The 144,179-nt window shown below is 38.2% G+C and overlaps 1 protein-coding gene across 3 annotated transcripts; it reads right to left on the bottom strand.

Annotated features, from left to right (window-relative positions):
• Positions 1-31,232: 31,232 nt before the first annotated feature.
• SEPTIN7 (septin 7) lies at positions 31,233-139,383 on the bottom strand. Of its 3 annotated transcripts, none has more exons than XM_081243911.1 (13): positions 139,153-139,383; positions 103,699-103,801; positions 78,414-78,520; positions 66,490-66,590; positions 65,241-65,375; positions 59,604-59,721; positions 56,557-56,649; positions 55,559-55,655; positions 54,109-54,160; positions 49,413-49,538; positions 37,423-37,558; positions 33,292-33,431; positions 31,233-32,284 (listed from the first exon to the last, which is right to left on the bottom strand). In XM_081243911.1, exons 1-13 carry the CDS (start codon positions 139,231-139,233, stop codon positions 32,245-32,247), a joined length of 1,329 nt encoding a protein of 442 aa, XP_081100037.1. In that variant the 5' UTR covers positions 139,234-139,383; the 3' UTR covers positions 31,233-32,244. The 3 variants fall into 3 exon arrangements, with proteins under 3 accessions (XP_081100037.1, XP_081100036.1, XP_081100035.1); XM_081243910.1 differs by lacking the exon at positions 139,153-139,383 and adding an exon at positions 105,116-105,214; XM_081243909.1 differs by lacking the exon at positions 139,153-139,383 and adding an exon at positions 104,563-104,601.
• Between the last annotated feature and the right edge of the window lie 4,796 nt (positions 139,384-144,179).

Below are 144,179 nucleotides of genomic sequence, written 5' to 3'. Positions count from 1 at the left end.
GTGTGAACAGGGCAAATGCACATGTGGGTGGCAGGCAGGGCAAGATGGCTCTATTCACTGGAGGTGATGACATGCCAGGTCCCAAAGTAAAGGTGAGCTTAGGGTGGTCCAGTGACAAGCGTAGGAAGCACAGCTGCTCACACACAGCAATGAAAGGCTCGCTGGTGAGTTTAGAAGCGACCAGACTGAAAGGCATGTTCAGTCAGCAAAACAGAAAGGTAGTATTTCAATTCACCTTCTAAAGGTCTTGATGAGGCCATAGAACCAAGGAGAAATTTTTACACCTCTAGTCAGTCTCTTTCGTTTGACTAACCAGGGAACACAGAGATTCAATTTCCTGGCAGTCACCCAGAAATTTAAGGAAGGGGATTTGGCAAAATGCAGCAGTTTCTGCAGGATTCCATCTCATAATCTTGATGAAAGTGATGTTGAGTCATTCCTTCATTCCTTTACCTTAATGCATTCATTCTTAAAACCAGTGTTTATTGAGCATCTGTTTTGTACCAGATTACAACAATCCCAATGTGCCCTCCTTAGGTAAACTAAGAAACGGGTAGAGGCGGACTAAAGTGGGGGTCTGGGAGGAACAGAGCATTACAGCAAAAAGTGTGCTGAGCCCATGACTTAGAGAGGTCCCTAGGCAAACCAGCAGCATTGTATTTTATATGACATGGCCTCAGCTTTTCCAGATTCATTACACTCTTCTCTTAAAAGAAAAAAAAAAAAAAACTATAGCAAAAGAAGAGGTCTTTTCAGTGTCAAAAGGAAAACTCAGATGTCACTGTAGCTTCAGAAGCTTTCTCTAATTGCTACGGAATCATGGCCTAAGGGCAAAGGTCAAATGATAGACGTTGTTTTGACTATAATGACTAGCTAGGAAGTTTCAAAGAGCATTTCAAAAGAGTTTAGGGGGCAGAGCGCCTGGACGTCAGGAGACCTGGAGTCCTTTCCCAAATCCCCAGTTTCCTCTTTTATATGGGTGGTCCTGCTACCTACCTCATGGGGTCATTGCAAGGACGAAATTATGTATGTGACTCATTCAGCACTTGTCTGGCACATACTAAGACTCAACAGATGTTAGATATGAATTTAATACTGAAGTACTATGACATGTTGATATGTTAAATTCCATCACATAAACTAATTTTACCGAATGAAAATATGACCGTGTTCCAGGTATGCAGGAATTCTTTACCTCATTAAAAATACATAAGTTATTAAACACTTTCTTGAATGTTTAAAACTTCATATTCACTTAACACTTGTGTATTTGTTTATCTGCCAGCTGACAAGCAGGGTCAGCTACCAAAGGTATATAAAAACTTGTTGGAAAAGAAACTGAACTTGAATCCATTCTATCCGCTGACTTATAATTTCCTTGTGATATGGGACACAGCCATCGTTATTCAATGCACTCCTTTGGGAATCTTCAGAAGTGTCCTTTGGAAGTAGAGTCTGAGAGCTGCTGGATTGGACAGAATATTTATAACCACTTGCTTTTAAAGAGAACCAGTTAGGATTCATAATGAGGCCATGAAAATTGCCCTGCTTTGTGCCAACCTCTCTAAGAATCCAGTAAATCTGAGAAATCCTAGAACTCAAGGAAAACAGTGCAAATGCTCAGGCTGACGAGCTCGGCAGCAAGGCAAGATTCTGCTGCGTAGAGGACCTTATCATCTATCTTATTAAGTGACGGGACACTTTTGAGAGTGAAAGGGGCCCTATTAAAAATCATTCCAAGATAGCAGTTATACACACACAGCTTGTCCCTGCAAACCAGGACACATGGCCACCTCCTCCGCAGGCAGCTGAGCCCCTGAGATACTTCTGGGTAGCAGACAGTGCAGAGACTCAAGTGCTCACGCTTGCTGTCCAGCCTTCTCCATATGGTCATTGAGGGAAGGGGGGAGGCTGGTCGTCTCCACACCCATGGGGACAGCTCAGAGGTGGGAAATGGGTGAGCAGATCAATGCCCTCACTGCAACTGAAGAAACTGAATCTTCAGAACAAGTACTGAATTTTCCAAAAGAAAGTTTGGGAGTAAATTTGAGAAGAGGCCTCCAAAGCCTTCTTCCCATAATTATCAAAATGATTCAATCTGGTCCATGAGCAGGTCTTTAAATGGCTTCCTGTGCCAGGTGCAGAGGCCAGACGCTGGGGACCCAGAGGAGAACCGGAGCCATGAATGGGAGAGACAAAGCTTTCTGCCCATACATGCAGTTAGAGCAGCCAGTCCCAGACCAGAGGCAGCAGACAAGCCATGGGGCACAGAGGAGGGAAGGGAGGACTCCAGCTGGGGAGGCCAGGGATGCTTTGCTGAGGAGAGCACGCCTGCGCTGAGCCCGGAAGGTGGGGCAGGAGGCTAAGAGGCAGGCAAGGAGGGAACACTGCTGGTGGAAAGAACGGGGTACACGGGCTCAGGGACATGCAATGAGGGGCAATTTGGAGACCACAGTAAATGCAATCAAGGGAGGAGCTGAGTAGGAGAACCAAAACTGGGGGCATATGTCAGGCCTGCCCTCAGTAACTGTGGGAGTTGCAGCAAGAACACAGTGAAGGTCCCTGGCCCCTGACCCATCCTAACCCCCACCTCCCATCTCCTACTATAAAGGGCCTCATGAGCATGCATGTATGTGGCCAGCTCAGCCCGGTCCCTCCATGCCAGCTTGCAGATAGCCGCCCCTTGGCTATCCCTTGTGTGCACAACTAGGGAGAACAACTAGCTGTGCAGTCTCCCCCGGAGAAGACAGAACCAGGGAGGAGGCCCCACAGACCCAGAAGAAGGCTCAGCGCGTTTGGGCAGGTATTCCAGAATCCCAGGTAACTGGGGCATGGTCTCAAAAGGAGTGCACAGGCTCTGGGTAGGTAGATCCCTAAGCCCCGTGGACTCCTGGGGGAGGGGTCCCTGGGGAGGGCCAGAGCAGGGTCTTCGAAAGCGTGGGGCCCAGGGCAGGGGCCGCCATTGGCCATTCTTACCTGAACTTCACCCCCACTCCCAAATCCTGACTCCCCTTTCATTCGCAGGGGATCTGGCCTTGCAGGCCTCCTCAATACCAGGAGTACGTTTACAAATGACCCTGCCAGACTTGAGGTCAGAGCCTCCTTGCTGGCCCTTTAAGAACCCTCTAAGTTCTAGAAGCTTCCCTCAGCATGTGAAAATCCTTAAAACCTCATCTGGAGGTCCCATCAGAGCTCTCGACTCTTACCTGGAAAAGACACCCATGCCCACCCCCACCCTCACCCCCAAGGCTCTGATTCAACTGGCCCAGGAGGAGCCCAAGAGTCATAATTTGTTCAAGCTTCCAGGTTCTGCTGCGCATTCTGAGTTGACGACCTCCAGGACCCTCTCTGAGGTGAAGGGTCGCCACTTCTGCCTACAGTTAGCACATTTTTTTTTTTTAAATACATGGACTCCCCTTTTTTTTTTAAATTTATTTTTGGCTGTGTTGGGTCTTCGTTTCTGTGCGAGGGCTTTCTCTAGTTGTGGCAAACGGTGCACGGGCCTCTCACTATCGCGGCCTCTCTTGCTGTGGAGCACAGGCTCCAGACGCGCAGGCTCAGTAGTTGTGGCTCACGGACCTAGTTGCTCCACGGCATGTGTGATCTTCCCAGACCAAGGCTCGAACCCATGTCCCCTGCATTGGCAGGCAGATTCTCAACCACTGCGCCACCAGGGAAGCCCCAGTTAGCACATTTTTTAAAAACCTATTTTGCCTTTTTTCGTTAGGATCTCATACTTTCTGTTCAGAAGTAGGACAATTTCTTGGAGACCTCCAGGAAATGCTCTGTTCCCAAACCTTCCTCCATACACTCTTTCTTGAGAGGAAATTCATGCATCTCTCCATCTATTCATCACACACACAGGATCCCAGGCCTCATGCCACTGGGGATACAGGGGTGAACAAGACAGACACAGTCCCACCCTCGGGGAGCTTCCATCCTCATAGGGGGAGACATGTTAAACAGGCATGACAATACATTGCAATTATGATGGGTAATTTGAATCAAAGGAGGGTATATCTGGGCAACCTACCCTAATCATCAAGGGTCTTCCTTGGAGACCCGACATTGGAGCCAACCAGCAGGACAAGTGAGATTAACTGAGGGTGAGATTGGCCTGGGGAGGTGGGGGTGGCAGAGCATCCCAGGAATGGAGTCTTGAGGGAAGAGACACCAAAACACCAATGTGGCTGGAGTGTGGAGAGAGGAGGGGAAGAGGGAGAGAGTGGGGCAGGATGGGGCTACGGAGGCTGGCAGAGCTCAGACCCGGGGGAGGGGAGGACTAGAGAGTGTATCAGTTACCTACTGCTGCATAATTAGTTACCCCAAAATTTAGCAGCTTAAAACTACAAAAACATATTACATCACAGAATTTCTGAGGGTCATAAACCCACAGCGCCTTAGCTGAGTGGTCCAGCTCAGGGTCTCTCATGAGGCTGCAGTCCCTGACGGCTCCAAGGGATCTGTTTCCAGGGAGGCTCACGCACTTGGCTGCTGCCTGGAGTCCAGGTCCTTGCCTCCTGGGCCTCTGCACTAGGAGAGAACCCATGAAGTGGCAGCTGGCTTCTCCCAGAGTGAGTAATCTGAGAGGGAGAGCACCAAAAATGGAAGCCACAGTCTTTTATGACCTAATCTCAGAAATGACAAGCCATCCTTTCTGCCTTATTTCATTGGCCAGAAGGTAGTCTAAATCCAGTCCACACCCAAGAGAGGGTGTTACATGGGGGTGAGAATACCAAGATGTGGGAACCATTTGGGGTCATCTATGAAGCTGGCCTCACAGGAAGCATAATCAGATTCGTAACAAAAAAATCATGCACCCATAAAGGAATTTTCTGGAGTGATGGAAATATTCTATATCATGATAGGGGTTACACAAATGTAAACCTTTGTCAAAATGCGTTGAAGTGTAAATCTTAGATGCATTATTGTTTAAAAAGATCGCTGCTTCTGAGAAGATGGAGTAGATCTACTTTTCTCTGTTCTTCCTGTTGAGTACAAATAAAAATCCTGAACATTATATATATAAAATAAACATAAGAAGATTCTGAAAGGGGGAGAGAAGGTGCAGACCAGCTAGGCACCTGATGACAACATGGGTTTTCTTTTTGTCTCGTAGACCCCAGCTTTGGAACTAAAGAAGGCAGCACTCTGAAACACCAACAAACGCAGACCCAAAAAGTCCTAAGAGAAGCCCGCTTTCTCTAGTCAAAGGACCAGGAAAGGGGCATCCGCAAGATAGAAAACTTCTGGACAATGACCGCCCTACTCCAGCCAAACACCATAGAAAACCTGCGGCCACACAACCTGGGTGAATCTCCAAAGAACTATGCTGAGTGGAAAAAAAAAAAAAAGCCAATAGCTAAAGGTTACACACCGTATGATTCCACTTATATAACAATCTCGAAATGACAAATTTATACAAATGAAGGGAAGTTTAGTGTTAATCTAAGAACAGTTGGGGAGGGGGAAGGAGAGGGAAGACAGTGCAGCTATAAAGGGCAGCATGAGGGATCCTCGTGGAGATGGCAGTGCTCTGTGTCCTAACTTTCCTTTTCAGCACCCTGGTGGTGACACTGTACTGCAGTTTTGTGACTTACCATTGGGAAAAACTGACTAAAGGGAGCAGGGTTCCCTCTGTATTGTTTCTCTCTGAGTGTATTACTTCTAACACTTGCAGGTGAATCTACAATTATTTCAACATAAAAAATTTATTTTAAAAAAGGGCCACATATGTTATGATTTCACCTATACGGCATTCTGGGGCAAAACAAAAAAGGGGCAGAAGAAGATCTGTCTTGCAGGAGCTGAGTGTGGGCTTGACTTGCAGGTGACGCTAAAGGGGCAGCGGGAAACTTCCTGGAGTGACAGAAATGTTCTAGACCTTGATTGTGGTGGTGGTTCCCTGAGTATATGTGGTTATCAAAATTCAGAACTGTGCACTAAAAAGGATGAATTATACTGTATATAAATGATACCTCCACGTAGCTGTTTTTTAAAAAGTTCGTCATGTCCGAAGAAGTGATTTTCCTTATCTCTTTGGCCTCTGGAACTTTTCTTCAAAGGAAATCTCACGTGCATTTTTTAACCTGTAAAACAGATAAAATTGGGAGTCTGCACTTGAATTGCATAGGGGATGCCCTGTCCCCCATCATCACAGGTAGCCCCAATGCCTCAGGAAGAGTTGAAGAATGCTGTTCTAAGTCACAAGAAAAAGGCTCATCAAATCCCTGGCTCTGTGAGTTGTGGGACCCAAGGGGTGACCTGAGGAAAACGGCTCCAATTCATGAGCTGGGTTTCCTAGTCAGCAACTTGGAAACTCTGAAGGCAGTTCCATACTCCTGGGTGTCAGGTTGAGGCAGTGAATCTCCACTGTGAGCTGAGAGCAGCACTGACTGGTGCCCGAGATGGGCGGCGGGGATGGTGTTAATAAAAAGTGGTCGTGTTAAAAAGAGGCCCAGAGGCACTCAAGTGAAAATCAGCGTACTACCTTGGTAGTGCTGGAGGGATGCAAGAGTCCCGAGAGAGCAAGCTGTGGTTGTTGCCAGTGGGACAGCCCCTGCCAGCTTCCCATACCCACTGACTTTCTGTCTGTCCCTGCCCCAAGTGGGAAACGGAGGGGAAATGGTTTACCTTACAAGATCCTTAGAAGCAGGAGGCTCTCCTGAGGCACCTACATCTTTTTTTTTTTTGAGGCACCTACATCTTTTTTAGCTCCATCCTTGAAGAGAATCTCCCAAAAAAGGGATTCCGGTGGATGCTTCTGGAATTGGTTCTGTCAGCACTGAGTCTGCACCTTCTGGATGACCCAGTGAATCCTACATCCTCTGACTTACCCCAGATTCCCAGCTGTCACCTTTAGAGCCTCCTTCTCTTGGGTGCTTTTTGCCTGAACCAGTTTTAGGTGATGGAAATTTGTGAGTTTGGTGTTGACAAAGAGGGTCTCTCAAAATTGCCTCATACAGTCAAAGAGTAGAGCACAGACCACTCAGATCTAAGAACCAGAGAGTAGGGGATGAGACCCTCCTTTGCCAGACTCACAGCTTCACTGGCTCCCTTCAGTACCTGGTAGACATATGCTGCAAAGGAACGTGTTTGGAGACAGAAGGTGCCTGGTCACCATGGTGATGAAGATGTGCTACTTGCATCGTACAGGGCATCCTATATATTTAGCAACAGCAATTAGAAAGGCTGCAGTTGCATTCAGCTGGGGCACATGACTGGCTGGTCTGAGCATCTTGAACAAGATGCAGTCCCCACAGAAGGGCCTCAATGAGATTTTGGTGAGGTCTGAAGACCTCCCCGTGACATAGTCCAGTCTTTCTAATGAGCCTGATTTGGGGGAGGCAGCATGGTAGAGCAAGCCTGTGTGGCTAAGACACTAAACAAGGATGGAAGGAAGGTTGTGGATGCCAGAGATATTTAAACAGTGGAATAGTTTTCCAACTTCCAGTTCCTGGAGCCACATTAATGAGACGATAGACTCTCCAAGAACTACTAATTTTACTGCATGACCCAGGTTCCCATTTGTTCTCCTTGCAACGAGATGAAATGTTACTATCTTAGTAGTCATATAGTGGGAAGGCCTCAGGAAAATTCTCTCCTTGGAGCCTGAGACTCCCTCATACTGCTTGCTATTTAATGATTTTTTTCTCTTATTTTGAAAACAGCTGAGATTAATAATCTTCTATGCTGGGTAGAGGGGGTGATGGGTAGTAATAATATTTTGATTATTTACTGTATACCAGGAAATACACAAAATGCTTTACATTTATTTATTTTAAAGGGTGAGATTCATGTGGTATATGATTAACCATTTTAAAATGTACAATTCAGGGGCATTTAGTGCATCCACAAATGTACAACTACCACGTCTTTCTAGTTTCAAAACTTTTTCATCATCTCAGAAGAACATCCTGTACAATTAAGCAGTCACTCTCCATTGCCCCTCCCTCTGTCCCCTGGTAACCATTAATCTGTTTTCTGTTTCTGTGGATTTACCTATTTTGGATATATCTTAGAAAAGGAATCATATGATATGTAACGTTTTTGTCTGACTTCTTTTGCTTACTGTAATGTTTCTGAGGCTCATTCAAGTTACAGCAGATATCAGTACTGCATTCCTTTTTCATAGCTGAATAGTATTCCACTGTATGGATATACTACAATTTGTTTATCCACTCCTCCACTGATGGCACATATATTATTAACTCATTTAATCTTCTCTACAGTCCTATGAGGATTTTTTGTTTGCTTTTTACAGGACAGGAAACTGAGGCACAGAGAAGTGAAGTGACATGCCCAGAGTCATATGTATAGGACAAGGTAGCATAGGGATTGAAACCCAAGCAATCTGGCTCCCTTCAGTGCTCTGCTTCCCCACAGAAATGCTGTTTCTGGGGACAGAAAGTGAAACTCTAACAATACATGTAAAAAACAAACCAACCAAAAAAGTGAGTGAAGCTGTTGCAAATGTTAGTTATTTGTTCCTAAGAAGGAGGGGAAAAACAAAAAAGAGAGATGAGGAAAGGAAAGGGAAGAGCAAGAGGAGTCAGACAGAGAGAAGGAACAGGGGTACTGCAGGTGCTGCAGGAAGCGAGAATTTCTCAGGACGAACATGGATTTCAAATGGTTGCAGCCAAAGTTCTGGTACATGCAACCATTTGCTTTCATCGTCACATCAGAGGGACTGAGAAAACAGGAGGAAGTGCTGGGCCCCTGGTTTGGGTCAAGGGAACTGCAGAAATAGAGAACAGCCACAAGCTACAGAGAGGAGAACAAAACTGGGCAAAGAAATGAATTTAGTGGGAAGTTGATCATGAAAAACTGTCAGGAATTCAGAGGAATCTTGCCAAGTCTGTGGACTTCTACAATCAATGGGAAAAGGTTAGAATTAAGCTTATCTAGATCTCGAGAGGTCCTGAGACCACAGTCGATATCTGGGTTATACCATATGAATTAAACATCTTTCCAATGAGGAGCTGCCTGGCGCAGCATTTTGTGAGGCACTAATGAGATGACATCTGCTTTCTCATAAATACATCATGTGTCGGGAAAAATGGAGGAGGTGGAAACATAGTTAAGTCTGTAAGGAAGCTGTGGAACTAAGGTTGACAGAGAAACGCTCACAACTCCCACTGTAGAGGTCACCAAAATCCACAGAGCCCGAAGAACCAGAGTAAATCCATTAGTCACAGAAGTCCAAACCAGTCACCAAAACAAGGTCCCAACTCAGCTCTCTGAAGGCAGAGTGTGGATCTAGGGGTCTTTGAGCCCCCTGGGAAGCACTGACAATGCAGAAGCCAGCCTGGGAACCCCCTGCAACAGACATTTGTGTGTGAGCCGAGGACTCAGTTGGAGAATTGGCCACATTCAAACAGTCAAACAATGATGAATGAATTATTAATTCAAGCCCAAACCAAAACTAAGTCATAATCATTAATATTGCAATAGACTTAACTCTTGACTTGTTCACATGGACCATTAGCCATCCCTGGTGCATGCTGAGAGAAACGTCATCCTTCCAGATTGCCAAGATGGAGACTGAAGCTACCTCAGTGTTTTCTGTCTTAATGGGGGCTCTGAACAATACAAATAATTGACATAGTATCCAACGATGTCAATCCGCTAATCTTATATAACCCTCGCTGGAGGTAGTGCTTGTAACATGACATGATTTTTCATCTTTTCTCCCTTCCTCTACTTTGATGTATATGTTAACTGAGAGAACTGGTTGAGAAAAGATGGAAGGAGGGTCGGAAAAAAATCATCCGTAAACGGGATGACCAGCTGCCAAGTAACCAAGAGCCATCCGTCCTGTGTCAAGGATCCTTTATGCTTATTTCTAAACCATGTGCCATGGTTTAAGCAGAGCATTATTGATATCAGACCCAGCAGTAACAGAACTCACACTCTTAAAGTCCACTTCCAAAAGAGGCACACACTATTATTTTATTTATTTTTTGTACATATACTTCCATATATTACATTTATTTAATGTTTCCATTATAAAACTCTTAAAAGACATGGAACACTATTAAATATCAATTTATCAACTGCAGTGTGGAACAGCCACTTCTGACATGACCTGCTATAATAAAACAAGACAGAGTGTGACCTTTTGGAGCAGTCAGATTCCTTTACTGAATACCTGGAAGTTGGAGGGGGAAAGGGAATGTGCAGACAGATGCTGTTTCCTTCCATGTCTGCATCTCCTCCCACCACAATTTGATATAAAGCATCCCAAGCCCTGAGATGAAATCCCACGACACTGGTAGGATCAGAACTGTGACTTAATATTTTCAAGTTCATAACAGGAGCTTACTTCAGTAGCATCTTGAATCGCCTGGAGTGTAGAACTGAAAGTTTACAAAATGGGGACAACTCAGAGCTTATTACTTATTTGATTTCAGTCTGGTTTGATCTCTGCTTCATCCCTTAAGCAGGGAGATCTGGTACTGTTATCTCCCTTCTACAGAGGAGGTTGCTGAAGCTTATAGTGGTTACAGTGATTAGTTCAAGTTCACAGATTAAATTCAGAACCATGATTTAAATCCAAGACTTGTGACTATTAGGCCACCGTTATGCCCATGGCCCTTCTTCCTTATCATTTGCTATTGTGCCAAAAGAGGGCTACATGTGGCCACTCCCATCAGATATTGTCCATATTTTTTTTCCTGCTGCCCTGACCCTTGTTCTAACTATGAATTCCTCTGAGTCCTTTTTTTAACCTATTTTTTAACTTATTTTAAATTGTGGTAAAATGTACATAACATAAAATTTACCATCTTAATAACCATTTTAAGTATACAGTTCAGGGGTATTAAGTACATTCTCATGTTGTATCAGAGCACACACTATTCTTAATTGAACAATGGATTTTAAATAAAAACAACACAGAAAGGCTGGGCTTTGGAGCTTGTCATCTCTCCTGTTCACAAAACAAATATTGGAAATAATTGCTTTTAATATGTATCAGGCAAAAATCTCTGATGTGAACTGTCCCCTCTGGACAGTTCCAGTGACCTCTGGACTGGCCTCCAGGTGCCACTGCCCCAGTCCACCCCTCAGCCTGCTGGGTCCAGTCCCCAGAGCCCTGGCTTAGACATCCTGGTCCCTGTACCAAAAACTCTGATGGATCCTCACGCTCTATAGTGCAAGTCTATGCCCCTTAGGTTAGCATTCATAAATCTATCGAGTGCCTCCCATGTTGCTGTGGAGCCATTACTAACTAACTGTATTGCTTCTCTACCTGCTAATGACTGCTGCCATGTGTGAGCCCTTCCTATGTGCTCAACGCCATAGGAAGAGACTTGGTCATCTCATTTAATCCTCTCATCAAATTTAAGAGTTGTAGGTGTTGCTGAAATCAGTTTACAGGTCAAGAAACTGAGATGAAGCCGAGTCAGGCACTTGACTCACGACTTCATTACTGGTTACGTGGCCTCTTGTTCACCTTCCAGCTCCTGTCATAAAATGGGGTGGTCGTGTTTTTATCCACCATAGCGTCCCTCAATCTCAGGGGAGAAACTAGCTTCAAACCCAGACTTATTGGGAGAGAAAAAAAATTTTTAGCAGCCTAGAGCAAATATAAATTGGTAAAGGAATCTGTGTTGATAAACAGAAAAGCTACATATTCTGTGACTCAGCCATTCTACAACTAGGAATAAATATATCCTGAGGAAATCAGAATCATGAGTAAACGTTTGTCTGCAAGGATGCACACTGGAGCATTATTTATATTAGTGAAAACAACACTCAAGTCCAATAATAAAGGGCTGATTAAATTATACATATAGTTTATACACATATCCATATTATAATAATTGTTAAGATATACTGAGTGCTTACCATGTGCCACTCATTGTTTCAAGGGCTTTATTGGTATTAACTCATTTAAACCATGTGGTGGATTACAGTATGATCCTTAAAATGAGATTGCACAGCAATACTTATGGCTTGAGAAAATGTTCATGATCTTTTTTTTTGGCTGAGTCACGGGGCTTGAGGGATCTTAGTTCCCTGACTGACCAGGGATTGAACCAGTGCCCCCTGCAATGGAAGCGTGGACTCTTAACCACCAGGGAAGTCCTGTTCATGATCTATTGTTGAATGAAAGAAGCATAATAAAAAGTTATGTTTAAAAACTATAAGTTTACAGCAGCTTTATTCATAATTGCCAAAATCTGGAAGCAACCAAGATGCCCTACAGTAGGTGAATGGATAAATAAACTGTGGTACTTCCAGATAATGGAATGTTATTCAGTGCTAAAAAGTAATGAGCTATTAAGCCATGAAATGACATAGAGGAAACTTAAATGCATATTTCTAAGTGAAAGAAGCCCACCTGAAAAGTCTACATACTGTATCATTCCAACTATATGACATTCTGGAAAAGGCAAAACTATAAAAACAGTAAAAAGATCAGTGATTGCCAGGGGATGGGGGGTTGGTGGGGAGTGATGCCAGGTGGAACACAGAGGTTTTTAGGGCAGTGAAAATACTCTAAATGATACCATAAGGATGGATACAGGTCACCATACATTTGTCCAAACTCATAAAATATACGATGCCAAGAGTGAACCCCAAAGTAAACAAACTATGGACTTTGGGTGATAACAATATGTCAGCGTAAGCTCATCCATTATAACAGACGTCCCACTCTAGTGTAGGCTGTTGACAACATGGGAAGTTGTGCATATGCTGGGGGCAAGGAGGTATATGGGAAATCTGCACCTTCCCCTCAATTTTTCTGTGAACCTTAAACTGCTCTAAAAAAAAGTCTTAAAAAAACCTATATAGTAGAAGTAAAATGATAGTAATTAGGTCTGAGAAATGGAATTACTATTTTTTATTGTCTTCTTTGTAATTTGGAGGATATTCCACAATAATAATCACTTATTACTTTTTAAAAAACTGATTTAAAAATAAACACATAGTCAAGGTATTAGATGGCACCTGAGGACCTGATGGCTAGAGCATCAGGCAAGGTCACTGATAAACAAATAAGAGGGTGAGCCCGGCTAGCACATTGGCAAGGGAGCCAATGACCCTGGGGCTGACCACAGGGGCCCTCAGCAAAGTGACCCAACAAGGGCCACTCTGTGCTGTGGGCCCCGCCTACTGCCCTATTTGCTCAGAAGTTCTGCTGCTGTGAGGCCCTGGCACTGGGTCACCAGGGAGGAATCCAGTCACTCTGGCCAGCACTAAAAACAGAGTTCAGGGCCTGACACACTCAGGACCAAGATCAAAGGTCTTATTCTAGCTGTGAGAGGACTTCGCTGTCTGTCTCCTGATGACTTTTTGGACTCAGTTTTCCACGGCTATGTGTCACAGAACTTCACTCCAGAAAGACCATTTTCTCCTAACTTTCCCATGTACCCAACATGCACGTTCCTCCTCCTGCACGTTTTCCAAACTTTCCTTCCCACCCTCTGCTCCAAAAATACCCTTTCTTTGTTTCAAGTCTATGGATGATGCTGATGAAACATGATAATGTTGATGCAAACTGCTCTAAACTTAGGTGTAATCACAATAATAACAGCTACAATTTATGTAGCAGTTAGTGTGTGTTCTTTAAATACACTGAATCCCACTTAATATTTACAGCTCTTCTGTGGGCAGGTACCAGTGTTCTTCCTTACAGATAAGGTATTGAAGACTCAATGAGGTGAGTTCATTGTTTACTTGGGCATGGCAACTTATAGGCAATGTCCCAGGGGAGGCATCACATGGCCCAGGAAAGCCCACGACTTCTGTCTGATTTCACCCCAGGACTGGGGTCTCAGCACACTGAGTGGCCCTGGGCTCAGCCAGGCCCCTATGGCCTGCTCAGGGCTTGGCAGAGAGGAAGAGTGATTCAAGGGTATGGACCCAACTTGAGGAGCTGCATTGAAAAGATCGCTAGAAATAGTTTCTTTACATACACACTAATTCCTGAAATCCTTTTCTTAGAGGATGTGGCATTTTTCTTGGGAGATGGTATTTATGAAAGAGTATATGACTACACATTGTTTGTTTACTTTGGTCTTCATACGTAGGAGTTGACCAAATTCAGGAATCATCACCTTTACAGGTGCTCTGGATAGAGGATGCGTGAATTTAGTTCACACATGTATGCCACACTCCTTATAACAATTCATGCATTAAATATGTGTGAATTGAGCCATATTTTAAAATGTGCCTATTAAGTCTGATAGTTAAGGGAATTCTGCTGTGAATTAGTTTTAAAGTAAGGACCTTTTTAAAGTAATTAGTCCCTAAGTTTTTTTGTAACAACTTTATTGAGATATAATTCACTTACCTTACAATTCACGCATTTAAAATGTAATTTCTACATAGTCATGCCACCATCACTACAATTAATTCTAGAACATTTTCATCACTTCAAAAAGAAACCTGTACATGTAAGCTATCACTATCACACTCCACCTCATCTGCTGCCCCCTACCCACCTCCCAGTCCTAGGAAACCACTGATCTACTTTCTGTCTCTATAGATTTACCTCTCCTGGACATTTTGTATAAATAGAATCATGCAATATATGGTCTTTCTTTTGCAACTGACTTCTATCATTTAGCATAATATTTTCAAGTTCATCCATTGTTATAGCATGTAGCAGATGTCTTTCCTTTTTATAACAAATAATGTTCCATTGTATGGCTACATAACATTTTGTTGTCCATCACTTGATGGACATTTGGGTTCTTTCCACCTTTGGCTACTATGAATAATACTGCTATGAACATTCGTGGTCAAGTTTTTTTGTGTGAACATATGTTTTCAGTTCTCTTGGGTATATGCCTAGGAGTGAAATTGCTGGGTCAAATGGTAGCTCTATGTTTAACTTTTGGAGGAATTGCCAGACTATTTTCCAAACTGGATGCACCATTTTACATTCCCACCAACAGTGTGTGAGGGTTTTGCTTTTTCCACATCCTCACCAGCACTCGTTACTATCTGGCTTTTTATTAATAGCCATCCTACTGGGTATGAATTGGTATCTGGTTGTGGTTTTGATTGGCATATCCCTGACAACTAGTGATGTTGAGCATCTTTTCCTGTGCTTATGTATTTATATATCTTATGTGGACATATGTCTATTAAGATCCTTTGCCCATTTTTAAATTGGCTTATTTGTCTTTTTATAATTAAGTTGTAAGACATGGGGAATATAGCCAATATTTTGTAATAACTGTAAATGGAAAGTAACCTTTAAAAATTGTATTAAAAAATTAAAAATAATTAAGTTGTAAGAGTCCTTTACTTAGTCTAGATACAAGTCCCTTATCAGATACATGATTTGCAAATAGTTTCTTCCATTCTGTGGGGTATCTTTTTACTTCTGGATGGTACCCTTTTAAGCACAAAAGTTTTAATCTTGATGAACTCTAACTTATTTTTTCTTTTGTTATTCATACTTGTGGTGTAAGAAACATTGCCAAATCCAAGGTCATAAAGATCTGTCCCTATGTTTCCTTCTAAGACTTTTCTAGGGACTTCCCTGGTGGCACAATGGTTAAGAATCCACCTGCCATTGCAGGGGACACCGGTTTGAGCCCTGGTCCAGGAAGATCCCACATGCCACAGAGCAACTAAGCCAGTGCACCACAACTACTGAGCCTGCCCTCTAGAGCCTGTGAGACACAACTACTGAAGTCCACATGCCTAGAGCCCATATTCCACAACAAGAGAAGCCACTGCAGGGAGAAGCCCACGCACCGCAAGGAAGAGTAGCCCCCCATTCGCCGCAGCTAGAGAAAGCCCGCACGCAGCAATGAAGACCCAACGCAGCCAAAAATAAATAAATAAAAAGTTTTAAAATTTTAGTTCTTACATTTAGGTCTTTGATCCATTTGAGTTAATTATAGGTCCAAGTTCATTCTTTTGCATGTGGATATCAATTTGTTGAAAAAAGTCTATTCTTTCCTCATTGAATTGTTTCCTCACTCTTGTAATTCAATTGACTGTACTGTGAGAGTTTATTTCTGGATTCTCAGTTCTATTTCATTGCTCTATATGGCAATCCTTACGCAAGTACACTCGCTCTCTCTCTTCTTGTTACCAAGTTCCTTTATTATTTCCAAAGGACACTTGGTGTTAGCTGGGAACAGAAATCGCCCTGGCTGAGCCGTTCAAGGAGCTTAGAAAGCATCTTTTTCCATTTGGTCAGTAATGTCACCAGCAAGGCCTCTTTCAGGTTACCTGTTGCGGTGCCTCCGACCTGGGATTCCTGTCGCAGAGATCAAGCCGGACTGAACCCTTCAATTGTGCGGGAGGAAAGCGGAGAAGCCTGGCGACCTAACAGAGCCGCTGGAGGGCGCCCCATCTCGCGCTCCGCGCTTCCTGGTGTCCTTCCTCCCGGGTGGAAATCAGGGTCGCGGCGGCCGCCTGGATTTCTTCGGCTTTTGCAAATATCCAAGTACCCCAAACCCCTAGTTTTCCCGGTAGTCTTTACCATAGGCGAGGGTCCCGAGACTGTGCTTGGGCAGGACCTTAGGACCTCGGCGTCAGGAGGCAGGAAGGCGCAGCCCCCATGAGCAGCCGGCCAGGGAAAAGCCGCAGTCCCCAGTGCGGGACCGCCCCCACCGAGACCCCAGATCACCCGGTGGTTTGCGAGGCCGAAGCTCTCCCGCTGCACCTGCGACACGCTGGGCCCCAGCAATTGCGAAGTTTGTGATCCCAGGGCGATCTCTTCTGGCTCACGAGGTCTGAAAAGCAGGCCAATTAGCTGTGGGATGGAAAACAGTTTTTTCTGCCAAAGAGTTAGTTCCAGTAGATTCTTACGTGGCCTGTTTGTGCTTCTGCTCTTCTCTCTATTCAGCTGGCCTTCTGCCACACAGGCATTGGCTAAGTAGTATTTGAACGGATGTGACATTAACATTTCCCCATGTCAATAAGAATGGTTCAAAAGTAGCATTTTTATCCGTGAAAAATATTACATTGTCTGACTGTATGGTAACTGACGTTTAACCGTGTCCTCCAGAAAGAGACTGGGACCTCTGTGGAGCACAGGCGCTCGGTTCCTAACAGACCTCCTTGGATGAAGCTGTGTGTCATCGGCATTGGTGTACTGTCACCAGCACTACAGTCACGCCCCGTCTCCCCAACTGGGACAATCCACAGGCAACTCCCATCACTTCAGGGTCAGTGGCCAGGTGTGGCCTGGCCCTCAGTTTGGGTTCTTCTGTAAAATCCACGAAGCCTGACAGGCTTTGGGCTACAGAAAAAGACAGTTTTCCCAGTGGGGTGTGTTAAGATTCTACACTTTAAGTGGACCAGTTTACTTTTAATGTCAACCCTGAAAGAAATTAAATGGGAAGTTCCTGTTAGACACAGGCTGTTTACAGTGTTTATGGGAACCTGGAAATTGCTGGGTGAGCCCAGATGAATCGACCCAGGTGCCAGGGTCTGGGTGAGTCAACACTGGACACTCAACATGAACAGAAGGGCAGACACAGGCCTGGAAAGCTCCCTGTGTGCCCCTGAAGTTCAGATTCAGATTCCCTGAAGCCTCATGGCATTGCCTGTAGGCTTGATGGAGTCTGTGGCAGGACCTCCACGGTTCATGCCCATCATTTTTGCCTGTCCCCCACCTCACTGGATGGCCCCTGTAGAGCTGCCCTAGTCACCCTCCCAGCCTCAGGACCTGTGCATCACTTGCCAGGGCAGGTAGCCCCCTCTTGACATCTTTTCTTTACCTACAGATTCCCTCTGAGCCCACACTCACCTCCCTTACCAGTGTGAGAGAGATCTTTGAATGTATGACACATGTGGTGCCACTGTGTGTTCACACGTATTTTAGATAATAGGAATGGTAGTGGGCTTTAGACTCTGTTCTGTTTCTTACCTTTCTTCCTCAGCCCTGTGTTGTTGCTGTGTATGTATGGTTTGTCGTTCCTCAGGTCTCTATCAGTCTGATGTCAAGAAAACCAAAACCACTAGATGAAAAACACACTTCAGCAGTTCTGTATGGTGCTGACTTGCTGAGATTCCAAGACCCAAACAAATGTTATCCATGTTATCTTTGCATTTCACTCACGAGGAATTATTCTCCTCGAGATGCACATAATGTCAGATTTTCTTCCCTCTGATTTATTATGAGACACCCACTAAGACTGGGAGGCATTTAAAATCAGTTTCCTCCTTTGGGTCTCACAAAGACTCTGGGTGGGGGTAGGGGGTCACACAGCCCCAGAGAGGTTCCGCAGGTGTCCAGATCAGGGTGGCTCCCCACTCTGGGCAGTGCTGGGCCTCACCCCATAGCACACATGCACTGGCCTCCTGCCTCCATCTGGAAGGACCCTGCCAAGGAGGGGGCCTCCAGGGCAACCCATGCCCTCCCCGCTGGGCCTGCCCAGGGCCCTCCACACGGGCCCACCGCGCCCTACAGCCATCTCTCCCTCACAGGTCTGCGCAAGGCTGCTTCTTCCTGGCCCCTCAGAGAGAGAGAGGGCAGGCTCAGACCACTGTCCGCTTTTCACACCTCCAAAACACAACACATGCATTCTGCCCCTTTTTGCCAGGACAGGACATCAGCCTTAAAACCACAAAGGTTTTCTGGATGTAAGGAGGGGTCTTAAGAATCTTGAGATCTTAAGGACACCAAATTCTGGTTCTCTTCCTGGAAGAAGAAACATAGCTTTCGTTTTTTTCCTAATTAGTCACAAGTCGACTCTGCTCCCACCCCACAAGGATGAACAGAATTACTTAAACAAAACCAAACCTCTCAACCTCTCACCCAGCATCCTGCTACGCTGATATTTACCGAGCACTTGCTGCGCTCTAGATGCTCTGCTAGGCACTTGATAGAAGCGAGCTCATTTTATCTTCACAACGATGCTGCAAGGAAGAGGTAACAGTCTCTGTTCTCCAAATGAGGAATGTGAGACTTAAAAAAAAAGTTGGGGAACTTCCTCAGCATCGAGTAGTAGAGCCAGGACTGGCACCTACCTGATGCTTGTGGTTGAGATTTGTGTAAATATTCTGGGCTGAATGGATTTTATAACCCAATGCCTTTCATCAATAGAAAACTGCATACCATCTGCTAAGCCTTCCTTTGTCTAACGGTAAGGACAACATGCTGGATTACGTAGTGCATTCTGCCTGCCCCTCCCAGGGCTCTGCCAAAGGTCCAGAAATTCATTCTATGTCTTGTGCTGCCCTGGTCACTGCCTTCCTGGGATGAGCAGGGCCAGGCTCTTTCAGAAAAGGTTGACAAGAAGTTCAGCCACAAGGAAATTGGTCTCCTACTTCTTCTCCCTCCCCTCACTTTCAGGGGGATTGTTCATGTTCAGTGATAGAACCAGACCGCAAAGGGAAGGCCCTGGAATTGGACATCCAACAGCGGGTACCACAAATCACCCCTCCACAACATCCCCAAGAGAGACTCCAGTTGCTGTGAGGTCTCCACTGGCCAGGTTTGACCTTGACTTTGTGGGTTCTCACTTCTTTTGAGGCCAAACTAGTCTTTCACTCTGCCAGCCCACCCACAGCCCCTTGGCTGTGTCAACTTGAGGAAGCAGGAAGCATCACTCATCTGCTGCATGTTTCTTACTATGGAAAATTAATTCCAAAGGATGGACTCATGAATCCAACTGTAAAGGTGCTACACTGGCACATTTCTTCATTGTAGAAATGCCCATGACTATGGGCCAACTGCCTTAAACATGGGGAAATCACTTCCCATCAATTGCTCCTTTTAGTATAAGAATTCCTTAAGCTGGAGGTGAGGAAGAGATCATCCCAGTCAGACAGATGGAGAAACTGAGGCAAAGAGAGGATGAAGGGCTTGTTTCTCATCAGAGAGCTGGAGAGCAGAACCTGTCTCATGCTTTTTCCCTCAGACCAAGTTTTTCCACCTGATGCTATAAGGGCCCATACCAAACTCATGGCCCTCAAAATGCCTTTTATTTCTTAAAATCCAAAAACATTAATATAGCCCCAGGAAGTTAGTGCCACTACAGCTGCTGAGGCCAGGAAAGGTTACTCAGTGGAAGGAGCCTGATGCTGGGCCAGTGCTGCCCCCTGGTGCCCACTGGGAGTTGTGTTCCCAGCTCTCCCAAAGGGGGATCCTGGCACACACTTGCTCCCCGCTTCATCTTCTCCAGAGAAGAGGGATGAGGACAGACCGGCTTCCACCCACACATCCATTCCTATAACTAGACCACCTGCCAGGCAAGGTCAGCAGGCTTTTTTGTTGTTGTTGTTATTTTTTTTTAATTAACTTCTGCTTTATAATAAAGTGAATCAGTTATACATATACATCTGTTCCCATATCCCTTCCCTCTTGCGTCTCCCTCCCTCCCACCCTCCCTATCCCACCCCTCCAGGAGGTCACAAAGCACCGAGCTGATCTCCCTGTGCTATGCGGCTGCTTCCCACTAGCTATCTACCTTACATTTGGTAGTGTACATGTGTCCATGCCTCTCTCTCGCTTTGTCACAGCTTACCCTTACCCCTCCCCATATCCTCAAGTCCATTCTCAAGTAGGTCTGTGTCTTTATTCCTGTTTTACCCCTAGGTTCTTCATGACATTTTTTTCCTTAAATTACATATATATGTGTTAGCATACGGTATTTGTCTTTCTCTTTCTGACTTCACTCTGTATGACAGACTCTAGGTCTATCCACCTCATTACAAATAGCTCAATTTCGTTTCTTTTTATGGCTGAGTAATATTCCATTGTATATATGTGCCACATCTTCTTTATCCATTCATCCGATGATGGACACTTAGGTTGTCTCCATCTCCGGGCTACTGTGAATAGTGCTGCAATGAACATTTTGGTACATGTCTCTTTTTGAACTACAGTTTTCTCAGGGTATATGCCTAGTAGTGGGATTGCTGGGTCATATGGTAGTTCTATTTGTAGTTTTTTAAGGAACCTCCATACTGGCTGTACCAATTCACATTCCCACCAGCAGTGCAAGAGCGTTCCCTTTTCTCGTCAGCAGGCTTTTCAAGTGGCCAAAATAACCCTGTGAGGGCCCACAGTGTGCTGTCACAACCCCAGGAGAAGCACATGAGTGTGTATCAAACCCCTTTTCCAGAGAGGTCCCCCATCCACTGAGGACATGGTAAGGTCACTGGGGACTCCTAGGCCAGGCTGATACTCAGGAGAGGTCAGTGTCTCCCCCTTCCCAGCCACCAGAGAGCTGATGCCCTATTGTCCTTGACCACTGCCCAAAATGGGCACCACTGGGGTGATCATCCTCCCCTGACCCTAACTTCTCCCTGACCCAGTCCCATTACTCCTAAGCATTTCCACTGGACACTCGGGCTGCCTTACACCATATTGCAAAGAGAGCAAACTCCCCTGATACAGGCTGAAGCTTCCTTCCACCTCCTTTCTTTCCACCTCCTGCTCTCCCAGCTCTTCTCAGATCTGGCCTCCTTGTGATGTTCAGGCCCCCATGAGAGTAAACAAGAAGCAAGAAGGAGAAGAGCCACCACCAGGCAGGCTGGGCAGGGCCAGATCAAAATGTATAGAAGCTGTAAACCCTTAAAGACTAGCACCCCGCCCCCCATCCATCCAATTCAAAATGAAAACCAATTTAAAATTGTAAACAGTGCAAAAAAAAATCCAGGATTCTGACAAAATCTTGGTTTCCCATGGAAAATAATTTGATGTCTCTTTAAAAAAAAATCTACCTGCAAACTCTTCTCCTCCCCAGTTTTTGGAGACATAAGCGGAAGTTTGATGTTCCTGTTGGGCAATGCACACGGGGTTGGGGAGGGAGGGAGGTGAGGTAGAGATAAGAGGTAAGAGATAAGAGGTAGAGATAAGAGGTAAGAACTCTGAGGTAAGAACAGGAGTGGGTGGAGACAGTGATGGGATGGGGAGAGGGAACTTGAGATTTCAGAGGGGCAGGGCATGAGGAGGGGGCTGCTGGAGAGGGGAAGGTCTCTGGAGATGAGGTGGCCATGGTAGCCCCAGCCATGGGGCCTAAGGAGGAGAGAGGAACCTTGGGAGGCCACCAAGGCCTCCTGCCCATTATGCTAATCTGGGCTTTGAACTGGCTGCACTGGGTTCTAAAACAGTCATTGTCACTCTCTGTCTTGGAGAAACTTGGAGCCAGTATGCTAAAGCCCAGAACAGGTCCAGGCCAACGTCAGTCCCCACTGGAAAGCAAAGGGAGAAGAATGAAGCAGTGATGACTCACCAACTGGTGCTCCCAGGGAAATGCGAGGGTGTGGAAGGTACTTGACCATGGCTGCTGGATGCTTAGAGACAAGCTGTCCATAGTGATCTCGCATGGTTTGCAATCAGCTCAAATCCAATCCCTTCCATTTACATGACTTCAGACTCCAGTTAAGTTATTTGACTGCTCCTGCCTCAGAGAGGTAGAATGGTAGAGAGGTAAACTCAATGTTTTCTTTTCTCTCTTTCTTAACTATTTTTTAAATTATGGAAAATATATATAACATTAAAATTTCATTTTAACCATTTTTAAGTGTACAATTCAGTGACATTAATTACACCGACAGTGTGCAGCCATCACCACCATTTTCAAAAATTTTCAACACTCCAAAGCAAAACTCTGTACCCATTAAGCAACAACTCCCCATTTCCCCTCCCCGAAGGGCCCGGTAACATCTGGTCTACTTTCTGTCCCTATAATTTTCCTATTCTAGATATTTCATATAAGTGGAATCATACATTTGTCCTTTTGTGTTTGGTGTCTTTTTTCACATAGCATGTTCACCCATGTTGTAGCCTGTGTCAGAATTTCCTTTTTATGGCTGATGAATATAGTCCACTGTATGTATACACCACAGTCTGTTTATCCTTTCATCTGTCCATGGACACTTGGGTTGCTTCCACCTTTTGGCTATTGTGAATAAAGCTGCTATGAACACAGATGTGCAAATACCTGCTCTAGTCCTTGCTTTTACTTCTTTTTGGTATATGCCCAGAAGAGGTATTTTTGGGTCATATGGTAATTCTATGTTTAACATTTTGAGGAAACTTTAAACTGTTAATGTTTTATGTTTGGTTGTAATGTTCTGTTTCAAGAGTCTAAGTTACTTTTATTTTCTGAGTTACTTTTGTAACATTCTTAAAATTCTTCCCTAAATAAATAAAAATAATAAAAGGTCTTGAAGTGTTTCTGAAACAAAATAAAATCCAACAGTTGAGTGGAATTCAGGGTTGGCGGGTGCTCTGGGAGCCCCCTGGAAAGCCACCTCCTGGCGCAGGGTCGCAGGGTGCGTGAGGATGCTGCCACCTTCTGTCCCAACAGCCACCATCCGCCGCTGACGCTCGAATGGCGGCCCATGGGAGTAAGGCAGGGGCTGTCTCCACAGATCCTAGCCCCCACTTGACCCCAAGAGATGGGAGGCCCGAGAGGGAACTGGCTGGACAGGCGTGGGGCAGCCTCACGAGCTACTTGCACGAGGAGCAAGGCCCTGCGCGGGCTTCTAGGCCGCCAGGGGGCAGCAGGGAGCCCACCTTCCCCAGCACCGGTGGGGCCAGGCTGAGGCCACTACCTTCCGCTGCCTTAATCTTCGAAGCCCCCTTGAGGTGGCGGTGCATTTCTGTCTCACCGCGGAAAGCGTAAGTCTTGGTGTGGGGCAGAGGACACCTGGCTGTCCCGTGCTCAGAGGTCAGATGGAGAGAATGAGAATGAATGAACGAATGAATGGATGGTAGAGAGAGAAGTGACACCTAGGCTCAGGTGTCAACCTGGCCACTGATCCCATCCAGTCAACTCACAGGGTTTATTGGTGATGAAGAGGTCCAGGCCCAGGGATGCTGAGTTGATTCCCTTTAAATTTATTTGAAGGAATATGCAAACACAACAGCCAGAACTGGGAATTTGGGCCAAAGTGCAGTGTACATAAATATGAACACACAAATATATAGTTGAAGATATGAACACTCAAGCAAGTCCATGTAGCAAGGGACTGAGGCCTCCTGATATCAACTTGTCAGTGATCTGACAGGATCTATAAATGTTGTCTTATTAAAAGCTCATTAAATTTCATCAAGTTTTGATTATTATTCTATGAGAATTTCCTTTTTTCTAGGAAATACACACTTAAGTATTTAATATAAAGGGCACTGGGCTTCAAATGACTCAAAAATGGTTCAGAAAAAAGTACTTTTTGCCAAAATTGAAAATCAGAAGGAAAAAAGTTCATTAAAAACCTATAAATGGGGGGACTTCCCTGGTGTTCCAGTGGTTTAAGAATCCACCGTCCAATGCAAGGGATGCGGGTTTGATCCCTGGTCAGGGAACTAAGATCCCACATCCTGTGGGGCAACTAAGCCCACGCACTGCAACTACCAAGCCCGCGCGCCGCAACTAAGACCTGACGCAGCCAAAAATAAATATATATTTTTTAAAATCTATAAAATGGGGAGGAGGTATTTGACAATCTGTTGTGTGTACCAACAGGAAGCCAGCCCTGTGAGGGGGGAAGTGCTGAGATGTGGGCTTTGGGTGCACCCATGATCCATGGAATAGGGGCCAGTGTAAACCCTGGCCCAGGGTGGGCAGCAAGGAGGGAGGGAGACAGGTGAAGTCTCATGGGGGCCAAGGTTCGGGGGCTGCCTGGGTGTGGGGAAGAAGGTTGTAGGCCAAGTGGAGCTCCACAACAGCCAACATAGGCAAAGCCCGAGCTGGAATGTGGGGTGTGCATGGGGTAAACTGGTGGTTCAAATGCCCAGGTTGGCTGGCTGCAGAATTGGTACCGCATTTACCCATAATCCCTAGGGGGAGACAAGTTTGCAGGGGAGCAGGGGTACTGTTTGGCTCACAGTTGTTATTTCTGTGACCACGGCTTTGCCACCCACCCTACTGGGCCTGTTGTAGTCCTTCCCTGAGATTTTTCAAACTTTCGGGCAGGGGAAGAACTCCTGCTCTCTTCTCTGGTTGAAACTGTAAAGATGGAAGCCTGGAGTTAATTAAGGCCATGGGTTGGGCCTGTAGGGACATCTGATCTGAGTGGGGAGGAGGCAGTGGATAAAATATTCTGCGTGATGCCTCCCAGAAACCTTGACAAAGGTTTATGAACCTAAAAGGCACAGACTTGCTGACTTTGTTGATGTTGATACATAAGCCTATAGAAACTCGCATATTTGGGCAAGAAGATGTGTACAGAAATGTCCACTGCAGCGTTATTTGTAAAAATGTTTATTAAACAAAATACTTAAGTAATTTTGTTTATTAAACAAAAATTTGAAAAACTATTTATTAAACAAAAAGATAAAATGTTGTAGCAGTGGCCTCCTGGCACTCCAGCTTTTGTACAGCTGCCTCCCACATTGAACAGGGCTGAGCTGCATCAGCAATAAATAGCATATTGAAGAAAAGACATGGTGTGACTTCCAAAGCTAGGTCATAAAAGACATTGTGGCTTAAACCTTGATCTCTCTTGGATCACTTGTTGTGGGAGAAAACCAGTCACCATGTCAGAAGGACACTCAAGAAGCCCTATGGAGAGGTCCATGTAGTAAGGGACTGAGGGCTCCTGACATCAACTCGCCAGTGATCCGACAGAGCCATCTTGTAAGAAGGCCCTCCAGCCAACATCTTTAATGCCATCCCCCAGCCAGAACCACCTGGCTAATTCCTGACCTGCAAAAACTAAGAAAACAAATGTTATTATTACAGATTAAATGTTATCATTACTAAGGTTAGGGGGCAGTTGTTGCTTTGCATACAGCAATGGATAACTAATACAAATATTATATAATTTTACAGTTAAATTTTAGTCTTTTTTTTTGCTTTTTTTTAATTGAAGTATAGTTGATTTACAATGTTGTTAGTTTCAGGAGTACAGCTAAGTGATTCAGCTTTATATATATATATTCTTTTTCAGATTCTTTTCCATTATAGGTTATTACAAGATATTGAATATGGTTCCCTGTGCTATACAGTAGGTCCATGTCATTTACCTATTTTATATACAGTAGTGTATCTGTTAATCACAAAGTCCTAATTTATCCATCCCCCTCTTTTCCCCTTTGGTAACCATAAGTTTGTTTTCTATGTCTGTGAGTCTGTTTGTTTTGTAAATAAATTCATTTGTATCATTTTTTTAGATTCCACATGTGATATCGTAGGATATTTGTCTTTCTGACTTACTTCACTTAGTATGATAATCTCCAGGCCCATCCATGTTGCTGCAAATGGCATTATTTCATTCTTTTTTATGGCTGAGTACTATTCCATTGAATATATATACCACATCTTCTTTATCCATTCTAGTCTGCTTGTTATTAATGAGGGATTAAAATGGCCATGTCATAAAATTCTTCTGATCTTTCACTGAGAATCTATGTGAACTCTGTATTTGGCACATAGCAGGTACTCAACAAACACTTGCTGCTTTGCTTTTCAATGATTTTGTTCCCTTGCCTCAATTTCCAAGTGAGCTCTCCTTTGATAAATAGGAATTCTTCCCAGTTTGAATATTGTCAAAATGTTCACATTTGGTAGGATGAGTTCCTCAGTCCTCATAGTACAAGTTGGAGAGAAAGCCCATCTCCTCTTCGGGACATGGGTTATACTTGGATCAATCCCATCTGAATGAAGAGTTCACAGAAGTGAGCTTGCCTCAGTGGCCTCTATTCCATCTTCCAAGCATGACTACGAGGGATGAGGCCTAATTAAGCACTAATGAAGTAGAGGTTTGGGAGAGAAAATGCCAACTTGAGTTTCTTATACCTTTACCCAGCAACCCGAAGGTCTAAGGAAGATTTAATTTTGATGTCTGAGTGAAAGAACTGTGTTCCCAAAATGTTAATTACAACACTGCTCTTTTTTTGGTTTGAAACGTACACCACACTAAGCCATACATTTGTATAATCAAGAGATTTATCCCTAGGGAAAAAATTGACAGCTACCCCCACTCCCAACCAGACAAAACATATATCCCTTTACTTCTGAAAAGCAAGGGAAAAAGCTCACATTAATTCTGGGGTCTGTGCCACGGCACCTATCACTTCACCCACCACTTGCCAAGTTGCTTAAATTACTAGCTTACCCCAAACACAGGGAACTTTTCTGGGCTTGGAGCATACATTTAAATATGAAAGAGCCCAGTGAAATTCAAAGACAACAGAATTAAATGAGGGGGAAAAAGTTGTAAGCCCCTGCTAGACCTGGTTCAGTACTGCACACTTGGATGAGAAGCAGACTCCTACTCGTGGGGCTTCTGGGGTCTGCTGTTTCCCTGTAAGTAGCCAGGGTGAAACACTGTTCCTTGCAACACATCTGTAAGCTAGGAAGCTAAGGACTCACTTTGAAGAAGAAGATAACCAAAAATGGACACTTGTTGGCAGCGTCTTACCATCTCCGCCAATTAGCCTCCCACCTTATGCCAAGTCCTCACAGATCTCTATTCTCAGAAGTGTCAACTACTACTCCTTCTCCCTATCCCAAAGGATTTCAGAAAGCCTGAATGGCATTAGGTTTCAGCAGGTCCACAAACACTGCATCTGGGTGGCCAGTGGGGTTTCAGGCTACCCTTTGAGAGCCTGGCACAGAACAAGGTCTCCTTTCACTTGACCCTCCTTTGCTAATACAATGCTGTTTGGCTGGGCCCAGCACTCCATGGGGCAAATGTTCAGGCCAAGAATAGTCTTCATTCTTCCTGTGAAGCTTTGAAAGTCTTCTAAAGAACACAGGAAATTGTCATCCCTATTTTCTGCTGAAAACGGCTGACACTAAACTCTGAACGTTCTATGGATTAATCCCAAATCATGGGAACCAAGTTTGCTGGAAAAGCAGCAATGTTTTCATAGATGAGATACTGATAAACCATCTCAGCATTACTTCCAAAGTTCAAGTTTTATAACTCCCATTACTAGCACTGCAGAAAACCTGCTCTTAACCAGAATTACCTTATTTCCATGATGTACCCTACTGTTGAAACATACCTCATTTAGTAACTCCAAAAGGCTGTGTACAAAGAAGCAGGTCTGGAGAGTTATCATGGCACCATGCAAACTTACCTAGAAGTGCGAAAAGACAATACTTTTGTCATGGCCCTGGCATCACCACATCCATCAACATTCTGCGAGAGGAGGGAGGTGTTGAACTGTTTTTTTGTGTTAACTGAATTTTCTTAAAATTCAAGGATAATCTCTCAAGGTCCAGACACCTTCACATGTGCAGTCACAATCTAATCTTCACTCTGAACCAGCAAGGGAGATATGGGCCCTACTTTATGGCTTAAGAAACAAATATTCAGAAAGGTAACATAATTTATACAGAGATGGGATTTGAACCTAGATAATTAGTGTGTCCAGTGTTTTCTAGCACACACCAGGGGGTCATATGGCATAAGACTGAAGCACACAGGTCCTGGTGTTGCCAAGACCAGTTCAAACTCCAGCTCTGCCAGTTACCACCCGTCTATTGGGTAAGCCACTAACCATCTCCAAAGCTGTTTCCACATCTGTAAAAGGATGACACTGGTATCTATTAAGGATTAAATGAAGATAATGCACATAAACCATTTAGCTCACTGTCTGGGGTAGGGTAAATATCCTAAATGAAAGACATGAACTTTTGTTTTCACTTGCAAGCTATTTATTAGAAAGGATTTCAATTTACTGGAGTGGCAGACAATAATCTTTCCTTTTACATCACGTAGGATACCACAGCAGTATTCACTAGGACTTCCTTGGGGATTCAACAATAACTGAATATGACTCCTACAACCATACTAAATCAAGGGCTTCCAAAGTAGAGTGTATTAAATAAATAATTCACTGGGGCTTGGGAAGAGTGCTAAACTTTTTTTCAATTTTTAAAATTTTGTTTCATAATATTCACATTAACATAGTGCTACATGTATACAATTTACTATACAATTATAATCACAGATACATGCTCAAAAATATTTTCATAAGGAAACAGGATCAGGTTTGGAAACAGCGATCTAGATGACGTGCTAAGTCAACACTTTGCTCTTATTGCGTTATCAGACAACCTTCTTTCCTTCTTATTTTTCCTCACCTACTATACTCTGACTTCCACATTCCTAGGTCTTTCTCCAAGAGAATAAAAGGCACAAAAGGTGCAGAGTCAGAATCTGTAGGTTGTACTGTGACACTAAGCTAATGAGTCTGAAAAGCAGGAGTTTCTATCTCCTCAGCTTTCAAAATTACAACCTGAGCTACACAGAAATAAGCCATATGTCCGATTTATTATCAACTTCCCCAGTTACCGGTGAACTTCATAAAAACAATTAGATTTCCAGTAGGTGGCAGTAAAACTCCGCCATGTGGTGCCCAAGATGTTCACTGGCATTAGTGCATACTTGGTCAGTCTCACTTAATTAAAAAGATAGCATAGTGGTTAATGAGTGACTTCAATTATATAATGCCTCTGACAATGGAGACCAGGTATTGCCCGTTTTGCTGCTTACAAGCTGGCCTTTCCTTATGCCTTCCTGAATGTTATATGTATTGTGAATAATCACCTAACAGTTCTCAAAAATACACAGGCCATATAACAAAAAAGCCCTCAATATGCCTGAAAAGCTTGGAACCAACCTTCAAAAGACCCAGTCAAGTTGTATGGGTCCTATATCAGAATCAGATAAAACCTTAGGCATGACATGGATAAAGACTATTGAAAGTTTTCACTAGGGAAGTAGAATAAAGGTGACTTTATAAAGTTATCACAATGTACAGAATTTTTAAATGGCACCTATGAGAACCTTTTTCTGGAAGCAGCAGTACTTACCAGTTAGGCAGGTGGTCAATATAAACTTCCTCATTTTGCAGTCTCCAAATTCAGTAGGTTATTCTTAACTTCCTAAAACCAAACTTTTCTGGTTAGGGGTGTTAACCCAATCTCTCTTAACATAAGAACCAAACCAAACAAAAAAAACCCCTGCACGTTTACTTACAGTTATTCCTGAATATCTGATTCTGGTCTTGAAATAAAAGCCAATTTTTTTTTTTTTTTAAAAGCCATTTGCAGGGCTTCCCTGGTGGCACAGTGGTTAAGAATCCGCCTGCAAATGCAGGGGACACGGGTTCAAGCCCTGGTCCGGGAAGATCCCACAACTACCGAGCCTGCGATCTAGAGCCCGTGAGCCACAACTACTGAAGCCTGCACGCCTACAGCCAGTGCTCCACAACAAGAGAAGTCACCACAATGAGAAGCCCACGCACAGCAACGAAGAGGAGCCCCCACTTGCCACAACTAGAGAAAGCCCGCACACAGCAGCAAAGACCCAACGCAGCCAAAAAAAAAAGCCATTTGCACTATAGTATATTCTCCAATAGCAGAAAGCATTTTAGGATTAACAAAAGTTTTCCAAGACTAGTGATGGCCATCAAATAAGGATAAGTATTTACTGCAGTATTCTTTTTTTTTTTTTTGCGGTACGCGGGCCTCTCACTGCTGTGGCCTCTCCCGTTGCAGAGCACAGGCTCCGGACGCACAGCCTCAGCGACCATGGCTCACAGGCCCAGCTGCTCCGCGGCATGTGGGATCTTCCCGGACCGGGGCACGAACCCGTGTCCCCTGTATCGGCAGGCAGACTCTCAACCACTGCGCCACCAGGGAAGCCCTACTGCAGTATTCTTAAAATCACGTTTTTAATGCCCTATAAGATCTGGTTTAAAAATAGCACTCCAGGGTGAACTTATATGTAAAGTCAAGATTCTGTAAGGTGAATAATCTTCCTAATATGCTTTACACTTTATATCTATATATCTTTGAAAAGCAACAAGATCTTTCAAGCATACTGATTTGTTTAAACCCATCAGCCTCTGATGTAAACAAAAATATTGGCTAATCAGAAATATCAGTTACTTCCTTCTGCTTGGATCATTAATTTTAAAAAGTAACAGATATGGTGAAACTTTTTAAGGTAACAAACTGTGTTGCATTAATTATACTTAAAATATCATAAAGCATTTTGTTAAAATCTGTATCATTTGACCTTATAGTGAAAAGAAATTATACCACCCTCCTTCCAGTTAAAAAATTTCAGTCCAAGGACTTGTGAGTTCACCTGGGGAGTTGAAATTCTTTCTCAGAGAAATAACGTGTTAATAGGAAACAGAAATGAGTAGAGAGATACTATATCCCGTTAGTTAGAAAATCAGGGCGTATGCATTCTAAATGAAACAAACATACAAGAGAAAAGATAAGAGTTACAATCATGGAGGAGGCAAATTCAAGTTGAAAAGCTTCTTCCCAAATACAGTGTACACTCTTGTATATCAACTGTAGAATATTTAAGACCCCACGCTCAAGTTACATCACAACATTGTTTATTATGTGAAATTTTTACAATACAAACAAAAAAATACAGAAATGCAATATATGAATACAGCTAAATGCAGAATGGTGACTTTTTTTTCTTTTCAAGAGGCCATGGTTCCCATTTCTAGTAAAATAAAGAGACTGCACATAGGTAGAAATAGGTTGGTTGTTAGCTTCACAATTTTGCCTAGAAATGATCTATAAATGCATTTTTTCCCCCTGCTACTTACCATAAAGTGTAAAAGGGAATTAAGGAAAGTTTCCTTGTTGGTTCCTACCATATGAAAGATGCTATATTCTATTTTAGCAGGGCCAATATATGGAAAATACCTAAATTAAATGTTATTACAAAAATGAAGCGGTAATGAGATTCTGGCTAAAGAGGGCACTAAATGAGAATAATATATATTTAAAGAATCCAAAACAAACAAAAAAAGAGGTTGTTATAAAAAAGCTCTAGGTGCGTTGTAAGCATATAGGTTTTTTTTTTCCATGTGTATTTTTAAACAATGGAAGTGTCAAAAAATAGGGTCAACTGTGTTAGACTAAATTACATTATTGTATATGCTGCACTGAATGGAAATTTTGTATTATAATTCATAAAGAAGCATAGTTTGCATCATATTATGGCAATTTATCCTCAATGAAAACCTTCCAGAGTCCTTTTATTTTGGAATATCCTGTAAACAATCAAACTACCAGAACATGATTGTACAACAGTAATATGTTTTCTTGCATTAAATTGAAGACATCTGTTTAATAAAAAAAGAAAACATAGGAAAGGTACTTAGAGCTGTTAGTTTCTAAGTACACAACACCCTAGACAATTAAAGGCATCTTAATCTCCGTCAAGAACAAAAAATAATAATAATAATTTTTGTCATGCTGTTAAATCCATCATTAAGGATAAAACTGGTGCAAATTGGTCAAACGGATCCAACAAACACTGATGTCCAAGCTGGCATGTTGGCAACTAATATGTAACTGGTGGTCAAAAGAGGGTTTAAAAGATCTTCCCTTTCTTCTTGTTCTTTTCCAAGGTTCTAAATGATTAAAGGAAAATAATCAAAATGAGTGACCACTTTATAAACATAGATAACATATGGTAGCAATAGCTAAACCAACTACAACTGTGTTGGATTTTCAAACACTATGTTTTCATTTAAAAATTAGAAGATTTAAAGTTAACAATAAGGACAATACTAGTCTACAATATTATTTTCTTGGACAAATATTTGACAAAATTCCAAGACAAACAGTAAAAAACACGACAAAACCCCATTTTTAATATACAAGCACAATTTTTCCTAAATGAAACAGTGCAAATCAAAAAAGATCAACTGACATCAACCTGGGTATCCTTTTCTCCTACTGCCATTTGCATTCTGAAATGCTTCGCTTTTACAAAATATTTTCTTCTTCCTTGGGGAAAAAGTTAATAGAAGGATAGTGTTGAAAATCTTGAAAATGTTTAGCAGTGAGGGTAAACTGTAGAATCCTTAAAGGGATACAACTTTTCAGTTTTAAATGGGACTAATGAGGAAAAGAAGAAAACCAAAGTACAAATACTACTGATTTTTGTGTAAATTAAGAGTAACTAATTAGCTGCATTAGGAATTAGATATCCAAAATTTTATCTTAATGAAATAATTCAACACAATAAAGACATACCTCTAAATGTATAAAAGATCTTTGTAGCAGCGTTCTCTATGTTTGCCAAAAATTAAATACAACCATTATGTCCAACATTTGATGGGAAAAGGTAAGTAACTGATTATGGTGAGTCAACTGAAGAGAATGTTATGAAGCTACTAAATTATAATTATGAAGATTGTTAAGTCATGGAAAATGTTTACAGTGAAAAAAATACTGTTATAATAGACTGCATCCATCTATATAAAAGATTCATCCATGAAAATTATTTGTGCTTGGGATTTATGATAATGAATGATGTCTTTTTAAATGTTATTTTAATGTTTTTCAAATAAATAGGAAAATAATTCTTTAAAGCATTAATACACACATTTCTTGGGAATCTGATATTAGATACCTTGAAGAGTTCTGTTGCTCTAAAATACGTTGTTGGGCTTCCCAATTTGCTTTCTCATCTTCAAACTGACGACGTTTTTCCTCTAATTCTTTGTGCTGTGCTTCCAAATTCTTTTTCATTTGCTCATGGCGCCGTTGGAGCTAATTCAGAGCACAATATATAAAATAAAACTGTTTGAGAAATCAGGAGCAGAAGTACATTTCATCCAAGCATCCTAATGAGCATTCAGTTCTTATGCTATAAATTCAAAGTATCACCTGGTTTTAGCACTGTCTAATCTTTTAGCACTGTCTAAAATTCCTCTACCTATAGGACTTACCACCCAAAAGGCCAGTGATCAAAGAGAATAATCTTGGTAAACAGGGAAAAAAAGAGTACAATAAGCTACAGTGTGTAGCACTTTATAATGGGCATACCCTATCTTATCATCTCATTTTTCCTTACTCACAAAACATGTAGGAAGCTGGGCAGGGAAGACACCACTGCTCACACTTCATAGATGACCAAACAGTTGCAGAGTTTATGTCACTTGCCCAAAGTCATTAGCCAAAGAGTGGCAGAACCAGGATTTGAACCTGTCTTGTTATTCCAAGTTCAGAAAGCTGAGCCAAGTGAAAAGAAAGCAAATAGATGAGGATCTAAGAGTTACAAGATCACGGGATAAGGTCCCCGATTCTTATAAAGCAGTGGTTCTCAAATATCAGTCTTCGTACAAATCACCTGAATGCTTGTTAAAAATATAGAACCCTGGGGGCTTCCCTGGTGGCGCAGTGGTTGAGAGTCCGCCTGCCAATGCAGGGGACATGGGTTCGTGCCCCGGTCCGGGAAGATCCCACATGCAGCAGAGCGGCTGGGCCTGTGAGCCATGGCTGCTGAGCCTGCACGTCTGGAGCCTGTGCTCCGCGATGGGAGAGGCCACAACAGTGAGAGGCCCGCACACCGCAAAAAAAAAAAAAAAGAATCCTGGACCTCACACAGACATACTGAATTAGAATCTCTAGGTTTTTGTTAAGTCTAGAAATCTACATTTTCAACAAGCCCCCGTGATTCTAAAGCAGGTGGTTCTTTCTACATTGAGAACTAATGCTATAAAGAATGCTGGCTGAAAGGTGGAAAACACTCATGCAGAGTAACTGCAGAAACAAAGAGCTTATCTAATAGTTCATTAAATAATTCATTTAGGTGCTAGTTAATCCATTTCTGAGGAAAACAGTCATAGAAAAAAAAAACTACAACGAATAACTAAGAACTTTTTTTTTCCTAAGAACTATTAATATTAAAAACTTTCAGATGTCCAGGAACTATGTTTTATTAAAGACTGTATTACACCAATGAATTAACATCTTGAATTTGGATTGTAATTTCGCATACAACTTGTTTTCTTAATTACTTTGTAAACCCACAAAAAGTGACTTCATATTCATTCTCATTCCAAATTATTTCATGCAGTTCTTACAAAACAAAACCATCTAAAATATATTTAAGCAAACATGAATCAAATTTGAGGTAACACCTTCCTGATGATAGCAAACAAGTTACTAAGAAAATGTCAGAAAATAGAAGATAGGAAAATGCCTTTGGTTATTAAAAAAAAATGCAAGGGAATTATATACACACAATTCAGAATAGTCACCTCTGAGAAGGAGAGAGAGGGATACAATAGGGGAGAGACACAAAGGGGCCTCAAATGAACTGATGATGCCTTATTTTTTTAAGCTGGACCACAGGTTCACCAGTGTTCATCATTCTTTACCTGTACATTTCTGTCACATATACATATCTTTGTGTTAACTGCATGTAGGTTAAAAGTACAGGTCACAATCCTTCACTTCCTAGAAACCCTTGGGGTTAGATGTGTTTCATAGTTCAGAATTTTTCAGATTTCAGAAAGCCAATACTACTTAGAAAGGTCTATATACTCTATTTACAAAACAACTCCTGGGCTGTCTAAGGTAGCACCTATAACCAAACACACTATTTTTTGCAGTGAAGTATATAAATATTCACATCAAGTGGGATAAAACTATTAGTTCTATGTCTGGTTTTGCAGTTTTCTGAAACTGTGGATACATGATTATGGACTTGTCTAGTGATTAAGAACAAAGTTAAGTGTATTCAAATACTGGCTTACAGCTATGCAGCACAGACCAAGTTAATTTATCTTTCCGCTCATTTGAAAAAGGGAAATGGACAATAATATCCATCTTGAAGGGCTGTGGTATGAATTAAATGACATAATCCATGAAAGATGCATAATACTGTGCCTGATACACTGTGCTGCTGGATATTAGCAACTGTGTCCCAAACAAATATTTCTAGCACTTGAGAAAAAACAGTATTAAACAAGGTTAAATAGGTTTCTTCACCTATATATTTACATACTTATATGGCTTACTGAATTAGGAGAAACTTGGTGGAGATCTCTTTACAGGTCCTTTTAATGTTAATACAGATTCTATCCTTCAAAGAGCAGTTAAGTTTCGCAAAACTCTGTTTTCACCATTCACAGTAATCGTAAAAACTCTCAAAGGGTTCTATAACTACAGTTTTATAATTGTTTGTTTATAACATTTACTCTTAGGAGCAGGCCCTAAAATATGTCTATACCAAATGCAAATTCAACTCCTTTTAGATTTTCATCATAATCTCAAGGTGGAGATAATGCAGACTCTTGATTACTCCTGTTTTTATTCACCTTCTGATACGGATTTTCCAGATTATTTATTAATTAGTGAAGGGGTAGAGACTCGGATGGATAGATTTAATAAAAAGCTAATTAATAAAAAAGACTAAACTTAATCTCCTAAATGTCATCTTAATAACAGATGCCAGGGATGCTATTTCTGCAGTGCTTGGTAGTCTTAGACCAGGAGGAGCTATTCTGTATCCCCACTGAATTAAGCATATGATAAATATAACAACAGTGAAAGTTTTTTTTAATAAGACATTACATGAAAAGCCCAGTGATTTAAGAGAAATCTAATGTGGAATAAAAACATCTTCTCAAAATTACTGAATACTTTACTCCATGCATTCCATCTACTCAATGGATCAGAGTACTTTTGGTTATATATTTAGTCAAAGAAGGTTTATGTATTTTATGCAGTAATTCATTACAAAAGCAAAGAGACCAACTGTAAGGATCTAACAGACTAGATCGGAGTCTCCTTTTAATATATTTAAACACAAATATTATTATATTAGTGGAGCCATATATAAACACAGGGATCTCACTGAATTTTATCGTTAAAAGTAATTTTAAAAGTATTTCATATTAATGTCATCCCATATATTTAAAAGTAATTTTCAGCACAATGATAATAAATCTGTGCTGAGAAATTATACTGAAATTGTTGATTTATTTTGTGTTTACCTAGAGTTTCTTCTACTGCTCTTGGACATCAAGCCAACTACTTACCGTATAGATGCTTGTGTTAGTGTGTTTTTTTCTCCATCTTTTATTTCTTATCACTTATTGAAGGATATGTCTTCATGATCTTTTTGATTAATAGAAACTAAATATATGCCTCAACATCTAGAGAGATTCCAAGGTAGTATATCAGCTTGCTGGAATGCTTTGTCACCACCCTACCTGATTTTTGTAACAGTGGGAATTACGTTGACACTATATTACAAATAAGGCCCAACTCATTTATAAAAATCACATTTCTTCATTTTTTCCTCTGTCTGTAATTTACCTTGGCATGCCTATAGTTTAACTAAGGTTCTTTCTTTTTCATTCATATGCAAATAAGTCTGGTCTATTATTATTACACGTACGCTAGTTTTTATTCTTACATTAACCCAAAACTCTGATCTTTACTTTTCTTATATTGACTAGATGGAATGGCTTATAATTTCATTTCTTATAACTTGTTAATTATAGCTAATAAAATTTATTGTAAGTATTCTACTATGTCTTCCTACCAAGTATACTTGTATTCAAATACATATTAAAATATATATTATTGTAAACATAGTGCTTGCTTTTATTTTTCCATTTTATTGTTAGCGTATTATATTTGAAAAGATCTGGAGAAAGGTTATATTATCTATGAATTTTAATTTTATTAAAGGTACTTTTAAAAGGAATATTGTGCCTATAAAAGGTGAAAATATTAGATTGATTACCTCAGCTTCAGAGTCCTTCAGTTTTTGAACTTTTTCTTTGACCTTCATCTCAAACACCTGCTCCATCTCCATCTCCATCTTCTTCATCTTAGCTACATGCTCCCTTCTTTCTTCTTCCATTTGTGCAAGAGGGCTCCTGTGAACATTAAAGATAATCATTTAATGTCTAAAAATGAAAAGTGTAATACAAAACTCTGAAACAGTGATGAAAACAAATGAGCTGCTGTGTGCCATTACTAAGTTCTCTGCTGTTTTTTGAAAATAAGTTTCAAAATAATTTTTCAATTATTCTGACACCACCTTAAATGACATGGAACACAGATTTGACGTTTTATATATGAACATGTTAAAAATTCTCTAGAAACTTTAAAAATTTATAAATGTTTATAATTTAGAACTTCCTTCCATGAAGTTTCATAGCTAAACTTGAAAGTCTCTAGTGAATAATTATTATGAAAATAGATCTACCGAAGGCAACTATATTAGCAGAACGTTTCTCTAAACCTAATGCATATCAAATCTAAAGATAATACATAAAATAAACTGTAGAAGGAAAATGGAAAGGACACATTCCCTAAATACATTCTTAGAAAGGAAAACTAGAAGAAAATTACTTAATTTTGTATTTTAAACAAAATTTTAATGTGAAAAAAGGTATTGAGTTAATGAAGTCAATACACGTAGAATATTTTTAGTTCTACAATTTTCCAAGTGTTATAATCTCTCCTTTTAGACGACTACTGACATCACAATAATTCGAACCTATTTTGGTTACTGAATTGATATGCTAGAAAAAACTACCAGGCAATACCTAGAACACTCTTCGTTGAGGCAAGCAGAGTATTTCTAGGCCACTTAATGTAATTTTAATGCTCTTGAAAAATTCATTCCACCTACGTCAAATATTTTAGTGTCTTAAGTTTTAAAGATGGTCAGTGATCACACACACAAAAGAGAGTGAGAGAGAGAGAGCGAAGAAGCAAATGAATATCTTGACATTTCTGAAATGCCAAACAATAGACACAAGCAGTTAAAAGTAGTTCACTCTATTGACATTAAACTCCACAGGCTCAAACCTCTGCACAATTTTGTTCAAAATTTTCATGTTGAAAAATACTACAAATGAGCTTTATGTGAAGGCTAGTATATTTACAGACACAAGAGAATGCCGAAGTATCAGTAACCTATTACAGCCCCAGGGAGGAAAGAAAAGTGGGCTCTGTGGCTTTCACGATCTCTAAAAACAATTCAATACACTGGGACAACTTAAAAGAGGCAGGCCCTTTTCTGACTTTATTGATAAAACATGTTTATTTTGCCTCCACAAAAACAGGCTTTGACCATTTAATTGTACATATTAAATTGGTGAACTTTATCTCAATAAAGTGGTTAAAAAGTTAAATTAAATCATGGCTTAAAAACAAAGTCAGGCTTTGTATTTCATCCGTAACTTCAAGGCTAGTCACTTTAATCCTGATTTGACACACTCTTGATTATGGTGACTTCTCTCCCTACAAGGCTGAGTATTTTGACCATTACAACACTATTCTTCCCTCTCGAGGAGGAGGACAAGAGAGCAAGATGGAAAATATTAAATGAGCAACAGGACAGAAAGAACACTGGCTACTGATTTTTCTTAGCAAAAAGGAAGGACAAAGATGTGATGTACTGTTGTGACCAAAAGGATTTGTTTTTGCAGTTAGTTTAAGTTAGAACAAAATGTTACTTAACTAAAGGATATTCCTTCACCAAAAGAAAACTTACAAACCTTCGGTATGTCTTAACAATCAAACAATTAATCAGAAGTTCTGAAAATGAAAATAAACCAAACATTAACTTAGAAGAAGAATCAACATTCAAAAAGTGAGGTAAACTGAAATAAATTTTAAAGTGTAAATATCATTATTTCATTAAAAGCTGATAAGGCCCTTCATATTAATATATTTCTCATCTTTATGGCAGGTGTTTTTAATATAGGGGCCTTGGATCTCTTGCGCAGAGTGTCAATGAATGCCCTGAAATGACATACCAAATAAATGTGTGTTTGTGTTGTGTATTCATGCAAGCGTTTTTCCAGTGAGAGGGTTCAAAGCTTTTGTTTGATTTCTGTAAAACTCACTTTTGCCACTCCCCAAAACACTTTTAGGCTCTAGAAAAAAAATACTCTAATAACAATTTTTTAATTGACAGTCTTAAATAACTGAAACTGTATGTTTAAGCAACTTAGATTATCCAACAATACTGCTGCAATTTGAAAATAAATAAATATATTGTAAAAAATTATAAAAAACTAGAATTAAAGAAATAAATTAGGGCTTCCCTGGTGGCGCAGTGGTTGAGAGTCCGCCTGCCGATGCAGGGGACGCGTGTTCGTGCCCCAGTCGGGGAAGATCCCACATGCTGCGAAGCGGCTGGGCCCGTGAGCCATGGCCGCTGAGCCTGCGCGTCCGGAGCCTGTGCTCCGCAATGGGAGAGGCCACAACAGTGAGAGGCCCGCATACCGCAAATAAATAAATAAAATAAATAAATAAATAAATAAATAAATTAGAATTCACACAGAATTGAGATTTTCAATATATACTCTTACTTATAATAACCTATCTATAAAATGCTCATTTAATTTCATCCTTGGGAGGAATAAGTCAATCCATATAAATGTAAAGAATCTGCAGTATAATTTGCACATGAAAAGACTAGCACCTTACCAACAGTAAACACTGTCATCTAGATTATTTAAATAACTCTTGGAGGAAAATAGAAGACTGCAGAGAAACATGTTATGATGTTTTGAAATTTGCTTTTAAATTCAAAATTTAAATATTAAAAATCTTCACATACTAAAACTGCTTATGTCTTCCGAAAAACAAGTAACCTGCCGTCAACTGTATCATATCTAAAAGAACAAAAAATACAGAGACTTAGCACACTTAAATGACACGAAAAGCAGCAACTAAAGGCAAATCCACAGATTTCACAATAAAAGTATGTGCCCTAAAACAAAAGTTTATGGCCAAATTTGTTGAAGCTAGTTAATTTCTTTTCCAAATTCTGTTAGTAATCCCTATACCAAATCATTATGAAAATAAATAGGCTGTGCGATTATCTTCTGACAGCCTGCTCAAATTTCTAAACTTATTTAAATATGTATACTTTCAAAGAAATTAGCAATATTTCACATTTGAGATACTTTAAGCTTTTCAGCCTTGTAAAACTACTGGACTCCTTAACCAAATGAATTGATATCCAGTATTATAAGAAAACGGTTACATGTATCTAAAATGAATTTTTGGAAGCCTCTCACCAGTCAAAATGATGTTTCAAATCTCATTTTTAAATTAAGTAGCACCCAAATTCTAGTCATTTTTATTAAAGTGATATTCAGAAAACTGTAACACAAAATTGTGCGTATAATGTAGAAAATGCAGGAAAAAGGATCACTTTTAAAAAAATTAACTTTATTTTTTATAAAGCAGTTTCTTATTAGTTATCTATTTTATACATATTAGTGTATATATGTCAATCCCAACCTCCCAATTCATCCCACCACCACCACCACCCACCACTTTTCCCCCTCTGGTGTCCATACGTTTGTTCTCTACATCTGTGTCCCTATTTCTGCCCTGCAAACCGGTTCATCTGTACCATTTTTCTAGGTTCCACATATATGCATTAATATACGATATTTGTTTCTCTCTTTCTGACTTACTTCACCCTGTATGACAGTCTCTAGATCTATCCACGTCTCAACAAATGACCCAATTTCATTCCTTTTTATGGCTGAGTAATATTCCATTGTATATTTGTACCACATCTTCTTTATCCATTGGTCTGTCGATGGGAATTTAGGTTGTTTCCATGACCTGGCTACTGTAAATAGTGCTGCAATGAACTGGGGTGCATGTGTCTTTTTGAATTATGGTTTTCTCTGGGTATATGCCCAGTAGTGGGATTGCTGGGTCATATGGTAATTTTATTTTTAGTTCTTTAAGGAACCTCCATACTGTTCTCCATAGTGACTGTATCAATTTAAATTCCCACCAACAGTGCAAGAGGGTTCCCTTTTCTCCACACCCTCTCCAGCATTTGTTTGTAGATTTTCCGATGATGCCCATTCTAACTGGTGTGAGGTGATACCTCACTGTAGTTTTGATTTGCATTTCTCTAAAAATTAGTGATGTTGAGCAGCTTTTCATGTGCTTCTTGGCCATCTGTATGTCTTCTTTGAAGAAATGTCTATTTAGGTCTTCTGCGCATTTTTGGATTGGGTTGTTTTTTTTATATTGAGCTGCATGAGCTGTTTATATATTTTGGAGATTAATCCTTTGTCCGTTGATTCATTTGCAAATATCTTCTCCCATTCAGAGGGTTGTCTTTTTATCTTGTTTGTAGTTTCCTTTGCTTTTACAAAAGCTTTTTTTATTAGGTCCCATTTGTTTATTTTTGTTTTTATTTCCATTACTCTAGGAGGTGGATCAAAAAAGATCTTGCTGTGATTTATGTCAAAGAGTGTTCTTCCTATGTTTTCCTCTAAGAGTTTTATAGTGTCCCATCTTACATTTAGGTCTCTAATCCATTTTATTATTGTGTACAGTGTTAGGGAGTGTTCTAATTTCATTCTTTTACATGTAGCTATCCAGTTTTCCCAGGACCACTTATTGAAGAGACTGTCTTTTCTCCATTGTATATCCTTGCCTCCTCTGTCATAGATTAGTTGACCATAGGTGCATGCGTTTATCTCTGGGCTCTCTATCCTGTTCCATTGATCTATATTTCTGTTTTTGTGGCAGTACCATATTGTCTTGATTACTGTAGCTTTGTAGTATAGTCTGAAGTCAGGGAGTCTAATTCCTCCAGCTCTGTCTTTTTCCCCTCAAGATTGCTTTGGCTATTCGGGATCTTTTGTGTCTCCATACAAATTTTAAGATATTTTGTTCTAGGTCTGTAAAAAATGCCATTGGTAATTTGATAGGGATTGCATTGAATCTGTAGATTGCTTTGGGTAGTATAGTCATCTTCACAATACTGATTCTTCCAATCCAAGAACATGGTATATCTCTCCATCTGTTTGTGTCATCTTTGATCTCTTTCATCAGTGTCTTAGAGTTTTCTGAGTACAGGTCTTTTACCACCTTTTGTAGGTTTATTCCTAGGTATTTTATTCTTTTTGTTGCGATGGTGAATGGGATTGTTTCCTTAACTTCTCTTTCTGATTTTTCATTGTTAGTGAATAGGAATGCAAGAGATTTCTGTGCATTAATTTTGTATCCTGCAACTTTACCAAATTCATTGATTAGCTCTAGTAGTTTTCTGGTAGCATCTTTAGGATTCTCTATGTATAGTATCATGTCATCTGCAACAGTGACAGTTTTACTTCTTCTTTTCCAATTTGTATTCCTTTTATTTCTTTTTCTTCTCTGATTTCTGTGGCTAGGACTTCCCAAACTACGTTGAAAAATAGTGGCGAGAGTGGGCATCCTTGTCTTGTTCCTGATCTTAGAGGAAATGCTTTCAGTTTTTTACTATTGAGAATGATGTTTGCTGTGGGTTTGTCATATATGGCCTTTATTATGTTGAGGTAGGTTCCCTCTCTGCCCACTTTCTGGAGAGTTTTTATCATAAATGGGTGCTGAATTTTGTCAAAGGCTTTTTTTTTCTGCATCTATTGAGATGATCATATGGTTTTTCTTCTTCAATTTGTTAATATGGTGTATCACACTGATTGATTTGTGTATACTGAAGAATCCTTGCATTCCTGGGATAAATCCCACTTGATCATGGTGTATGATTCTGGAAAAAGGATCACTTTTTGTCGTCACATTTCAAATGAAAGTTTTTTTATTAGGTGACTAGAAAAACCATTTAAATTATATCATTACCTGCCTGCTTTTTAATGAAAACTCTTCTTCACACACGTAGATAAGCTAAAGCTTATAAACTTAAACTTGTCAGAGAAATTTAAAGCAACTCAGTCAAAAAAAATGAAAAGACCTGGTAAAAAATTTTTTTAAAAAAGGCTACAATATAACCTGAACAGCACATTAAATCCCCAAAGATATAACTTAGCTCCTTTTAGGGATCTATTCAAGGGGTGACAGTTCCTGAAAGCCATCAGATGACTTATCCTTTTCATGTGACCAACAATAGAATCACAGCAAGGACCACACTTAAGGCTGACCCAGTAAGGCCCTACTGTGGTTGTTTTACATGACCCACATTTTGAGTGTAATGGAAAGACAACCACATTTCATTTAAATTATGTGTGGTCTTTCCTGAAGAACTCATTAAGCAAGTACATTTACATATTTTTGCTTCAGTGGTGTGGTAGGTATACAGACATGTAGCAATTTTCATACAAAATTTTCCAAAGGAATTTAACTTAAAACAAGAATTTCAAAGACCAACAAAAATTTCCAAACATTCTGGGAAACAACAGTTACCAGCATTTTATTTTGCCAAGTGAGAGTGTTAAAAATAAATGTAAATAAAACAATACTATCATTATATTTTCATGAAAGGACACATGAACAAGAGTAAAAGATATAACTGAATAAATTACTTTTTTTTCAAAAAATGGGACAAATTTCAGAAAATTGTCTTTATATCTCTTTAGACCAATGAAAACTTTGTCATGTACCAAAAGAGTTCTGAGGATTAGCCTTTAGAAAACCTGTATTTTTAGTCATTTATAGGAATTCAGTTATCCATAGAGTTTTCCCAAGACTACAGATGGAGAAGGCTGTAGAAAACAAAAATAAAATTAACATATGGGAAAGAGGTAACTCCAACCTGACCACCTCAATAAAGCAGAACAGATATAGAAATAAAGTGAGTCACACAATTTTTTTGGCTTCTCAGGGCATATAAAAGTTATGTTTACACTACACTGCAGTCTATTAGATGTGCAGCAGCATTATGTCTTAGAAAACAATGTATATACCTTAATTGAAAAATATGTTATTGCTGAAGAATGCTAACCGTCATCTGAGCCTTTAGTGAGTCGTAGGAGGAACATCAAAGATCACTGATTACAGATCAACATAACAAATATAATAATAATAAAGTTTAAAACAGCAGTCCCCAACCTTTTCGGCACCAGGGACTGGTTTTGTGGAAGACAATTTTTCCACAGACTTGGTGGGGGGCGGGGGAGTTGTTCAGGTGGTAATGCAAGCAATGGGGAGCAGCAGATGAAGCTTCACTTGCCCACCGCCCACCTCCTGCTGTGCGGCCCGGTTCCTAACAGGCCATGGACCAATACCAGTCCATGGCCCGGGGGTTGGGGAACCCGGGTTTAAAACACTGTGAGAATTACCAATGTAACACAGAGACATGAAGAAAGCAAATGTCAGTGGGAAAATGGCAAAGACAGATTTGCTTGATGCAGTACGCCACAAACTTTCAATCTGTAAAAAAAACATTATCTGCGAAGTGTAATAAAGCAAAGTGCAATAAAACAAGGTATGCCTGTAAAAGATGTAAGGAAGACCACAAAGGAAGAAGCAAGTAAAACTTTAAAAAAGCATGTTGAACAAAAAAGGATACCTCTCCCCTTATTGGGGATTACTTTACGAGATCTGCAATCTTGACATGGTTAATTCTCCACTTTCCTTTACAACCTTGTTGAATCTCTTTTAATTTGGAACCTGACCTCCCTTTCTGTTACTTCTAACCATCCTCCACCCTCTGGACAGGGGTGGGCAAGATATACTCTCCCTGAGGAAAACAGATGACTTGATATTTTCTTTGCCAGACACAAGTAATACCTGAACAGCTGCTAAGAATAGAGCTCACTTTTCCAGACTCCAGCCTTGAGACAAATCAGTATTTGATGAGACAAGCTCAGCTATGTTTCAGATTTTAACCATATAATCAAAATCTTGGGTTTTGTCCCCAGCTTTACTGAGATATAATTGACATATAGTATTGTCTCAGTTTAAGGTATACAATGTGATGTCGAGGACCACTAACATAACAGAAAGGCACATTTTGAAACATATAAACCAAATACCAAATATTTTTATTTTTAACCCATGGTTCAGTACACTCTACAGTCCATCTGAAACTGTCTCCAAAAATTAAATATAAGATAAATTAATCTACTTTATGCTTAACATTAAAAAAATTAACTTATATTCTAAAACGAAGTATAATTAGCACTCTGTGGAGCGTACACTGCCAAAGGTTAATGTAACTATAAATTTTAAATAGATGTATATCTGTATGTGTAAGTATATGTCTATATATTGTATAAGAACAATTAAAAAACACAGGTCCATCAGCAATCAGATGAATAAATGACCTTATTCACAAGTTTATTTCTTTCTCAAATTCCCTGCAGATGCTGTTTTAGAGACCATATGAAGTAATAAACAAAGTGATAAAATGACCACTTTTTTTTTTTAATGACCAAAGTTCAGTGGTCTTCAAACTGAGGTCTCTATTTATATGAAGAGAGTTACTTGAGTCTGTGCAGTTTTAAGAGAATCAATTTCCAGATCCTCAACTTCCATACAAAGTTTTGCCTAAAGTGATCTGCCTGAAAATTATCAAGTTAACAGAGAGTCCATTTCTCACATTTCAGAAGAAAGACCTACTCCTTCTTACCTATCCCTTACTAAGGTACACTGTACCTGAAGGTATGAAAACCTCCAGGTGACAAGAGAGAAGTCTCTTTCAATGATTAATCAAACACTATAACATAAACCTGTAAGAGTGTATCTCCAAGTATTAAACATGTTTCTACTAAAGGCATGGTGTGGTGTTAGAAACATGGTATTTGGGTCCCTGTCAGGATGCTCTGAATTAAGATATATAGCAAAGGGAGGTGGCTGGAGACCTGGCAATTTCTGTTTAATAACTCTACCTTTTCCACTCTGAGCTCCCTGAAACCTCAATCTCTCCGTGCCACCATTATCAAAGGATGCATTGCTAGGGAGAAAAAAGTCCCATGGGAGCAATACAAACAGAACATCAATATGAAGCCCAGACTCACATTTGCTTACTTTACATATTTAAATATTAGCCATTCTTTTCAGTTATCTGTGGATGGGTTCATAGCTATAAAGAAAGGCACCTTACATTGGCTAAAGCACCATAAATTGCTGGTACTGATTTTTTTTCCCCCAAAAATTCAACTGGAATGAACAGCTAACATTTTCAAGACAATACTAGATACAATCAAAGGATAAAAATTCCAAGTGACTTCTTTCAGATTCAGTATGTATCATTCAATAAAGCAGTAAAAACCTAATTTAACAAATCATATATCAATACCTGTTCTAATTACAACCATTCCCTAGTTGGTTCAATCTTCAAAAATATTTATTTTTCTATTACTTAAAGTAAAATTAAACAATATACTAACTCCTGGGGCAATCTGCTTTTTAGCAGTACAAACTTTTTTATTATTTTCATAGGCAAAGTTTAGACATGATTCATCTCATTAAAAAATACAATTCCAATAGAATCCTACTTTTCATGTTTTCACCTGGGTTATAGTTTAACTCAAGTAATCCACACTAAAATTCTGTATATGCAGAAGAATTTTTAACAACACTATAAGGTTCACTATTTTTCTCTTAATTACCTTACCTGCATCCAACAGTAAAAAATATCCCAATAGCACTATTTTAAAAGCCTTAAATTTGAACTATGGAAAAAAATTCCTTATTTCTAGCATATTAACAAATGTTTAAAAGAAAATAATCGAACATTAAGTGCATACACTTAATGTATGCATTTAATGAAAGATATGTACTGATAATACATTTTGCTTTAACATATTATAAAATTACTAGTGGCTTTAATTGTGTATGTTTTTCTTTTAAACAGTTAAAAAGTCTATAAACTAGTGAAATGCATTTAAAACGGATTCAATTTTATGAACAATATTCACTATGATGGATCTTTATATTTCTGTGCTAAAATAATAGTTGTTTGATACAAATTCTGCTAAAAAGAAACAGATTAAAAACGTTGCCTTTTTTCATGCATTGAACCTTACCTCAAGTAGAATCTTGCATTTTAAATATTAAAAGAAAATCAATTTTTAAAATAGCAGTAGTAAATTCCTAGAAGTCAGTGTTTTGCAAAGCATGTGTTACTAATCACCTATATTGAAACCATCAAGGGTTAAAAAAAAAAAAAAGGACGGGGGTGGTGGGTTCCCTGGCGGTCCAGTGGTTAGGACTTCACACTTCCACTGCAGGGGGCATGGGTTCGATCCCTGGCTGGGGAATTAAGATCCCACGTGCTGTGTGGCACGGCCAAAACAAACCCCCAAAAAACAAAATATCACCTAGGGTGCTCATTAAAAATACAAACTCTCAGGCCCATCCCACATGTACTGAATCAGAATCTCTTGATAATGATTGAGTCTAGAAATTTACCTTTTTACCAATTACTCTGGGACTTCCCTAGTGGCACAGTGGTTAAGAATCTGCCTGCCAATGCAGGGGACTCGGGTTCAAGCCCTAGTTCGGGAAGATCTCACGTGCCACAGAGCAACTAAGCCCGCGCACCACAACTACTGAGCCTGAGCTCTAGAGCCCGCGCGCCGCAACTACTGAGCCTGCACTCTAGAGCCCGTGCACCACAACTACTAAGCCTGCACTAGAGAGCCCATACTCCGCAATGAGAAGCCCACCCGCTGCAACGAAGAGCAGCCCCCACTCTCTGCAACTAGAGAAAGTCAAGAGTGCAGCAACGAAGACCCAACGCAGCCAAAAATAAATAAATAAATAAATAAATAAAAGCAATTGCTCTAGGGAGATCTCTAAAGCCAGAAAATCTAGAAACTGATCAGTAAAGTTCCTCAAATAAGCACACTAATAATAGTGTAAGAAGAAATTCAAAATTAAGAAAGAGATTAGGGGCTACAACCCAAACATCATGAAGAAAATAAACACAGAGTTAGGTCCAAGATCAGTTTTAAAAGAGAACTGCTTGTGACTCTGCCAATGATTATTAATGCTTTGTGCACTTTCTTATGGAATTTAGGGCCACTGTGGAGACATAACTAAAAAAGCAAAAAGGAACATTTTTCTCTTCCATTATAAGGAATGCTGACCACTATAACACAGTGTTGCTACTTGGAGAACTTGCTTCCCTTATTATTTATTATGCAGATGATCCTTCAGGATTATCCTCTCATAGTATCAATACATAACACGTGGCTAGAAACGTACACACATTGTTAAAATGGTTTTCGTAATACTTATGGTCTTCAACAACCCCAAATAAAGGAAAAACAGGGAACAGACATGGTTACCAAGTCTATACCAGCTAACTCACCAGCCTCCTCACACATCTCTTTTCCCTACACCATCATAAAACCACATCTTGAAGATACTAGCTCCGGTGGGTGAAGCTATACACTCAGGAGTCACTCACACCACTCTAACAACCAACAGAAGAAAGCCAAACTCCAGCTAATTTACTCCCTGGAAATACACAATAGGAATAGAAAAGGTAACCAAGACTACAATAATTAAATGTTCCTTTTGTTTGGTCCTGTCCCTTATTTCTATATAATCTTCTAGTAAATACTCTGCTTCCAAAATGGTTTAGTTTAAAAAGACATAATAAAAAGTAGAAGCTCTATGTTTAGTCTCCTTAAAGAGACTATGGGATGTTTATCTTAAGAGTAAAATGGGTTTAAGGGTTACTTGGTAGAAACCGTTCTCTTCCCTTAAAAAAAAAATGCTGAAGGAGCTATTTGATTTCTAATTGGGGATCTATTAAATGTGTTACGTAGGTTATTAAGATCATGGCAAAGACCAGAAGAGAATGCATGGCTCTTTCACTTAAGGAACAAGGTTATAAAACTACACTTCCTCCAACAAACAAAGCTTGACAATATAAATTTGGCTGTTGTACCTAAAGAACATTATCCCAATTTTCTATTGAGTAGCCAAGAGGAATTTGATGCAACAATATGATTATTTACTACATAAATAATACCTTTTCTGGAGGAAACAATGTATACTTACTTAGTAAGCTGCCCTTTATTCTTGTTATTATCAACTCCATTATAAGTCACAGCTGCCAGTTTTCTGCTCCGGTAGTTCTCATAGTGTACATTATTAGTGACATCTTTCAAGTCCTGCATGTGTGTTCTGTCATAAATAAATGACACATCAAGAGTTTGCTTCTATTAAGAAAGCTTTGGTGTAAATCAAAATTTTAGCAAAACAAAAATTTCAGACTTAAAATGAGCAAAGGACTATTCTTAAGGAAGATGGCATCCATCTGTCTTCATTCACATGTAAGGCAGAGTAAGACACAATGAGCTAACTTGACACCAATGGAAAATTAGGTTCCAGATGAAAGTTTAGGAGCATAAATCCTCTCAAAGCAGTTACTAAAGAATGACATTTCTAGAGAAGAGTATTTACCTTTTTAGTATATATTTTATTTTACTAGAGAAGGAAAAGTAGATTAGCTCCTACTAAAGTTCACAAAGCAAAAGAAATTGCTTTCCTTTTAGCAATATTATTAATATTTGAGTTTTTATTCAGGTAATACATAGGGACACTTTAGATCACATATCAAGTTGGATGCAAACTGGGGAATTCTAATTTTGAGTAAATTTCTGTTTATTCAAATTGTCCAATAAATGTGGTATTTTGGTTAAATGAATGTCTGCTCACAGCGTATCTATCTTACATAAAATCAATCCATAGGAGACAACTATACAATACATGAGACAATTTCATCATTCCTTAATGTTTCAAGATGCTAAAAGACTCCCTGAGCTGCTCTACGGTATCCTTTACCAATGCAGCAGTGTTTTTGGATATACGTGGTGTGGGAGTACTCTGTATCATTTGATCTTCCTTTTTCTCATCATCCATTCCTGCACCTGCAATCCCCCATCTTTCATCTCCACCACTTTACCAAAATCCCCTTACGGGAGACAAACATAAAGGTGTTACTCTGTATTTATTCTTCCTGATATCCATGAAACAGTTACTACTACTTTCCCTTTTGTAAACAGAATGTGATGTTCAATTACTCTGATTCACCTAGTATTGGACATCCATGCAGTTTTCTGATAGCTTAACTCCTCCTATTTCTAAGACTGGGTTTTCCACAAGCCTCATCTCCCTTTATACTCTGTCCCTTGATGAATAATATATCCTCTCTATGGCCACTAGAGTTACACCTAAAGCTCTATCCTCCTGTACTTCAGTCAAGTCAGACAGTTCCTTACTCCTAGCATATCCAATGACTGGGACTGAATAGTCCATGTTAATTTGTCACTGACTCTCAAACTTCAGAATTCTACTGCTGTGGGGGCTCTCTTTGCAGTCTCGAAGTCAAACCACTCTAACCCAGGACAACTTTCTCCTTGGCGGTCAGTCATTTTTTTGGTACCCGTATATGTTATAGGTGACACCACATAACGTTTTCAACTATATTGTAAACACCCCCTTTTACAAAAAACATGCCATCACCTTTTGTACTCTTGCCACAGACAGCACATAATGGGCCCTTTAAAAATAACTGATTTGAAGCTGAGTTATGATAAACACTGCTGACTTTCTAGAATTACTGTTATCAGTTTCTCTAAGCAGAGAATAATAACTGTGCCAATATGAAACAATCTTCTTGTAATTTTTAAATATTATATATTATCTCATCAATGAATCACTGAAAAGTAAAGTACTTTAGTAGCTGAAATACAAGATGTATAAAATAAAAATAAGGTGGGCTTATTAACTAGTTGTTAAACTATTTTTGTTAATGTCATCAACGTTTTAGATAGTGAAATATTTTTCCCTTTCACTAAAATAACTTTATGATTACCTGGTTCTGGTATTTTTCAGGATATAGAAATCTCTATTTCCACTTACTTAAATATTTTACTTTATCCTTTTAAAAATCAACCCGTTCCTCCACTCTGAAAATAATTAATTAGTAATATAGTTTTCTCCACAATTTCCGGAATTTACTCATCTTTTCCATTTCTTATTGCTGATAACAAAGCACTCTCTTCTCTCCTTTTGTTTTCCTTCTCTATTTGATTTCTGCACTGTCCACTGCCACACCCTGAAACTATTTTTATCAAGTTTTCCTCTTTCCATTGTCTCCCTTGGTTTGCCTGCAACAGCTAGTTCTCTTAATTAGCAAAGTGACACAGCTTTGAACTTGAATCTTTCTTAGAAGCAACCACTACTCCTAAATTTAACCTGCAGGATTTCAATTACTTGGAACTTACAGACATATGGAACACTGGCATTGATATTTCCTTCATGTATTTATTAAATATCCACTAGGTGCCTTTATCATAAAGACATGAGCTACATAATATATACATCTTTCTCATCTCTCCTCCAAACTTAAAAGGAAAAGCAATAAAGTAAAATATTCCTAAGCTTACCATTTGCAAAGCATACTTATCAAGGATGTTTTACACGTCTCAAAGACTATAATCGAAAAATTGTGTTAAGAAGCCAAATAAACATCTAGCATAAGTGAACATTTATTCCTTAGGAAAGAAAAACAAGTGTGCTAAAGCAAATTTAACAAATAAATGAATTTTTTATTAAGCAAAATTGCCTAATCATCTACCTCAAGGAGCTGAAGCCAATATCTTCATCCTACTTGTTAAAAATGTTAAGTAGGACCACTCCTAATCCCACAAGTAAACATTTAATGACTGTATTTATCCTAATCCATCTTAAGGCATCTATTTCCATGAATCTCTTCCTATCTGACCCACTGCATGATAACATACCACTTACCACTTACTCTGAGTTTCTTTAATACATCTAAGCAACTTCATCACAGCACACATCTACTTATACATTACATAATTTTAGAATTTTTTATATTTTCATACATGTATGATTGTCCTGTTGCTTTCCTGTACTAAATCTTCCTGCAGGAATGGTCCTTCCTGCTTATAATGCTTCCATACTAGTGAGTCCTACTCACCAGATGTCACTGTGTACCTTCAAATGTTCAAAGTCTAGCTTCTGACTCAGTAACTAGCCTTCTTTTCTATAGTATTTTAGGTATATAGGCAATTATTGATTGCATATTTAAAAAACACATAAGATGGGCTTCCCTGGTGGCGCAGTGGTTGAGGGTCCACCTGCCGATGCAGGGGACGCGGGTTTGTGCCCCGGTCCGGGAGGATCCCACATGCTGCGGAGCGGCTGGGCCCGTGAGCCATAGCCGCTGAGCCTGTGCGTCCGGAGCCTGTGCTCTGCGGCGGGAGAGGCCACAACAGTGAGAGGCCCACAAAAAAAACAAAAACAAAAACCCCACATAAGACAAAGTTATAGAATATCATTGTGTCAGGCACTAGGCAAGTAGCATAGATTTAAAATTGAGGAAAAGAATAAAATCAGAGGGAATGTACTGGCAATTAATACTTATGAAACATTCCTTACATATATAATGTCATAAGAGATTATTAGTTCTTCTGAAGTCACATCTTAAAAATGGAAGTGAAAGGAAAGAGTTCGTAATAGAACCTGAAGTGTTGTATTCTCAAAACCAAGAGATGACCACCCTTTCATATGCATTTGCTCTTCTCCCACTGTGTGAGGCATGGCAACCCCAATGGCTGAATTAACTCCGTCATCCACTTTCTACCAAAACACCTTGTCATGAGCTCTTTTGAGAAAAACCAATTACATGGCAATCTCTTTGATTTCAAAATTCACTTTCATCTCTTGTATATTTCTTGAGGTAGCAATTTGACTCATATTTTCCCCCACTTTTAAGAATGATCTTATTCTTGTTCTATGATTTCCAATTATCATCAATATGCATGTTACTACTTCAACATAGCTAAAGAGATTCCTGTGTTTTGGGAAAGTGGATAGTATGAAAATGAATAGACACCAACTTAAGATGGCCATCTAAAACTGGAGGTTGAAGAGAATAGTACATAGTGAGAGTCTGGAGAAGCAAGCAAGATGAGAGAGTAGAGAAGTAGCAAAAGGGTATGAAATGGCATGAGAAAGGAATTTATCTCAGCATAAAAACACTGAGGTTCATTTTGATCCCCTTTCTGTTCCTTGCCCACTAATGTCTCTGGTTCTTTTCAACTTTTTCTTCGGGATTTCCTCTCTGCTACTGATTTTCTAATTCAGGTCCTGTTCCTCTAATCAGAAAAACCTCAGTGTCCTGTTCTCACATGCTTTCCTTCTCTTTCATCAGGTGCACAAGGTACAATTTAGGAGTAATGTTTTCCCTCCTGGGAGGAAGATCAGTTTTGTTCACAGTGTTCCAGTAACAAAAACGCTCCACTCGCCAGCTACCAAGCTATGTATTTTTAAATATTCAAAGTCAAGTTTTTGACCCAAAACTTAGCCTGCCCTTCCACAGTTTCCACATTAAAGAAGAGCAAAAGCCTTTTTCTTTCCACTTTCCATACCTCTTTCAGTATTAAACCTTAACACAAAGTATAATGATCAAGAGACCCATTTTCCTATATATCCCTAGCCACACAGCCTATTTTGTATTTTTGCTCTTGACTTCAAAACCTTGGCAAAATAACCCAAGTTGTCTCCATGCAGTGCTTACTGCAGTGCTTACTTCAGTGCTAGAATGAAGATACCCCTTTAAATTAGCTAAATTTATAGAAGACAAAAAGTTAAATCTGTCTAACTCTAATTTTATTTAGGGGAAGAAAAAATTTATGTTATTTTCATCATTACTCACACTTACCTTATCAACATATTTCTTAGAATTGTAAAATCACAATGTTCACCATTTTCAACTATAAAAAAATAGATCACATACATTATTTTCCACTAAACCCAGTCTTTTCGGAGGAAACTGGGTGTTAACAACAATAAGAGAATATGCAAAATAGCTTAGATCAATTTTTCATTAAGATTTAACACTGTAACATATAGTACTTAATTTAAGGGCACATCAGACGACTGTGCTATATTACTTTATTGTAGTTTAATCCTCCATGATAAAATATAAACCTAACAAATGAGCTCTCCAAAAGCAAACAATTTTGACATTTTGAAAGAGGACATCATATATTTCTCTTTACTGGTTGAAAATATATTTATTCCATAATAAAATGCATTTAAAAAGTTCAGTGTTGGGGGTGAGCAGGGGATCACTTTAGAAAAACCTCCCTAAGGTAACCAAAATGAAAACTTGAGCCAAGAACATTAAGGTTCTTTATTTTTTAAAAACGTATCACTAAAAGAACACTCTTTGGTGGGGGAGGTACCTAAAACTAAAGATACAAAGCAATTTCTTCTGTGCATATTTCTAAGGACTGTACTAGTTCTAAAGCCTCAGCTCAGCAACTCAAGGTTACATGGCGATGACAGAGCTGGGAATGAGCACAGTATAACTGGTCAGGAAAGTCACTGATAACAACAGTAACTTGGAAAATATTCTAAAAATTACAGAATTTTTCAAAGTAATACCAACAAATAGAACAATCATGACTCAAATCTTGATTCCAAGTTACTATAACACAGAATATTAAATATTAGTAAAACAAGTATAATAAACACAAATTTGGGGAAACATGTCTATTGCCAAGAAGGCTTGTTGAGAATTGATGCTATAACTAAGATTTTATTGTTAACACTCCTTAAAAAATTAGTAGAGGATCTCTTAATAATGAAATTTTTTGCTCTAAAGATGTGATGCCAAAAAAGGTGACTTCTGTCCTGAGGAAAAGAAACTATGAATGTTTTAACTGAGCTTCTGACAGTTGTTCTCATTCTTGAGGGTCCCAGACCCATCTGAGACTCAGATAAAAGTGACAGGCCTTTTCTCCAAAATTATTCTCAATTTCAGAAGGTTTATTAGATCCCTTGGAAGCAATCTTTGGTCCCCACGTAAAGAACTCCTGCATTATAAGAGTTTTCAAACAAAAAAAACAGGAATAGACTTAATGGTGAGGCAGAGGTGGGAGGGTGGGTACTGACAAGTGGCTTCTACAGTACTACACCGTTAAGATTTAACACATACTTGCCTGACTTAGTAGGACACAAGGTCTGAGAAACTTGAGGATATGAGACTCAATGAAACAATTCAGAACTATCAATGCAGTATGCTTATCATACTAACTATAAATACAAATATTTTTAATCACATTTGTGAGATCTTGTAGAAAGCCATTCACTGAAGAAAACCTTACCTTCAGCAACACCCCAAGGATACTGCCTTCCTCTGACCCTTTTGCCATTAACTTCAATGATAGTATTACTACCTACCACAGCAAGAGGTAAACGGTCCTATAAAACAAAGTACTCATGTTCAAATATATCTCTGTAGTCCTCACAAATTCAAGAATAAAGAAGTTACATTACTCAACAGATAAGCAAAAACAATTATTACCCCGACAGTTTCTGCATTCATTTTTATACACCATTCAATTACTATTTAGTAAAATGCCATTATATGGTATTGTCACCAATGTAAACAATAAATAAAATATTTTCACTGAAAATTTAAGAATACTAAGGCATATGCTGATCAAATTATTTGTTAAAACATCATCCAAAAAGAAGCTGCCCCGTATTGGAAAAATTAAAAAGGATAAAAAATATATTAGCAGTTAGAGGAGAAAAATGAGGCTTGTGGCTAGCTTGCCTACCTGATCACAAACCAACCCTAACAGCCCTGGAGGCAGAGAATGCCATTAGTCAGTACATCATTTTTAGGTCCAGGGTACTTAGGAAACCACTATAATTTAAAAATACAGAAAATTATGTCGGTATGGATTTTTGGTTGATTCTTATGAAAGGACAAAAGAAAACATATTTTTGGCTCTTAAAACAAAGATTAAGCATAACAGTGCTTAAGAACAAATACTTTCCCTTCTTATTACGCCCCCCTTTTCTTTCCCATTACCTGTTTTTAGGGGGAAAATTATAAAATATGAAATCAGTTAACTGAAAACCACATGAAGACAAGAATTACATTATTCATCTCTCTATTCCATATAATGCTTTATGATACATAATAGCCAAACAACAAAGTTAATCATAAAGTTGAATTCAATACTGAATAATCTCTCTATTTAGTTTGTAAGTCAACTGTTTAAAAACACTGATATTTTTGGTTTTTCCAGCAGCTATTATAGTATTTTTAAGTCCCTAAAACATTTTAGTATATGTATGGGAATGAACCTACCTTTATCTTTTTAACAAGCTTATTTTCTTCTTCATCATCTGTTTCTGGGAATTCATATATTTTAATTTTATGTTCTTGGATTTCTTTCATTATCTAAAATGAAAGAGGAAGTCAGCAAAAGAGCATCACACATAATTTTAGTACATTAGCCTTATTTTTATTATACTCTTCTTAAATTCCTGAGTCCTCAGTTCCAGTTCCTTTACTGTTTTTCAATGATGCAAAATGTAATCTAAAACCAAAGTACTATGCTAGTCTTTTTTTTAACCATAAAGTTGATATATAAAAGTACCATTCTCAAAATCCAATTACTTCAGAAGTGTTAAAGTCATATGGTTATAATACCAAAAGAGTTCTAAAAATGATTTAAGAACCCAGAAAGGGCTTTCTCTAGCTGATTTCTACTCTAATGGTTTTAGGTCATTTATTTATAATGACTGAGATACTTCCTCTAGATAAACTCTTACCAACTGTTTTATTCATCTGAATCAACAAAGCTTAAACTCACCTAAAATTTTTAGTAGAATTTAGCAAAGGTAAGTAAAATTAAGTATAGCATTGGTTCCAGGAAAAAAAAAGTGCACACTTATCAGAAAATATCCTTGCATGTACATGTGCACACACACAAATCAAGGAGCAACACATATAAGATCAAGCAAGCACAAAGGGAGAAAACATGCCCTGGAAATTAAGAAACTAATGAGTTTATAATAATAATCAATGAGAGTGCAGAAAAAAGAAAGACAAACTTATTAATAACATCAGAATGACCTAGTTCAAATTAAATTATCTTGTCCAAAATCACTCCAAATTCTAATAAGAATACAGACATCCAAATAATGTTGAATACCTACCCTATTCAATCTCATAACAAACTGATGGCTAATATACCTATAGCTAGCTCCCTGCCTGTACTGGTAGTTCAGTGCTACTCTCACTGCTGGGGTCCCCAGCAGCAGTAAAGGGAACCTAAACAAAATGTGCGACACAGTTACTAAAGCAGACAGAAGTAAAACTGCCACTGAGAAAAACAGGACCACATATCTTTTACAATTGAGTTATATATGTCTATATACAAAAAAACCCAAGAAGATAAACGATGAGATGTCAAATACATGACTAGAAGAAGAAATGAACACTAGCAGCTAGCTCTAGGAGCAGTGGTTCTTAGTCAGAGGTTGTATATTAAAATGGCCTGAGTGAGCATCTTCAAAATAATGAATACAAAAGCCCTATCTTAACCTACAGAACCAATTGGTAGAGATATGCTCCAGTAACTCATTTTGAAAAAGTTCTCTAGATGACTCTGATAAACACCCTTGGTTAAAAATGTTTTTTAGGGCTTCCCTGGTGGCACAGTGGTTAAGAATCCCCCTGGGTTCGAGCCCTGGTCCGGGAAGATCCCACATGCTGCGGAGCAACTAAGCCCGTGTGCCACAACTACTAAGCCTGCACTCTAGAGCCCACGAGCCACAACTACTGAGCCCGCATGCCCTAGAGCCCATGCTCCGCAACAAGAGAAGCCACCACAATGAGAAGCCCATGCACTGCAACGAAGAGTAGCCCCCCTGGCTTCCCTGGTGGCGCAGTGGTTGAGAGTCCGCCTGCCGATGCAGGGGATACGGGTTCATGCCCCAGTCCGGGAAGATCCCACATGCCATGGAGCGGCTAGGCCTGTGAGCTGTGGCCGCTGGGCCTGCACGTCCGGAGCCTGTGCTCCTCGGTGGGAGAGGCCACGGCAGTGAGGGGCCTGCGTACCGCAAAAAAAAAAAAAAAAAAAGAGTAGCCCCCGCTTGCTGCAACTAGAGAAAGCTAGTGTGCAGCAACGAAGACCCAACACAGCCAAAAGTAAATAAATAAAATAAATTTATTTAGAAAAAAAGTTTTTTAAAAGCATAAACGAAGAAAAAGAAAATTGTACAACCCTACAATGTGACCAATCCGGAAGTAGAGATCATTGCTTATTCATCTTTATCTCTTAGTTCTCAGAACAAATACAAATCAAGGTACATACAAATCAAGACAGAAGAGGAGAAATGTTATTAGTATTTGAACTTAGAAACAGCACATTACAAAATAAAAATGGAGTGAATAAGCATAAAATAAAAACATATACTCCTGGTAGAAATACCAGATATATGTAGTAAAAATGATACACTAAAACATTCTCAAAATTTATACAGATTTAACACAATTTCAAAGCAAATTTCCACAGGCTTTTGTTTTTGTAATAGGTTTCAAGTTATTCTAAAATTCATACTGAAAAAGGTGAAGAACCAAAGTATCTTGTTACAAAGGGGACTATAAGGACAATAAGAGATAATTAACTCTAAGATCTATTTTAAAATATTATACAACATAGCCACAGTTTAAAAGACATAAAACTGGCCTAAAACTTAAAAATAGGAAATTGGAATAGGAAAGTATAATAGTTCCAGAAACTGACCCTACATTTCATAAAATATAATATATAATAAACCAAACACAACAATGAGGGAAAAATAAACCTGTGCTTTAAAGTGTTCAGCTTTTCTGGAAAATTAAATTAAATCATATTAGGTACCACTTTATTCCAAAAAAGTTTAAAAAATAAAAATGACAAACAATGCTGGCAAGACACTGGAACAAATATACCTGTTATAAAACGAATTTGATTGTTTTGTTGGGAAAGCACCATGACAAAATGGGTAGGTGGGGGAGGGAGATAAAATAATCATAACCTTTCAAAAGTAATCCTGTTCTTGGGAATTCGGTCTAGGAAAGTAATTCTAACGGGTGTGGGAGGGGTGCTGGTGGAAGCTATATGGAAACATCTAAAATAGCCTATTTAAATTGAAAGGATAAGGGCATATGATAATACTTATGGGCTCCTAGGAGAAAACTAAAGCAGAAGACTATTTTCAAGAGTTATTTTTAATACAGTGTAAACAACCATATAGTAAAGTAGCAAGAGGAATACACTGTAACACATTATACTGAAAATAAGAAAAACTGCAAATTACATGAATGATATTAGAAACCCAAGAGTTCAACCTCATTCTACTTACCTGTTTCTTAAACTGTTGGCACTCCTCTGGTGTGAGTGTGTCTGCTTTGGCAATAAGTGGAATGATATTCACTTTTTCATGCAAACGCTTCATAAACTCAATATCCAACGGTTTAAGTCTGAAATACACAATATTTAATATGACTGGATTGATCAGTTTGGGAGAATAGATTCTTCACATCCCAATGTTAAATTACATACATTGGAACTACTTTACTTACTCATCAGAAACACTCCCTGAAGGTGTATTGGGCCAGCAACAGTTAGGAAGAACAGGATTTCAAGAAGCACTGGAGTGGCTAAAAAGGCTTTGACTCCTGCCCTTTATCACCCTGGTCATAGGGTTTGGGCCCTAAAGAAGAATTAGAAAAACCAAAAAGGCTCCTAATAGGCTTTCCTACAGCAGTCTCTACATTTACTACTCAAAACTTGGGAAATCTTTGCTTTGTTTTTAAATGAAAAATTTAGTCCTCCTTCACTTCTTGCTACCAACTATATTTCTCAGAGAAGAGGCTCAGAAGAGAATCTTCTTCTTCATCCCTTTTACCTATTACACTCTAACTGCTGCCTCCACTTTGCCATTATACTTTCAAGAAGGTCACCAAATACTACCATGCTGCAAATTAATTAGCAGCAGCCAACTCATAAATACTGTGGTGTGTACCAGTAATTTTTAATTTGCCCATTATGCAGCATTGACATTATTCCCTCACAAGCTGTTCACTTAGGGTAACTTTCAGGCTCCTCTTTGTAAGCTAGTCTCCTTAATAGGTACGTTCCTCAGAATTCTCTAGAAGGTCTTCTCACTCTGCATTCTGTAAGCTTATCATTAACTCTATGGGTCAATGACTCCCGAGTCTTTATACCCAGCTCAGATCTCACTCCTGTGTTCCAGGCTTGTGTCCACCCAGTGGAAATACTACTCGGACATCCCATTTTGGCACCTCAAAATCAAAAGCTCATCTAAGCCCCCATGTTTTCCCTCCCCTTCATGCTTTCTATCTCAGTGAACAGCACTACAATCCACCCAATTACTCAAGTCTGAAACCCAGAATTCCTCCTTCCGTTAATCCTCAATTCCAAAGATTCCCCAGGACCTGCTGAACAAATAAAGATATTTATATATTTATCTCCATTTCCATTACTTTGATTCATGCCACCAAAGTATACTTTTGGTATGGATAATGACAAGAATCTATCTCTCCAAACCATGCACACTGCAGTCAGAATGGTTTTTCTAAAATCCAAATCTGATCATCAGGTCATTCCTTGACTAAAAACCTTACTAAAGCCAGATTCCTTAGCTAGTGTGGCCTACAAGGCCTGTGAAAACATAGCCTCTCCAGCTGTCCTCATCTCTTAGCATCCCTTAGCATTTTTGCTACCTCCTACTTCCAACGTGCCAGCCTTTTTGAACTTCTCACAATTCCTTAAAAGCCACCATACACCATACACCTATCTCTGGCCATAGGCTACTACTGCCTTTGCTTAGAACACACTCCATTCCCATCCCCCTTCTACTTGGCTTGCTTAATTCCTAGTCATCCTTTAGGACCTAGCTTACTATTCTCATTTCCTCTGGGAATTCTTCTCTAACCTAAGACTAGGCATTTTCTAAGGGATCATAACACTTAATTTGCCACACAGTAACTGCTTACTGATGTATTTGTTTTTCCTATCTTCTCACTAGAAGATCCTCAAAAGCAAGGCCTTGGTCTCATTCATCTGTATCTCTTATATCTAATACAGTGTCAATAATTGAGAAGGTATCCAATATCCATTGACTAAAAAAGTAAGTTGCTGTGATTTTCCTTACATCTTTGAATAAATTTAAATAAAAACCAGCTATTCCTCACACCTAGAATACACTGTAGACTAAAAATTAATATTCTACAAAAATAAATGAAGGTAACAGCAATATTTTGCACAGAAATGTGGTATTCCTTAACTTTTATAAAACATGAGGAAAATGGAATAAAGATCTAATTTCATTATAAATTTTATTGACTAATATTTTAAAATAAAGAGAAAGCCCTTCTTAGGGTTCTCTTAGAGTACTATAGTTTAATATATATACAATGTTGGGCGTATTGGGGGTCCAGAGACTAATGAGGTATTCCTTTTTACTAACAAATAATACTATACTTCTTTGTGGTAGTGACGCTGGCTGGCAGAAAGATGGGGTAACGAGGCAGGAAGGTAGATACAGAGAAATAAGATAGCTACCTCATTCTAATTCTTGTCTTAAATCCTCTGAATTTTGATATTGGCATTCAGAGAACACTACAGAAAAAACTTCAGAAAAGAGTGTGTGGGGGGCTTCCCTGGTGGCGCAGTGGTTGAGAGTCCGCCTGCCGATGCAGGGGACACGGGCTCGTGCCCTGGTCCGGGAGGATCCCACATGCCGCGGAGCGGCTGGGCCCGTGAGCCATGGCCGCTGAGCCTGCGCATCCGGAGCCTGTGCTCCACAATGGGAGAGGCCACAACAGTGAGAGGCTCCCGCGTACCGCAAAAAAAAAAGAAAAGAAAAGAGTGTGTGGCTGGAATAACACTATATTTATCTGTAAATAGCACCCTTACCTCACTAGTGCTAACTGAAAAACCTTTCGATTTTTGAGAAAAAATTTGAGTTTTGCTTGTTTTCATCAATCATTACATTATGACACTAAATAGAAAAGCCATGGCCCAGTCAATCAATCTCAGATTTGTAAATTTTTAGGGTTCACCTTCCAGATTATACTCATGACAAATTTAAATTACCACCACTACCACCTCATTAAACCAGTGACAGAATCAGTTAATCTAAAATTTTAATAAATCATAAGAGCATCTAATATAAAGTATTAAAATCAAAATCCAAGTTAACAAGATTTTACACTTAAAACAACACTTGCAGGACATTTATTATATTATTTCAACTTTTAAAGAGAAAGATGCTTGAAAATAGCCATGACAAGGAAACTGGGGAAGTCAGCTTCTCAAATATAAAACAACAGGGCTGAAGTACATTTAAATCAGTTTAAAAAAATCAAACTTTAAATGTAACCTTTATTAAACCCCTGATAAAATCTTTCCACCCTTTTAAATTAGAATACAAATTTCAGAAGCATACAAAATGTCAACAGCAGAAAACACTTATTTCACAGTAGATTACATTCTGGTTGAAATTTTTCCTCTGTCCCTTTAGTTTTATTTCAGGTCATCTTTTCCAACAAATTTAGTTTTTAAATGTTTTTTTTACACAACGGAAAGTCCTTTTTAGAATTTCTAAAAGATAAACCCAAATTAGAGGGAAAAGACTACTTAACCTCAAAGCCTACAGCAAAATAAGTAAAATGACTAGAGGGCAAATGACAAGTATTTATTAAATATACATACATATATATATTTCTAAGGGAAAAAAAAACCTATATAAAACTAAGTGACACTGTTTTTTCAAAGTGGCAATCAACATTCAAAAAGTTTGTAAAAACACCATTTAAAAATTCAAGTTCGGGGGCTCCCCTGGCGGCGCAGGGAATAAGACTCTGCGCTCCCAATGCAGGGGGCCCAGGTTCGATCCCCGGTCAGGCAACTAGATCCCACATGCATGTCGCAACTAAGAGTTCACATGCTGCAACTGAGGAGTCGGCAAGCTGCAACTAAGGAGCTGGCGAGCCACAGCTAAGTAGCCTACCTGCCACAACTAAGACCTGGCACAACCAAATAAATTAAAAACAAAGCAAAACAAAATTCAAGTTCCAAGTCAGTTACCAACCACTGAACAAAGAAAATGAAGCAACAACAGCTGAAATCATAAATTAACCCTTTGTTCAGTGACTACAATTGGTGGAGTGAGATGGGGGACACTGAAAATACGCTGTTGCACCAATTTATATTTACTCCAAAAACAGTACGTTTAAAAAGGGAATCCAGGGATTACCCAGATAAGACAGAAGGGCCCTAATTCATCTATTACGTTGCCTGGAATTTCACTATGTAGTGAGCAGGGAATTTGGAACTCTCTACGGAAAATTCAGTGTCATATTATTTCACTTAATCCATAGCAGCACATACCAATGGGCAAAACTTTGTTCCATTTCTAAAAATAGTTAAGCTGAGAAACTACTCAAAATCACATTTTTATACATAAGAAATTAATATTTGGAACTCCCATCCCTTGTGACAAACAAGAAATGGCCCAAAGCCACTACACATAATTTCAAAATTTTTTCTTTAAATAAAAAAATCGTATTTCCCATGCAATTTTAAGAAATATATTTTCCCTCAGGGAATAAGAAAAATGTGATTTCATGAGAATTACTAAATCTTGGCGAGAGTCCAAAAGATCTAAAATAATAAAACTGGATATAAACTGACAAATTTCTATTGACTTAACTGCAGGTTAAAATTTTACCCTGTTGGCTTCCAGGAAAAAGCCCTAACAAGTTAAACTAGAATGATAAAATATGTATATATATAAATTCAGGAAGAAGCTAACAAGGACACAGAAAAAGCTATACAGTGTGGTATTTGAGATTTTTTTTTTGAGCCTTTTAAGTAGATGAGTCAATTTTGTGCTTTAAATATGTAAATTTCTGAGACTACTGTAGAATAATATTAGAAATTAAAGAAGAAACATTTGCACCACTAAAGTCAGACAGTGCAAAATGGTAAACTAAATAATTAAGGCTTTCTGCTCAACCAAGATGGTGATAATGGGCAGTAGCCTATCTAGGCAAAAGGTGAAGAAAAAAGCAAAAAACAGAAGAGAAAGGTACTCTTTTGAAGTAACCGGTTTACACTACTGTAATTTGGGTGTTAGATGACTTAATGCTATTTAGTCTGATGCTATAAAACAGTCCAGTTCCTTCTGGTGGAGAGATGGTGGAGTTACAATCATCAGGTGGCTAAGTTATGCTGAGTCATTTATCCAAAGATGAAAGAAGAGTAATTACGAACACCTGCAGTTGACAATGACCCACATATCTATTCAAAATGACAAAGAAATACAAACAACAAAACAAGGAGTATAGGCTGGCCGTACTAACAAACAGAACAATCAGATCAAATAAATGTCCAGATACTCAGATCTTAATTTTAACTCCTAATAAGTAGAAGGTTAGTACTGATGATATGATACTTAAACAATTTGACTGTGACAGCTTAGGTGAAACAAGAGGACAAGTAGATTTAGTGAAGAAAGAAATGGCACATGAGAACCTTGGTATTTAAGTTTTTTTTGCAGCCTTCTCTACTAGATCTACAGTAAATAATATCTTTGGAGTTTCTTAGAATATGTCTAGCTAATTTTTATGGCTGTTTCTCCTTATTTGATCGTTCAATTAGTGGCAGATTGGTCAAAAAGAAAGCTAAATTAGCCACACTGAGACACCAAACATGATGGAAACAATATTCCTTTCCATGAAGCAGGTAAAGTCTTATGCATGACAAACTAAGAAGTAAAATCATTGTTAGCTTGTCTAGGACTTTAAAAAAGGCTTCCTATAAGCCATTTTTATATGGAATTTGGAACTTCACAACTGGTAAAGTTAAATGTACTCCACAGAGATGAGGGTTACTAAAATATGCACCCAAAGATGAGTAATAATAAAACAACAACAACAAAAAAGGTTATCAGAAGCATCAAGGTACTGACCCATGTCCTGAAGGAGCAATGAAGTATAAACAACACTGCACTCTGTTATCAGGCATCTGACGTCTGTTCACTCTAGATTCTGCATTTAGGTAGTCCTCAAACTTACTATCAATGTAGTCGATAACAGGCTGCCAGCTGTAGAATGCAGATAAAATAATTAAGTTGTAATTCTACATATGAACATACAACTGATGACTCTGTTAAAGGGCAATAATCAATATTTTTAAATACACAAAACCAATGTAACCAATGGAAGACATCTCAAATTATTCTATATATACTGATTCAAAAACATATAAATTATGTTGAATAAATCTTGATTCATTATTTCTAAACTTTCCAAACAGAATAAAACTGTTTAGAGTCAGACACAACTAAATTATATTACTTGCATTAATAAGTATATCAATGCTAAGACACTTTACAATATGAAAAATTATATTCAAAGAGTTTTATATTTCAAATGAAAAGATTAAACAATACAGAAACCTCATAATGAACTGTTACTTAGGTGTTTCAAAAGTCGACAGAAATTTACTTCAAAAAACAATGTGCAACTTGGGACTTCCCTGGTGGTCCAGTGGTTAAGAATCCGCCTTCCAATGCAGGGGAAGTAGGTTCAGTCCCTGGTCGGGGAACTAAGATCCCACATGCCGTGGGGCAACTAAGCCTGAGCACTCTAGAGCCTGCTCGCCGCAACTAGAGAGAAGCCTACGTGCCCCAACGAAGATCCTGCGTGCCACAACAAAGAACCGACGCAGCCAAATAATAAATATAAACAAAACAAAAAAACAGTGTGGAACTCAAAGAAAAATTAAAATATTTTTTATAAGCTACTAAGATATTGTTTCCAATTAGAAAGCCACGGGTGTTTTCTTCACTTACAACTTATGGAAAAACTGAAGGTCTAAAATCAGGTTTAAATTAGGATGTGACAGAAAATGGATAAAATTATAGTAAAGAATGAAAAGTTTCAAGTTTCTTATACTAATGAGAATTCTTTTATCTATATTTTAGAATCTGTCTTCAAAATACTTCTATGAAAGGTGTTATCTTCATTTTATAGAAATCAGTTCAAAGAAGTTAAGCAACATGACAAGTGGCAAAGTTGATATATGAACCCAAGTCATACTACATAAAGTTCAGTGACCTTCACTAAGATGAGAAATTTTAAAATGTTAAGGTAAAAAAGTCTAACCACCCCCATCCCCAAATGCAGTGGAAAGCAGCAGTGACAAACCCTTCTTACCAATTACTATTATCCACCGCATCTCCAAATCCTGGGGTATCAACTATTGTGAGCAGCAACTGAACACCACCTTCTTTGATTAAAACTTTGGATTGTTCCACCTGTAAAAGTCATTGGTATAGATATTAATACCATACATTATATCCTTGGTTTCCTACAACATGAGAGGTAGGGAGATGAGTGTTAATCAAAACCAAATGGGAAGCTTTTTGCAAACTAAATCTACTCACCTACACACTTTCTTTAGAATCAATTACTGTTAGAAGTCTTGGTTATTTAAAAGAAAAGCACATATGTAAATAGTGGGTTTACGGCTCACTGTTGGTACAGAGAAGGAAAACAGGAACTGATAAAATAATATTAATTACTAAAGCCATACAATACTTATGTAACCTAAATGCACATCTAATAATACAAATAAACAATGTGCTTGAATGATTAAGTAATTCATAGAGATCAAATGTAATTAATCAGACAAGGACATTTAATTTACCATTTGCAGTAAACGTTTTCCTGGACTATCTCCATCTAGTTTAGTCCAAACCAATTACTCAAGTGAACTTATTAACATTTGCAAATCTTTCTCAGCATGGCTCTAATTATTTACACTGTGTTTACGTTATGGCTAAGATACAATTCTCTTCTCAAATGTGTTACTGTACATTCAGGCCAAAGCAATCAGCAAAGGTCAAGGCACTGAAAAAAAATGTATTCTGGTAGGGTAAAACCCTACTAACTCTGATTAAAATCTTCACTTCTCTTCAGAATTTGTAAAAACCTTCTCTTTGAGAAAAGGTATTTGGACTTAAAAACAATAACATTTCCTTCTACAGTCTAAAATATTTTTGTAACCCCAAACTCTGTTTTAGAATGTAAAATTCATTCATCTTGGGCATACCCTGCTGCTACATAAAGCAAACACTGATTCAAACAGAAAAGGGGAATCATTCTCCTAGAAAAAGATAGGCTTTCATTCAATTTATATCAAGTGTTTATTAAAACTAGAGGTTTCAATTATGCTGATAGGCTAACTTAAGAGGCAAGAATTATACTCAAACTTTGAGTGCTACAAGCCATAAGATGGTACAAATTATTGTACCAATAAGTACCACTAGACTTAAGAGGGAAAGGTAATCACATGAAAAGCAACTTCAACTATTTATGTTGGTTAACAATGTTTGGAAAGGAAGAGCAACTAATTTCTGGGTAGAAAAAGTTTGGTTCACCTTTAGAGATCTCAGAAATGATGATGTCTTTCCATTTCCTTTTGACATTTTCTTAGAGATGTTAGCTGATGGATGAGGAGTTGAGACTAAGACTGCTGAGCAAGAAAGTGTATAGCAGCATTGTCCAATAGAACTTTCTGAAATGATGGAAATGTTCTTTGTCTACACTATCCAATATGGTAGCTGCTTGTCCATGTGGCTACTTACCCCTTGAAATGTGACTAGAGCGACTGAGGAGCTGAATGTTTAATTTTATTTAACTTGAATTAACTTAAATTCAAATAACTTCATGTGGCTTAGTGACTACTGAATTGGACAGTGAAGGCTGATAGCAATCAAAAATTATTTTGTTAAAAGAGTATTATCAAAAAAGAAACTTGCTGAAACTGAAAATACTGCCTGAGATTTGGACATGCGTGTCCATGGCGAGGCTTCCAATCTTTTAGACAAATAAGGGACAAAGCTCTTATCTTTTAGACCAATGGTCTTCAGACTGCTTTGATCCTAGTGTAAACTACCAGTGAAAATTTTAAACATCCCCAATATAAGTATGTTTATTTACCTACCAAACATACACAATTGGCAATCTGAACATTAAATACTAGTGTCAATTTCTCATAAATTAAAAAAGTAAACATCAATAAATAAGGGTTCTGGGCTTCCCTGGTGGCGCAGTGGTTGAGAGTCTGCCTGCCGATGAGGGGACATGAGTTCGTGCCCCGGTCCGGGAAGATCCCACATGCCACGGAGCGGCTGGGCCTGTAGGCCATGGCCGCTGAGCCTGTGCATCCAGAGCCTGTGCTCCGCAACGGGAGAGGCCACAACAGTGAGAGGCCCGCGTACTGCTAAATAAATAAATAAATAAATAAATAAAATAAATAAATAAATAAACAAACAAACAAATAAATAAAAGGGTTCTAATATTTTCTGGTCACCTTCAATATCAACAATGGTTGCAACACTGCTTGGGAGACCACTGTTTCACACCACATAGCTAAGATAATACAGTTTGTCTGATACCAGCTTACTGTAATAACATGAGGGAAACCAAATAACTACAGAAATAATCAGACTCATTAGAGCAGATTATCAAAACTAAAAAAAATTAAGTGATATTACTTCATGTGGCTTAGGAAGTTCACATTCTATATATCTGGTGGTCCTCTATAGTTAAAAAGGACAATCTGGTTATATGTCAATTATATCTCCATTAAAAAAGGCGGGGGGGCTTCCCTGGTGGCGCAGTGGTTGAGAGTCCGCCTGCCAATGCAGGGGACACGGGTTCGTGCCCCGGTCCGGGAAGATCCCACATGCTGTGGAGCAACTGGGCCCGTGAGCCATGGCCGCTGAGCCTGCGCGTCCGGAGCCTGTGCTCCGCAACGGGAGAGGCCACAACAGTGAGAGGTCCGTGTACCGCAAAAACAAAACAAAACAAACAAAAAAAAACAGGTTATTCATTTATGGTAACTGTCATTGAAGCAGAAATATCCAAAGTAATCATACCAGCCCTTCACCTAACAATTCTTTTAAATGACACAGTACCGTATATTAGAACTGATGCAAAAATGTAATTGTTCTGCATGAATCATCTCCTGATTTTACTCCAAACCATTTCTGGTTCCCTTATTACCAAACAAAGCCCATTTCTACCTTCAGTACTAGGTTGTATACTAATCACACACCATAACAGCTTAAATTTTAAGATTTTTGTTTCCTTGTTTAAAAAAAAAAATAGTTGAACAACTTAATTGTTTACTGAAATGACAAGAAAAATGAAGATCTGTATTTTATATGCTTTAACGAGTCTGTTTATAAAGCTTCTTTTCTTCTTTGGCCTATGAAATTCTGTGTATCCATACATGGTCAAATACAATGAAGACGGCAACATATGGAAGAAATCCAGAAAACATAACTGTAAACTAGTGCCATTCACAGGATCCAACTGTATCCTATCATCTGGTTTTGCAAGTATCCTCATGGGATCCATGGAAAACAAATTAGTTCAAGTCCAGGAATTTCAAACTTTTCTTAAGAAATCTATTCCAAATGGCCACTTTCCCATGCACTTTACTTAAGCAGGTCACATCAGCATATTTTATGGCATCACTCAGAGTTCCAAAAGAATGAATCAAGGGCACTTTCAACTGAGTTTCTCTCTGAAAAATAAAACTGAAGCCTATTTTATTGTCTATGTATAAATAATTAATTAAGGGCTCTTTTGGATTCCTAGATTCCAGAAACCCACACTTTTTTCTAATATTTTCAGTTTTTCAATCTGAGAGAAAGAAAAAGTCAAACTTTCACTGTTTATACAGCTTCAGTTCTTCCATTTTTGAAAGACTATTAAATACACTACACTTTTCTAACTTAATGTCTGAGTCATTTTTTAAAGATAAATAAAAAGTGTTACTTAATTAACTATATTAAAATTTGAGGAGAGGTTTAAAATTTTCTGTCAGGAGTTTACCTCCAACTATACTTGCTCAGGAGGTGGCATTACAACCAAAACTCTGCAGACTTGAATAGTAGATACTTGAACGGCCTGTGATATTCCACTTAGCTCAAACACAAAATCTATTTTGATTATTTAATAACTCAAAAGACAAACATCATCTTAAACACTTCATTATGTTCAACAAGAAACTTAAAGAGGCAATAACCAACAGAATAGTTATGCTTAAAGACTACTTCCCTCTCATCAAGACCCAGAACTAGCTGAAAAGAAACTTGATCTGAAGATTCTAATTCTGCCTTCCACTCTCTGAACCACTACACCTCATTCCCTTGTCTCCTTACACTGAGATCTTAATTCCCTTGTCCCTTTCATTTTCTATTAGCAAACCCCCCTCCCCAATCCTTTCTTTTCCATTCCAGCTCAGATACCTTTCCATAAAATCCATAAACTTCAACTTTGACAGGAATTTCCATGCCATATGATGATCCTTTTACTTGTTCCTTCATCTCATGCCTCTCACAGTAAGGCTTTTATTTGTTTGCTCCTTCAACTCATGTCCCTCCCAGTATGGCTCTTCCCAAGCTCTACATTACAATCTCTGCCACCATGCTCAGCAAAGCACTTGATCTCTGCTGGAAGAGGAGAGCACCCCCAATTTGTTGTTGCTATTTATTATTTAATCTTTAAAAACTGAAGTATAGTTGATTTACATTGTTTCAGGTGTACAGCAAAGTATGTATGTATGTATATGTGTGTGTGTGTGTGTGTGTATATATATATATATTCAGATTTTCCATTATAGCTTATTACAAGATATTGAATATAGTTCCCTGTGCTATACAGTAGGTCCCTGTTTTTTATCTATTTTATGTATAGTGGTGTGTACATGTTAATCCCAAATTCCTAATTAATCCCCCCCCTTCCCCCTTGGTAACTATAAGTTTGTTTTCTAAGTCTGTGAGTCCGCTTCTGTTTTGTAAACAAATTCATTTGTATCATTTTTTTAGATTCCACATAAGTGATATCATATGGTATTTGTCTTTCTCTTTCTGATGTACTTCACTTCATATAATAATCTCTAGGTCCGTCCATGTTGCTGCAATGGCATTATTTCATTCTTTTTTATGGCTGAGTAGTATTCCATTGTGTGTGGGGTGTGTGTGTGTTTGTGTGTATACACCACATCTTCTTTATCCATTCATCTGTCAGTAGACATTTAGGTTACTTCCATGTCTTAGATAGTGCTGCTGTGAACACTGGGGTGCATGTATCTTTTTGAATTAGAGTTCTCTCCAGATATATGCCCAGGAGTGAGATTGCTGGGTCATATAGTACCTCTGTTTTTAGCTTTTTAAGGAACCTCCATATTGTTCTCCATAGTGGCTTCACCAATTCACATTCCTACCAACAGTGTAGGAGGGTTCCCAACAGCATCCCCAATTTGTTTGAAGCAACACTGAATCTTCCCTCCCGTTCAGTGGAATAGATCCCTTTTTTTCCTAAGGCTAATTTCTCAATCTATGCTGGGGATTTGACCAATTTCCATTTTAGAGTCATTTTGACAACTATTTAGACTATTTCCCCTGTATCTTCAATCTCTTATCTCTTAGGGAATGATTCCCCACAGGATACAAACATTCTCAGGTCTTTCTTGGAAATAAAAACCAAACCACTGTCTCTGTCCCCTGCACTCAACCTCTAGGTATTCCCTCTCATCCCTTCCTTCATAGCTCTACCCCCATCTTCACTGCCTCACAAATCACTTCTCAACCCACTGTCATCTTCCCCTCTATTCCTACTGTTTCACTAAAATATACTTTGCCAAGGTCACCTATACCACCCTATAGCAGCACCTTTCTCACTAAATCATAATTGTTTGCTATATCCTTCATATGACTGTGACATCCTTGAGAACTCTGTGTCCATCATCCTTGTAGCCCTCAAACCTGGTAGAAGACAAGCATTCAATCATCTGTTCTGTGTTATGACTGGTTCAAAAAACTATCAAAACTGGACCAACATCAACAGGAGAGTTTCCTAATTGGACTCTACAAAAATGTTCCAAGAAGTCATAAGATGTTATCTTAGGGATAGGGTTCACTGTTTTCACTTCTTCTCACCTCCAAAATTTTCATACCCATTTAATCTAAAATAGTGATTTATTGGACTTCACAGACCAAGAAAAAAAGTTTTAAAGGGGACCAACATAAGGCTACCAACAAAGAACTTGAAAAAAAAAAACTAGCACTGTCATTTCACAAAAGAAACTGAAATGGATTTAGTCTCAGAATAAAGGACAGTCTTTCCCTAGGAGGCAGTTGGCAACCTTTTGCTGACATGAAATAAGATATATTTTCAAATATAACAAAATTATAAAATTTGCTACCATATATACAACATTGTATGTAATATTTTTCTTAAAATTTTTGTTAACCTGAGCACCTATATTTGAGATTGGGATATGAAGTAGAGCTCAAGTGTTCAACTTCTTCTATCACTTTATTTTATTTTATTTTATTCTTATTTATTTTTTTGCGGTACGCGGGCCTCTCACTGTTGTGGCCTCTCCCGTTGCGGAGCACAGGCTCCAGACGCGCAGGCTCAGCCATGGCTCATGGGCCTAGCTGCTCAGCGGCATGTGGGATCTTCCCGGACTGGGGCATGAACCCGTGTCCCCTGCATCGGCAGGTGGACTCTCAACCACTGCGCCACCAGGGAAGCCCTATCGCTTTATTTTAATCAGTCTATTGGGAAAATATATATATGAATGAAAGTGAAAGTAACATGGTGCCATTTCATTCAATTTGAAATATTCTGAAAGAACTAAGGAAAAACAGTTCACTCTCTTACTTTCTTCCCACAGAGATAGGATGAAACCAGTCTGCAGCAGTCCAGAAACACTACAGAGCAGTGGTCCACAAAGTATAGTACCCAGACTGGCAGCTGCATAGTTTGGGAACTTACTGGAAATGCAAATTCTTTGGGCCCTGCCTCAAACCGACTAAACAGAAAACTCTGCGGAGGGGGACTCAACAATCTGTTTGAGCAAGGCTTCCAAGTGATTGTGATACACACTGAACTTTGAGAACCACTGGTATAAAGAACTACAGGACTAGAATGTCAGCTCACATTTGGAACTGCACAGCTCAGGTACCTAAGGCCAAAGATAGGAGGATGGGAATTAATCTCAGAAGACTTCTATCTATTACTGAAAGTTCACTCAAATCAGAACCACTGATATACTGGAAACTCAGAATCATTTCTCTGCTCAGAGTAGATGGTTTCTCCCTCCTTCCAAGACTGTGAATGTGAAGGAATTTCTTAAGATATAAGCCTCTTGTAAATAAATAATGCTTAGGGAAGAGGTTATGAAATTGTGGTCTTTATTAAAATTTCACTCCCTATTTGGCCACATCACAGGATGTTTCTTCTCTTCTTCTCCTTTTTGACAGTTGGAAGTGTTCCAGAAAGGCTTCAGGTCAGGGAAATTGCAAATATTTGCCTTCTGAAACTCAGGATTGTATGTTTTTCCTGGTCTAATATGTCTGGGCTGAGATGTAATACTTCTGAATCACTCTTCACTAAAAGAATTTAAGAGCATCTAAGAGCAGATCATCTGCTAGATTATCGAGCTTGGTGAAAAGCCAGTCAACTGTAAAAGAAAACTACATTCTATTCTCTAACTACACTGAATGACTAGGAACATGTCATGTTCTCTCCTGGGTAAGTGAAGAAAAGAGTTCAGATGATCTTCATCTTGTCTCCAGTGTATCAAGGAATACCTCCATGGTACAGTCAGGAAAGAGGACTTCTCTGGGATTCTAATCAGGATCAACCCAGTTCTCAAATGTTAATGTCTCACTTTTGGTAAAGGGGGGAGATTTAACAGTGGTACACAAGCCTTTGTCTTAAAAATCTTACTAGAGGTACCCTTAGTCCTAATTACTCCTTTGTTTTCAAAACAGGGAGAGCTAGGAAGATATTCACAATAGAAGAGGACACTTGTGTTATCTTAAAAAGGAAGGCAAAGTGAGTTTAGACAGGATTATTTTGGAGACAGGCCAATGTAAATAGAATTCTGACAAACTGAGAGCCTCTCCCACCACCTTTAACAGATGCCAGCCTGGGAGAAATTATCTGCAATGACTGAAATGTAAGGGACTATTACCTAGATAAGATACTTCTCTCCAAATTAAGAAGAAAAAGATAGGAAATATTAAGATGGTCAAAGCACTCAATGAAATCTGAACAATTAATGAGTATAAAAGACATGTTCAATCTCATAAGAAATGAAAGAAAATAAAATGAAATGATGAAATGTCTTTATGCACACATATATGCACAACAGAAATGAGTACTTATGTCCACCAAAAGATATATACAAGAATATTTACGTTAGTCAAAAAGTGAAAGCCCAAACGCTTATCTACAACAGAGGGGATACACTGTGATATATTCATGCAGTGGAATATTATACAATGATGAAAAGAACTACAGTTATACAACATGAATAAATACCACAGACATAATCTTCAGTGAAAGAAATCAGACAGGAATATATCTAAATGAAGTTCAAGAACATACAAAATTAATCTATGGAGATAGAAGTCAGAAAGGTGTTTAATTTAGGGGTGGGTATAATACTGAGTGAGAGGAGGCATAAGGAAGTCTTCCAGGGTCCTAGAAACATACTATATCTTAATCTGGGTGTGGTTAACTGGATATATGAATACATATATAAAAACTCATCAAGTTCTATGCTTAAATTTGTGCCCTTTTAGTACACAAATTACACATCAATTTAAAAATTAAATTAAAAAAATTTTGCTCAAGACAAAATAAAAATAATCAACAAAACTTCAATAAAGATAATCAAATTTAAAATTTCAAAAGATTCTCAAATTTTAAATTATTCCACTTAATCTATGATAGTGTTTTATAAAACTTCACAGACCCAAAGAAAGATAAACAGAACTTCAAAGACCCTCAAAGTCTGAAATATCCCAACTAAACACTAAGTCTTATAAATTTTTAAAACTTGTTTGTTCAGTCATTCAACAAATATGGGATGTTAACGTATAACAGATGCAGTTCTAGGAACTTAGCTTGCAGCAGTGAATAAAGTGAAGTTCCTACCCCTATAGAGCTTACACATTTGGAGCCTGGGGTGGGAATTAGAAGTTTATAGGGTGGTCAGGAGAGGCCTCCTTAAGAAAGCAACTTTTAAGCAGAGAACTGATGAAAATTATGAAGCAAGCGAGAAACAGAAGTGGAAGGCCCCTGCGGTGGAAGTAGGATTAGCCTGTTCAAAGAACAGCAAGGAGGTTGGTTTGGTCAGAGCAGAATAAGCCAAAAGTGGACAAGTGTAAGAACTAGGTTGGGGGGAGGGGGAGTAAAACAATCTCTCATTGTTTGAGCAAATACTTTGTTGCAGAGCATGTTAAACTAGATTTCTATGTGATGAATTCCTTAGATTGCATGTGCCAATACTTTCACCTGTTCAGGCACTAGCAAAAATCACTGCATTGGGTGAATCAAGGGAGCTAGAAATATTGTCCATTTGCCTTTATTAAACAAAGTAAAATAAAACATGGTAAGGTACAAAACTTTTATGAGTTAAGTGGCTTCCATCATCCACCAAGCAGTTTACTGGAATTTCAAGCCTAGTCCTACAGTCAGTCAATACCCTCCAGAGTCCAGCTTAAAAATTCAAATCTAATAAGCAACAGCAAACATTACGTGTGCACCATTTGATATTTTAAAAATAAAACAAACAAAAAACCACTTCTCTTAAGTATTCCTTACTAGCCAGCATCAGATAGATCAGCCTTATAACCTAATTTTCTGGATTTTTTTTAAACTAAACTTTCATATATTACATAACTATGAAGTGATGACTTCACTGATCAAATCATTTTGTCTTCATTTTGTCTAAATTGCCTAACTGAGAAAACTATCTCCATATGTAAGGTTTTTAAAGGAAAAGGCAATATAAATCAAAGAAAACTAACAACTTGTTGGACCAAACATTATTAAAAAGTAAAGAAAAGCTAATCCACTTATTAAGAAATGGTTAATCTGTTAAACTAACACTTATTAAATATCTACAGTATAGGGATAGTACAGTTGATACACTACAGACTAAACCAGAGTGCTTAGATTTGTATCCTAGTTCTGGTACTCTAACTACATGATCTTGGCATATCACCAGCTCTGTGCCTCAATTTCCACATCTGTAAAATGGGGATAAGAATACCTCATACCTCATAAAGTTACTGAAAGAATTAAATAAGTAAATACATCTAAAGTGTTTGGAATAGTATCTGGAAGATGTTAATGACTCACGGAGTGTTGTTTTATTATTAATCTAGACCTCGCATTATGCTATGTGCTAAAACTACAAAGAGGACTCAGAAAATTTCCTCACCAGCACTAATCACCAAGAACACCACTGGTAAATATGTGACCATCAATATTTAACAGATATTTTACAGTAAATATTCCTGAATTTAGGAATCTACACTGTGGTGTTCCCTTAACACTTCTACATACCTAGTCACTAATCCTGGATTTAAATACTTAAATTAAGAAAGCTAAAAGTATATCTTCTTGCTTAGGGTTAAAATATTCAATACATCACAAAATAAGCAATGAAGTACAGTATCAAGTTTTTATCAACAGAACACATATTTGTAGGTAATTTGAAATCTCAAGCTCCATGAAGGATATTTTTTAAATTCCTGGGCTTCCCTGGTGGCACAGTGGTTAAGAATCCACCTGCCAATGCAGGGGACACGGGTTCGAGCCCTGGTCCAGGAAGATCCCACATGCCATGGAGCAACTAAGCCTGCGCACCACAACTACTGAGCGTGTGCTCTAGGGCCCGCAAGCCGCAACTACTGAGCCCGCGTGCCACAATTAGAGAAAGCCCACATGCAGCAACAAAGACCCAATGCAGCCAAAAATAAATAAAATAAATAAATTTAAAAAAATTTGTTTTAATTCCTAAAACAGAGAAAACTTTAAAAAGGTGAAATAAAATATCCAGCTCCAAAGTCACCTCCTCAATAAAACATGCTACTGCCAGAACTGTTTACTCCACTTCTCTTCTGCTTCTGTGCTGTGTATTACTGCATCAATCCATCAACAATTTTTTCAATCAATAGTTTAGAGCGGTGCTGCCCAACAAAAATGTAATGTGAGCCACATAATTTTAAAATTTTCAGTAGCCACTTTAGAAAGTAGTAACAGGTAAAATTAATGTATTTTATTTAACCCAATATAACCAATTATCATTACTGCAAAATGTAATCAATAGAAAAATTTATTAATGAAATAACATTCTTTTTTACAAACTAAGTCTTCAAAATCTGGGGTGTATTTTATACTTGCATAACATCTCAATTTGGACTATAGACATTTTAAGAGCTCAACAGCCACATGTGGCTACCAGCTACTGTACTGGACAATGCAGAGCTAGAGAGTCTAGCACTTCACTATATGGGCCAGTAACATGAGCATCACCTTGGATTTTGTTAGAAATACTGAATCTCAGCCCACCTCAGACCTACCAGAACAGGAACTAAATTTAACAAGCTCCCCAGGTGATCTGAATATACATTAAAGATCGAGAAGTACTAAATGAGACCACACATAGCTTATAAGCCTTAACAAATTGCTATTACCATTCAACTATCATGTGGTATCATGCCACTCATTAATACAGAACACTGTATTTAAATAATAATGGCTTCCACACGAATCATGTTTTCTCTACGCTGTCCAACAGAATTTTCTGCAATGGTGGAAACATATCTGTGCTGCCCCAAATGGTAGCCACTTGCCACATATGACTACTGAGCATTTGAAATGTGACTGGTGCAACTGAGAAAGTGAATTTTTAGTTTTATTGACTTTTAACTCATGCAAACTTAAATAGCTACTACATATAGCAAGTAGCTACCATAATGCAGCATAACTCCAGCTGTTACTACATCCCAGTATACTCTCTAGGAGGGTCCTCAAGACAAATTTTAAGGTTCTAATCAAGAAAATTTCTCTAATTACCTGCACTTCTCTCAATAAATCAATCTCTCTTTTTTATCAGTAACCATGTTTACCACTTTACATTGGCTAAGGCCAAACTTGAAATCTACCTCTATGGAAATATAATACAAGTTATAGAATGTGTTTTGTATCTGTTAACATTACCCCACTTTATCATCAGTTAACAATATACATACCTGTACAGTCTTTTTTATTCTATGGGAAGGACCTGGATACTCTGGAGAATACAAATCTGTGAGGAATAATGAGTTGATTAATGTTGACTTTCCCAGTCCAGATTCACCTAAAAGAAACAGAGGTGGGAATCTGTTAAACTCAGCTACCTTATCAAGCTTAAATATTCAACCAATGCTATAATCAAACTTGCTTTTATGCAAGTACTTCTTAGTGGGACAAGGAAGTGACATTAGAAATTATACTATAAAGACTCTCTATTAGAATAAGTTCTTTGCCCTCATTTTCTTTTTTTTTTTTTTTTTTTGCGGTACGCGGGCCTCTCACTGTTGTGGCCTCTCCCATTGAGGAGCACAGGCTTCAAACGCGCAGGCTCAGCGGCCATGGCTCACGGGCCCAGCCGCTCCACGGCATGTGGGATCTTCCCAGACAGGGGCACAAACCCGTGTCCCCTGCATAGGCAGGCGGACTCTCAACCACTGCGCCACCAGGGAAGCCCCCTCATTTTCTTATCTATCAAATTAGACTCATGTTTCCAAGGATTTTTACCTTTATAATTCTACCACCTGTGTTCGTTAAAAGTAATGTATCTGTAGTCACCATTTTTAACAGTAATGTATTCCTAGAGATGAAAGTTAGTCATGAAGGAGACATCCCAGTTGGATTATATACTGCTGCTTCAGTGAAATAAAAAATAAAAGAAGTATAAACGTTTATTACAGACAATGAATGACCAAGGAAACAAATCATGCAGCTATAAAAAGTAGAAATCTGCTGATAAAAAGAAGAAAAATTAATCACAATGCATCTTAGTACAAAAGTGAAGCACAAAAAAATACTTCCAATTTACCCATATACCAATCAGCTTAAGTATAAAGGGTACTTCTCTATAAACCAGACTCCAAAAAATCATGGGTAATTACTTTTTATAAAAATGTTCCTGCCTGAAGTAGGAAAGGAGAGAGGTAAGACACGATTTGCACTAAGATTCACATACTCTTCTCTGACCCTTCATGTCAAGTCTAGTACACCATACCAAATGTACAGATTTTTTTTACTAAAATATAAACAGCTTCAGGATATACATAATACAGAGTTAAAATAGATTAAAAGTCATATAATAATTATCAATTAATATGGCACCAGGTTAAAGAATCTAGTTATTGTTAATAGTTCAGTGAGTTTAATAGGCATCTTTAGCCTAAATAACTGATATCACAATACTAACCTTACTATTTCTATTTCTAGGTTGAGTTCTTTTGATATTGGCTCTCAAGAAAGGTAAGAACCAGGTGACTTCCTTGGTGGCACAGTGGTTAAGAATCCACCTGCCAATGCAGGGGACACAGGTTCGATTCCCTGGCCCGGGAAGATCCCACATGCCGCGGAGCAACTAAGCCCACGTGCCACAACTACTGAGCCTGTGCTCTAGAGCCTGTGAGCCACAACTACTGAGGCCATGTGCCACAACCACTGAAGCCCATGAGCCTAGAGCCCATGCTCTGCAATGAAGAGTAGCTCCCGCCCACTGCAACTAGAGAAAGCCCACATGCAGCAATGAAGACCCAACGCAGCCAAAAATAAATAAATAAATAAATAAAAATTTTAAAACAAAGAAAGGTAAGAACCATTGTAGGTGGTCTGGGCTTACTCCCTTTGAATGAGGGAGGATACCCTTTTTTCTAGACGTAGAAATTTCTAAGTCAAGGGAAAATAAGTTATAGGTTCCCATACCTGATTCTTTCTAAACTCTTAAACCTTGAATAAAGGAGGAAAGACTAGAATAAAACCTAAGTACTTGGGGATAATCAGAAGTATCTACAATATTTTCATTTAGAAGCAACCCTGCCCTTGAACCATTGCTATAAAACTCCTCACCAAATCCTCCTGGGTTAGGACACACAGTTTTCGAGGCACAAGCCCGCTGTGTCCCCCTTTGCTTGGCAAAGCAATAAAGCTATTACTTTATACTTCACCCATAACTCTGTCTCCAAGATTCAATTTGGCACCAGTGCACAGAGGCTGAGTTTTCAGTGTCATTCCCTCAAATGAGAAGGAACAGAGCAGACTTTACTCAGATAAAACATTCTAACCTCTTTGGGGCTGTCAGAAGGATTAGTGTTGCCTAACTGGGATTTCAGGTTGGAGAAGCACTGGGCATCACTGGTTAAAGTGCAGGAGGACTACAGATGTCTGGAGCAAAAAATTATGGGTGGAGAGACACAACAGACCACCTAAGGCCCTGAGGAGACGCTGAGGTAAAACTCCTTGGAGAATTAAGACATTCAAAATAAACCATGTATGCAGGGGAAACTGAGAAAGCCACATACAGGCTCAAGCAATAAACATGCTCAGAAAAGTTGTGAACAGGCATTAAACTTTCACTTTAGGCTGGATCTCTAGGCTCAGAGCATGCCCAGCTAATCATCAGACATCTGCCCCGACATATGACCAAGTCTGCAAAGACAGGGCAGGGTGAGTTTTTTCAAATGCATATTTTTCAACAACAACAACAACAAATCACAAGGCATTCAAAGAAACAGAAAACATAGCCCATAAAAAGGAACAAAACAAAATCCCAGAAACCATCCCTGAAGCAGCATAGATAGTGGACTTGCTAGATGAGGACTTTAAAATAGCTGTCTCAGAGAAAGACAAACATCATATCTCTTATATGTGGAATCTAAAAAAGCAGGGGGGTACAAATGAATTTATTTACAAAACAGAGATAAGAGTTTTGTAGAAACAAAGTAGAAAACAAACTTATGGTTACGGGGGTCAGGGGGATAAATCAGAAGATTGGGATTTACATATATACACTACTATATATAAAATACATAACTAATAAGGACCTACTGTATAGCTCAGGGAACTTTACTCAATACTCTGTAATGGCCTATATGGGAAAAGAATCTAAAAAAGAGTGGATATATGTATAACTGATTCACTTTGCTGTACATCTGAAACTAACACAACATTGTAAATCAACTATACTCCAATAAAATTTTTTAAAAAATAAATAAATTTGGGGACTTCCCTGGTGGTCCAGCGGTTAAGACTCTGCGCTCCCAATGCAGGCGGCCCGGGTTCAATCCCTGGTCAGGGAACTAGATCCCGCATGCCGCAACTAAGAGCCCACATACCACAACTAAAGACCTGGTGCAGCCAAATAAATAAGTAAATACATTTAAATAGCAAAAAAATAATAATAATAAATTAAACAAAATAGCTGTCTTAAATATGTCCAAAGAGCTAAAGAAAACAATGAACAATTGATAGAAATCAGGAAAATGATGTAAGAACAAAACCAGAATTTAACAAAGAAATAGCAATTGTGTAAAAAAACCAAACCAAAACAAAACAAAAAAACAAAAATTCTGGAGCTGAAACACACAATTGAAAAAATTCACTAGAGAGGTTCAAAAGCAATTGAGCATGTCTAAAAAAGAATCAGCAGGGCTTCCCTGGTGGCGCAGTGGTTGGGAGTCTGCCTGCCGATGCAGGGGACGTGGGTTCGTGCCCCGGTCCAGGAGGATCCCACATGCCGCGGAGTGGCTGGGCCCGTGAGCCATGGCTGCTGGGCCTGCACGTCTGGAGTCTGTGCTCTGCAGTGGGGGAAGCCACAACAGTGAGAGGCCCACATACCGCAAAATAAAAAAACAAAAAACAAAAACAAACAAACAAACAAAAAGAATCAGCAAACTTGGAAGACAGGACAATTAAAATTATTGAGTCTAAGGAGAAAAAAGAATGAAGAAAAACACAGCCTAAGGGATCTATGTGGGACACCATTTATTGAACTATTATATACAGTATGAGAGCTTTAGAAGGAAAAAGGGAAAGGGTCAAATAGATTATTTAAAGGAAAAAAAAATGACCAAATTTTTTCCCAATTTGATGACATACATGAATCTACAAATCCAAGAATCTCACTGAACTAGTACGATAAACCGAGGAACCCACACTGAGACATATCATGATCAAACTGGTAAAAAACAAAGACAAAAAGAGAATCTTGAAAGCAGCAAGGAAGAAGCAACATATCACATAGAAGGTATCATCAATAAGATTAGCAGCTGATTTCTCAGTAGATAGAAACTTTGGAGACCAGAAGACAATGTGATGATACAACTGTCAAATGAGAATTCTATATCTGGCAAAATTGTGCTGAAAAGCTGAGGTAGAAATTAAGATATTTCCAGATAAACAAAAACTGAGGGAATTCATTATCACTACACATCCTCCACAAGGAATGTTGAAGGGAGTCCTTCAGTTGAAATGAAAGAACCCTGGACAATAACTCAAAGCCACATAAAGATCCCCAGTAAAGGTAAATACATGGACAAATATAAAAACTGGTATTATTGTAATTTTGGTTTCTAACTCCACTTTACATTTTCTGTAAGACTTGAAAGACGAATGAAAAAGAAATAATTAGAAGTCTGTGTTATTGAGTATACAATGTTCAAAGATACAATTTGTGACATCAATAATAAAAAGTATGTGGGGGCTGTATATGAGTAGTTTGTATATGTAATTAAAATTAAATTGGTATAATTTCAAGTTAGGTTATTATAATTTAAGATTTTATATGTAATCTCTATGATTACAAAGAAAGCATCTACAGAATATACAAATAAGGAAATGAGAAAGGGAATCAAAACGTGATGCTACAAAACATCAACTAAACACAAAAGAAGGCAGTAAAGGAGAAAATGATATATTCAAAAGCTGTAAGACATACAGAAAACAACAAAATGACAAAACGAAGTTCTCTGTTACCAGTAATTACTTTACATGTACATGGATTAAACGTCTTAATCAAAGGCACAGACTGCCAGAATGGCTAAAAAAACTCTGATCCAACTGTATGCTATCTGTAAGATCTAAAGACTTTAGATCTAAGGACACACAGAAGTTGAAAGTAAAAGGATAAAAAAGATATTCCATGTAAGCAGTAATCAAGAGGTGACATGGCTATACTTGTATCAGACAAAAGAGACTTAAGTAAAAAATTGTTACAAGATGCAAATTAGGATTTATTATCAAAAAAGGGTCAATTCATGAAGTGGATATTATTACAGAATTATAAACATATATACACCAAACATCAGAGCCCTAAAATATATAAAGGAAACACTGACAAAATTTTGAAGGAGAAAATAGACAGTTTTACAATAATAACTGGAGAATTCAATACTCCACTTTAAATAATGGATAGAAGAAACAGAAGATAAATTAGAAAACAGAGGACTTGAACAACACTATAAACCAACTGGACCTAACAAACAGACAAAATACTCCATTCAATAACACCAAAATACACATTTTTCTCACATGCACGGGGAGTATTTTTCAAGACTGACCATAAAACCAAGCACATCTTGATAAACTTTAAAAGATTTAAATCATCTTTTCCTATCACAACGAAATGAGACTCGAGATCAATAACAGAAAGAAAATGAAAAAATTAACACGTATAAGGAAATTAAACAATACACTCAAACAGCTAACAGGTCAAATAAGAAATCACAAGGTAAATTAGAAAATACCATGAAAAAAAAGAAAATGAAAACACAACATACCAAAGCTTATGAGATACGGAAAAGTCATTTCTAATAGAAAAATTTGTAACTGTAAACACATACATAAAAATGAGGATCTGAAATTAACAATCTAACTTTACAACATAAGGAACTAAAAAATAAAGAACTAAACCCAAAACCAGCAAAAGAAAGGAAATATTAAAGTTAGAGAGGAGATAAATAAAATGGAGAACAGAAAACAACAGAGAAAAATCAACCAAACCAAAAGTTAGCTCTTGGAATAGATCAACAAAATTAACAACTCTTTTAGCTAGACTGATTGAGAATAAAAGAAAGAGAAGATTCAAATTACCAAAATCAGAAAGTGTGGATATTACTCCCAATTTTACAGAAATAAAAAAAATTATAAGAGAGTACTATTAATAACTGTATGTCAATAAACTGGATAACATAAATGAAAAGGACAAATTCCATAAGACAAAAACTTAGAAACAATGAGGAATTAAGAGAACATATACAGTGAAAGGCAAACAGGCCTCTCAGATACTGATAAAGTGATTAAAAAATGGAAATGATCTAAATAATTAATATGGCTGATTTTCAAAAAAATTCCTACCCAGAGAATAAACATATTTTTCAAATACCTATGAAGCACTTACATAATGAGATCATGTTTTGGCTATAAAGAAAATCAATCAGTACTGAAAAACACAGAAATCTACAGATCATATTCTCTGACTACAATGCAGTGAAATTATAAATTAACAACAAAATAACACAATCCATTTGCCCACTTAGACATAAAACAGCATCTCCCCTCAAATCTTATCTGAAAAACTACTCAAATACAAACAAAATGAGTAATATATACAAAAACCTAAGAGATATGACTAAAGTGGTGTTCAGAGAAAAACCTATGCTTAATTAAGCCTAAAGAAAATAGATCAACCTTCAGAGTGGCTCTTGGAACTGTAAACCGGTATTGCTTTTCTTTCTTTCTTTTTTTTTTTTTTTTGAGGCAAGGAGTAATGACTTTATTCGAAAAGCCGGCAGACCGAGAAGATGGCGGACAAGGGTCCCCCAGAACCCACATTATTTTGGTCTGAATGCCAGCTTCTTTTATAGAACAGAGAGGGGGAGGAGGTGAGGAAGTAAAGTAAAAAGGCCATAAGCCTTGCAGATATCTCCTAGAATGGCCAGCCTCGGGGAGCAGATGTGTTCATTTCTTCTTTTCTGCAGCAATTCACAGGTAGACAGGGTCAGGATGTTTCCCTGAACAAAGGCACTTTGGTTTAACATTCAGACAGAGGGTCAGGGTCCCAGGGCAGGTCATTATGTATGATTATAATAACAAAAGCAACAAAAAGCAAAGTTTAAACTCAAAGAAACAGATCCAATAAGGAGTCTGATTTAGCTCTTCCCTGGTATGGAAACTCAAGAAGGGGTCATTGGAAGCTCTGATTTGACAGCTGGTGGGTCAGAAAGACCTGGACTTGTGACTGGTGTCTGAAGTGGCAACTGGGGGAAGGGGGCAGTCTTATAGGACTGAGCCTTTAACTTGTAGAATCTGATGCTATCTCTAGGTAGATAGTTTCAGAATTGAGTTGATTGTAGGAAACTCAGATGGTGTCCGAGAATTGCTTGGTGGTGTGTGGAATCCTGACCCCATGTTACTGAACTCAATTTGGCTGCTCGCTGCTCAAAAGCTAATACTTTTGAGAGACAAGTGCTGGTAGGAATGGAAAGGTTGCTTTATGCAAGACTGGCAACTTGTGTCCAAAAACCAACTCCAAAGATTCTGCTCAACCATGAAAGTTTTTAAAGGGAGACTCATTAGTGGAGGGGGTCAAGGGTCTTTATTATCTTCCACTGTGTGCAGACTTCCTTCTGATTGGTTGGTGGTGAGGTAACAGGGTGGCATTTCAGGAATCTTGTGCTCAGCCTGAAGTTACCATCTTCCACCTGGGTGGGAGCCTTAGTTCCACAGAAGAACTCAAAGGTATTGCTGTGTATATTCCTTGAGGAGGAACCAGGACCTCGCCCCATCATTGCACTATTGCTTCTTTTTTTTATTATTCAAACAGAAAATCACAAAAATTATAATCATCCTCATCAGTTCACTCAGTCCCATATAATTAATTTTTTTTTCATCTTGATCTTTTGTTAGCACTTTTCCATTAGAGTTCTGAAAATGCTTATTCATTCAGTTCAGCAGTATAGTCAGTTACCAGAAACATGTACTTGTCAGAGTCTTTTCCATGAATTCCTTGAAGATGAAACCCTTTTATAGGAACATTTTTGCAAAAGCATCAGAGTACACCCAAAACTGTCTGTAAATGACAGGAGACTTAAAAATGACCACGGTTAAAGATTTGACGAAAGTTTATAATAATGCAGTTGACAAGGAAATTTAGTGATTTCTGAGGTATACATTTTAAAGTAATAACTAGAATTATGACTTATAACATTATACCAGAACATATAAGATTTTTAGAAATTTCATGTAATGTCTGAAACATTTCTGTTAACATATTTCCATACAAATAACACCAAAAAGTTTAGTATTAGTTGTTGTTTTTATTTGTTTGTTTGTTTATACTGCAGGTTATTAGTCATCAATTTTATACACATCAGTGTATACATGTCAATCCCAATCACCCAATTCAGCACACCACCATCCCCACCCGACTGCAGTTTTCCCCCCTTGGTGTCCATACGTTTGTTCTCTATATCTGTGTCTCAACTTCTGCCCTGCAAACCGGTTCATCTGTACCATTTTTCTAGGTTCCACATACATGCATTAATATATATTTGTTTTTCTCTTCCTGACTTACTTCACTCTGTATGACAGTCTCTAGATCCATCCATGTCTCAACAAATGACTCAATTTTGTTCCTTTTTATGGCTGAGTAATATTCCATTGTATATATGTACCACATCTTCTTTATCCATTCGTCTGTCGATGGGCATTTAGGTTGCTTCCATGACCTGGCTATTGTAAACAGTGCTGCAATGAACACTGGGGTGCATGTGTCTTTTTGAATTATGGTTTTCTCTGGGTATATGCCCAGTAGTGGGATTGCTGGATCATATGGTAGTTCTATTTTTAGTTTTTTAAGGAGCCTCCATACTGTTCTCCATAGTGGCTGTATCAACTTACATTCCCACCAACAGTGCAAGAGGGTTCCCTTTTCTCCACACCCTCTCCAGCATTTGTTGTTTGTAGATTTTCTGATGATGCCCATTCTAACTGGTGGGAGGTGATACCTCATTGTAGTTTTGATTTGCATTTCTCTAATAATTAGTGATGTTGAGCAGCTTTTCATGTGCTTCTTGGCCATCTGTATGGCTTCTTTGGAGAAATGTCTATTTAGGTCTTCTGCCCATTTTTGGATTGGGTTGTTTCTTTAATATTGAGCTGCATGAGTTGTTTATATATTTTGAAGATTAATCCTTTGTCCATTAATTCGTTTGCAAATATTTTCTCCCCTTCTGAGGGTTGTCTTTTTGTCTTGATTATGGTTTCCTTTGTTGTGCAAAAGCTTTGAAGTTTCATTAGGTCCCATTTATTTATTTTTGTTTTTATTTCCATTACTCTAGGAGGTGGATCAAAAAAGATCTTGCTGTGATTTATGTCAAGGAGTGTTCTTCCTATATTTTCCTCTAAGAGCTTTATAGTGCCTGGTCTTACATTTAGGTCTCGAATCCATTTTGAGTTTATTTTTGTGTATGGTGTTAGGGACTGTTCTAATTTCATTCTTTTACAGGTAGCTGTCCAGTTTTCCCAGCACCACTTATTGAAGAGACTGTCTTTTCCCCATTGGATATCTTTGCCTCCTTTGTCATAGATCAGTTGACCATAGGTACGTGGATTTATCTCTGGGGTTTCTATCTTCCATTGACCTATGTTTCTGTTTTTGTGCCATGGTATCGCTTTTCCAAGGAACAATTTGGCAGTCTATCACAACTTAAATGCACATGCCTTTTGACCCAGCAATTTCACTTTTAGAAATGTACATTATATAAGCATTTATATGTGTGCCTAAAAATTCAAGGAAATTAAGCATTGTTTAATTGTCCATCAACAGTAGACTGTATAAATCATGATAATCACATAGTATGGAATACCTCATACTCTGAAGAATGAGTTACTTTATGTACAGACATGAATAAAAGTATAATATATTAAATGATAGGGAAAAAAACATTCACAGAACAGTATTTACAGCACAGTACCATTTATATAAAAAAGAAATCTACATGGGAATGACTAGTGTATATAAAATTATAGAAAAATGCCAGAAATTTGTAACAATTTAATAATGCTTGTCACTAGAGAAGGAACTGGAACTGAAGGAGGGAGAAAAAGGGACTTCACCTTACTAAATGTCTTTAGAATTTACATCTTTTAGAAAATAAAAATGTTTATATTTATAAACTTTTCTTTTTGGGGGAGAATAAACATGTGAGACATTTGAGAACATAGTAGAAGGGTAAGGTTGACAACATAATGATTCTAACAGGTACTAGCCTCAAAATAAATAAAAAGAAATGTTGGGTCTTCCCTGGTGGCGCAGTGGTTGAGAATCTGCCTGCCAATGCAGGGGACACGGGTTTGAGCCCTGGTCTGGGAAGCTCCCACATGCCACGGAGCAACTAGGCCCGTAAGCCACAACTACTGAGCCTGCGCATCTGGAGCCTGTGCTTTGCAACAAGAGAGGCCGCAATAGTTAGAGGCCTGCGCACCGCAATGAAGAGTGGCCCCTGCTTCCTGCAACTAGAGAAAGCCCTCGCACAGAAATGAAGACCCAACACAGCCAAATTAATTAATTAATTAATTTTAAAAAAGAAAAGAAAAAAAGAAATGTTGACTGCAGGGAAGTTATGCCTGAGTTCGGACATTAAGTTATTAATTCCTACCTATCTTTAGTAGAGTGATATTTACTTCCAAACCAAAATGTCAGATACCCTATAATCATAATACAAAATATAGTAGCTTTGTCCTAATACTCTCAAGGTGACATAACTACAATACATTCTTGCTCATTGGCTTTACTAAAGGGAAAGCAATAGCGTTACTAATGCAAAATAACTGAGAGTTAAATTAGTCCCATCAACTCCAACTCTACTTAAAGAATCTGTGGAAACAACCTCAATCAAGTTATTTATCATTATTATTTAAGAATAACAAAATTCAGAATCACACATCCTAGCTTAAGAAAACAAAATTATTCAATAAATATAAATAGAATATCTATCCATAATATTTTCTATTTCTTTATAATTAACATAACATTTTAAGATCTGTTAAATGATCCAAATTAATGACACATTTATTTTACTTTGAAATGCACTAAAAACGTTCTGCAACAAAGTCATTATCATTCCCTTATTTTACTGACTTTAAAAGGAAATAAATGGAATTAAATTTTTTTCTGTCCTCATTAAACAAAATATTGTTAACACAATTTAAGATGTTAACTACTTTATGAAAATTACAAAATAAGAGTACTTAACTAGAGTCTAATATTACACCTGTAGTTTAACATTATCAGCAGGTTAAAATAACCCATGTCCTCTTTATCTTTGAAGTCTAGCCCAAGAAACCCATGCCATCATCATTCAAGAATATTATACTTCAAGCCTAAGAATGAAACATTCATGAAATGTTTGTTCATAAAGTTTTGAAAAAAGTTAGATCACTAATTATTTATAATAAAGTCACGTTCCTTTAGGTCCTTGGGATTATAAGGGCTCTGAGAAGTCCTACAATTAAAGAAACTGCTTATCTTTGTTTTACCCAGCACCTCCTCAATTCTACAGCCTTAGATAATTTCCACCAACCCCTTGAAATATTTATTAATATCTGACACATGAAACACACTGAGACATTATACCATATAATTCTTTGGTAAATTATTTTTCCTTAACCATATATAGTTATAGCAACTGATGTAAATAATACTGTATTACTGTATTAGTTAAGTAGAAAATTCATAGGCAGCTTAAACCTTGAGGATTTTTCCTTTGTATATTGCACATAAACACTTAACTACAGACGCTCCTCCTCAGTTCTGTCATTAGCAGCTTGGAAAAACCCATTTCATTACACAAACTGTGTAATGAACACATACAATGTGTTCTACATCATCTTGCTAAATTATGTAGAGTTTCAGAACATTAGAACTGGAATAGTCCTTAGAGATACCAGAACAGCAGTGTTCTAACTCCTAGTCCTCAATTCTGCTCTTCATGTAAATTTGCTCCTAAACGATTTCTCTTGATATTCTCTACTGGACTCTCCCACTGGGCAGTGGCTTTCCAACTTACTTTACCACAGTTTACAGTTAAAAACAAACAAAAAAACCCCAAACACATTTTTCATCAAAACCCAGTATACACAAATATATAGGTATACTTATCTGTATTGTATAAATGTATGTGTACAAATTTACAACTTTCATGAAACAAGAGTCTTGCTAAGCAAAATGCAGTCTATTTTCTAATCATTTCTATTTTTCATTCTTTTAAATGATTCACTAAATTGATTTAATGATCCAGCTTGAAAAAAAAAAAACCTGCCAAGGAGCAAAGAGGTTTAATTCAGATGAATAATCTCATCCCAACATCCTATAGCTTTTCCATTCCATCATCTATCCTCTGATGGACTATTACAATTGATAAAAAGCAAAGACACAGGGGCTTCCCTGGTGGCACAGTGGTTGAGAGTCTGCCTGCTGATGCAGAGGACACAGGTTCGTGCCCCGGTCCAGGACGATCCCACATGCCGCAGAGTGGCTGGGCCCGTGAGCCATGGCTGCTGAGCCTGTGCATCCGGAGCCTGTGCTCTGCAACGGGAGAGGCCCGCGTACCACAAAAAAAAAAAAAAAAAAAAAAAAGCAAAGACATAAATTCATTTTATTATTTATTGAACAGCTGCTAAATGCTAGAACTAGGGACATTTTGCCATCAAAAAGTGTAATTTTGTTGAGAAACAAGCTATAGTTACGGTTAAACAATACAGTAGGAATACATAAAGAACACCTAAGTAGTTTGAAGGAAATCAAGGATGGCTTCACAGAGCAAGCAAGCAAGCAGCATTTCTGTGAGACATCCGTAGGAACTAATCAAGCAAACCAATGAGCACTTAAGTAATGCTAAAATGTGGAACAGTTCTTTTTAAAAAGATGAAATCTTCAACCTCTGGTTTAGAATTTGAATGAAGAGGAAAGAAAATACAGGAGGATAAATAAGCTTAGAAGTAAGAAATAAAATAATTAGTATTAGAGAAGTAAAAGGCATCTAGTAAGAGCTAATAGGTAACTGAATATAGATTTAACTGGAGAAAAAACTATTAAAATAAATAAAGGAGTCTACACAGACTGTTTCACAGGAATCAAGGTTTTTCACTTCTCTTAAAAAAATGAAACTAGGGCCTGCCTGGTGGCTCAGTGGTTAAGAATCCGCCTGCCAATGCAGGGGACATGGGTTCGAGCCCTGGTCCGGGAAGATCCCACATGCCGCAGAGCAACTGAGCCCGGGCGCCACAACTACTGAGCCTGCGCTCTATAGCCTGCGAGCCACAACTACTGAAGCCCAGGCGCCTAGAGCCCATGCTCCACAACAAGAGAAGCCACCGCAATGAGAAGACCATGCACTGCAACGAAGAGTAGCCCCCGCTCGCCACAACTAGAGAAAGCCCACGCACGGCAAGAAAGAACCAACACAGCCAAAAACAAATAAATAAAATAATTAAAAAAAATTTTTTTAATTAAAAATTAAAAAAATAATAATCAGAGATGTCACATAAATAACTTCAGCAAAATACTTAAACATCATGTCTTTATTGAAATGTACATAATAGCAAGTACAAAAATCAATTTTGTTAACAAGAATGCAAGCTACCCAGCTAAACCTTATTTATAATGAGAAAAGAACAAGTTCTCACTGATCTTTCCAATTAGCTAAATCTCTCACCAGAAAAAGAGTTTTGCCCAGCAATGTGTATACTGAATTGCAAAGTAAGGGCACATGTACTCTAAATGTTTAATAATCAAAGGAGTACAACTAAAGCAGAAGTTCAAAGTAAGGATTAATCAAGTATTTAACCTATTAACTGCCATATCATTCTCAACCATCCCTGATCTTTCTCTTCTCTTCATCCCTGGTATTTAGATCTTAAAACTAAAGTTGTAAAAATGCACTAATAAATATTTGCTTAAAATTAGCATTTTATTTAGTTTACAGATTTACTAGGTACATTTTATATATATATAGTATATGTACAAAGTACATTTATATACACAATTATCTCAAGCCCTCTGTGAGGAAGAGGTGGTTACAAATAGCAGACAGTATTATTGTCCAAGTGTCTCCACTCTACCCCCATCCCATACACTCAGGTTCTTAGAGGGCATGGCTTTTTTGTTTGTTTGTTTGAAATCTCAGTGGTTTAGAAAGACCAGGTAAATGTCTGTTGTGATAAGGAAATTGAGATTCAAAGTGACGATTTGTGGCAGAAATTGGAGTTTGAAGCTACATTAAGCACAATATTCTTTTTAATTTAACAGTTGCTGTACTTAGTATTATAAGTTAGATTTAAGTTAGTTTAAATATAGAAGCTGATTATCATGGTATGCTAAAAACAAAATAACAAGCATAAGAATAAATAACTCTTTTACAAAATTTCCAAACTAAATAATGCATTTGAAATGCAAGCACAATATGAGTTACTAGCTTCAGGACTCTATCCTTTCAGACAAATAAGATGTTTTCCCCATTAAGCCCATATAATAACTCCCCTCTTTACATGGCATGTTAAATCTACACTACTGAAACACTTATTAAATTAAATTGTAATTAGTAGTGTGTGTTTCCCTGGAAATACCTTTGAGAGTTGAAGAGGTCTTTTTCATTTTTATATCATTAGCTTAGTCTATAACTCTTAGCACTTTACTGCTGATCAGTGTGTGTCACTTGAATTACTGATCATTCAGTTAAAATCTATTCTCAGGACCATGACAGGAATTCTATGGAAATATTATTATGTTATTACTATAAATATTACCACTTGTAACATAATAAATAATTCAGTCTTCTATCATAAAAACTTGAGTTAGTTAAGAATGAACCACAAGTTATGCTACACATTTGATTCCTTGACATGCACAATTACCTTGTGTTTATCATCTACTTGCTTGAGAGTTCTAGGCAGTGTAAGAACAGAGCCCCAAAGTCGAAAGCTCTCTTCCTTTTAAATATTAACCTATTTGTCTCAGCTATTAATAAATTTGGAGGCCACCCAAAAGTTTTACAAACTCAGTTTGTCAAAATATATGTAAATGTAACCAATGGTATCTCTACAACACTATACACACCTGCAAATAACTTTCATTTCCAGGCTAAATTTTTCCAGAGTTTTATCTCCATTTAGTCATTTTTTTTTTATGGCAGCCCCAAACTACAATTTTATCTCTTTTTTTTTTACTTTTTTTAACATAAGAATAAAATCAAATTAGTTCCTCTATTCATATGCCAGTTAACTCTATAATACAGTTAAATATTAGTTTTTAAACACTTCAAAATTATCTCAGCTCTTTCTCTTCCACTTTCCTTCCTGAAAATTCAGTCCAGAAATCATTATCTGAGGCTGAGAATGGCAGGTGAACATGCTGGAGGGGAGAGCCACAGTGGCCCAGAGCAGGGTGTCAGAGTCTGTAAGATAAGGACAGCTTCCAAGGGGGTCTGGGAGAAGGCCTGAACCCAAAAAAGGATGAGGAGGACAACTGCATGAGAAGAGTGGCCTGCCACAGGGTGTCAGAGCACTTGAGAGGGGTGAGTAGGGATAGGGATACTCCATCAGAGAGAGGAAGAGAAAAGCCTGGGGGACATGGCAGAAAATTAGTTAACATACAGGGGAACTGATCAAATAAGTAAACATATTAAGTTAAAAATTGTGAGCCACTATATTGTATACCTGTAACTTATATAAAATTGTACAGCAACTATACTTCAATTTAAAAAAAGTAAACGTATTAAGGATAATGATTTCTCACCATCAGAAGGATGTTACAACTAGAGAAAAGATGAAAAGTAGAACGACCACTGTGGTGATGAACTGAAATTGGAGATATCAGTGTGAACTTAATGATTTTCAACATACATAACAGATGCAGATGTACTATAGATATAAAAGTATATATGTGGGTGTGTGTCTACATATACGTATGGATGTATACAAACATACATTTCCTATTTTCTGATTTTGATGGTACATTAATGGTTATGTCCAAGAAGATTCTTGAGGAAGAGAAATACACAAGTATTTAGGGGACAATGACGGATCACGCATTTCAAATGTTTCAGGGGAAAAAAAGCTGTATACTGTAATTGTAACTTTTGTGTTCAGAAATGTTACAAAATTAATTAAAACATTATTTCAGCACAAGAATCACAATAAATCAATGCCACATACTTCCAATTACATAAAATACTTTGTACCTACAGTTCTCAATTTTTAGGAGAATAACAACCCCTCTGAGAATCTAAATATGCAATCTCTCCCCAGAAAATAAATACACGATAAAAATCTCAATTACATTTCAAGAAGTTCAGTCACTGAACCCATTTACTCACCCTGTTTCCCCTAAAAAATCAGGTCCATAGTCTTCAGTATCTTAGGCACTGCTTTAAATTATTACTCCTATATAGTAAAATATGTCAAAAGGACTCATGTAAATGCATGAAAATTATATACTTAAAATATGTTTCTGTTTATTGATAAATAAAATTGGGGTAAAATTAACAACATCAACAATTTCAACCACCTTTGCAAGGCCTTTCATGGGAGGCAGGTTATAACTTTCCGACCTTTAAAATAATTCTGAAGTTCTGTATTACATTGGTGAAACAAGTATGATATATTGGCCTAAAACTATCTTGCCAACAAAATCCACCAGCTGGGCACCCAAAAAAGTAATGACAGAAAACTTCCTGCTTTGGGACAAAGTAAACCTGGTTCCTAACACAGAAAAAAACTCAGTCTACAAATGCTTTGGAGAGTGGACTTGTTTTGGTGGACTAAGACTATGAAGGGGAAATTCTGACTTCCTGTGGTACTGGGCTGTCTGTAATCATAGCTAGGAAGAAGAGACAGTAAGACAATTTCATATTTAAAACTGTATTTCCGAGACATGTGATAGAACTACCTAGGAAAAGGATGGACCAATTGACCAACAATAGTATGTGATCTCCATGCCTTAGATTAAAGAAGATTTAGAGAAACTGCCTCTTAAGGATCAAGAAAGAGCAGTCTGCCAAACCAAGAGGAAAACCACACAATAATCTCCTGTGTGAAAATTCTATTTCTATCTGTAAAGAAGTTGCTCCCTTTATTACCTAGTCTTTAAAGTCCTAAGCACCTTTCTTTGCATACAGTGCCCAGTCTTTTTAGACTGTGTAACCTTCTCATATTTGTACCTAAGTCTAGCTAATTAAAATCAACAAATGTTTCCTAACTTTTCAGTCCACCTTCACAATGAATCTTGAGAGTATATTCAATATCAAGAGGACAATTTTCTTATGGCAAAAGAATATCAGCATTCTCACCCTCTCTTCCTTAATTTAGCCCACATACTATGGAGTTCATCTGAGGGCTCTCAGAAAGGCTGTTAAAGGGTGGCTGTGTTTTTTAACATTAGAGTATTTTAAATGGTCTATTTTCAAAGATAGAATATGAATGAAAAGCAAAAATAGATTAAAAATTATAATTTAAGGATTAACCTATATATATTTTAAAAATCACACTGAATGACTTTTTTCTTAAGCCTACTAAATGAAACTGGGATATTATCACATTAATGATTCATGATGTAGTTAACTTGCACACTTTTGTCCTCTTCTACTATTCCCTTATAGTGTCTTCATCTATCTTTACATTCTCCCCTCAAGCATCTACAAACAGTTACAGCATACATGAAATGGAATATCCTCACCTTCAAATATACCATAAATCTCCTAAAATTCAGGCAAAATATACTTTCTCTTTTAAAAAAATATTTAGTAGCACAAACTTTTTTTTTTGGCACCTGACTTCCTTTACTTAGCATAGTAATTTCAAATTTTACCCATGTTGCAGCATGCATCAGTACTTGATTCCTTTTTATTGCTGTTCAGAGCAGTGCTAACTTTTAAGAAAACAATTTGCCAATATATGTCAAGAGCCACAAAATATTCAAACACTTTGCTATAGTAATCCTACTTCAGGGATTATAAACAAACAATGATACTGACCTCTACTCCCAATACATATACACAAATAATGTGTGTTAAAAGATCTTTATCGCCATGTCATTTTTAACAAGTTAAAAACAAACTTAATGTTCATTAGTGGAGAAATAAATTACAAGAACTATGATATATTCAGTCACAAATTAGAATGCAATGTAGTCATTAAACATCACAGTTAAAACACTGACCAAAGTTTCCATTATCTAAAATTTTTACTGCAGCATTATTAAGAAATTAAACACACAAATCATTCAAATGTCAAACGAGAGGCTAAAATTTGAGATAGCCACAGTTGGAAATATGCAGCTGTCAAAAAAAGTAAAATATTGAGGATAAATATAGCAAAATGTTAATGATAATTATCTCTTGCTAAGTCATTTTTATTTATTTTTTAGTATTTCTTAATTTTCATGCATTTCAAGTATTATTAAGGAAAAGCCTCCTTTTCAGAGACGCACATTTTCCCTGATGCCCTAAACAGATCCCACCATGTTTACTTCCTTCCTAGAAAACAATACAATCTGTAATTATTTTATATGCTGTTTACTTATTTGCCTATCTCCCTAAATAAACAAACTCCAGTAATCTTCCCAAACAAGTAACAACATAATTACTGTAACTTATAACTGTAATCATGTAATGTAGTATTTATATAGGAAGAACTACAGAATGAACTAAACCGAAGGTTGAGAAAGAGAACCAACCAAACACATGTATCTTTGAAATTAAAGCTTGTAATAAATGGTTTTGGGAGGATTAATTAACCATTTAAAAAATAAGGTAAGGGATGACTTCCCGGTGGTCCAGTGGATAAGACTCAGCACTCCCAATGCAGAGGGCCTGGGTTCGATCCCTGGTCAGGAAACTAGATCCCGCATGCATGCCGCAACTAAGAGTCCTCTTGCTGCAACTAAGAAGTCCACATGCCACAACTCAAGATAAGATCCCACATGCCACAACGAAGATCCTGCATGCCGCAACTAAGAGCCGGCGCAGCCTAATAAATAAAAAAATGTTTAACAACTTTATTGGAGTATAATTGCTTTATAATGGTGTGTTAGTTTCTGCTGTATAACAAAGTGAATCAGCTATACATATACATACATCCCCGTATCTCCTCCCTCTTGCCTCTCCCTCCCACCCTCCCTATCCCACCCCTCTAGGTAGACACAAAGCACTAAGCTGATCTCCCTGTGCTATGCAGCTGCTTCCCACTAGCTATCTATTTTACATTTGATAGTGTATATATATGTCCATGCCACTCTCTCACTTTGTCCCAGCTTACCCTTCCCCTCCCCGTGTCCTCAAGTCCATTCTCTATGTCTGCGTCTTTATTCCTGCCCTGCCCCTAGGTTCTTCAGAACGATTTTTTTTTTTTTACATTCCAAATATATGTATTAGCATACGGTACTTGTTCTTCTCTTTCTGACTTACTTCACTCTGTGGGACAGTCTCTAGGTCCATCCACCTCGCTACAAATAACTCAATAAATATTTTTTTTAAATAATAAAATAAGGTAAACTAAACATCAGAGTCCTGTCTCATATCTCACATCAAAAAAATCCACATGGATTTAAATTTCAAAATAAAAAAATTAAACCTTAGTCTATATACCTAAATACAGTGGAATCCCTAACAAGCTTGAATCAAGCAGGCAGACATCAAGGACAAAAGCCATAAGAAAAAAGACAACACGGACAATATAAAAATCAAGTTAATATGAAACATGACACAGAAAAAATTGTGGAAAAAAGTGTCAATACTGAACAACAACAATAATAATAACCTTAGAGTATCTATATATCATTAAGGAAAAAAGGAACATAGTTTTTAAAATTAAAGTAGAATATATGGTTTATAAAACCAAAGATAAATACAAATGATTTAAAAATAAGTTAACCAGCAACAATACTATACAGATGAAAGTAAGATACCAATTTTTAGGCATTAAATTGGCAAAGAAACACTATAATATCCACTGTTGGCAATATGCTGTCAACACCTGGTTAGTGTGCAAAATGGTACACAACCTATCTTAGGGCAATTTTGTATTATGTATTAAAACCCTTTAAACAATGCATAAACATTCAAACACGTAGCAACTCAAACTTCCAAAGCTTATCCTAAAGAAGTAAATAAAAATGCAAGGACAGATATAACTACAACCATGTTTATTTGTAACTATACTGATGTTGGACAACATGGCAAATTTTGGTATACCCAACCTACACAAGCCAATAAAGTCTACAACTCGACCATAACTAAGTTATCAAAGACTGTCTAACATCAAAAAAATGATCATAATTTACTGCTAAATTTTATAAGGCAATCACAGAACATTACAGATACATACAAACAAGAATACTGTATGTTTCTATGCTTAAGAGTTACCACTGGATGACAGATTTTGGTAATATTTTCATTTCGCTTTTCTGCTTTTTCTAATTTCTACAATGAAACACAATTACATTACAAAAGCACTTTTTAAAATATACAGATGAAAAACCTAGAAGGAATCCAAAAATTTTAAATAGTAGGTATGTGATTTTTTCCCCCTAAATTCTCTCTGCTTTGACTAAATTACTTCTTTGAAATAAAATTTGTAAAACATAAATTTCACCATTTTAAAGTGTACAATTCAGTGGTTTTTCTATATTTACAATGTCGTGCAATCATCATTGGTTAAATTACTTTTATCACTAGAAGTAAAATAAAAATACAGAGCTCAGGGAAGAAAATTTTAAAATATTACTCAAAGTATTTCAAGTATCCAACATATCTTAACTGCAGGCTTAAACATAATTCCATTAAATGCCCAACAGCTTAGATACAAAATGGCCAATATTACTTTCAATTTCTTCAACTAACTCTGGATGTTATTATCAATACATCACTTCAAATACCAACAAAAAGGTAGGAGAAAATTATCTATGACTGTCATTGTATATCCTATCACTGACTAAATACCTCCTAAACTTTTACTAATAAGTCATACACAAAAACACATTATGATAGGGCTTCCCTGGTGGCGCAGTGGTTGAGAGTCCACCTGCCAATGCACGGGACATGGGTTCGTGCCCCGGTCCGGGAAGATCCCACATGCCGCGGAGCGGCTAGGCCCGTGAGCCATGGCTGCTGAGCCTGCGCGTCTGGAGCCTGTGCTCCGCAACAGGAGAGGCCACAACAGTAAAAGGCCCCACGTACCGCAAAAAAACCCCAAAAACACATTATGATAAACTTTGAATCCCAAAAATGGCTAAACCACCATATTCTAAGCTCCCTTCCACCGAAAAAAAACCAGAAATGCCAGCGCTACTAAAGACATTTGATATATGTCGAATACATTATGACAATAAAGAAAACCTCTGCTACAAAAATTTAGCAAAGCTTAATATTATAAAAATGATTGAACTGTGAATTTTATCTTCAAAGAACCCAAAATAATAGACTTAATGCCACTTGTTTTTCAAATTATTTTCTGGTCAGATAAAGCAATCTACAATCTTTCTGAGTTCTACCTCTTTGAAAGATTCTAGTAAAATCAAGATTTTACAATTAACATTTTATTCTCAGAGCAAAAATTAAGAAGCACACAAACGATTTTCAAATTCCAAGCCCGAATAGGTTTGACATTTGCTGAATTAGAGACCTAACTGTCTTCATTATTTGATATGTCTGACACTGGGTTTTAAAGTAAATTTTCAAATAAAGAGCCAAAATCAAGAATTCCTATCTTTTTATCCTGGAGGCAATGAACGTCTTCAAATTTTAGGCTAGCCTACCCTTCCAGCCTTATTTCCAACTATTATAAAGTTACCACTTTGGGGTCAGATCCTAAAATCAACATGCAGTGCAAATTAATATTGAACTGCCCCCCAATATATCATCCATAATGCACAATTACATATAAACTGATAACTTGTTTTTCTTCCTGAACTAAAACAGATACCTGTTTCTAAGAAGTAACTAGTTTATATTAAGGCACCTAGACTAACTCAGCAAGGTGAGATACTCACACTATAAAAGTATGTGGAAGCTGAAAATGACTGGGGGAACAGAGAATTCACCTCTCCTACCATGCCTACCCTAGGACAGGTACTCATTCCAGTAGAATGGCAGAAAAAATTGCTTGCATTATTTTTCTCTAAAATTCTCATTCATTTCCTCTTTGTCTCTGTATGTCCCTCTGTCTCTTTTAATTTTTTTAGGGAAAACAATATCTAGTTGGAATCATACAAGTTCAAGGCATACTGGACGCACTCTACTGAACTCTGCACTATATCCAGTATTCCCAAATGAGCCTCTGCATAGTGCCTAAGAACACACCAGACTGAGAAACAGACTGGGTTTGGTTCTGGCATTTGCTAGCAGTGTGACCATGGGCAAGTAACCTAACATCTCCATGCTTCAGTTTCTTCATCTCTAAAAAGGAGATAACAATAATATAATACTTACATCATAGGGTTATTGTTAAGGACTATATGAGTTACATAATAAAGTACCAGTACTTTATGTACTTGAAATATTCCCTGGCACATAATAAGTTATGTAGGGGTTGGTTATTGTTTTCCCAACTGGACTGCCCGCTCAATGTCTATCCCAATTCTATTCTTCAAAAATCTGCCCTAATACCTCTTTCTCAAGTAAGGCAATAATAATTCCAACCAGGGAACCAGGGAAAAGCTCTCCTATACCTCTAAACATCTATGGCTCTTAATTTTTGTATGACTCTACTGACTTACATTTACTTACTAAAAACGTTACTTATCTTTTTATGTATACTTTACATTGTCATAAAAATTATTAGCTCCTTTAGGGAAGAAAATATGGGAAAAGAAATTATGTCTCTTTTATACAAAAAAGTCACTCAAGTAAATACTAAATATTGCTTATGGAGCAAGGTTACTGGATAAAGGTTTCCCAACAAAGGACAAAGAGATAAAGAAATCAACTGTTAAATATAGATTCTCAGTTTGTATCAATGTATAAGTCTCAAACCAAGAATTGTTATAAGAACCAAAGCTGCTCTGAGCATAAATCTCAAAAATGAGGACTTAGCTCATAAGGAATAGCTTGCAGTCTCTAAGTCAAGAATATTAAAGTATGGTAAGTCTTAGCTTTCTGTGATTTACAAACAATATTGTTAGATTTGGCCTAAAGTCTGAAAAACAATGTATTAAATATTTACTTACAAGGTGACTTTTTAAAGAATATTTATCTATTTACTTATATTTATTTTGGCTGTGCCGGGTCCTAGTTGTGGCATGCAGGATCTTTTTGGCTGCTGCATGCTGACTTCTTAGTTGCAGCATGCAAAGTTTTAGTCGTGACATGCGTGGGGGATCTAGTTCCCTGACAAGGGATTGAACCTGGACCCCTGCCTTGGAAGCGTGGAGTCTTACCCACTGGACCACCAGGGAAGTTCCAAAAGGTGACTTTTATGTGTTATACACTGCAACTATGTAGATGAAAAGATTTAGACCCTGCACTCAACAACTCTATACAAAGATAACTAATTAAACAGTAATGTTCAAGGTATAGTGGGGATAACAGAATAACAATATTAACACCCATTCTCCTTTATCCACAGTTGAAGTCTTATCAAAGAAGAGAAAAACAAAAGCTGTAGTTGACAAAAGGACTGACCAGAAAAACAAATAAGTTACATTCAGAGATTGTGTATTTACTCTAAAAATCAAGATCAGCTGGTTATTAACTATTTCATCTGGACAAATGTCACAGAGATTTCAAACCAAGTATCTGGCCTAGACCCCCAGATATTACTCTACTAAGTATATATTCAAGAAGTTATTCTTTAATTTTAATATTAAAAATTTTTTGGAAATTGCTATGGTTCTCCTAATGCACCTAGGAAGTTTTCTACAAATTAAAAAATGATCTTATATTTGTCTATGGTTTGTCATTTAAGATCACTAACATTACATAGTAAAGGTAAGATGTAGTATTTCTTCACATAAAATGATTATGTTACCAATCTATGGAAGAAAAGGTATGTCCTGCATATTTTACCCACCTATTTAGACCCACACCTCTGGTCTACACCAGCCAGTTTGCAAGCTAGGTATACTATGCTTCTTACTCAACCAGAGACAGACAAGTTAACCAACTCTACCAAGTATCAAGTTTGCAGACTTTGTACCACCATGTTTTAACTATGAACTATTACAATGTAGATATTTCCAAACAGCCACAAACCTACCCTCAGGTAAAACACTCTGGTCAGTTGATAAAATATTCTTCCCTTCAATGAAGGGGTATTTCATACCTAATTCAATTAATCTAATTCAACACCAAAATAAAAATACCAGGAGTTGAATGTAATTAGCAAAATTTAATGCACAGTACATAAAGGTCCAGCATCAACTCAATTTTCTCTGTCATGGATAGTCAATCCACTATTCTGCCTTTTACCTTCATAAAACAAATAGAAAAATACAACAAAATTGCATCAAACTGAGGAGCTAGGTTATAAAGTCAGCCTATATGAGGTGAAAATATTATAAAGTCATTTAAGATTGTCATTTAAGATAACTAACCTTATACATGGTAAAGTGTTTTTGCATATATGATTATGTTACCAACCTACAGTCAAAATAACCCTTGACAATCTATTAAAATGGACTACAGGCAGGGAAAGGTGCTCACAGGATAAAACACACTCATGAGAAAAATGAGAGTGAACTAAAGAACAAGGAGAGTCATCATATTTCACTAATTCCAGGGCTTATACTTAATGAATGAATTCCCAGGGTAATCATTTGCATGATTATGTTCCTCTACCCCATCCTTCTTTTTCAAATTCAGAGAACATATGTTTAAGTTCAACACTCATGTGATATGGCTTCACTACACTATATGAGCCAGAGAATAAAATTATCCTGGGGCTTCCCTGGTGGCACAGTGGTTGAGAGTCCACCTGCTGATGCAGGGGACACGGGTTCTTGCCCAGGTCCGGGAAGATCCCACATGCCGCGGAGCAGCTAGGCCCGTGAGCCATGGCCGCTGAGCCTGCACGTTCGGAGCCTGTGCTCTGCAACGGGAGAGGCCACAACAGTGAGAGGCCCGCGTACCACAAAAAAAAAAAAAAAAAATTATCCTGGAGTAATAAGTAACCACCAGATGCTATTTCCTTTTGTAGCATCATCAATTGAAGAGAACTTCTCCAGCGTTCTATTCAACCACTACACCCCCCACCCCTCTTCTCAATTTTTACTGAGTTTCCAAAACTGTGCCATCTACAAGAAAGAGGCAAGAAAATACTGAAATCCTATTACACCATCAAGTTAAATTTTAAAATGTATTCGCATAACAAAAGAAAATATAACACATGATCCCTGCAGTTATTTGGGCTATTGTTTTCTCAAATCATTCAGAGTTCATTAATAGTTGCAAACGTATCAAAACTCAATTTTAGTGAGAAATCATATCTTACCCACAACCATAAGTGTGAATTCAAACCCTCTCTTCACTGATTTTCTGTATACTTGATTTGGGAGATTTGCAAATCCCACATAGCCTTCAAGGTTCTTCTGTTGCTGAGAAAAGCAAAAGGAGTCCGGTTATTCATATATCAACAAATCACTTCTGTCACACATTTCAAATTCCCTTCATTAACCTATTTTTAGAAAACTATATAAACTATTATTCATGGTGAATCAAACTGATTTTACAGTGTTACCAATAAAAGTATTAGTTAATTGCAGAAATGGACAAAATGAATTGAGCACAAGTTGACTGACAACAGACAATTATAAAAACCCAAGGGAATAAAATAAAAATTAAAGAAACCTGTCTCAGAGCAAAGATTTCAATTTATAGTAAGTTACTAATAATAAGATTCTGACCAATCAACTAAAAAAAAAACAAAGGATTTTTCACAATAAAAATTCAAATCCCCTTAAAATTATATTAAGGACTCTTTTAATCATCCCCTTTGCTCATACTAATTACCAGAGGCAGGAGTTTCTTGAAATTTATCTTCTTCTTCATGAAATAAAATCAAAACGTGGAGCTTAAAATTTTTCATCAACTCTTAAAAGCTCTCATGATCAATGTCAATCAGTAACATTATCTTTCAAGCTGTTATACTAGGTCCAATTATGTCACTTCAAGGTATTTACATGAGCCTGCTGCCTCTATCATCAGGAACATCAGATTTATCCAGATTTTAAAGTAAATTTCAATTCAGTTTTCTGTGTGGTTTTTGATTCTTTGATGAACTCAATACGTTTCATGAGTAATTCAAAGAAATCTACTTCTAAATTGGCATAGTAAATCAGTCTGATTTTCAACTTACCCATTGGTGAGAAACACTGTCCATAGTTCAGACCATCTGAGTGAGTAGTCTTACTGATTAATTTACTTAGGGGTAGGTCTTATTCATTCATTAAAATATAATGGCAAAATATTCCTAAGAGGTACACATTTTTCTTAAAGGTTTTTGCCACATTTAAATTCTCATCCAAAAAACTTATATGGGATCAAAGTACTAATTCAATACATTTGGATTTAACAAAGAACAGCAATCTGCATTCCTTACTAGCATCACATATGTAACTAAATATTCCATCCATAATATTTTTACCTTTTTTAAAATTCATATGAACTAATTTTTAAGACAAATATTGAGAAGATAAGTAAGCCAATTAAATTGAAAGGCTAATTTTAAATATACTAGTTAGGATACTGATGAGAATTTTTCCAAGTCAAATATATGAAAGCCTACTACGTGCAGAGCTAAGAATATGCATTAAATTTAAGGCTTCCTTGGTTCATATTTCATCCAACTATAACTGAAATTTAACTTAGACCAGAAAAAAGCCTCTCTATAAATTATGTAGCATACTCACAGCTACTTTGTAAAGAACACATTTCCATCATTCCAGTGTTCCAGATTCCAACAGACAGATCCACAGAGGAACAGTAAACGAGGAATTCCAAGAATCATTCAGTCGAACAGGAGAGAGAAATCCATTGGAACATAGTAAAAGATAGAGGGAAAAAAAATGAAAGTTACTTACATGTAACTCAACAAATTAGAGGTAAATTACAAATAAATTGAAGGCAGATTTTTTTCTACTCACTCAAGGTAATATTTTTTGTCGGATATAAGCCCCAGTGAATTTTAATCTATTTCAGCAGCTCTCCTGATCAAACACAGAATCAGTAGGCCTCCTATCTATCTTTTTTTTTTTTTTTTTTTTTTCGGTACACGGGCCTCTCACGGCTGCGGCCTCTCCCTTCGCGGAGCACAGGCTCCAGACGCGCAGGCCCAGCGGCCATGGCCCACAGGCCCAGCCGCTCCGCAGCATGTGGGATCCTCCTGGACCGAGGCACGAACCCGTGTCCCCTGCATTGGCAGGCGGACTCTCAACCACTGCGCCACCAGGGAAGCCCTATCTTTTTATAAAGAACAATTACTATGCCCTGTACCTGAAGTCTTACAAGAAATGGTGAAAAAAGTGTAAAGTATGATGTTTCAAGAAGATATACAGGGACCAAATTTAAATCCCAAGAAGAAAAAAATGTAAATTTCATACAATTTTGCTCTGTCAGTCACTGGATTAAGACAGTCCACTTCAGATAAATGCCAATGTTTTAGTTAAAATCTTTATACAGTGCTATATTTCAAGTAATTAAAATAAAGTTAAGAACTGGAAGAAATGCAAACTTGTAGGTACAGGAGAGGGAAGGAAGCTAAAGATGGCAAGCAGTAACAAATGGAAAGATGAAGTAAATGTGACCTATAAAAACTGAAAGGCAAATAATATAGCATAGAGAAGAAAACAGACTATCCTTGGACAAAATGTTTTTAAAAAGGGTATGTCTTTATTCTGTATTGAAGAAATCTATGAGTTATATCACAACCTAGAACAGATGATGATGATTATTCAAATGTCACCTTCAAAGAGAGGACTGCCCTGATCACCCTTATCTAAAATTACAACCCATTCCTCATCTCAGCACTCTGCGGCTTTATGTTTTTCTCTTTAGCTACTACCATTTAACATACATTTTACAAATCTTGTTTATTGTGATCTCCACCCACCCTACCTCCAACTAAAATGTAAACTCCATCATGGTACAGATTAAATGAATTACATAAGTTGTGGCATCAAAAAGAGGAAGCCATCTGGGAGAGCTGAAGAAGTTTCAGAGAAAATATTTTAGGTTACATATTCAAGGAACCCACCATACAAAAGGTGTAAAAAAACCACCTCCATCTACCCCTGTGTCTTATTTATTGCTTTATCCTCAACTCCTACAACAGTCTTAGGCACAACTAGGAGACTGAATTAAGAAAAGGGAGAAAAGCATTCTAGGGCTAAGGAATGGGCCCTAAAGTGGGGATGAACTTGGTACTTTCAGGAACAAAAAGAAGGTACATGAACTACAATGAGGTGAAGTAGTGGACCAGGGGATAAGTGATAAAAAATGAGGTCAGGGAGGCAGGCAGGGGCCAGATCATGTGGTACCCAGCCAAAGTAAGAAATTTGGATGTTATTTTAGGCATGATAGGAAGCCACTGGAGGGTTTTACACAGGCAAGTGACCTGACCTGATTTGTGTTTTAAAGATAGCTCTTACTGCTAAAAGAAGAAATGGAAATAAGAAAACTAGTAAGGAGCCTACTGCAATAGTCTGAGAAAGAAAGGGTATACTGAATTTAGATGGTATGGATGCAAAGAGAGATGAAGATTCAGAGTATGTTTTAAAAGAAGAATTGTCAGGACATCGCTGGTGGGTTAGATGTGACTGGCAAAAGAAAAAGACACAAAAGATAAAGAGACAAAAGATAACTCCTAAGTACTTGGCTTGAACAACTCAATGGCTAGTGATATCTCCTGGGAAACAGGATACAAAGGGGAGGAAAAGAGTGGGCAGTGAGGGCCAAAATCACCAAAAATCAAAAATAGCTTTGAACATGTTAAGTGGAGGTGTATGTTACATATTCAAGAAGAGATGGCCTGTAGGCAGTTAAACATATGAATTCAGAAATTCCAGGGCTGGCTGGTGCTGAAAATATAGATTTAGGAAACATAAGCATATAGATAGTATTGGGAGAGGATCAGATTCCCAAAGAGAGATTATAGATAAAAGGGGGTCTAGACAGTGTCCTGGAGCACTCCAACATTGAGATGTTAGGCAGAGAAAGAATGAGAAAGATTGATCAGTCAGTGAGGAGAAAGGAAAACTAGGACTGGCTCAAGGTCACTCACTTGTGTTAAATGCTACTGAAAAGTCAAATGAAATACCAGAGATGTGAACATAAAATTTGGAAATAAGAAAATTACTGGTAGTTTTGCACAAAAGCAGTCTCAGTGAGGAAGAAGAGTGACTAGGTTGAGAGTAGATAGTTCTCTGTGCATAACTACTATAACATTTTAAATAATTTCATGTTTTACATTATTTTAAAATTAAACATATTACTTGTCAGTTTCCCGACACAACTTATTTCCAAGGAGAGAATCATGTCATATTCATCTCTACATTCCTAACAGAGTGCTGATACACAGGAGTTATTAAAAAAGATAAATGACAAAAATATACTTTCAGGAAAGTTTCTTCTGAGGAAGAAACTGTGTCTCAACACAAAAGACAGACTTAGGAAATACACCAATAATATAACACTGGTTGACTAAAACACACAGACTTTTCACATTTCATAAGAATCTTTCCTTACCCCAAATTCTAAAATCAACCACAGTCTATAATTCAGAAGACCTAAACTGATTCTTTTTCTGCACAAATATAATGTTCACAGTGCCAGTGTGAAATACAACCTCTGGATAAAGAAATGTTACTTACAGACCTGAGTGATATAACTGTGACATCTATAAGCATGCGAATGTAGATAAAAGTATAGTCACCCAAAATACCTTTAGGTCTTAAGAGTATTACTTGATTTCAAACATCAGTTACATAAGAAGAAACAGTTATCAAATCATCTTTTCTAAAAGCATATGTTTACAAAATATTTTGGTTACTATCTAAAAGGTATGCCAAATCTCTATGCCAAAATTCACATTTAAGAAAATCAAGCTACAATTCCACTGTTTGCTATTTCACTACCTGTGGAAAAATCAACTTAAATACAATATCCAGTAATTTCAGTGTTTAACTTATTTAAACTTACTTCTAGAAATCAATTATATTCAAAGAACAAGATGCCTCAAAAAGGTTTCAACTGACAGATTACTGGAACCCTTGAGATTTGTTTATATTTTCTTGCCATTTGTTCTTATTCCAAAGAATAAAGTTATCAAAATCTTGGCATGTGAAAATCCATTATCATTTTAAAGGTTTAAATATTAGTATCTATAAATATTAATATTTATAAATACATATTTTCCAAAGGAGAAAAGTAGCAACTTGTTTTGAAAACTGCTAAATATGCTTTTCAGTAACAACAACGAAATTGAGTTGTGACAGGATGGAAGTGACAAAAGTCAGAATTTGAGGAAAATTAAAACATATTTTTGGTAGGATCTACTATAAACCTTCAGCTCTCCCCATCTTTACAAAAAGAGATATTCAGCCCCGAATTACATAAATATAACCAGGATTCTATTTCTCCCCTTAGTAACTACAATTAAAACAAACAAACATACAAAAAAAAAAAAACAAACAGACTGCAAAGATCCAAGGAAGGTTTATATCAGTAACTTAAAATTTCAAAGGTAACATTTGATCTTTCCTAAATAATTTCAAGTTCAGGCTGTACCACTTTGGATTTTAAAACACAGACAAACTGTATGCTGTTTCACATACTGACAACTACAATTAAATTTCTTTCTCCTCAAGTTTATGTAATTCTAAATACAAAAAACAATTACTCACTACAAAAGAAAAAAGTTACATAAATTTACTTGTCTACTCATTATTACTAACAAAAGCCTTACATCATACACATAGATGAAACTGTCTAGCACTCAGTCAAATTCCTCCCATCACTTACATAATTCAAGGGGAAAATTAAAGAATGTCACTATTTAAATGCCTTAAGTATTTTAAATATAACCGGTGTAAAAATACCTAGATTCTAGATTTAATATAACAAGAACACTAAGATGTTACAAGATAACATAAGCTTGTCCTAAATGTTAACTTTGATGTTCCCTCCCCAATTTTCTCTAAAGATCATATCTTAGTTTGCATGCCCCCAGCTCCTCCCTTTTTACTGAGATGAACAATTGTGTACAAATGGAACCAACTTTTACTTTCTTAATCTTATTCTGGATTCTTGGTTAATCTACTTAAAAGATTTTAGGGCTTCCCTGGTGGCGCAGTGGTTGGGGGTCCGCCTGCCAATGCAGGGGACACGGGTTCGTGCCCCAGTCTGGGAGGATCCCGCATGCCGCGGAGCGGCTGGGCCCGTGAGCCATGGCCGCTGAGCCTGCGCGTCCGGAGCCTGTGCTCCGCAACGGGAGAGGCCACAAACAGTGAGAGGCCCGCGTACCGCAAAAAAAAAAAAAAAGAAAAAGAAAAAAAAGAAAAAGATTTTAATATTTAATTGTATGAACACATGTAGAATGAGATAACTTAAAAGTTTAAATACATTTTTTTCTTTGCTCTGAACCTGGAATTTAAATCTCTACTCACAGAATTACTGGCCACACTCATTCAATCAACACAGTTACTGGACCCTTACAATGTGTGCATTAGTAATTAGGGATGTAAAAGTTAATAAAAACAAGGTCCCTGCTTATAAAACTAAGAATCTGAGGTCAGGTAAGTTAGAAGACAATTATATTAACACTGTGATAAATACTATAATGGAGGCAAGCACAGAAAGATGGCTATGAGAACGAAAAAAAGGGTGTTTTCTCCTATCCTGGGGTCAAATCCTTCAGATCCTAAAGGACTAGTAGGCCTTAGTCTGATGAGAAATGTGGGTAGGTACTAGAGAACATGAGCAGGCTAATTGGTAACTGTAAAGGTCCAAAAGCAAGAGGAGAGAGCACAGTTCTTTATGGTAACTACAAATAGCTCAATACAACTCATTATCAGGGTCCAGGAGATACAGGGTAGGAAAGTTAAGCAAAAGCCAGATTATAAAGGACTTCGTTGGCTACAATAAAGAACTCAGAATAGGCTTCATCTTGAAAACTTATGAACAGCATTATAGGATTTGAAGCAGAAAATTGCACAGTCACATTAATTCACATGCCAAGTCACATTCATATTTTAGAAAATTACCACTAACAATAATATTTAGGATGAACTGCAGGAGATAATGGTAGCAATCCCAAGATCTGTTGCAGTAGCCCAGGGAAGACAGAAGCAGTGGGGATGAAGAGAAATTAAGTTAGAATGCTACTGTCCATAACAGTAGCCACTAGCTATATGTGGCTATCGAGCACTTGAAATTTAGCTAGTCTGAATTGATATATACTCTAAGTATAAAATAGAAACCAGGTTTTGAAGACCGGTTATGAAAAAAAGAATAAAGTATGTCAATTTTTATACTGATTACAGGTTGAAATAAAATTTTAGCTATACTGGGCTACATAAAAATCTGATACTAAAGTTAAACTCACGTGTTCCTTTTTACTTTTTAAATGTAGCTACTAGAAAAGTTTAAATTACATATGTGGCTTGCATTAACTTTTAATGGACAGTTCTGGGTAAGATATTAATGACATGAACTGACAAGTCTCTGTAACTTGTGGGGGGAGTGGTAAGACTCAAATTTATGAATTTAGGTTGAGCAACTGGATTAATGGTTGTTCCAATCATTAAAAGCAAAATTCATTTGAGTTTAAGGTGCTAAATTGGCTTTAGGGAGACAAATATCTAGTAGGCAGCTACATATATAAAAGTTAGAAGTTCTAGAAATGTCTAGGTTAGGCAGATATTAACATTTTAAGTCAACAACATTTAAACGGTATGAAGGCCATGGGTATGGATCCAATTACAGTATACAAAGTAGGAAGCAGGTCAGAACCAACACCAACATCCCACTACCACCACCACTATCACCTACACAAACCTAGGAAAAGGGGAGAGAGAAGAAGAATGAGGAAAGTAGTTCTTAGAAGCAGTTCAAGGAGGTCAACTGTAGTGGCCTCCTTCAAGAAGTGGTCAACTGTACCAAATGCTCTGGAGTAGTCAATATAGAGACATAGAAGAATCTATACATCATTATCAGGGAGCACTGTCAGAGCAGTGGAAAGGTAGGGGAAAGATAGATGAAGGCAGAATGGAATTAAATAAGCAGTGAATAACTAACTGCAGACAGTGAGGGTAAACAATTCTTTCTGAATGCTTATCTGTGAATAGAAGAGCAATAAGGTAGAAGCTAGAGGACAGTAAAGGGTTATGCAAGTTTTAGGAATTAAAAAAAAGGATAGCTGCATGTTTAAATGCTAATAAATGCTGCGGGTTTGGTGTTAGTAGATGCAAATTATTACATATAGAATGGATAAACAACAAGGTCCTACTGTATAGCACAGGGAACTATATTCAATAACCTGGGATAAACCACAATGGAAAAGAATATAAAAAAGAATGTATATATGTGTATAACTGAGTCACTCTGCTGTACAGCAGAAATTAACACAACACTGTAAATCAACTATACTCCAATAAATTTTTTAAAAATTTGTGGGAGGGAGACGCAAAAGGGAGGGGATATGGGAACATATGTATATGTATAACTGATTTAATTTGTTATAAAGCAAAAAATTAAAAAAAAACTCACTATAAAAAATGCTTTAAAAAGTAAAAAATAAGTTTAAAAAAAAAAAGAAAAGATTACCTAGACAGGGACTTCCCTGGTGGCACAGTGGTTAAGAATCTGCCTGCCAATGCAGGGGACACGGGTTCAATCCCGGGTCCAGGAGGATCCCACATGCCACGGAGCAACTAAGCCCGTGCACTGCAACTACTGAGCCCGCGTGATGCAACTACTGAAGCCCACGCACCTACAGCCCGTGCTCCACAACAAGAGAAGCCACCGCAATGAGATGCCTGTGCACCTCAATGAAGAGTAGCCCCCGCTCACTGCAACTAAGATAGCTCACACACAGCAACAAAGACCCTACACAGCCAAATAAATTAAAAAAAAAAAAAAAAAAAAAGATTGCCTACACAAGTAGCTGAAGAAAGGAAGGTAAACCAGGATACAGATAACATTCTGGAATGATGGACAGGATTTTCTCTAAACTCCAGAAAAAAAAATCACCTGCTAATCCTAAAAGAGGAGGGATGGACCAGGGAATTTTAAGAGAGAAAGATTTGAATCAGCAACCACCAAAACAAAAAGAAGGGCTAGGAACACAAAACAGGCAGCCAAGGAATTCTGTCCACTAGTTTAGGTTGAAGATCTGTGTGAATGTATCCCTGAAGCCACGAGATCTTTTACTCCAATAGCAGTCTGTAACTTAAATGTAAGCCAATAGGCTGTTATTTGAAGCTGTTATTTTGCAGAAAGGGTACACAAAAGTACAAGGGATCAAGGGAGCTGACAAGTATGGTTGAAGTGATTTAGTGAACAAAATGGAGAGTCAAGGATCCAAGGTATGAAGTAAGGAAATGAGATACCTAAGAATATGAAATTGTGAATAGAATGAGCCATACAATTAAGATTTCAGAGGTGGAACAGAAGTTCCACATGATGACCACATGGAGCCATTAAAATGATGGCTCAACCATAATCCAGATACTGTGAAGCTAAATTATTGAACAAGTTTTACACATGGGCACTAAAAACGCCCCAGAATGGTAAGAGAACTTGGGGTAGAAAGAAAAACTGAGTGTTTGGTGACACCTTTGACAAATAAGGAGAAAACAGGGATGTGGTAACTGACAAATTTAAGAAGGGTGTGAAAATACTGTTGTTAAATAGCATAAACTTTAAAGAAGCAGGGCTTTTTTTTAAAGGAAGAATGGTCTAGAGTCTAGACAAGCACTATCTGATAGAAATGTAAGGTGAATGACATATGTAATTATAAATATTCTAGTAGACACACTATGGAAGTAAGAGTAAAAAGGTGAAATTAACTTTAATATCATTTTATTTCACCCAATGTATATACAATATTATCATTTCAATATGCAATCAATAAAAAAGTTATTATGACTCATTTTACATTATTCATTACTTTCTTTTCCTTTGTAATAATCTTTGAAATATAGCACGACTTATTTAGGACTAGCCACATTTCAAGTGCTCAAGAGCCACATGTGGTTAGCGGCTACTCTACTAGATACAGAAATAGAAATTTCATAGATATAAGACATTTTCATCATTACCAAAAGATCTACTAGAGAGCACAAAACTAAATGAATAGTAGTACCCAGTAGTAAGTGAGGATGTGGGAAAATAGGCACTTTCGTACATGACTGGTAGAATATAAACTGAAACCACTTCCCTGAAGATCAATTTGGCCATGTGCATCAAAAACTTAAGTTTTCATGCTCTTACACTCAACAAATTCCACTTTCATGAATTTATAATCTTACAAATTAGTAAGATTTAGATAAAAGAACATTCAATAAAACACTATTAACGATAATGAAAAATCATAAAAACCAAAGTTTCAAAAACAAGTGAAACAAATAATATATTATGGTACTCCCATGGGTTAAAACACCATGCAGCCATTAAAATTAAAGTTTTAGAAGAACAGACATGACAGATAACAACATACTGAATGGAAAAACTATTATTAGACAGTTGGTGCAGTAATATTTACCTTTAAACATTCTCTTATGTATACACTGGAAAACAAAAGGATATAGACTAGTGACATTAACGAAATTAGCAGAACAAAGACTTCAGAAAATTCTCTCCTTCATTAAAAGCAAGAGAAAATTTCTTCCGAACTCTGGAAATTAACAAAAGGCTTGCAGCAATCCAAAGAGTGCTTATTCAAGAAAAAGGGCTGAATCTCAGTAAAAACTGCAGCATTTGTTGCATTTTAACTCGCCTATTCTTATCTTCCCTCATCAGCTCTACAGCAGCCTTGAAAACCCACAGCACACAATCGTGACAAAAATTGGCACCCTGTCAGCAACTGTAATAGGCAGAATAGGCTCCTTCCTTCAGAGACCCATTCCCAAAGAACATTATGTGACCTGTTTGATGATTCTTTGCAAGACCCCACAAATAACAACTAGGATAACCAGAGACTGCAGTGACAACACATGACAAAGAAAATAGACTTTACAGAATTAGTTCCCCAAAAGTCACTAAACAAGCAAACAACAAACAGCAATAATAAATAAACCTTGAGGGGTGGAGGAGAAAGGGGAGAGGGAGAATCTAACCACTGGTGTCACGCTGTATCGTTTAAAATGTCCAGTTTTCAACAAAAAATTATCAGACACGCAAAAAAAGCCCAAGAGAGCATAACCCATATTCGGGGGGAAAGAAGCAATCAATATAAACTAACCCTGAGAAAACTCAGACATTAGACAGAGACTTTAAATCTGCTATTTAAAATATGTTCAAATAACTAAAGGAAATCATGTCTAAAAAACTAAAGGTATAAGAACTACATTCACCAAACAGAGAAAATTAATAAAGAGATGGAGATTATTAAAAAGAACTAAATAAAAATTCTCAAGTTGAAAAGTAGAATAACTGAATGAAACTTCACTAGAGAGAGAGGATCAAAAACAGATGTGAGCTAGCAGAAGAATTAGCAAACTTGAAGATAGGTCAAATAACATTTACCACGGGCTTCCCTGGTGGCGCAGTGGTTGAGAGTCCGCCTGCCGATGCAGAGGACACGGGTTCGTGCCCCAGTCCGGGAGGATCCCACATGCCGCGGAGCGGCTGGGCCCGTGAGCCATGGCCGCTGAGCCTGCGCGTCCAGAGCCTGTGCTCCGCAATGGGAGAGGCCACAACAGTGAGAGGCCCACGTACCGCAAAAAAAATAAATAAATAATAACATTTACCAGTCTAAGGAACAGAAACAAAAAGAGAGTGAAGAAAAAACTGAACAGAGCCAGAGACTGTGGAACAAAATCAAGCATACCAACCTACACATAACAGGAGTCCCTGAAGTAGTGGAAAGGAGGAGGGAGGGAGAGAGGGAAAGAGACAGGGGGAGAAAGGGAGTAAGAGGCAAAAAGCATGTTTGAAGAAACAACGGCAGACAGTATCCCAAATCTGAAGAAAAATATGCTTACACATTAAAAGCTCAGCAACTCCAAACAGGAAAAAAGCAAAGAGATCCACACCTAGACACATCAAAATCAAACTGCCACAAAACAGAGACAAAAAATCAGGAAAGCAGCAAGAGAGACTTTAAATGACCATATACAGGGGACTCTTAAAATGAATAATGACTAACATGTCAACAGAAACCACAGAGGCCAGAAAGTAGATGGATGACATATTCAAGATGTTAAAACAAAAAGACTGTCAACTGTCAGTATCTACCAAAGGTATCTTTCAAAAATGAAGGTGAACTTAAGACATTCTCTGATAAGCAAAAACTGAGAGAATTCCTCACAATCAGATATGCCCTACAAGAAATACTACATAAAAGACAGTACAAATATAATTTTTATTTGCAACTCTCTTCTACCTGATTTAAAGGAACACTTCATGAAGCAATAATTATTAAATTGTGTTCTTGGGTTTATAAAGTAGAAAGAAGTAATTTGTATGACACTAAGAGCACAAAGGAGGGAAGAGAAAATGAAAGTATACAGGAGCAAAATTACTGTATTCTATTGAAACTAAGTTGGTAATAACCCAAATTACAATGTTATCACTTGTTAATTGTAACCACCAGGGCAATAAATAGATAAATAACCTAATTAAATATTGGGCACAGCACTTTAACAGACATTCCCTCAAAGAAGATATACAAATTGACAATAAGCACATGAAAAGATGTTTAACATCATTAGCCATTAGGGAAATGCAAATTAAAACCACAATGATACCACCTCACTCCTACTACTATAGTTTAAATGGACAGACAATAACAAATGTGGACATGGATGTGGAGAAATTGAAACCTTCACACATTGCTGGTGGGAATGTAAAATGCTACAGCTGCTTTGGCAAACAGTTTGGTAGTTCCTCAGAAAGTTAAACATGGTTACCCTATGATCCAGCAATTCCATCCCAAGGTATAGATCCAAGAGAATTGAAAACGTAAGTCCACATAAAAACTGGTACTTAAATGTTCTTGGCAGAATTACTCACAATAGCCAAAAAATAGAAATAACCCAACATGTCCATCAACTGATGAATGGATAAACAAAATTATGTGGTATTATCTATGCAACAGAATATCATTCAGTAATAAAAAGGTACAAAGTACTGATGCATGTTATCAATACAATATAGATGAACCTTGAAAACATCATGCTAAGTGAAAGAAGTTAGGTGCAAAAAAATATTGAATGATTTCATTTATATGAAATGCCCAGAATAGGAAACTCTATAGAGATGGAAAGTAGATTAGTGGTTGCCTAGACCTGGGAATAGGAGAGAATGGGAGTAATTGTTATTAAGTACAGGGTTTCTTTTTGGCCTGATGAAAATGTCCTCAAATTAGATAGTGATGATGGTTGCACAACTCTGTGAATATACTAAAAATGACAGAACTGAATTTTATGGCATGTGAATTGTATCTCAATAAAGCTGTTACAGAATCAAGTATGTAGTGTCTATAAATACACTACCTTTCATATATAATTTTTTTTTTTTTGCGGTACACGGGCCTCTCACTGTTGTGGCCTCTCCCGTTGCAGAGCACAGGCTCCGGACGCGCAGGCTCAGCAGCCATGGCTCACAGGCCTAGCCGCTCCGCGGCATGTGGGATCTTCCCGGACCGGGGCACGAACCTGTATCCCCTGCATTGGCAGGCAGACTCTCAACCACTGCGCCACCAGAGAAGCCCCTCATATATAATTTTTATATCTCCTTTCCTACATGTATCTTCTGATTTGTGTAAAAAGATAGGAATAAACTAAAAACTAAGCAAGAAATTATTAAGATTGGTTACCCATATGGATGGGTGGTTAAATGGCAGAAAAGGAAAATGAGAATAAGGTAAAAGAGATGAGAGGTGGAACGGATACTTCCGGACATACTGTTTTACAGAACTGACTATTAACACCACAATAATTTTTCAGATATTCCAATGAAATAACCAAAATCAGCCAGGATGTGAGAAGAGCTCAAAATGGACTAAAAACAGTAACAAATAAAACTAACTGTATTTCAAATGAGTAACATAACACCAATGAACAAGGCTGGAAAACAGTAGGTTGACTGAATAGAATAAGACTAAAGACAAAAAGAAGTGTATGCAATACTACACTCTAGTAAGTAAATATATTTATAACAGCAATTCTGAAACTACACTTATGTGTATACCAGAACTGAACAAATAAGTAAATAAATTGTAGATGAGAGTCAGGTTTTCCACTGTTGGAGAAAGGAGCTACAAATAAGAAAAGAGAAAGGCTAGACTGAATCTTGTGTTAGTAGATTAGAACTGGTGTATTAGTATGAATTCATGGTTTTTAATATACATAAACATATATATTTATGTTAACATATATATTATATATATTATCTATACATACACATAGACATGTATAGAAATACACATGTGTGAATGTACACAAAAATATAACTTCCTAGATCTATGTTCAAAACACCTAGAAGCAAAGACACCCCAGGAGTAATGAGTACTTTTAGTGCTGAGACCCTGGCTTCTAAATACTATTCTGAAATAAAAGGAACCTGAACTCCTTGGAAAATGATCAATTCCAGGACTTAAGGAAGAAAAATAAAAGATGAACCGGAAAATAAGGAAGTGCTCCAAAAAAAAATGATGAGGCATGTTGAAAGATGAATAGAAGCTAATGGGAAAGAGCTCCCAATAGTCAAATTCAGGACAATTGGAGCAAAAAGCAATGATAAAATTAATATTCATGTGTCCTAATATTAATAAATAATTGAATGAATGAATGCATGAGATAGAACAATTCTTCCTTACAAAAGAATTCCCATTAAAAAATGTAGCATTGGGAATTCCCTGGCAGTCCAGTGGTTTAGGACTTGGCACTTTCACTACCGTGTCCTGGGTTCAATCCCTCATCTGGGAACTAAGATCCTGCAAGCCACAGGAGTGGCCAAAAAAAAAAAATTGGAAACAGAAAATCACTACTAAGGCAAACAGCACAGTAATAACTGTGACAGACAAGAATTATTGACAGATAGTAAAGGTATAATAAGAAATAAGTTATTTGCATAGTTCAACAAAGGACTAGTATCTAAAATATACAGCTCAATTAGACAACAAGCACAACTTAAAAATAGACCAAAGATTTCAACAGACCACCAAAGACATACAGATGGCAATAAGGACATGATAAGACCCTCAACATCAGTCGTTAGGAAAATGCAAGTTATGATCACAATGAGGTATCTCTACAATTCCAATAGAATGGCTAAAATTAGTAAGAGTGGCCATCCCAGGTGTTGGTGAATACGTGAACCAACTAGAATTTTTTTTTTTTTTTTTTTTTTTTTTTGTGGTACGCGGGCCTCTCACTGCCGTGGCCTCTCCCGTCGCGGAGCACAGGCTCCGGACGCGCAGGCCCAGCGGCCATGGCCCACGGGCCCAGCCGCTCCGCGGCATATGGGATCCTCCCAGACCGGGGCACGAACCCGCACCCCCTGCATCGGCAGGCGGACCCTCAACCACCGCGCCACCAGGGAGGCCCAACTAGAATTTTTATACACTGTTGATGGGAACATAAATGTTAACATCTATGTGGGAAAATGGTTTGGCAATTTCTTAAAAAGTTAAATGTACACCTACCTATAACTTAGCCTAAGTATTTACCCAAGAGAAATGTAATCATATGCCACCATCATTAAAGTTTTTAAAAGTTTACAAAGAAAGAAGTCAAAGAGAAAATACATCCAAATATTAACATTGGTTGTATTTTGCTAACTGGATTTGGAAGTAATTCACTTTTATACTATTTTCTATTTTCCAAGTTATTATTAAGGAACCTGAAGCATTCCATTGAAAAAAAATCACATAGAAAGAAAATGAAGTCATATTCACAAGTCATTACAGGTTTTCTTTTTGATAAATCAGATCTTCTTTATTTCCCATTTCTGACATGTTCATTAGACTGCATAGAAAGAAACTGTACAGATAATTCTGACAAGATTTCAATCATGATGTGAATATGGACAAGGAAGAGAAATAAAGGCTGGAGTACAAATAAAATAAGATAGATTAATAGCTGCTTAGTTGTATACCAACTTCAACAGAACTATACACCACAAGGATCCAACCCTAATTAAGCCCAGATAACAATATACAATATTTTGAGAGCTTCCCTGGTGGCGCAGTGGTTAAGAATCCACCTGCCAATGCAGGGCACACGGGTTCAAGCCCTGGTCGGGGAAGATCCCACCTGCCGCGGAGCAACTAAGCCCGTGCGCCACCACTACAGAGCCTGCGCCCTAGAGCCCGCGAACCACAACTACTGAAGCCGGTGCCCCTAGAGCCCGTGCTCCACAACAAGAGAAGCCACTGCCATGAGAAGCCCATGCACCGCAACAAAGAGTAGCCCCTGCTCGCTGCAACTAGAGAAAGCAAAAGACCCAACACAGCCAAAAAGAAATTTAAAAAATAAATAAAATAAAATTTATTAAAAAAATAATAAAAATATTTGATAAAAACATGTAAGATATACTTTAAGTGTGCACATGAGGGCTTCCCTGGTGGTGCAGTGGTTGAGAGTCCGCCTGCCGATGAAGGGGACATGGGTTCGTGCCCTGGTCTGGGAAGATCCCACATGCCACGGAGCGGCTGGGCCTGTGAGCCATGGCCGCTGAGCCTGCGCGTCTGGAGCCTGTGCTCCGCAACAGGAGAGGCCACAACAGTGAGAGGCCTGCGTACCACAAAAAAAAAAATGTGTGCACATGATAAAAGCTGAAAAAGTAACAAGTACTTTATATGACACAGTCAGAACACAAATGAAATTCCGTATGGAAATATGTGGATCCAAACCTTGTCCTTTTCTCCACGCTCAAACCAGAATCTGAAAGATATAGTTTCAGTTAAGGGCAGAACTACAAAATGTGACTGCAAATAGTAAGGAGGAGGTGGTGGAACACATTTCACCCACTCAATCAAGAAGTTCCTCTAATTAAAAAAAAAAAAAAAGTGTTGAAGAAGCAAGATGAAACAATAGCAGCACAAGTGGGAAAGGTAGAGACACCTTAGTTGACACTATGCTCCACATGTCAGTAAGGAAATAAAGTTACCCTAAAAGATAACTTAACTTTAGGTCTCGTTAACAGATTTATATAGCACACAGACGGACACAAAAGATAGATTTATTCAAAACTGTATTTAAAATCACAAGATATTCATTTCAGTTCAAGGTGTCAGCAGGGATATGTACCAAATGAAGAAAGTTCAGAGGGGAGTAACAATGATTGGATGGATATAACCACCTGCCACATAACATTTTCCTTGTTAAAAGAAATGGAAAGACTAAAAGTTGGCACAAAAGATTGAGAGAGAGAACTGTCTTCAAACTATTAAATAATATTAAAGACAGAAATCAGATATCTTTTTGGTCTTAAGGAGTAAATGAGTACATCTGAATACAAATATCAAAGACAGATACATATAAACATAGGAAAAGGGTTCAAGATGACAAAGTAGAAGGACGTGCGCTCACTCCCTCTTGCAAGAGCACCGGAATCACAACTAAGTGCTGAATAGTCATTGAGAGGAAGACACTGGAACTCACCAAAAAAGATACCCCACATCCAAAGAAAAAGGAGAAGCCACAACGAGACGGTAGCAGGGGTGCAATCACAATAAAATCAAATCCTGTTAACTGCTGGGTGGGTGACTCACAAATTGGAGAACACTTATACCACAGAAGTTCACCCACTGGAGTGAAGGTTCTGAGCCCCACGTCAGGCTTCCCAAGCTGGGGGTCTGGCAATAGGAGGAGGAATTCCCAGAGAATCAAGACTTTGAAGGCTAGTGGGATTTGATTGCAGGACTTCGACAGGACTAGGGGAAAGAGAGACTCCACTCTTGGAAGGCACACACGAAGTAGTGTGCGCATCGGGACCCAGGGGAAGGAGCAGTGACCCCATAGGAGACTGAACCAAACCTGCCTGCTGTGTTGGAAGGCCTCCGACTGTGGCTCACGGTGAGGACAAGGACATGGGCAGCAGAAGTTCTGGGAAGTACTCCTTGGCGTGAGCCCTCCCAGAGTCCTACAATAGCCCCACCAAAGAGCCAGGTGGGCTCCAGTGTTGGGTTGCCTCAGGCCAAACAACCAACAGGGAGGGAACCCAGCCCCACCCATCAGCAGACAAGCAGACTAAAGTTTTACTGAGCTCTGCCCACAAGAGCAACACTCAGCTCTACCCACCATCTGTCCCTCCCATCAGGAAACCTGAACAAGCCTATTAGATAGACTCATCCACCAGAGGGCAGACAGCAAAAGCAAGAAGAACTACAATCCTGCAGCCTGTGGAACAAAAACCACAGTCACAGAAAAACAGAAAAAATGAAAAGGCAGAGGGCTAGGTACCAGATGAAGGAACAAGATAAAACCCCCCAAAAAAAGCAACTAAATGAAGTGGAGATAGGCAACCTTCCAGAAAAAGAATTCAGAATAATGATAGTGAAGATGATCCAGGACCTCGGTAAAAGAATGGAGGCAAAGATTGAGAAGATGTAAGAAATGTTTAACAAAGACTTAGAAGAATTAAAGAAAAAAACACCTAGAAGAATCAAAGAACAAACAAACAGAGATGAGCAATACAATAAATGAAATGAAAAATACACAAGAAGGAAAAAATAGCAGAATAACTGAGGCAGAAGAACAGATAAGTGACCTGGAAGACAGAATGGTGGAATTCACTGCTGCGGAACAGAATAAAGAAAAAAGAACGAAAAGAAACGAAGACAGCCTAAGAGACCTCTGGGACAACATTAAACACAACAACATTCACATTATAGGGGTCCCAGAAGGAGAAGAAAGGAAGGACCAGAGAAAGTATCTGAAGAGATTATAGTCGAAAACTTCCCTAACATGGGAAAGGAAATAGCCACATAGTCTAGGAAGTGCAGAGAGTTCCAGGCAGGATAAACCCAAGGAGAAACATGCCAAGACACATAGCTATCAAATTGACAAAAATTAAAGACAAGGAAAAATTACTGAAAGCAGCAAGGGAAAAATGACAAATAACATACAAGGGAACTCCCATAAGGTTAACAGCTGATTTCTCAGCAGAAACTCTACAAGACAGAAAAGAATGGCATGATATATTTAAAGTGATGAAAGGGAAGAACATACAACCAAGATTATTCTACCCAGCAAGGATCTCACTCAGATTTGATGGAGAAATCAAAAGCTTTACAGACAAGCAAAAGCTAAGAGAATTCAGCACCACCAAACCAGCTTTACAACAAATGCTAAAGGAACTTCTCTAAATGGGAAACACAGAGAAGAAAAGGACCTACAAAAACAAACCCATAACAATTGAGAAAATGGAAATAGGAACATACATATCAATAATTACCTTAAACGTGACTGGATTAAATGCTCCAACCAAAAGACACAGTCTCACTGAATGGATACAAAAACAAGACCCATATATATGCTGTCTACCAGAGAACCACTTCAGACCTAGGGACACATACAGACTGAAAGTGAGGGGCTGGAAAAAGATATTCCATGCAAATGGAAATCAAAAGAAAGCTGGAGTAGCAATACTCATATCAGATAAAATAGACTTTAAAATAAAGAATGTTACAAGAGACAAGGAAGGACATTACATAATGATCAAAGGATCAATCCAAGAAGAGGACATAACAACTATAAATATATATGCACCCACCATAGGAGCACCTCAATACATAAGGCAACTGCTAACAGCTATAAAAGAGGAAATCGACAGTAACACAATAATAGTGGGGAACTTTAACACCTCACTTACACCAATGGACAGATCAACAGACAGAAAATTACTAGGGAAACACAAGCTTTAAATGACAAAATAGACCAGATAGAATTAATTGATATTTATAGGACATTCCATCCCAAAACAGCAGATTACACTTTTTTCTCAAGTGTGCACATGGAGCATTCTCCAGGATAGATCACATCTTGGGTCACAAATCAAGCCTCAGTAAATTTAAGAAAATTGAAATTGTATCAAGTATCTTTTCCAACCACAACACTAGAGATTAGAAATCAATTACAGGGAAAAAAAAGAACGTAAAAAACACAAACACATGGAGGCTAGACAATACACTACTAAATAACCAAGAGATCACTGAAGAAATCAAAGAGGAAATCAAAAAATGCCTAGAGACAAATGACAATGAAAACACGACGATCCAAAACCTATGGGATGCAGCAAAAGCAGTTATAAGAGGGAATTTTATACCAATACAAGCCTACCTTAAGAAACAAGAGAAATCTCAAATTAACAATCTAACCTTACACCTAAAGGAACTAGACAAAGAACAAACAAAGCCCACAGTGAGTAGAAGGAAAGAAATCACAAAGATCAGAGCAGAAATAAATGAAATAGAAACAAAAGAAAACAATAGCAAAGATCAATAAAACTCAAAGCTCATTCGTTGAGTAGATAGATAAAACTGATAAACCTTTAGACAGTCACATCAAGAAACAGAGGGAGAGAACTCAAATCAATAAAAATAGAAATGAAAAAGGAAGAGTTACAACAGACACTGCAGAAATACAAAGCATGATAAGAGACTACTACAAGCAACTCTATGCCAATAAAATGGACAACCTGAAAGAAGCGGACAAATTCTTAGAAAGGTATAACTTTCCAGAGTGAACCAGGAAGAAATAGAAAATATGAACAGACCAATCACAAGTAACGTAATTAAAACTCTGATTAGGGCTTCCCTGGTGGCACAGTGGTTGAGAGTCCACCTGCCGATGAAGGGGACACGGGTTCGTGCCCCGGTCTGGGAAGGTCCCACATGCCATGGAGCAGCTGGGCCCGTGAGCCATGGCCACTGGGCCTGCGCGTCCAGAGCCTGTGCTCCGCAACAGGAGAGGCCACAGCACTAGGAGGCCCGCGTACCGCAAAAACAAACAAACAAACAAACAAACAAAACTGTGATTAAAAATCTTCCAACAAACAAAAGTCCAGGACCAGATGGCTTCACAGGTGAATTCTATCAAACATTTAGAGAAGAGCTAACACCCATCCTTCTCAAACTCTTCCAAAAAATTGCACAGGAAGGAACATTCCTAAACTCATTCTATGAGGCCACCATCACCCTGATACCAAAACCAGACAAAAATACTACAAAAAAAGAAAATTACAGACCAACATCACTGATGAATATAGATGCAAAAATCCTCAACACAATGCTAGCAAACAGAATCCAGCAACACATTAAAAGGATCATACTCCAGATCAAGGGGGATTTATCCCAGGGATGCAAGGATTCTTCAAAATACGCAAATCAATGTGATACACCATTAAAAAACTGAAGAAGAAAAACCATACGATCATCTCAATAGATGCAGAAAAAGCTTTTGACAAAATTCATCACCCATTTATGGTAAATACTCTCCAGAAAGTGGGCATAGAGGAACCTACGTCAACATAATAAAGGCCATATACGACAAACCCACACATTCTCAATAGTGAAAAACTGAAAGCATTTTCTCTAAGATCAGGAACGAGACAAGGATGTCCAGTGTCGCCACTATTATTCAACATAGTTTTGGAAGTCCTAGCCACGGCAACCAGAGAAGTAAAAGACATAAAAGGAATACAAATTGGAAAAGAAGAAGTTAAACTATCCCTGTTTGTAGATGACATGGTGCTATACATAGAGAATCCTAAAGATGCCATCAGAAAACTACTAGAGCTGATCAATGAATTTAGTAAAGTTGCAGGATACAAAATTAATGCACAGAAGTCTCTTGCATTCCTATACACTAATGATGAAAAATCTGAAAGAGAAATTAAGAAACACTCCCACTTACCATTGCCAACAAAAAGAATAAAATACCTAGGAATAAACCTACCTAGGGAGACAAAAGACCTGTATGCAGAAAACTATAAGACACTAATGAAAGAAATTAAAGATGATACAAACAGATGGAGAGATATACCATGTTCTTGGATTGGAAGAATCAATATTGTGAAAATGACTATACTACCCAAAGCAATCTACAGATTCAGTGCAATCCCTATCAAATTACCAATGGCACCTTTTACAGAACTAGAACAAAACAACCTTAAAATTTGTATGGAGACACAAAAGACTCTGAATAGCCAAAGCAGTCTTGAGGGGAAAAAAACTGAGCTGGAGGAATCAGACTCCCTGACTTCTGACTATACTACAAGGCTACAGTAATCAACACAATATGGTACTGGCACAAAAACAGAAATATAGATCAATGGAACAGGATAGAAAGCTCAGAGATAAACCCACGCACCTATGGTCAACTAATCTATGACAAAGAGGGAAGGATATACAATGGAGAAAAGACAGCCTCTTCTATAAGTGGTCCTGGGAAAACTGGACAGCTACATGTAAAAGAATGAAATTAGAACACTCCCTAACACCATACACAAATATAAATTCAAAATGGGCTAGAGACCTAAATGTAAGACCAGATACTGTAAAACTCTTAAAGGAAAATATAGGAAGAACACTGACATAAATCACAGCAAGATCTTTTTTGATCCACCTCCTAGACTAATGGAAATAAAAACAAAAATAAACAAATGGGACCTAATGAAACTTAAAAGCTTTTACAAAGCCAAGGAAACTACAAACAAGATGAAAAGACAACCCTCAGAATGGGAGAAAATACTTGCAAATGAGTCAATGGACAAAGGATTAATCTCCAAAATATATAAACAGCTCATGCAGCTCAATATTAAAAAAACAAACAACCCAATCAAAAATTGGGCACAAGACCTAAACAGACATTTGTCCAAAGAAGACATACAGATGGCCAAGAAGCACATGAAAAGCTGCTCAACATCACTAACTATTAAGGAAATGCAAACCAAAACTACAATGAGGTATCATCTCATACCAGTTAGAATGGGCATCAACAGAAAATCTACAAACAACATATGCTGGACAGGGTGCGGAGAAAAGGGAAGCCTCTTGCACTGTTGGTGGGAATGTAAATTGATACAGCCACTATGGAGAACAGTATGGAGGCTCCTTAAAAAACTAAAACTAGAATTACCCTATGACCCAGCAATCCCACTACTGGGCATATACCCAGAGAAAACCATAATTCAAAAAGACACATGCACCCCAATGTTCATTGCTGCACTATTTACAATAGCCAGGTCACAGAAGCAACCTAAATGCCCATCGACAGACGAATGGATAAAGAAGATGTGGTACATATATACAATGGAATATTACTCAGCCATAAAAAGAACGAAATTGGATCATTTGCAGAGACATGGATCAAGAGACTGTCATACCGAGTGAAGTAAGTCAGAAAGAGAAAAACAAATATCGCATATTAACGCATATATGTGGAACCCAGAAAAATGGTACAGATGAACCAGTCCGCAGGGCAGAAATACAGACACAGATGTAGAGAACAAACGTATGGACATCAAGGGGGGAAAGTGGCAGGTGGGGGGGGGTGATGAATTGGGAGATTGGGATTGACATATATACACTAATATGTATAAAATGGATAACTAATAAGAACCTGCTGTATAAAAAATAAAATAAAATTCAAAAATTTAAAAATAGGAGGAAAAAAATTAAGTGACAGCTATTCAAAGATGAATGTACTATCTCAGAGGCAGTGAGTTTCTAACAGACTAAATCAGCACTGTTTGTTAGAAATATAACACAAGTCATACACGTAATTTAAAAATTTCTAGAGGCCACATTTAAAAAAGCAGAAATAAACAAGTAGGGCTTCCCTGGTGGCACACTGGTTAGGAATCCACCTGCCAATGCAGGGGACACGGGTTTGAGCCCTGGGCTGGGAAGATCCCACATGCCGCAGAGCAACTAAGCCCGCGTGCCACAACTACTGAGCCTGTGCTCTAGAGGCTGCGAGCCACAACTACCGAAGCCCACAGGCCTAGAGCCAGTGCTCCACAACAAGAGAAGCCACCGCAATGAGAAGCCTGTACACCTCAATGAAGAGTAGCCCCCGCTTGCCACAACTAGAAAAAGCCCGCACGCAGCAGCAAAGACCCAACACAGCCAAATAAACACATAAATAAATAAATTTATTTTTTAAAAAAAGAAAAGAAATATCAAGAACATACTCAAAATTTTTAAAGGATTACCTTTAGTCCGTTTTAATCAGTCACTACTGTATCTTGTGCACTGATAACATATATGCATTCTGTATACAACACAGCAGTTTTGTCAAAGAATTCAAAATATTTCCAGTATATACCTCTCAAAGTAGCTTCTTAAAGACATAAAAGTCATTTCTTGTCAGAATATTGAATCCCATGACTCACAAAATGTTTGACTGATATTCATCTTAGCATTACTTGCCTAATAAAAAGAAATGTAGGTAGGCAGAAAAAGTATTCATTATTACCTGTTTTTTAAAAATTTTTCTATAGCCTACATTACACCACCATACAGGAAAACAGAAATTCAATTCCTGTTATGGACTGAATTGTGTAACCCAAAAATTCTTATGATGAAGCCCTAACCCCCAATGTAACTATATTTGGGAGATAGGGCCTTTAAGAGGTAATTTAGGTTAAAGAAGGTCATAAGAGTGGGGTGCATCATATGGGACTGGTATCTTACAAGAGGAAGAGACACTAAAGATATCTCTTTCTCCCTCCATGAGTGCACAAAGGCCATGTAAGGACACAGTGAGAAGGTGGCCATATGCAATCCAGGAAGACCCTTCACCAGAAACCAAACCTGCTGGCAGCTTGATCCTGGACTTTCCTGTGAGAAAACAAATGTCTGTTGTTTAAGCCAGAGGTCCCCAACCCCCAGGCCGTGGACCAGTAGTGGTCAGCAGCCTGTTAGGAACCGGGCTGCACAGCAGGAGGTGAGCAGCCAGCGAGCAAAGCTTCATCTGCCCTGCCCATCACTCGCATTACCACCTGAACCATCCCCAACTCCTCCCCCACCACCATCGGTCCATAGAAAAATTGTACTCCACGAAACCGGTCCCTGGTGCCAGAACGGTTGGGGACCACTGGTTTAAACCACCTCATCTGTGGTATTCTATTATGGCAGCCCTAGCAGACTAATAAAGTTCCTAAGAAAATACTTGTAAAAAATTGCATTGCAAAGTAAGTTATTGTTGAAATTATTAATAGACTGTGATAATTTTCCATAACCAAGGTCTTTAACATATTTCATTATAAAAACAACATTCTACTCACGATCAGTACTATATAAAGTAAAGCTAAAGATCAGTGGAAGGCTCAAAAAAGCAAGCCACCCATCACAATACTGCAACACTACCCCAACAATATTTGTAATATTAAGCATAAATAACTGATAATACATTTTTAAACATTGGCAATGCTGTTATCTACTAAGAGAGTAGTCTTAAAGGAGTTCAGGGCAAGGAGAGGATCAAAGACTCAGTTGGGTAAAGTTTCCCGAATGAGTAGTTTTGAGCTGGGCCTTCATTATTGGATGAATGCGACTTCAAGATAGGTAATAACAGCATAAGCAAAGCAAGAAATACAAAACATAATTTGATCTGAATGGAAGGAAAAGCTAAGCAGAGACCCTAAAATGACTTCCTAAGTTTTTAATGAAAAAACATATTAGAGAATCATAGGGGCAGTACAGTAGTCCCCCTTTATCTCAAGTTTTGCTTTCCGAGGTTTCAGTTACCAGCTGTCAACTGCAGTCCAAAAATATTAAATGGAAAATTCCAGAAATAAGTGATTCTTCAGTTTTAAATTGTGTGCAGTTCTGAGTACTATGATGAAATCTCACACCTTCCGGTGCTTTCCTGCTCCATCCAGCCCATGACATGATTCATCCTTTTGTCCAGTGTATCCTGCCTGTTAGTCACTTAGTAGCCTTCTCTGTTAATCAGATCGCCTGTTGTGGTATTGCCGTGCTTGTGTTCAAGGAACCCTTACTTCATAATTTTACTTAATAATGGCCCCAAAGCACGAGAGTTGCGATGCTGGCAATTCAGATATGCCAAAGAGAAGATGTAAAGTACTTCCTTTAAGTGAAAAGGTGAACGTCTTCATTTAATAAGGAAAAAAAAACTGTATGCTGAGGTTGCTAAGATCTATAGTAAGAAGGAATCTTCTATCCGTGAAATACAGAGGGAAAAAGAAATTTGTGCTAGTTTGCCGATGCACCTCAAACTGCAAAGTTACAGCCACAGTGTATAATAAATGCTTAGTTACGATGGAAGAGGCATTAAATTTGTGGGTGGCAGGCATCAACATAAAGTGTGTTCCAACTGAGGGCAACATGTTGCGCCACAAAGCATAGAGCCTATATGAAAACTTAGCAAGCAAGAGAGCCCCTAAAACGACTGACACCAAGCCATTTACTACATATATGAGATGGTTACACAGATTCAAGAATAGATTTGGACTGAAAAATATAAAAATTACTGGAGAGGCTGAGTCTGCCAATGAAGAAGCCACTGTCACATTTCTGGCAGAGTTGATGAAGTTGATTAAGAGAAACACCACAGTTTTTTTTTTTTTTTTTTTTTTTTTTTTTTTTTTTCTTTTTGCGGTATGCGGGCCTCTCACTCTTGTGGCCTCTCCCGTTGCGGAGCACAGGCTCCGGATGCGCAGGCCCAGCGGCCATGGCTCACGGGCCCAGCCGCTCCGCGGCATATGGGATCCTCCCAGACCGGGGCACGAACCCGTATCCCCTGCATCGGCAGGCGGACTCTCAACCACTGCGCCACCAGGGAGGCCCTCCACAGTTTTATAACTGCTATTACAGTATATTGTTACAAGTGTTCTCCTTTATTATTAGCTATTGTTGACCATCTCTTACTATGCCTAACTTACAAATTAAACTTTATCATAGGTATGTTTGTATAGGAAACAACAGTATATATAGGTTTTGGTACTATCTGTGGTTTCAAGCATCCACTGCGGATCTTGGAACGTATCCACGGATAAGGGGGGACCACTGTATAAATATATAGTTAGAAATCTGAATTCTAGCACCGGCTGTAACTTAAAGCTATGCTCTGTGTGGATAAGCTACATAACCTTTCTGAGCCTTAGACTGGGATAACATTTATGAGGTTATTACAAAATATATAAGAAATACTTGAAATATTTGGCACTTCAGATACAATAAGCACAACAAACGACAGCTGTGGGACTTACCTGGTGGCGCAGTGGTTAGGAATCCACCGGCCAAAGCAGGGGGCATGGGTTCAATCCCTGGTCCAGGAGGATCCCACATGCCGCAGAGCAACTAAGCTCATGCACCACAACTACTGAGTCTGCCCTCTAAAGCCCATGAGCCACAACTACTGAGCCCACATGCCACAACTACTGAAGCCCACACACCTAGAGCCCGTGCGCCACAACAAGAGAAGCCACCGCAATGAGAAGCCTGTGCACCACAACAAAGAGTAGCCCCCACTCACCGCAACTAGAGAAAGCCCGTGCACACAACAGAGACGCAACACAGCCAAAAATAAATAAAATAAAATAAATTTAAAATAAATAAATAAAATAAAATAAAATACTCTTTATAATTCTAAAATACTGAAACTACTAAATGTCTCAAAATAATAAAATGGCTAGATAATTAGGATATCAACATTGGAACACCATATACATACTTAAAATAACCTATAGATGAATACACCAAAAAATATTATTGAATATTAAGTGAATAATACCTTGCTTTTGTATAAAATTTAAGAGTTTACAGAGTACTTTTACATATATACCTCATAATATATAATTCACGTCAGAGGTTATCAACCCTGGCTATTCATCAGAATTACCTAAAATACTTAAAATGCATATTTCTGAGCCCCACTGCATACCTAGTGAATTAATGAGCCTCCAAGTGTATTAAGCACTGGAAGTGTTTCCAATGCCTAACCAGTATTAAGAATCACTAACCACAAATATACCACTAATTACAATCATAAAAAAAATGTAATTAAGAAAACACAAATCAAACTTCAGTGACTGAAATAATTTAATGGCTTTTTTTCCCACCTGGTTTATCTGTTTAAGTTAATCGTAAAAGGAACTATGTATATCTATTAAACTTTTTAAAATTAAAAATGGTTTAAAATGTTGATGCTTGAAGGTATACTAGTTACTGAAAAAATCTTCCTTGTACAGACCCCAGAATGCTACATGTAACAAATGAAGGGGTACCCTAGTTATTTTAATAGTATAAACAGAAAGCACCAAGATAAAATTGCTATGAAGATTTGCCTCCTCTTATACAAATAATTATCTCACTCAAAATATTTCTAGTATTCTCTAAAACTGACTGACAATATATACCAAAATCTTCCTCAAGAAAGAAAGAACTCTGATTAGTATGAATGGACAATTGTATAAGGATACAAAACGTCACTCATATAAAGAAACATTAGCAAGAAAGTCTGAAACAGCTGCTGCTTTGTAATGTACCAGTAAAAAATTTTTAATAACTAAACACTTTAGTACTACTCAAGAAATCGGCGGGACTTCCCTGGTGGTTAAGAATCCGCCTGCCAATGCAGGGGACACAGGTTCAATGCCTGGTCCGGGAAGATTCCACACGCTGCAGAACAACTAAGCCCGTGTGCCACAACTACTGAGCCTGCATTCTGGAGCCTGAGAGCCACAACTACTGAAGCCCACGCGCCTGGAGCCCGTGCTCCGCAACGAGAGAAGCCACTGCAATGAGAAGCCCACACAACGCAACAAAGAGTAGCCCCCACTCACCCCAACTAGAGACAGCCTGCATGCAGCAACGAAGACCCAACACAGCCAAAATAAATAAATAAATAAATAAATTTATTTTTTAAAAAAAGAAAGAAATTGGTCACCTCAGTCTGTCTAACTCTTTATACGTGTGAAGAACACGTAACTTTCACACAAATCACTTTATTTCAATTTCCTTTAACTCTATTCACCAAACCAAAAAATACCAAGTCTTAAAAAAACAGTTCCAGGAAATTTACTGACCAAACTAGAGTACAGCTTTTGTTCATTCAATACTGCAGATTCAATTACTAAACATAAAAATTCAAAGCACAAATGAATAAATTTACAAAAACCTTAAAATGCTTATTTTCCATCCTAGATGTCTCTCCTAGTATTGAGACTCTACCAGACATGTTCACTTACCTGTCCTGCAGTCCTCTTGATTTCATGTTTTAAATTACCTCTTTCAAGAAATGATAACTACTCACCACCCATTCACTCAAACCAGAAAGCTCAGATACTATGGATTCACTACTCACTACCTACATCTCCTCACGTACTACTTAACCTCACAACCATCCCCTACACTTCATGCCTTTTGCCACTGCCCTAATTCTGTCCTTTAGCTTTTAGTCCTAGGGCTGCTAAGTTAACCACCCTCCATTGGATAGCTCCACCTTGGTACTTTATCTATCCCTACTGGAATTATCACAATGCTCATAGTTACCACTCTTCTTTTAAAATCCTTCAATAAAGATTTTTTTAAATCCTCAGCACAGCACACCAGATCTATACTTATGTCTCTAGCCTCATACAGTACACTACCATGATTTCTCAGCCTAGAATAAGTATCCTTCCTCTTCCTCTGCCTAATCATTCTTAGCCATCTTTGAAGATTCACTTTTTCTAGTTTGGAAAAGGTATCCCACTCTGTACTTCCACTGTACGTTCTACATACCTTTAAATCATACCACAAATGATTTACTATGTAAATGTCAGGTTGGGAATACAGAAGTGAACAAAATACAGTCCTTTACTTTAAGAAACTTACAATGGAGGCTGAAAAGTAATTGCCATTTAGTTTGATAACTTTTTTTAAGCTAACATCTGAGTGTTTGTTATATGCCAGGCTAAGAACTTGACATGTATTTTCTCATTTAATTCTCCCATAACTTTATGATCCCCACTTTACAGAGAAGGAAAGAGAAAAGCTGTTATTTGTCCAAGGTTCAGTTAAGCTTTAAAGATGTGAATCCAGGTCTGAGTCCAGAACCTAAGCTCTCAATTACAATGACTTCTGTTTCTAAAGTCACAGCATTTTACTCAGTTTCCCCAGTATCCAGCATACAGCAGGCACAAGATATATATTTGTTAAATAAATGAACTTGAGTCTTGAAATCCCAGCTGGTAATGACTTAACATCAATACTACCACTTTAACTGATAATGTCTTGTGTCAACGAGTTCAAAAGCTCTGAGATGCTAACACATGTGAAATGATCAATGTCCCAGGTTACTCATCACATCAAGGTTTGTAATAGCAAAGTACTGGAAATAAATGTCTATCAGAAGGGGACATGTTAAATAAATTATAGCCTATCCATATTATGGACCTATGCAGCTATATAATAAGAATGCTCTTCACGTACTGATATGAAATAATCTAAGATACACTAAGTAGAAAAAATTAAAAGATGAGAGAGAAATGTGTATCTGATGCTATCATGGGTGGGGGCAGGAGGGATATATGGTTGTTGTTTGTATGTACAAAAATCACTCTTCACATTTCAAATCTTTCACAATGAAGAAGTTAGGGGGAGAAAACTTTAAAAACCCACCCAGAAAAACCAATCTAATTGAGTCAACTGTAGATGGATTATATCTCAATAAAGCTGTTTAAAAAAAAAACTAATCTATAGATACTAGAAATTAGATCAGTAGATACCTGGAGCACTAGCAGGATAACTGTACAGGGACACAAGGAACTCTGGAGTGACACAAATGTTCCGTGTCTTGTTTGAAATAAAAGCTACAAGGTGTATATATTTGTCAAAATTCATTGAACACTTAAAATCTATGCATTTTACCATGTTTGCTGACCTTATGTAATTATGTCATCATTCTGCCAGAACATAATCACAGTATCTGAAGATTAAAGAAAACATGATTAAAAAAAAAAACCTGTGCATTTTATTGTATGAAAGCTATACCTCAATAAAGTTACTTAATAATTTGGAAAGCATTTAGAAATGCAGACTACTGGGCCCCTCTCAGTGGCTATGAATCACTGGGTCTGTGGTGAGAACCAGTTAATCTGCATTTCTAACAAGAGGTCCTGGATGACCCCCATGCATGAGGTTCATCAGTTATATTTTGGAAAATAATGACCTACCATAATGTTGTATATCCAGTAATTACCGATCATGTTTTGCAAAAATTCATGAATTAAATGATAAATTTACACAAACACACAAGCTACCTAGGTGATTCTGATTCCCAAGTTTGAGAAATACTAAGTTTTAAGTGGTAGGTGTTCTAGGAGGAAGAATTATAGACTAGATGGTTAAGAAAGACTTCTTTTCTTCTCCATCTTTTCTTCTCCATCGGCTACAATCCTTCAATGGTTCTCCATCACCTAGTGTAATGGTTCTCAATCTGGCCACCCCAGGTAACATTTGGCAATGTCTGCAGACATTTTTTTCAGTGTCACCACTGGGGAGGGGGAGTGCTACTGGCATCCAGTGCTACTGGCATCCAGGGATGCTGATAAACATTGTACAATGCACAAGACAGCCCCTCAAAGAATTCTAAAGCTCCAAACTGCACTAGTGCCCAGTTTGAGAAACTGTGACCTGAGCCTCACCTCAAATGAAGCTACCAAAAGTACCTGGCTGTGGCCCCAGAGGTAAACAAAACAACAGAATTAACATATTACATCTTCAGGCAAGTCAATTTTTACTTCCAGATTGGTGGGGAAGAAGGAGTGGGGATCATCTTTATATTGTATATAAGTCAAACAAATATAGATAAAATGCAAATGTCACATGATTACCTAAAATAAATGTCACATGAATACCTAAGATAAACTTCAAAATAATGTAAGCAGGATCAGGCTTTACTCCCCAACCTTAGGGGATCTTTATGTACCCTTCTCAGTCTTCAAGTAATTCTGAAGTTAAAAAACATTTGCTTAAAATAAAGTACATAAACTTCAGCATGACAGGCAAGACCTCATCTTTAAGCTACTCCCACTAAGACTTTTAGGGCTATTTGTTACTGCAGCATGGTCTAACCCAGTGCTATTCAAAGTGTGGTCTGTGCACCAGGGAGCCAGTCTGATTGTTTACTGGTTTACACCAGAGAAGTACAAAAATAGAGAGGATAGAAATGGAAATTTTTATACCAGAATAATTTTATGTCTATTGGATCTTTAAAAATCGGGGCTTTTATTTTTGCCTTTTTAATTACATCTTCATTACTAAAAAATTTGCAGTAATTTCTATTTTACAATTGTGTCAGTCAACAGTGAATTGGAAATTTAAAAAAAGAAGAAAAAAGGTCCTTCATCAGTTTGAGAAGCATTAACCTAACCTATCCTGACTGATACATCTAGTAAGTGGCAAAACCAGGATTTGACCTCATGTCTGTCTGACACCAAAGTACTTTTTCTTAGTCATTACACTATATTTCTGTTATTATTAACACTTTGAATTCAAACCCCTATGTGTAATCCCTACCTCTGCAGAGCTAGACTGCACAAGGTATGAATCACAAGGACCTTTTGTGTGTCTCACCTAAGGCCTTCAACACTGAACGCAAACCAAGCTGCCTTCTTGGCCCCTTTTCCCCAGGCTCTTGCTCAAAATTTGGTTCTCTTGATCTTCAATGATGCAAAGGGACAAGACAAAAAAATTTTTTTTCTCCTCGAGATCAAGAGCAGAGACATAATATTTAATGACATATTTAATGACATAATACTATCAACCCTGCTTTTATATGACTTTGGGAGATGACCTCTACTCAAGGAGAAGTAGGCCCCAGATTCTCTAACCACACTAGCTACATATAGAATAAATTAATCAAAAATAAGAAAAAGCCACATAGACTTAACAGCATTTAGTCTTCCCTCCTCACACTAAGACCTCCAACCTCTACCATTAAGTTTAAAGACGTTCGACCTGACCCATCCATACTGCACATCCCCCAAGTGTTTTTACAAACTTTTTTGATCACAATTCTTAATTTCAAAGAAATGTTATATCCCAGCTCAATACACAATACTTATAAAACAAAATTTATCCCCCCCCAAATTTTTACCAAGTGAAATGTACTGCTATTTTTTAATTTCTTTCCTACTTTTTAAAAACTATTGGAAGAAATCTACAAAATTGATTTCAAGACCCACTAATTGGTCTCAGCCTGCAGTTTGCAAGACACTGCTGTAGAGACCAACAGTCTACATTTAACAGTATGCTCTGATCTGGCAAGCCTAACCCATAATCACGCTACCTTAAAATTCTACTCCTCAAAAACACATTTTTTTCTACATCAGTTTCATTGTACAATAAACCTTATGTCATTTACAGTCCAAAGCAAACTTTGTACAGAAAAATACAAAAGTTAGTTTTGTCTCAAAATTTAGTAAAATGCGTAAATGTTAAAGTTAAAATAAAAATGTTCAACCTCTAATCAAAAACTGAAGACAGCTTATTAGCTCAAAATGTGAAAAATGTTCTCAGTTGGTAATTTAATTAGATAACAATGCTCTATTGGCAAATCCCAGAATAAAGTCTATAGTGAATATGCATACCATCAATTTACAAGTCTGAAACCAACTTGCTCTACCACTATCTTCACTCCAACTGGTCTACGCATCTGACCACTCCCCATTATTGAGAACTGGAAATCTAACTCCTTCTCCTCCGTGTGTGTGTGTGTGTGTGTGTTTGTGTTGTCATTTTAAATTCTCTACAATTGCTCTAAAGTCTGCCAGGGGTCCTACCTTGTCTCACACCAGCTCAGAAGTCCTGTCATGTACTTATTTAAGATTATTTCTATGGGAAAATACACAAATCCAAAGAATCAATTTCATAACAAACTTCTGAAACATAATCTATAGGTAACTGATATGTATTCGATACATAATTTACCTTTCATGTAGTAATGTATCGAATACCTTATCTCCAAATCAAAACCAGAAACCAAACATTTCATTTCTTGATTTCCATAATTATAATATTCTTTCTGTAAATTAAAATCTACTTGATATAAACACAAAATAAATTTCTCAGTTATGAACTTCAATTCTGTGAGCCTCAGAGTGCATGTGATATTTTTAATAACTGTATTGAGAAGACCTGGCTCCATCATGTTGTCCCAACACAGAAGGACACAACGTTACCATACAAACCATCTATGTAGCTTCCAGTTACTTCATAGCTCCAGTCAACCCAATCTCCTCTAGCCCCACCCACTGAACAGCTGGGTGGGATGAAAGATTGTTTCCTGACCGCCCCCCAACGCCGTGCTCCTTCCCCTGCTATTTGCAGGAATAAGGGATCCAAGCAGAATTTAACTAGCTTCTTAATTGTTTGTATCCTGCTAAGGCACTATCCTTTAGTCTATCAGGATTTCATAAAGTTCATCCATACCTGTACACTTAATGCCTAAAGTTTCCTCAACTTGCTTATAAACTTGGGGGGTGGGGGGCTGACCATACTCATCACCTGCATGTACATAAATACGTAAAACGAGTAAAATGCTTTTGAATCTAGATTATCTGCTCATTTAGATTATCAAGGGCACCAAGGAAGATATCCTTCCATTTCATCAAAATAACAACGCGAAAAGAAATCGTAAAGTTGAACTATAACAATATAAGTCACAAGAATAAATTATCTCGGTATCTAAGCAAACACCTGACCTTACAAGTTCTTTCCCTGCACTATAAAAACCCAGATTTGAAAAGTGTACTCTCAAAATGTAACTTAGCAACTGGAAATGTGTTAGAAAAATCTCAATTGCTTACTTCCTACTAAACACACAGTATGAAATGGAACTTGGGAGTGGAAAATGTGAATGAAATGGCCTTGTTCTTTTTCCAATACGTGGAGGAGGAAAGGAAATGAAAGGGCTTCTTAAGAGAATAAATGAGAATACTAAACTATTTTCAAAAATTAATTTCCTTAAACATCACCAGTCCGTATCTCCAACTCCCTCCCTTTTCCAGAGACCCTTCCCACCCCTTCCGCTCCTCGGGAGGGCGCCCTTCCTCAATGTTCTCTTTTCCCTTTTTCTTAAAAATTAAGCCCAAACCAGGCTCCTTATCCTCCTTGCTCAAGCCTTGCCCGCCATCCACCGGCCTTCGGGGCCGCGCCTGGGGAAAGGAAGCCCCAGAGGCGGGAAGGGGGAGCCAGGAGGCGACACACTCGCTGGAGCCGCTGCAGCCGCCGCCTCCACCGCAGCTTCAGCCTGGTGCATCCTTCTTCCTCCCTCCCCGCCGCCGCCCTCCCGGGGCCGGCCCACACAGCAGCCTCACCCGGGCGCGCACACACATCCCCACCCTCCTCGCCAGGCCCACTCCCCACGAGAGGAGCTCCACCGCGGGTTCTGCGGCCGCCGACGAGAGGAAGCAGGGCCGTGGAGCCGGCTGGCCCGGCGAAGGCGACCCCGCTCGGGTTGCTCGGGCCGCGGCGGCGGAGGCCGCGGCTCAGGTCTCGCGGCTCACGTCTCCCGGCTCCCCAGGCCCGCCCGCCGCGGCACAGGAAATGCCGCCGCCTCGGCTCTCCTCACATTCAATTCAAACTGTCACTGCCGCCGCCTCCCCTCCCCCCGGGCCCGCCGCCGCCGCCGCGCCCCGGGCCCGCCGTCGCCCACACACACCACCTCCCTTCGCCGCAGCCCCCCGCCTCGCCTCAGGGCGTTCCCCACGCCAGGTCAGGGGGCCGCAGAGCCCCTCCGCGTCCCGAGCCGCCGACCCGAGTTGGGACGGCCCAGAGCTGAGACTCACCCATGGTGCTGCTGTTGACGATCCTCTCCTCAGCAGCAGCGGATCTCGCACTGACCGACATCCCCTCCCCCCTCCGCGACCAGCCCGGGCGCAGCGCAGCCCGCGGATTCTCCAAAGCCGCCTACGCCGATTCCGCGGCGTAGCCGCCCGGCGTCGCTGCTTCGCTTACGCAGGCGACAACAGGCGGACTCCGCCACTGGCTCTCGCCCGACTCCTGCTCCCTCCTCCGCCCCTCCACCCCTCCGCCCCTCAGCCCCTCTGCCCCCTCAGTCGAGGCTTCCGGGCCGAGCGGAGGCTGGCTTCGATCTCGCGAGATTACTTCATCGCTGCCCCGCCGACTTGCTCGTTTTTCGAGCATGACTTCATTGGCGTCAGCGTTCCTTTGCTGCTCGGGTTTAGCTGCCATGGTAAAATTGGCGGCATTTGGCACCTCCGGGGTCATGGATAGTCAGGCCTCTGTGCGTGTTTCTTGAGCACTCCCTCTAAGGTTAACGCCTTACGTTTGTGGGTGAAAACCCTGGGGACGCTGAGAGGGAGTGGCCGGTGGGGTGCGAGGGTGTGGTTTTGCCCGAATCAAAGATGGCCGCCGTCGGTGCAGCCCCGCGCAATTTCACGTCAGGTTTTGGAGCTGGGGGAGCCTCCGGGTTGCCCTCTGCGCCTCCTTACGAAATTGGCGTAAGGCGAAGTGGCCAGACTTGGGGGGTTACGCTCTGGGCAGGGGCCGCGTCCACGCTTCCACTCCTAGCTACTGACCTGGCGGCATTGTGAGTTAAGTGGAGAGACACTTTGAGGCAGGTGTCTGTGCCCCCACCGTCCCCGTTTCCTCAGCTTCTTTGACTTTAGGAGTGAAAAGTGAGATTAGGCCCTGGTTGCCCCGACATTGCCCTCGCGCTGTCACTTTCCGGTGGCCTGGCACAGCCAGCAGGTCGGCTGCTGCAGCTTCCACTGCGGATTCTCCACGGTAACACTCGTATTGGCTCAGCCTGTTGGTGCCCGGTTCGTTCCTCCTGGCGCTCACACTCTAGTTGAGAAACTGAATGGACACACGTGAAACTATTGGGTATCAGTTAAAGAGTAATTAAGGGTTAAAATGTGTGGTCTCGTACTATTAATTAGCAGTGAATGTCGCTTGGCCGTTGGAGCCGTCCCCAAATATTTTCTAGTGAAAGTAGCCTCGTATTGCTCAGAACAACCCGTGATCTTTTGTACCTTTCAGAAAAACTAATCGCTGCCTTCGTTTGTATAGTTCATACACACGTATTATCTTTCCTGTTAAACTGCATGTTATGGAATATATACATATGTAGTTATGAGCCCGCACAAGAATGTTCATAGCAGCATTGCTTATATTAGTGAAACAATTTAAATGTCCACTTACGGGAGAATGGATGAACAAGTAACATTATTAGACAAATTGACGTACACAGAATGCTACAAGATGGAAATTAATGAACTAAAACTATTAGTAATATTAATTTAGAGTTCATTAACATAAATTGAGAAAAAAGCAATTTACAGAAAGATGTATATGGTATACCATAAATAAAGTTTAAAAACAAGAAACTGTGAGATCAAACTGAAAATCATGTAAGGAAATGATAGATACCAAATTCAGAGTAGCAGTCAGTGCCAGAGAGGAGAAGGGAATGTAACCGGGTTCACCTCATAGAATGTTTTATTTTCTACCAAAAATAATTTGCAGAAAATGTGACAAAACATTAAAGGTAGGTGGAGGATACATGAGTGTTAAATTGTAATTATTGTCTGCACTCCTCTGTATACTTGAAAAGTTTCCAAGTAAATTTTTAATGGAAATTTTATCTAAGGAAACAGTTTATTTTGTGTCTTGATACTGTTTCTGAAGTCTCCATTGTTACTAAATTGCTCATAAAGTGTGTTACAATTTGTGTGCTCAACCAATCATTGTGTTAAATTTCTGAAACCTCACAGGAGCCCTTTACTTGGAAAATTTTGTTAAATTTCTTCTTTGAAGAAGGCAGTGCAGCAGAGAATTTAAATGTGTGGCCTCTGGAGTCAAACTGCGTGGATTCACATCCCACCTCTACCATTTTCTAGCCAAATACCCAAGGACAACTTTCTTAACCTTTCTGTGATCCAGTTTCCTCATCTATAAATGGGAATAATACTTATCTAATGGAGTTTTTGTGAGAGTTAGATGTGCCCAGTCCATAGTATATGCTTAATAAATGTTACCTATGTACAGATTATTTTAAAATATAAAATTATTCTGAATACTATTATTGTTTAATAAAATCTAAGTTTATAAAAAAGAAAATCTCTGCCTCCCATCTCTGTTGATATGTTTCTTTGAGGGGGATCTCTTAATGGATGTGAGAGAGGTGAATTTTGTTATTTTGCTCTCTGAAAATGGATAAATTCTTAATATAAATAATAAGTTCTTTGCCTGAGGTTTGTTCATATTGTCCTACAAATTCCATCCCACACAATAATAGCTTCACCACTTTCCACTGAAAATTAAATGGAGGGTTACAAGCAGTGAGATGATGACATCTTATGGCACTTCGTCCCTGAGGAGTTCTAATAGTCAATGATATTATATATAATGTGTGTGTGTTTGTGTGCATGCACCTGTGTATTATAAATTATACTGGGGGGGATGGAGAGAGAGAGAGAGAATTATTAGTTTCGTGATCTCTACTGCACTGTCTACAGTATTATATTTGTAAATAAAATATAGTCTAGACCTTAACCTTCTGATTCAGAAACAGCTTTTTAAAAACAAAAAACTGACCTGAAATTCTGGATATACTATGTGGATTGTTTTCACTACATATTTATAATGTCCAATCTTCAATGGGCCTTCAACTTTGCCAAGCAATGCTTGTTTCCCTAGTTAGCTCTCTTCCACAACAGCCGCTTCAGATTTTCTCCATTTTCAAACCAACTCCATCATTTATTCTCAGCAGAAATTAGAATGCATCAGAGAGGAACTCCAACACCTTCCTGCCTCCACATTCATAAGCCTACCTGTATCTACACCCACCTTTCAGATCACAATGGATCAGGTGTGTCCCCCCCCACACCTGAGGCACAGATTTCTACATGTTCTCTGTATTCCATCTCTCTGGCCTACTCTTTGGATTCTGTCTCTTCCTACCTTCCCAGGAACTTCACTCAATGGATTATTTATTTACTCAATAAATTTCTGGGTTCTGTCTCTATCATTCCACTGAAATTCTCAACAAGGATCACTAACAACCTTTTCGTTCAACCTAGTGGACACTTCTAAAAAAAATTTTACTTGAACATTTGATACTAGTGACCTGCTGTATTTACATCCCTTGATTTGTGAAACCACACTTTCCTAGCTTTCCTCCTATATCTCAGGCTTCTTTACCTTCTAGAACCTTTATCTTCTGCCTGTCACTTAAGTGTCCATGTACCTCAGAGATGTATCCTAGTCAGTTTATTCCTATATCACTTTTTATACTCTCCTTTAGTGATCTCATTCAGTTCCATGGCTCAGTGACCATATATAGGCTGATAACTCCTAAGTATAAATTTCTAGTCCAGTTCTCTCTCCTTTCTATAAATCTACATACCTGACTGCCCTCAAAATGTATGTCTTGATGTTCTCAAAACAGTGTATCCCAAATTAAACTCATTTTCATTATATGTGCTTTTATGTTCCCAGTCTCTAAGTGGTATCATCATCAACCCAACTGACTAAGCCAGAAATGTGGATGTTAATACTCGGCCCCTCCCTCTCTCTCACCTCCTACAGCCATGAGAGTCCTGGCAGTTTTTCTTTCTCATATATCTCTTAATTTCTGCATTTCTCTCCATCTCCATTACTACTATTCCAGCTAGGCCAATATTATCTCCTGCCTCAACTCTCTGCAATAGTCTTTCTGCCTGTCACCCTGTTCTACTCCAACTCATTCTTCACATTGTACCTAGAGTGAACTTTCTAAACTTTATGTCAGTCCCCTATATAAAGTCTTCAAATTATCCCTCAGGAAACTTACATGATACATTTTCTTATTAATGGTCAAGCTGCCATGCCTTGCTCTCTCTCTAAACTCTAGCAAAGTCTTGCTTCTCCCTATGTCTGGGACACTTCACTCTCCTTTTATACTTGCATTCCTCACCTGGCTTTCTCCTTTAAGTCTCATGATGTTCTCTAAAATCCTTCCTTGATGTCCCAAGATTGGGCAAGGTACCCTCTTACACCCCACAGGATCTTGTATTTACTCCAGTGGTGGCAGTGATAGCACAGTTTCGTAAATATTTGTCTCTTCCACTGGAATCCAAGCTCCTTAAGGCCAGGGACTTCTGTCTTGTTCATTTGTGTGTCCCCAACACCTAGCACAAGGTATGCTTCATTCAGCAACTATTTCTTGAGTCACAACTGGATCCTAGACACTAGCTCAGTGGTTAATGTGTGGAATGGGGAACTCTTGAGGGAGGTAGGTCTCTGAGATGTGAGGGAATCCATGAGGTCAAAATTATTTTAATTATAATACTAAGACTTTGTCTTTTTTTTTTTTTTTTGCTGTACGCGGGCCTCTCACTGTTGCGGCCTCTCCCGTTGCGGAGCACAGGCTCCGGACGCGCAGGCTCAGCGGCCATGGCTCACGGGCCCAGCCGCTCCGCGGCATGTGGGATCTTCCCGGACCGGGGCACGAACCCGTGTCCCCTGCATCGGCAGGCGGACTCTCAACCACTGCACCACCAGGGAAGCCCTGTCTTTTTTTTTTTTTTTTTTTTTTTTTAAACCTTTTTCATTTTCAGTCTCTCATGAGCGTAACAGTGGAGTTTTCCAGAGACTACATGAAGTGTATTAACTGCAGCAGAATGAATGTGAGAACACAAATAATCCAGTTGTCTAATATTAAGCCAGATATTAAAGGGATTTGCAAAAATGTAAAACAATGGCATGGCACTCTTCAAACTATTTTGTTGTTGTTGTTTTGGAAGATATGGCTATTTTTCATACAAGTGTGTTATTTATGTTAACATTTA

Source organism: Mesoplodon bidens (assembly GCF_964165515.1).
Source record: "Mesoplodon bidens genome assembly, chromosome: 9".
Taxonomy (NCBI): Eukaryota; Metazoa; Chordata; class Mammalia; order Artiodactyla; family Ziphiidae; genus Mesoplodon; species Mesoplodon bidens.
The sequence above is the reverse complement of the archived record's forward strand: the minus strand, read 5'-3'. Positions and strand labels throughout refer to the sequence as shown.

Bases quoted from the DNA above. Each gene is read 5' to 3' on its own strand.
- SEPTIN7 (XM_081243911.1), bottom strand. From the start codon at position 139,233: ATGTCGGTCAGTGCGAGATCCGCTGCTGCTGAGGAGAGGATCGTCAAC. The intron at 37,559-49,412 runs GTAAGTATACAT...TAATGTTCACAG, and splicing joins AATAAAGGGCAGCTTACTAA to GAGCCCTCTTGCACAAATGG. The intron at 33,432-37,422 runs GTAATCAATCTA...GCTCTGAATTAG, and splicing joins TGAAGGACTCTGAAGCTGAG to CTCCAACGGCGCCATGAGCA.